A 144,179-nucleotide genomic window follows, 5' to 3' on the forward strand; every position below is an offset into this window, starting at 1 on the left:
CAGAAAATAAGATTAACTTTGTTTACGAGTTTTTATTGAAAGTGGAAAGTACAAATTTATGTCTAAGATTTGAAGAGAATTATATGTGAATTTTAATAGGTATTAAATAATGGGTTAAAAATCGCAAAAACTTCAACATTGTCAGTGGGAAAGTGACGTCAATGTGTTTATAGAGATCAGATTTCCCTGTTATCAAAACAAATTGTTGATTGATTAAGTCCATTTCTAATAGAGTTTACAGACATGAACTGGGAATTCATAAACCAATGTCGTTTTCTTCTGTTTATTTTATTATTCCACCGGACAGTTAGTTATGGGCATTCATATGACCATGAAACTAGATTTTTAGAGTTGAGACCTTCACACAAAGTCGTTGACCAAACTTCGAAGGACAAAGTGGAAGTGTTAGGATCCGCGTTGAAGAAACATATACATCTGCTGCGAGAAACATCAGAAACGAAAGTTGATCTCATTTTCTTGGTCGATAGTTCGGCTAGTGTAGGAAAAAGTAATTTTGGAAATGAATTAAAATTTGTTCGGAAACTATTAGCTGATTTTGTAGTAGACAATAATCACACAAAGATAGCTGTGATAACGTTTTCCTCAAAGAGGTTTGTACTTAGACAGATAGATTATATAACACCACAGACGCAGGAAAAGCACAAGTGCACCTTAATTGATGATGATTTACCTAATATCAGATATAAAGGAGGCGGTACTTACACCCTAGGTGCATTCCGTGAAGCCAAGGTAAGTACGAGCAGCTCAGACAAGCAGTTTTTGTAGGATGGTTAAGGGGGGCTTGATTTTTGTTTTTGAAATGCAGATAGACGATAACGGGTTATATACCTAATCTCTATGGTTCATTCTGAACTTGACACAAATCTGTCTTCAATTTACAAATGACTTATTTATTTTGGTTAGACAACAAGGAAAAGTTTGAGCATCCTAAAAGACACAAATTGTATACCACCATAACTATGCAGATGTCAGATGTCACTTATTAATGTGCAATATTCACCCTTTTAATAGGCAATATAATTAACAAATTACTTCTATCGTTAAATTTAACTGTTTAGTCATTTTCCTGACAAAATAAAGACTTGAGTTTTTCTTGTGTATATTTAACGTCTAGTGAAGGGATTAAAACCTTGCACATCATCTCCATATTTACCTCAGCATTCGATCGAGAGTTTGTTTATATCAATTTGTCTTGTGGAAAGCCACAAAACAAAATTAAAATCTACTTGTGTCATTAAACTGATTTCTATCTTATAAAATTGCACGAGAGAATCTCAAACATATAATTTTTTTTCTAATCGCGAGATCTTGAAAACATGCTTCTCATCTGTCAACATTGTAATCTTATCTTCAGAGTAATTGACTAAGATTACTTCAATATGTGCCAATTAACTCAACAATTTCTTACAAACCATATAACATATCGTTGATGAATAACTAAGTGATAAGGCCGGAATTTATAATTTTTTTATTTATTTAAAGAATGATTTTTTAGTTAAAAAATTGAGGACTTACATAGAAAAACCATAGATACATTGTACAAAATGAACGTAAAAGAGTTTCCACGTAAAAATCGAGTAGATCATTGTTCAACAAACGGCATGGTTTAAAACGAGAAAGTCTTAATTTACTGGGAAAATAACTTGGGATATCAACTTACAGATTAGATTCATGGGCTTGGTGAAGGCACTTGTTTAGAGAAATAAACTTGCTAAACAAGATTTTATTGAATAATAAACAACAAATTTAAAGTATTTGATTTTTTCAATATATTATATATAAGGAGCACCTGAGACTATCCCGGTTTTTGTTGCTCAGTTTTCTGTGAGTTTTGTGTACTGTTGTTTTTTTGGTAATTCGTGCTATCCTTTTATAGTAAAATTTCTAAGACTGAGCGATAAATGTTACGCTGAACGCTCAAAGGGTCACATGTACACTCTCTAAGAAGAGCTTTTGATAACATTTACAAAATGTAAAAATCAAAAAAGAGATGATGTATAATAAACAAAATATAATTATTCATCTGATTCAACATAACCTCTATTTATTACTCAATAGATGACATATCTTACAGGAACAGTTCTTATTTTGACACATTTGGACCATTTTTATTTTATATTTAAATTTTAGAAAGTCCTAAAGTCTGCTAGACAAGATGCGAGCAAGGCCATTTTTCTCATAACAGATGGATTTTCAAATGGCGGTGATCCTAGACCTCATGCAAGAAGAATCAGAGAAAGTGGAGTCAAGATATTTACAGTGGGCATTGCCAACGGCAACAGAGATGAATTATGGGACATGTCATCTGAACCAAAAAATGAAACGAGTTTCATTCTTGATAGTTTTGAAGAATTCGAATCGTTGGCAAGAAGAGCTTTACACGAAGGTAGTTATAAACATTTTAAAATTGAGAACTGTTTATCTATGTACAATAATGTATACTAGTATTGTCATATAGAAAGTAGACTATGCGACTGCAGCAATATAACTATAGTTATTAAGGTCTGGGATAATTATAACATAGTTATCTTAGTTGAGGTATATTATTTGAATGTTTGAATAATGGTCATAGAAAGTTCCTGATAAGGTTTCTACTACAAACAATCTAAAAACTACTTGGTTTAACTTTTCATTTAGATTTAGGTCGCGGTGACTTTATTGTACAGCCAGAAGATAAGTGCAGTGGGCTATGTTTTGAAGGATTTGATTGTTGTGATAAGAAGGCAACCTGTAAATGTGGGACATATACAGGAACATATGAATGTATTTGTGGACCAGGTTACTATGGCACCGGTCTTAAAGAATCATGCAAACGTAAGTCTTTCTTAAAAATTCCCTCGAACCGATCTCCTTTAGATATAAAACTAAATCAGATCACATAGTACCTGATTTTTGCTTTTCAACTTCCAGATAAACTGCATCATATGTCTATCTAACTTGTAGGTAGCATGAACAGTCTAGCTCTTTAAAGATTAATTAGTTAAGATTTTAGGTCTCAGTTAAATTATTTAAAAATAAGAAGATGTGCTATGATTGCCAATGAGACAACTGTCCACTAGAGACCAAATGACGAAGATGTAAACACTTATTAATATAAGTTCTATATCCAAATATCAACATTTTTATCTACAATAAAGTTTTTAAATGCTAATGTTGAAGAAGTCAGTTGATTTTTTAGTATTCTGTTTTGGCGATTATACAATAAATCATTGAAGAAGACAAACTGCATAAATTGTAAGATTGTGAAAATTTTACTCTCGTTATTAAAATTCAATAATAGCTTAATGGTCACCAGACAATTTCTATTGTTGTATCCTTCCAGCATGTCCACCAGGAACATACAAAACTCGACCATGTCCTGGAGACGTCAGTACGTGTACCAGATGCCCTGATGAAAACCACACTACTTTTAAAGGAGCTGTTGATGTTACACAATGTGCCTGCAAGAAGGGATTTAGAGATTTTAATAACACTGGATGTGTAGGTGGGTTTAAAGGCAATTAATGTATGCGATACTTTATGCGTGCCTCCATTATTTTTTAATGAAGATCAGATTATCCAGCAGTAATTACCAGACAGATTGCTTACAATGCTTTGATAATCACGCAAAAGACAAGAATGTATTGTACTATTATTTTTATGCCCCCGCCGTAGCGTCCGTCCGTACATCCCAAAATTGGTTTCCGTTCTCTAACTTAAGTTTGCCTCAACCCAATGTTATGAAACTTATACACAATGCTTATTACCACAAAACACAGATCACGTTTGAATTTTGGTGGCGTCACTTTAACCGTTCTAGATTTATGTCCCTTTATAAATGGAAAAATTGCAAATTTTTCATTTTCTTCTAAATATCAAGTAATTTTTATACGACCGCAAAAAAATTTTTGTGGTCGTATATTGGTATGACGTTGGCGTCGTCGTCGTCCGGCGTCGTCGTCGTCGTCGTCGTCGTCGTCGTCCGGCGTCGTCCGAAGACACATTGGTTTTCGCACTCTAACTTTAGTTTAAGTGAATGGATCTTTATGAAATTTTACCACAAGGTTCAATACCACAAAAGGAAGGTTGGGATTGATTTTGGGGGTTATGGTAATAACAGTAAAGGAATTAGGGGCCAAAAAGGGGCCAAAAATAAGCATTTTTGTAACTTCCAGACATAACTTGTGTGTTAGTGTATGGATCTCTCTGACATTGTACCACAAGGTTCCATATCACTAAAGGAATGCTGGGATTGATTTTGGGGGTAATTGCCTCCAAATTTTAGGAATTAGGGGCCAAAAAAGGGGCAAAAAACAAGCATTTTTCTAGTTTCATGACAATAACTTGTGTGTAAGTGTATGGATCTTTCTGAAATTGTACTACAAGGTTCCATATCACAAAGGGAAAGCTGGGTTTGAGTTTGGGGGTAATTGCCCTAAACGTTTAGGAATTTGGGGCCAAAAAGGGGCCAAAAAACACATTTTTTTCTAGTTTCCAGACAATAACTTGTGTTCAAGTGTATGGATCTCTCTGAAATTGTACTGCAAGGTACCATACCACAAAGGGAAGGCTGGGATTGAGTTTGGGGGTGATGAATCATAATGGGGGTTCAAAAAATTTTGGGGGGGATTTATTTTTTTTTCCTTTTTTTCTTTTTTTCCTTTTTTGTTTCTTTTAAAATTTTCCATTTTAAGTAGGATATTTCTGATTTATATTTAAAATCAAATAATAATGATATGGTAGGAGATACACACCAAACAGGATGTGTAAATTATTATATACATTTGTAATAAGTATTGTGCAATAGCAAGAAATTTTCAATTGCACAGTATTGCACAATAGCAAGAAATCTTCAATTGCACAGTATTGCGCAATAGCAAGAAATCTTCAATTGCACAGTATTGCGAAATAGCAAGAAATATCCAATAGCACAATATTGCGCAATAGCAAGAAATTGTCAATTGTACAGTATTGCGCAATAGCAAGAAATATTTAATAGCACAGGATTGTGCAAAAGAAGATACTTCCTATAAATTGCTTATTTCTTGACCAATTTCAATGGGGTTTTATTCTTGATTTCATGGGGTTCTTTAATATGCTGAATCTAACCGTGTATTTAGTTTTTGGATTTTGGGCCCTGTTTTTAAATTGGTCCACATTGAGGTCCAAAGGGTCCAAAATTAAACTTTGTTTGATTTCATCAAAAATTGAATTATTGGCGTTCTTTGATATGCCGAATCTAACTGTGTATTTAGATTCTTAAATTTTGGTTCTGTTTTCAAATTGGTCTACATTAAGGTCCAAAGGGTCCAAAATTAAACTTAGTTTGATTTTAACAAAAATTGAATTCTTAGGGTTCTTTGATATGCTGAATCTAAACATGTATTTAGATTTTTGATTATGGGCCCAGTTTTCAAGTTGGTCCAAATCGGGGTCCAAAATTAAACTTTGTTTGATTTCAACAAAAATTGAATATATGGGGTTCTTTGATATGCTGAATCTAACCATGTATTTAGATTTTTGATTTTTGGGCCCCGTTATCAACTTTGTCCACATTGAGGTCAAAAGGGTCCAAAATTAAACTTTGTTTGATTTCATCAAAAATTGAATTATTGGGGTTCTTTGATATGCCGAATCTAACCGTGTATTTAGATTCTTAATTTTTGGTTCCGTTTTCAAATTGGTCTACATTAAGGTCCAAAGGGTCCAAAATTAAACTTAGTTTGATTTTAACAAAAATTGAATTCTTAGGGTTCTTTGATATGCTGAATCTAAACATGTATTTAGATTTTTGATTATGGGCCCAGTTTTCAAGTTGGTCCAAATCGGGGTCCAAAATTAAACTTTGTTTGATTTCAACAAAAATTGAATATATGGGGTTCTTTGATATGCTGAATCTAACCATGTATTTAGATTTTTGATTTTTGGGCCCCGTTATCAACTTTGTCCACATTGAGGTCAAAAGGGTCCAAAATTAAACTTTGTTTGATTTCATCAAAAATTGAATTATTGGGGTTCTTTGATATGCCGAATCTAACCGTGTATTTAGATTCTTAATTTTTGGTTCCGTTTTCAAATTGGTCTACATTAAGGTCCAAAGGGTCCAAAATTAAACTTAGTTTGATTTTAACAAAAATCGAATTCTTAGGGTTCTTTGATATGCTGAATCTAATCATGTATTTAGATTTTTGATTATGGGCCTAGTTTTCAAGTTGGTCCAAATCGGGGTCCAAAATTAAACTTTGTTTGATTTCAACAAAAATTGAATATATGGGGTTCTTTGATATGCTGAATCTAACCATGTATTTAGATTTTTGATTTTTGGGCCCCGTTATCAACTTTGTCCACATTGAGGTCAAAAGGGTCCAAAATTAAACTTTGTTTGATTTCATCAAAAATTGAATTCTTGGGGTTCTTTGATACGCTGAATCTAACCATGTATTTAGATTTTGGATATTGGACCATAATAGGTGAATGTCCAATTTAAAATTTTTAAGTTCTTAGACCACATTCAATCTGTGTTAGAAACCTATGCTGTGTCAAATATTTAATCACAATCCAAATCCAAAGCTGTATCAAGCTTGAATGTTGTGTCCATACTTCCCCCAACTGTTCAGGGTTCGACCTCTGCGGTCGTATCAAGCTGCGCCCTGCGGAGCATTTTATTAAAATTGGAGTTATCTTCCTTTGTCCATGATTATAGTTGAATCAACTACAATCAATGCTTTATACAATGCAATGTTTAATTTTGACTTCCACTGATAAAACACAGGTCAAGTTGAATATGGGTAGTGTCACTTTAACCATTATTGAGTTATGCCCCTTTAAAAATCGAAAGATTGCAAATTTTTTAGTTTCCATTCTGTAACTTAAGTTTGTCCCAACCAAACATTATGAAACCTATACACAATATTCATTTTCACAAAACCAAGATCAAGTACAATTTTTTTGTTTCCGTTTTCTAACTTTAGTTTGCCTCAAGCAAATGTTATGAAACTTATACACAATGCTTATTACTACATAATTCTTATATGATTTGCATATCTATAAATACTTGAAACGGATTGGTTAATTAGAATTTTTTACCTTGGTTTACACTTCGATAAACCATGTTTCCGAAACTACTTCCGTACCATCTATCCATGCGCGATACACATGCATATGCAGGGAGTCCGGGATTTTCAGCAAATTGAGATTGAAAAACAAAAACATAACAGTTTTTTTTGTATTTTAATGCATATGTAACCAAAAAAAATATTGCATTAAAGCTCTGAAAATGCATAAAATTAAAATTCATGAAAAATTCCGCGAAATTTCATGAATGATTTAGCGCATTTACGTCATGGCAAAACACGACGTCATACAAATGAAAACTTTCAAGCGAAAGATTATTTCGTTACTTGTACGCTTCAAATTCGGATAATATCTCATTAAAATACAGTTTTTGAGGTAGTTGCTATTTCTTTTTAGATTCTGTTGCATTTATCGAACATCATTTACGGATATTAGAAATTCAATATGGCGACTAACTCCTTAGTTACGACATGTGCATTTGATGGTAGTAGCCATCAAACAAAAAATCTTAACTAAAAATCGCGAATGTTTGACTGAAGAATTATAAGGATTAAACACATTTTTTCTAGAGGTTATTGATGTGTAAACCGGGGCTCTTACTCACAAACTTAACATAAAAGTCCTTCGGACTTTTATTCAGTTTGTGAGTTAATCGCCCCGGTTTACACATCAATAACCTCTAGAAAAAATGTGTTTAATCCTAATATGAGGCAGGCATTACCTGTGAAAGGGGACGAAGTCTATATAAATTATTTTTTTTTAATTCAAACATATTTTAAGTTCTAAATCTGTTAAAAAAGAAACGGAAATACCGTAACGTTTCCGATTTTGGTTCTGTTGTTAGGGATTTTATATGTGACGTTATTTTAATTATGACGTCATGTTCAATGTAAACAAAGAAACGCTATCATCAGGTAACGTTTTTTTCATATCAAAGAATAATTAGAAATGAAATTGTTATTGTGTTCCTTCCTATATTTTACTGGACTGATAAATATATATTTCACTCAAAGTCTCATGACAAACGAGACCGGAAGAAGGAAGTAGATTTCTGCGCAAATGCGGGAATTAAAAAAAGTTACAAAAAAAAGTTAACGATTTTGAGTTCATTAGTACAATGAAAATTTCGGGAAATTTTCCCGATTTTTTTTTTTTTTTTTTTTTTATTGATTTTTCTACTGTAATAGGGGACTTCGTCCCCTTATAATAATACAGATTAAGTACGAAATTTGGTGGCGACACGTTTACCATTCTTGAGTTATTTCCCTTTATAAACATAAAAATTGCTGAATTTTTTAGTTTGTCTCAACCAAATGTTATAAAACTTATACATAACCGTTCTAGAGTTATATGCGTGTTTACAAATAGAAAAATTGCTGAATTTTTAGTTTCTGTTCTCTACTTAAGTTAGCCTCAACCAAATGTTATGAGACTTACACACAATGCTTATTACCACAAAACTCAGATCAAGTTCAAATTTGGGTAGCGTCACTTTTTACTTCAGTTATGTCCCTTTATAATTATATGATATGCAAGCGGGGGCATCATCTGTGTCCACATGTGGACACTATCCACATTTATTTTTCTAGTACTATTTGCAATAAATCATTAGTCGAAGTTATCAAAGACCTCATAATAGTTTAATCAGAATTCTGGATCAGATTACAAGTTTGCACTTGCTAATTATAGACATATCATATAAATAAACTGGTAACACAGAGATATGTCTCGCCTTTTGTAACTTTTATAATGCAAATGTTGAAATTAACATAGCAATACTTTACATTTAAATTATGCAATTATTCAAAGTCAATAAACCATGACTGAAGGTACATGGCTAAAAATCTCCATAGAAATGAGATGTGCCAATGCTAATACAACTACATACCAAATACCATTGAATTAGCATAACTAAGTTGTTCCCTTTAAACAAACCTAAACACAAGCATTAACTTGTAAACTATGTAAAAGTTTCAAAGTCAATGAACCATGCTGAGGGGGTTGGGCTATATAATCTCCATTGAAACGAGACTTGCCAATGCCATTTATTTGCATACCAAATATCAGCGGTTCATCTTAAACTGTTCTAATCACAAACTAATGCATTTAAATTAAGCAAAAGTTTCAAAGCCAATATACCATGACTGAGGGAACGGGGCCAAATATTCTCTATGGAAATGAGATGTGCGAATGCTTATACAACTGCATACCAATTAACATAGGCCTACCACTAATGGTTCCCCTTGAACTGACCTAATCACAAACTAATACATGTAAACTAAGCAAACGTTTCAAAGTTAACAGACCATGACTGAGCTCGAGGGGACGAAACTAAATGATCTCCTTGGAAATGAGATATGCCAATGCTTATACAACTGCATGACCTACCACTAGTGGTTCCCCATTAATTGACCTAATCAAAAACTAATACATTTAACTAAGCAAAAGTTTCAAAGTCAATAGACCATGACTGATGGGGGCGGAGCCAAATAATCTCCATGGAAATGAGATATGCTAATGCTTATACAACTGCATACCAAATATCATTGACCAACCACTAATGGTTCCCCATAAACTGACCTAATCACAAACTAATACATGTAAACTAAGCAAAAGTTTCAAAGTCATTAGACCATGACTGAAGGGGTGGAGCCAAATAATTTCCATGGAAATGAGATTTGCCAATGCTAATACAGCTGCATACCAAATATCATTGACCTACCACTAGTGGTTCCCCATACACTGACCTAATCACAAACTAATACATTAAACTAAGCAAAAGTTTCAAAGTCAATAAACCATGACTAAGGGGGCAGGGCCAAAAAAATTCCATAGAAAAGAGATGTGCCATTGCTAATACAACTGCATAACAAATACCATTGAATTAGCATAATTAAGTTGTTCCCTTTAAACAAAACTAAACACAAACATTAACTTGTAAACTATGTAAAAGTTTCAGATTAATGAACCATGCTGAGGGGGTTGGGCTAAATAATCTCTATTGAAACAAGACTTGCCAATGCCATTAATTTGCATGTCAAATATCAGCGGTTCATCTTAAACTGATCTAATCACAAACTAATGCATGTAAACTAAGCAAAAGTTTCAAAGGCAATATACCATGATTGAGGGGACGGTGCCAAATATTCTCCATGGAAATGAGATGTGCGAATGCGTATACAACTGCATACCAATTAACATTGCACTACCAATAATAGTTCCCCTTGAACTGCCCAATTCACAAACTAATACAAACTAAGCAAACGTTTCAAAGTCGATAGACCATGACGAGGGGGCGGAGCCAAATAATCTCCATGGAAATGAGATATGCCAATGCTTATACATGCAACTGCATGACCTACAACTAATGATCCCCCATAAACTAACTTTACCACAAACTAATACATTTAACTAAGCAAAAGTTCCAAAGTCAATAGACCATGACTGAGGGGGCGGAGCCAAATAATCTCCATGGAAATGAGATATGCCAATGCTTAAACAACTGCATATCAAATATCATTAACCAACCACTAATGGTTCCCCATAAACTGACCTAATAGCAAACTAATACATGTAAACTAAGCAAAAGTTTCAAAGTCAATAGACCATGACTGAGGGGGCAGGGCCAAATAATTTCCATGGAAATGAGATGTGCCAATGCTAATACAGCTGCATACCAAATATCATTGACCTACCACTAGTGGTTCACCATAAACTAGACCTAATCACAAACTAATACATTGTTGCCGCCGCCTCCGCCGACGCCGGAAACAGCATATCTATGTCTCGTTTTTTGACTCCGTCAAGGCGAGACAAAAAAGGGGAGTATAATTGCCAATGAGACACATGTCCACCAAGGCCAAAGGAGAGGATGTTTGAGTAAAAATAATTATTTTGTATTTACATTGTATCATAGGTCAAATTTATTTGTTCAGTGTATGTTCACTGATGTTAATATGTCCTTTGATTGAGTTAAGCTATTTCAGTTGATATTTTATAGTGTGTCTTTCTATGTTGTAATGTTACACTATTGTTTCAGAAAAGGGTGAAGGTTTGGTACCATTAAAACGTTTAAACCCGCTACATTTGTTTGCACCTGTCCTAAGTCAGGAATCTGATGTTCAGTAGTTGTCGTTTGTTGATGTGGTTCATAAGTGTTTCTCGTTTCTCGTTTTTTATATAGATTAGACCGTTGGTTTTCCCGTTTGAATGGTTTTACACTAGTAATTTTTGGGGCCCTTTATAGCTTACTGTTCGGTGTGAGCCAAGGCTCCGTGTTGAAGACCGTACTTTGACCTATAATGGTTTACTTTTATAAATTTTGACTTGGATGGATAGTTGTCTCATTGGCACTCATACCACATCTTCTTATTTCGATATAATAAATAAAATTATAATAAATAAATACATAAATGATCATTTTTGTAGATTTCACTCGCAAAATATTTGGTTTTATTTTTGAGACGATACTGTTTTGAACAAATAATCTCCCCTGACATTTTACAGCGATGCGGTGTCCAGCGTTAAGTGCTCCAAAGAATGGATATTTTGTAAATGATAAATGCGACAACGTTTTCAATGCTGCGTGTGGTATCCGGTGTAAGCCTGGTTATTATCTAAAAGGCAGCAGTCTGAGAATTTGTCAAGAAGGAGGATCATGGAGTGGTAGACAAACAGAGTGTATAAGTAAGTATTAAATAGAAATGAATAAATACTTTTCATTATTGTAAGAGGGTAGCTTTGTGCTTTAATGATTTGTTTAATTTTGTTTCATAATAAATAGAACAATTGACGCGGTTTTATGCTTGAAGTTGACATAAATTCTTCCATTTCAGTGAAAACCTGCCCAGCTCTACCTAGACCAAAAAATGGAAACATGATTTGTGATAAAGATGGGTTTTCATTTTCGACAGTATGTCGTTTTACCTGTGATACTGGATATAAATTAGTGGGTTCGAGGAAGAGAGAATGTCTTGCCATCGCTGCTTGGACCGGTATCAATACCAGATGCAGAGGTATTATATATATATATATGGAGAAAAATAAATAAAATTTTACATGTGTATGTATTGCCAATTTAAGTCTTGCGTGTTACAATTGTACTGTTGTCTTTTTCTTATTATTTACAGAAATAACATGCAGACCTTTGCCCTTTATAAAAGATGGAAAAGTTTACCCTTCAGCTTGTACTAAAGATGACGTCCAATTCGGAACTACGTGTCAGATATCATGTTACCATGGATACTCTGTTGTTGGTCCTCCTATTAAGCAATGTACACCAGATGGAATGTGGGTTCCGTCAGCACACAGAGAAATGACTCATTGTGAAGGTATATTTCTACTTGTCCAAGAAATTTATAATATTAATTTGTTCGTCTGAAAATGAAATTAATTGTGTTACTTTTACTTTTTTCCTTGTACACGAGACCTTGACATTTAAAACACTCGCCAACCACTGAGATGGAATTGAGTGTAATCTTTCACACATATACTATTTAAAATACACATACATTTGTGATATTTACATTAATACAAATTAAATGTTTTTGAACGTTAAAGTTCTATGTAACAAGATTCCAGCAGCACTTGCAGCACTCCGTAGCATGCGTTGTCTATCCTTTAAGGGACCGGTCAAAATTTCTTGATGCATGGGACCGGTGCAAAAAGAAAATTGTCTGAAATAATTCTCTTGATCCCATGGTTACTGGCAGAATAAAAATATGCTTGTCCCATGCACTTTACCTAGTAAAAAAGTGTGTGTCCCATGTTAAAACACAAAAAACATGATCAGAGTTGCATGTGGCTACATTTCATGCTACAATGTATTTGGATAGCTGAAAAATAATGCTACTATGTGTGAACTGTATCTATATTGCTGTTATAAAGTAAACAAAACAATACATAAGCATATTTTATTGCCAACACAGGAGCCCAAACAGATGACAATATGGTATTGACTATAATAAATGATACATGCAATATTAAACAATTAACATGTATGAAGTGTATGGTAGAATACATTTTTTCAAAAAAATTGCTGCTTAATTTAGAATCTGACTATTCTAAATTAACAGTGGGTAGGTAATTCGGCTTTATGGGAGGACAGAATTATATTTGACAATCATGCTTTTTTGTGCAGAAACACTATCCATGAATTCGTTTTTTTTTTTACATTTGTTAAACAGTTATACATGTAAAATATCTAATCAAATTTTTACATATTTTTTTAATTTTATATCAAAGTATTTTTTCATGTTTATTCTGTTCCAAAGTTTTTTTTTTGTTGCCTTCACTGTTCTTTAAGGATTTCTTTAAGGGACTGGTCAATGTTTATTGGGGGTTGGGACCGGTGCAATTCATATTTCTCCCTTAAAAAAAGCTCTGAATATACCAAAAAAGTTTCTGTCCTATATGAAATATCTACTAAATAAGTATATGTCCTATCTATTCTATGACATAAATCAAACAGACTATAGTTGTTAAATTCTGTGTCATTTGGTCTCTTGTGGAGAGTTGTCTCATTGGCAATCATACCACATCTAGTAGTCTTTGAATTTGTCTGGAATTTTAAATGATCTCCTCCTTAATTGAAGAAGGCAAATAAGATTCCTTTTCAATTTCACTTTCACTTTCACTGCCACTACTACTACCAGGGGCGGATCCAGGATTTTGGAAAGGGGGGCGTAGTAATAAAGTTGAGCGGAGCGAGGCGAAAAAAATTTTTTGACCTTTTTTTATGGCTAAAAAACATAAAATAAGTGTAAAATGCATTTTATAGTTAAAGTGTAGGGGTTGGACATTTTTGGTGCCGTATTCTCTCCACCAATTGTCTATTATGAAATGATTGGATGGATCCAAAGCTATGTACTAATTAATATATTTGATGTGGGATTTGTCAGTAAAAAATGGACATGGAAAATTATCGTTTGTTGTATGGTTAGTTAGCATAACCTCACAGATTTCTTGTTGTAAACAAGATATATGGCTATTCAATGAATTTTACAATACGACCGACACGAAGAAAGACAAACAAGCAATTTTCATCCAAATGTTTGGTTGAAATGTTTTACCCAACAAAGGAAGTGAGGGGTTCCAAATCAACCAAAGGCTACGAATTAGTCGGAAATGACAATGAAGTTGTGAATGACGGTCGACACATGGAGACATATAGGCCACACCCAGCAGGAAGGTTGCAGTCGGGCCTTGAAAAAGTATTCAGTATATCAGTTCGGCGAAACAGACATTCCGGTCAGATATGGGATTCACATGCAATTTAACCCCCCCAAAAAAAAATTACGCCCGTTTTTTATTCATCATGTTCATTTAATGCTAAATAATTCTGTTGAAAATATTTTTTTCTAATAGCAAAAAAGTGGACAAGATTATTGTTTTCAATCCAGATACGGCCAGAATTTTTGTTTAAGGCAAAAATCAGGGTCAGAATTTTTTCTCTTAAAAATCTCAGACTGCCCCCTCAGATCAAATGGTCCGTACCTTAGACTTTAAATCTATATCTATAGCTTACTGACTGGGGATCACTATTCAGCAATGTTATTAATGGGCTGGGGCGTGTGGGGTTAAACATGTTTTCGTAGGTAAATATAATATTGCTGTGGAACTTTTTTTGTCATGAGAGTGTAATAGAGTATTACTTTCTGTTGGGTGGAATTGTGAAATAGAATTCAATACGTTCTTGCTCAATACTTTGTCGCTTTGAAGGCGTCGTGCTTGTCATCCTCAGCCTAAGCAATGTGTTACTGTGATTTGAATTTCAAACTGACTGAGTGACGTTTTTTTCGACGAACTGGTCAGCTCCACCGTAGAGAATCACATGACTTTGACATAATCAATAATATATTACACTAAATACTAGCGAAAAATATCTTTATAAGTAAAGAATTGTCGCATAAAAATTAAATACACGGGAAATGGCAAAGTTCACGAAGTCTAGTCTGATAAATCATTTTACAAAAAAAAAAAAAAAAAAAAAGTGCAAGCAAAAGGGGGGGGCGTACGCCCTCTACGCCCCCCTCTGGATCCGCCACTGACTTCTACGGTATTCATCATTTAGTATTATTATCATCATTGTCATTATCACTGTCAGAACTGTCATAGGCTCTTATTACAAGGTCATCTTCTTCATCACTTTGGATTTGTTCATTATCTACACCACAAACTGCTCAGTCTGAAAAGACCAGATTTTGTGCTCACATTTTACTTGACTAGTCTCGACATGTTGATATATATTATATGAATATATCAAAAAGGGATCAAACATTAAAGAAATTATTAAAATTGTCCTTCTGATTAAAGTGGTGAAGTATAAAGCAATACCTCCTGCTTGGGGCAAAAAGATCACACCTACCAGAGAGTATTAAATTCTAAATAACATTCATTCAAAATTGCAACATCCTGTTAAACTTAAATCGCAAGGCCTTTTGAATTCACTAGATAAGTAGGTAAATGGACAGAAAATCACAGGACAAAAAGTCACAAATTTGATAGGACAAAAAGTCACAAATTTGATAGGACAAAAAGTCACAAATAATATGTATACACTTGTTTGAATATTTTAGAGAAAGATCTTTAAATATTTACTTTTTATTACATATATTTATTTTACAGTTGAGAAAATTGTTCATTAGACTTGATAAATAAAGATTTATTAAATTTTAATCATGCAAAAGATATATTTCTTGGCACCATGAAGCCGTTTAAGTACCAACCCACTTTGACATTTTGTTTTCATAACAATTATTTGATCATTATAAATACTTTTTTTATATAAATTTTGTTTACAAAGTTGCTTTATATACTAAAGTTCAAGAAAAGTACAAAAATGTTTTTTTTTAAATAAGTGTTTTCTTGTTAAAGAAAAATAATCTCAAAACTGAATTGTGACTTTTTGTCCTGTGGCTTTTTGTCTGTGACTTTTTGTCCTGTGACTTTCTGTTTTACATTCGATAAGTAATACACGAGTTTAAGAAAAGTAGGGCTTTCTTTTTACCTGTAAAACACACATGTACTGATGTAATTAATTAAACCTTATTAAAGTGCCTCTTGTATGCCATGTCTTTAAATCTGACAAAAATTTATTTAAATTTGATTAAAATAAATTTTTACTGTAACTTTGGAACACATTTCCTTTTTTAAAAGGTTATCAAGGATTGTTATGAAAGTTCTATTATCATGATTATATTAAATTTTTGTTTTAACAAAACAAAGGTGTCATTTTTAAAATTTTATAACTTTTTCAAATCAGCTTGGATTTTCATCAAATTTTTCAGCTATCTTTATTTTATATTTATCTTATTGTATTGTGTCAAATTTAAGGACTTAGTTAATAGGTAAAAAAAGGCTAAAATTTTCAGTTTTGACAAAATTCAGATAGAAACCTATAATTTAAATATTTAAATTTGACAGCAATAAACCAAATTACCAAATAACCTGGGTTTTTTTGTAAGATAAAAATATAATGAAGATAGCTGTAGATTTGGATGAAAATTCAAGTTGCTTTGAAAATATAGTTATAAAATAATTCAAAGTTAACTATCCAAATTTAGTCTGAACTGCAAATTCTAGCTTTTTTGAACTAGATTAATTTAATCCTTAAATTTGACAGCAATACCCCAAACTACATAACCACCTGGGATTCAGTAAGATCAGTATATAACTGAGATAGCTGTATAGTTTGATGAAAATCCAAGTTGATTTGAAAAAGTTATAAAAAACATTAAAGTGTACTATCTGAATTTAGTCCAAAATGCAAATTCTATCTTTTTTTTTCCATAGATTAATATAATCCTTAAATTTGACAGCAATACCCCAAACTACATAACCACCTGGGATTCAGTAAGATCAGTATATAACTGAGATAGCTGTATAGTTTGATGAAAATCCAAGTTGATTTGAAAAAGTTATAAAAAACATTAAAGTGTACTATCTGAATTTAGTCCAAAATGCAAATTCTATCTTTTTTTTCCATAGATTAATATAATCCTTAAATTTGACAGCAATACAACAAACTACATAACGACCTGGGATTCAGTAAGATCAATATATAACTGAAAAAGCTGTATAGTTTGATGAAAATCCAAGTTGATTTGAAAAAGTTATAAAACAAATTAAAGTGTACTATCTGAATTTAGTCCAAAATGCAAATTCTATCTTTTTTTACCTAGATTAATTTAATCCTTAAATTTGACAGCAATACACCAAACTACATAACGACCTGGAATTCAGTAAGATCAATATATAACTAAGATAGCTGTATAGTTTGATGAAAATCCAAGTTGATTTGAAAAAGTTATAAAAATAATTAAAGATGACTATCTGAATTTCATCAAATTTTTTTTACCTATTAATTTAATTCTTTAATTTCACAGCAATGAACCAAACTACCAAAAAGACTGGAATTTTGATAGATCTATATTCAATTTAGTTAGATGGGCTGATTTACACCATATGTTACTTGTTTGTTCCTCAATTAATCTTATTTATTTTGTTGTAATTAAATTTGTATAGACTATTTTCTAAATTCATACATATGCCATAACAATATTGCTGTCCTATCAGTGCTGAAAACTAAAAAAGTAGAAGTCCTATCAAAAATTAAGTTAAAAAAATGTGTGTCCTACTGCGTTTTGCACCGGTCCCAATCCCCCAATAAATATTGAAAATGAATTTGGTATGTTGTAACTGTTAAATTCACATTGCTAGATGTTCATGATGTTATTTTTGTTTGTTATAGATTTATCAAATATTTTTTTTTTCATATACAGACATTGTTTCAAAAAGTTCATGTCCCATGCTTGCCAATAATGAAAAAACATTGAGTCCCATTCCTGTAAACACTGCAAAAAGTGCTTGTCCCATTACAGTTTGCACCGGTCCCATGCATCAAGAAATTTTGACCGGTCCCTAAAAGAGGGTTACTGAATACTAGGGAGCTATTCAACCAAAGGTTTTAAATGGTAAAGTTTAAATCATTTTTGCGAAAACTCTAAAGACTCCCTCATGATTTGGTTAAACGTTTTGGTATATGTGTGTTACAGATGATCACCAGTTGTTTTCACAATCTTCTATTGTTCTCATTTATCATTTATGCGATCATCGAATGCAACTTGTCACAGAAGTTCTAAATTTTTTACGGAAATTCTAAATACACACTCAAAGAACCCCAATAACTCTTTTTTTGTTGAAAGTTAAATATTGGACACTTTGGACCTTTATGTGGACCAATTCAAAAACGGAATAAAGGGATCCAAACATCATAATTTTTTGAATTCTTTGGGTTCTCTGATAGGCTGAATCTAACCATGTATTAATTTTAGATTTTGGATATTGGACCATAAAAGGTAAATGTCGAATTTCAATTTTTTTAAGACCACATTCAATCTGTGTCAGACACCTCTGCTGTGTCAAAAATTTAGTCACAATCCAAATCCAGAGCTGTATCAAGCTTGAATGTTGTGCCTGTGCTTAACCCAGCTGTCAGTCAGGGTTCGAACTCTGCGGTCGTATCAAGCTACGTCCTACAAAGCATTTTATTCACTTTTATGTTCATCTGAATGCATGTACTTTCTTCTTGCAGACACAAGCCCTCCAATTATGAAGTGTCCACCTGACTTGGAAATAGATGCAGATGCAGACGACAGTAGTGCAGAAGTTATTTGGCAGCCACCAGTTGCGCTTGACAACTCGGGAATAAGACCGATTGTAACCGTTGTTCCCGCAATTGAACCACCAAAAAGGTTTCCAATTGGTTTCACAAAGGTCAAATATATAGCAGAAGATCTCAGTGGGAATAAGATTAAATGTAAATTCACTGTCCACGTTAAAGGTAAGGAAAAAATTAAACATTTGACGTCATAAAAATAGTCCTTTATCTACAAATGTCTTAAAGATTGTTCCGTATACGTATTGAATGATATAAAATAGTTTTTATACGACCGCAAAAATTAAAAATTTTTTGGTCGTATATTCGTATGACGTTGGCGTCGTCGTCGTCGTTGTCGTCGTCTCTGGCGTCGTCCGAAGACACATTGGTTTTCGCACTCTAACTTTAGTTTAAGTGAATAGATCTCCATGAAATTTTACCAAAAGGTTCAATACCACGAAAGGAAGGTTGGGATTGATTTTGGGGGTTATGGTACCAACAGTTAAGGAATTAGGGGCCAAAAAGGGGCCAAAAATAAGCATTTTTGTAACTTCCAGACAATAACTTGTGTGTAAGTGTATGGATCTCTCTGACATTGTACCACAAGGTTCCATATCACAAAGGGAAGGCTGTAATTGATTTTGGGGGTAATTGCCTCAAAATTTTAGGAATTAGGGGCCAAAAAAAGGGGCAAAAAACAAGCATTTTTCTAGTTTCATGACAATAACTTGTTTGTAAGTGTTTGGATATTTCTGAAATTGTACTACAAGGTTCCATATCACAAAGGGAAAGCTGGAATTGAGTTTGGGGGTAATTGCCCGAAACGTTTAGGGATTGGGGGCCAAAAAGGGACCAAAAATAAGCATTTTTCTAGTTTCCAGACAATAACTTGTGTTCAAGTGTATGGATCTCTCTGAAATTGTACTGCAAGGTACCATACCACAAAGGGAAGGCTGGGATTGAGTTTGGGGGTGATGAATCATAAGGGGGTTCAAATAATTTGGGGGGGGGGATTTTTTTTTTTCTTTTCCTTTTTTTTTTCTTTTAAAATTTTCCATTTTAAGTTGGTTATTTCTGATTTATATTTAAAAGCAAATAATAATGATATGGTAGGAGATACACACCAAACAGGATGTGTAAATTTTATATAATAAGTATTGTGCAATAGCAAGAAATTTTCAATTGCACAGTATTGCACAATAGCAAGAAATCTTCAATTGCACAGTATTGCACAATAGCAAGAAATCTTCAATTGCACAGTATTGCGCAATAGCAAGAAATATCCAATAGCACAATATTGCGCAATAGCAAGAAATTGTCAATTGTACAGTATTGCGCAATAGCAAGAAATATTCAATTGCACAGTATTGTGCAAAAGAAGATACTTCATATAAATTGCTTATTTCTTGATCAATTTCAATGGGGTTTTATTCTTGAATTCTTGGGGTTCTTTAATATGCTGAATCTAACCGTGTATTAAGTTTTTGGATTTTGGGCCCTGTTTTTAAATTGGTCCACATTGAGGTCCAAAGGGTCCAAAATTTAACTTTGTTTGATTTCATCAAAAATTGAATTATTGGGGTTCTTTGATATGCCGAATCTAACCGTGTATTTAGATTCTTAATTTTTGGTTCCGTTTTCAAATTGGTCTACATAAAGGTCCAAAGGGTCCAAAATTAAACTTAGTTTGATTTTAACAAAAATTGAATTTTTAGGGTTCTTTGATATGCTGAATCTAAACATGTATTTAGATTTTTGATTATGGGCCCAGTTTTCAAGTTGGTCCAAATCGGGGTCCAAAATTAAACTTTGTTTGATTTCAACAAAAATTGAATATATTGGGTTCTTTGATATGCTGAATCTAACCATGTATTTAGATTTTTGATTTTTGGGCCCCGTTATCAACTTTGTCCACATTGAGATCAAAAGGGTCCAAAATTAAACTTTGTTTGATTTCATCAAAAATTCAATTCTTGGGGTTCTTTGATATGCTGAATCCAACCATGTATTTAGATTTTGGATATTGGACCATAATAGGTGAATGTCCAATTAAAAATTTTTAAGTTCTTTGACCACATTCATTCTGTGTCAGAAACCTATGCTGTGTCAAATATTTAATCACAATCCAAATTCAGAGCTGTATCAAGCTTGAATGTTGTGTCCATACTTGCCCCAACTGTTCAGGGTTCGACCTCTGCGGTCGTATCAAGCTGCGCCCTGCGGAGCATTTTATTTTCTGTTCTTCTTAACTGAACTATTAGAATAAAAAAAACTTTTCTCTTTGTTCCGCTATCACGTTTGACTATAAATGTTAAATTTTGATTTTTATACGATTGAAAATTTATTTGCGTTCGTATTATGTTATGGTGTTGTCTGCGTCTGCGTCTGAAGACGTTTTGGTTCGCATTCGCAGACAATAACTTGTCATGAGTATAAGTTCATGGATCTCTATGAAATTTTAGCGTAAGGTTCCATACCACTAAAGGATGGTTGGGATTGTTTTTGGGGGCTATTGTCCTAGCGGTTTTGTAATTAGGGGCCAAAAAGGGTCAGCTTAATGGTTCATGGAAAATTAATTGGTTCGAAGATTATAACTTTAGTATTAGTGTATGGATGTGTAAGAAATTTTAGCACAACGTTTCATACCACAATAGGAGGGTTGGGATTGATTTTGGGGGTAATTGTTTTAGCTGTTTTGTAATTAGGGGCCAGAAAGGGACCAAAACAATTATTTGTCTGGTTTTAAGACAATAACTTGAGTATAAGAGATATTTCTCTGGTCAAAAATGTCATTCAGACTCTCTCTGGACTTTACATATTAAATGAGATAAGATCAGATAACTCCGAGAAACATTTAGACATTCCCATAAAATTCGACCAATCGGAAACTGAGATATATAAAGAGAGTGGGAAGATACCTTTTACTGCGAGTCGTATGTTTCCAATCGAGTGTAGGTATACGAAATAATTACCATTGACATACTTCGGTAGGCCTGCTACGGATGATTCCGACAACAAAAGTAGACGTGTTATACACCATTGGGTAGAAAAATCAATTTAGATTTACGGCATAACAAGTGTTAGTGGGGCTGACAACCGAGAAATCGGAATATAACGGAATTTCGCGACCGGATGACATTTTTCAAAAATCCGAGTTAAGTACCTTGTGTTAAATTAAGGTATATAGGGAAAAAAAATTTCTGAGACATGTGCCTGTGGTCGAAAAAGGGCCGAAAATAACTCTTTTTCTGGTTTGCAGGCAATAACTTGAGTGTAAGTGTATGGATCTCTATTCATTTTTAGGACAAGGTTCCATACCACAATAGGAAGGTTGGGTTTATCATTTGGTGGTTATCATAGTAGCTGTTTAGGAATTAGGGGCCAAAAAGGTCCTAACAAAAACAATTATTTGTCTGGTTCACAGACAATATCTTGAGTACCATAGCTGTATAGTTCTCTATTAAATTTAAGCACAAGGTTCCATACCACAATAGGAAGGTTGGGACTTTTTTGGTTTTTTTTTTATGTATCTGTATAGTAATGAAGGGCCAAAAAGGGGTAAAAAACAAGCATTTTACATGTTTCAGGGCACTAATTTTTGTATAAGAGTATGGATTTCTATGAAATTTTACTACAAGGTTCCATACTTCAAAAGGAAAGTTGGGATTGATTTTAGGGGTCATGGTCCAAACCGTTTAATAATAAGGGGCTGAAAAGGGGCCAAAAAACTAGGATTTTCTGATTCTGCAAAAATAAATTGAGTTTAAGTCTATTTATTGCTATTTTATTGTGCAACAAGGTGTTATACCATAAAATAAAATTGGGATTGATTTTAGGGGTTATGACCCTATTGGTTTAGTTACAAGGGGCCAACACTAATACTTTGTATAAATTGCTAATTATACCACACGCAACGAGTTGCTGAGGGTATAATGTTTTTGACCCGTCCGTCCGTCCGTCCGTCCGTTTGTCCGTCCGTCCGTCCGTCCGTCCGTCCGTCCGTCAGTCCGTCAGTCCGTCAGTCTTGTCATCGCAACTCCTCTCAAACCACACAACATAATTTCACGAAACCTTTTTAGATAATAAGGACATACTATGTAGTTGTGCATATCGACAGGAAATTACGATTCAATTTTTTTTCTAGGAGTTACGCCCCTTTGAACTTATTTACTTTAATGTACTACTGCAACAGTTTGTCATCTCAACTCCTCTGAAACCACACAACAAAATTTCATGAAACTTTGTAGATAATAAGGACATACTCCGTAGATGTGCATATCGACAGGAAATTACGATTCAATCTTTTTTCCAGGAGTTACGCCCCTTTGAACTTGTTTGCCCAATATACTACTGCAACCTTTTGTCATCGCAACTCCTCTCAAACCACACAACAGAATTTCATGAAACCTTTTCAGATAATTAGGACATACTACGTAGATGTGCATATCGACGGGAAATTACGATTCAATTTTTTTCTAGGAGTTACGCCCCTTTAAACATATTTGCTTCAATATACCTCTGCAACAGTTTGTCATCACAACTCCTCTGAAACCACACAACAGAATTTCATGAAACTTTGTAGATAATAAGGACATACTAGGTTAATGTGCATATCGACAGGAAATTATGATTCAATTTTTTTTCTAGGAGTTACGCCCCTTTTAACTTATTTGCTTCAATATACCTCTGTAACAGTTTGTCATCGCAACTCCTCTGAAACCACACAACAGAATTTCATGAATCTTTGTAGATAATAAGGACATACTATGTAGATGTGCATATCGACAGGAAATTATGATTCAATTTTTTTTCTTATACAATTTTTTTTTTTTCTTTAGCAATGGGGTTTAATTCAAAAGTCTTGCATTTTTGGGAGTTTTTAATATGCTATATACATTTTTAGATGGTGACGTTCCCTTGTCACCATCTTATGGTGTTTACATATCTCAACTTGTACGTTTCGCTCGTGTATGTAACAACGTATTAGATTTTAGCGAGAGAAATTTATGTATTACTGAAAAATTTTTACACCAGGGTTTTCGATATCATAAACTAGTCAAAACATTTACTAAATTTTATCATCGGTATAAGGACATCATTCGTAAATATAACTCAACATGCAGATATCATATACGTTCGGGTATTTCACATCCAATCTTTTATGTTAATATTCTTTACAAAGCACAAAAATGTCAGTATTCACCTCAAAAGCTAACAAAACCTTTAAACAGACTTATTAAGAAGGGATATAGTTACGATACTGTTGTCAGGTCATTAAAGATTGCATATTTTGGCTTTAATATTGATTCACTTATAGGGTCTTTGCATCGGAATTAAACATATTTATTCTAAAACCAGTTGTTGGCATGACACGGGTTATGTTCTTCTCATATATTGTATGATGGTATAATACTAAACCCCTAACAGGAGGGATTGTGCCTGATATTCATATGATGAAGACATAATCTTTTAATCAGTTTAATTCAGGTCTGGAGCTGGCATGTCAGTAACTGCTAGTAGTCTGTTGTTATTTATGTATTATTGTCATTTTGTTTATTTTCTTTTGTTTCCTATTCTGACATCGGACTCGGACTTCTCTTAAACTGAGTTTTACTGTGCGTACTGTTGTACGTTTGTTTTTTCTACATTGGCTAGAGGTATAGGGGGAGGGTTGAGATCTCAAAAAACATGTTTAACCCCGCCGCATTTTTGCGCCTGTCCCAAGTCAGGAGCCTCTGGTCTTTGTGAGTCTTGTATCATTTTTAATTTTAGTTTCTTGTGTATAATTTGGAGTTTAGTATGACGTCCATTATCACTGAACTAGTATACATATTTGTTTAGGGGCCAGCTGAAGGACGCCTCCGGGTGCGGGAGTTTCTCGCTGCATTGAAGCCCATTGGTGGCCTTCGGCTGTTGTCTGCTCTATGGTCGGGTTGTTGTCTCTTTGACACATTTCCCATTTCCATTTTCAATTTTAAATCTAATCTGTAAATTCTGAAATTATTGCGTGCATTTATTATTGCGATTTTGTCATTTTAGCCTTAATTGCGATTTTAATTTTTACGATTTTGAGAAAAATCATGTTTAATTCATATAAAATATTTCAAAATGCGAGTTTAAATTATTGCGTTTACAACTCTGTCGCATTTTTCGCAATAATAAAAACCTCGCAATAATTTCTGAATTTACAGTATTTAGAATTCGAATTTTAGGGTCTGTTTTTGAAATGATCCATATTAAGGTCCAAAGGGTCCAATTAGTTATCAAAGGTACCAGGATTATAATTTAATACGCCAGACGCGCGTTTCGTCTACATGAGACTCATCACTGACGCTCAGATCAAAATAGTTACAAATTAAACTTTGTTTGATTGCTTTAAAAATTAAATTATTGTTGTTCCTTGATATGCTGAATCTAATTGTGTATTTAGATTTTTTAATTTTGAGGCTTGTCTTCAAATTGGTCCACATTAAGGTCCAAAGGGTCCAAAATACATCTTTTTATGCCCCCGCCGTAGCGGAGGGGGCATTCAGTTTTACCCGTGTCCGTACGTACGTACGTCCCAAAGTTGGTTTCCGTTCTCTAACTTTCGTTTGCCTCAACTAAATGTTATGAGACTTATGCAAAATGCTTATTACCATAAAACACAGATCAGGTTTGAATTTTGGTGGCGTCACTTTAACCGTTCTAGAGTTATATCCCTTTACAAATGGAAAAATTGCTGAATTTTTCTTGCTGAATTTTTCTTTTCCGTTCCGTAACTTAAGTTTGCATCAATCAAAGGTAGCACTCCACAGTTAGAAAATAAAATTAAAAATGAACCACAAAATATTTTATCATCTCCTATTCCTGGATTTCTAATACATTAACCTAACTGTTTGTGTTGTACATGTGCATATGTATGTAATCAGTATCTTCCATAGATTTGATTTTCAAAAGTTAAAAGGGTGAAATATAATTCCTTCTATGCGTATCCATGGCAACATTCTGCATTTATTTACCATAAAATATTGCAAAAAGGGGGGTGAAAATGTCACATATCCCCCCAAAATTTGGATCAAACTAGAATTTCAATGCCAATGAGTGATACCTTTTTAGAAACTGTTGACATTAATCTTCCTAATAATCAAATAAAAAATGGGTGTCTTTCGCCTCATTTTTTCGTAAAATTTAATTACAAAGTTCGTGCGACAAAAAGTTGGAAAAAAACATTACAATAATTGCCGGACCAATGTATGGTATGGATATGCAAATACGGACTGTCATACAGAAAACAGCCTATATTACATACATTACATAATCTTGATGTTCATATAAACCCAATAGGAAGGCTATTTTAATCCTCAGCTATCCAAAAATGAATTTTATTGCACACTAGCTCTCATATTTGAAAAATCCACAGGGGCCAAAATGCGAAACTACACACCTAACTGTGGAGTGCTACCAAATGCTATGAAACTTATACACAATACTAATTACCACAAAACTCAGATCAAGTACAAATTTGGGTAGCGTCACTTTTATCGTTCTTCAGTTATGTCCCTTTATAACTTTATATGATATGCAAGCGGGGGCATCATTTGTGTCCCATGGACACATTCCCCATTTATTTTGATTGAAAAAAAATGAATTCGTGGGGTTCTTTGATATGCTGAATCTAAAGCGTCTTTTTAAATTTTTGATTAGTGGCATAGTCCGTCCACATTAAGGTCCAAAGGGTCCAAAATTAAGCTTTGTTTGATTTAAAAAAAATGGTTTGGGTTTTTTGATATGCTGAATCTAAACGTGTATTTAGATTTTTGTATTTTGGGCACAGTATTCAAGATGGTCCAATTTGGGGTCCAATATTGAACATTGTTTGATTTCATCAAAAATTAAATTGTTTGTGTTACTTGATATGGTCAATCCAACAGTGTTTTAGATTATTTTGATTTTGTGCTTGGTTTTCAAAGTTGGTCCAAATTTGGGTCCAAAATTAAACTTTGTTATTATTGGTGTTCTTTAATGTGCGCAATCTAACAGTGTTTTAAATTTTTGATTTTGGGCCTGTTTTTCAAATTTGACCCCATAAAGGTAACAAAAACTTAGTTTGATTTTAACAAAAAATGAAACAATGTGGTTATTTGATATGCTGAATCCAACCATGTATTTAGAATTTGAATATTGGGCCATAATTGGTAAATGTCCAATTTTAAAATTATTTAAGAACTTATACCACATTCATTCTGTGTCAGAAACTATGCTATTATTACATATTTGCTCAGAATCTAAATTCAGAGATGTTATTGCACAATTAACAGAAATTTTAAGTTGGGTCATAGTTGAAAATAGATATAACATCATATCTAATTTTAGAGAACTATTTGTGTGGTTAACATCACTGGTTCATGGAAAATGAATTGGTTCATGGAAATAAATTGGTTCATAGACAATAACTTTAGTATAAGTGTATTGATCTGTAAGAAATTTTAGCACAAGGTTCCGTACCACAATAAGAGGGTTGGGATATTAAATAGATAATCAAGCTCTACATTTATAGATTTATTGCACAACTAATAGAAATTTTAAATTGAGTCATAGTTTAAAATAGATTTTCTGATTCAGATATATTAATTGTGGTGATAATTGTGTATGCATTGTGTTCTATTTAAAGATTGTTATCATGTTTGAATATTTCCTTATTGTTGAAAATTCCCTTGGAAATTAAAAATAGACCATTGTCCATCTGTTGAAGTGGAAGTGTAGGTCAGTCAAGTTTTTTAATTACAATTGTGCCATACATTATGTTGAGTTACATCTTAATAAAAAATGTTATTTTTAGATAATAATCTATTTTTATCAAAGGATATATTTCATTACAATATATTGTGTAGATAAAGTTGTTGACATTGATAGATAAGTTGCAGATATTAGTTTGTGACAAATGAAAGAAAAAATAAAGTTTTTTTATACGATCTAAAATTTATTTGCCTTCTTTAATTTTTGTTCATTTTTGTTTTCCAGTATGACAACTGTGAAATACCATGCCTAGACTTAAAAGAAAATTTACATTAATGATAAGAAATGATCGTAAAAAAATTGAGGACCAAAAGGTCCAAAATAAAACTTTGTTGGATTTCTTTAAAAATTAAATTCTTGGGGTTCTTTGATATGCTGATTCCAACCATGTATTTAGAATTTGGAATATTGGCCCATGTTTCATGTTCACCGATTTGATTCAAATTCTCATATTTGATTTAAAACATCCTAAAACGTATATCCAAATAATAATAGCTTGAATTTGTGTGGTTCTTTGATATGCTGTATCTAACCGTGTATTTAGATTTAAGATTTTGGGCTCCATATTTGAATTGGTACAAGGGTCCAAAATTAAATTTTGTTTGATTTCATCAAATATTGAATTATTGGTGTTCTTAGATATGACGAATCTAAGCATGTATTTAGATTTTAATTTTGGGCCATTCTTTCAAATTGGTCCACATTAAGGCCCAAAGGGTTCAAAATTATACTTTGTTTGATTTTAAAAAAATGAATTCTTTGGGTTCTTTGACATGCTGAATCTAACTGTGTATTCTAAAATTTTGATTTTGGGACTGATTTTTAAATTGGTCCACATACTCCAAAATTAAACTTATTTTGATTTTATAAAAAAAATGAATTCAAGGGGTTCTTTGCTAAACTGAATCTAAGCATGTATTTAGATTTTTTATTTCGGGCCAAGTTTTCAGTTGGTCTAAATTGGGATCCAAAATTAAACTTTTATTAAATGGTCCACATTGATGTCCAAAGGTTCCAAAATTAAACTTTGTTTGAATTAAAAAAAATGAATTCTTGGGATTCTTTGATATGCTGAATCTAACCGTGTATTTAGATTTTGGAAATTGGGCCATGATAGGCAAAAGTCCAATTTCAAATTTTTCAGTTTTTCGACCACATTCATTCTGTGTCAGAGACCAATGCTATGTCAAATATTTAGTCACAATCCAAATCCAGAGCTGTATCAAGCTTAAATGTAGTGTCCACACTTGCCCCAACTGTTCATGGTTCGAATTCTGCGGTCGTATCAAGCTGCGTCCAGCGGAGCATTTTATTATTTATCTTCTTATTATATTGCATTGATGGCGGTTTGCTTAATGTTCAATGGCAAATATTGCATGTGTATTAACGACGACTTCAAATAATAAATGTAATAGTAGACATCTACTTATTCCGAAAAATGAGGGTAATGTTGAATAGGAGCAACAATTTTCTTTGTTACATGAATACTTTTAAATCAAAAGTATTCATGATCATTTATGATTACATCAAATTTGTCATTTCTTACTACCTCGAATGTCACTTGAATTATTAAAGATATTAAACTTTGGTTGTCTTTTCTCTCTTTAGATGTTACGCCATAGGTATCAAAATTTTCTTAATTACATGAATACTTTTTAATCAAAAGTATTCATAAATGGCATTTCTTACTACCTCGAATGTCACTTGAATTATTAAAGTTATTAAACTTTGGTTGTCTTTTCTCTCTTTAGATGTTACGCCATAGGTATCAGAATTTTCTTTGTTACATGAATACTTTTTAATCAAAAGTATTCATAAATGTCATTTCTTACTACCTCGAATGTCACTTAAATTATTAAAGTTATTAAAATTTGGTTGTCTTTTCTCTCTTTAGATGTTACGCCACCTATGGCAGACCGATGTGTCTCACCTTTCCCATATATTACGTCTGAACAATATGCCAATGTCACGTGGGATGAACCAGAATTCAGCGATAATTCTGGAACAGTTACTCGAGTGGAGCGGAACATTGCTCCGGGTTTGTTTCCACAGGGAGAGACCGAGGTTATTTACACGGCCTTTGACAAAAACGGCAACAACAACACATGCCTGATCAAAGTCAATGTCTTACGTAAGTAGCAAAGATGAACTTTTGCACATTTTATTCGTTAAACTTATGTTCTTTTCAGTCCAGGCACTAACACTTTCTTTAAAACCAATAATCCAAGAATCAAGCTAGCATATTTTAAGATGGAGTAAAAGTTCTGAAATTCGAAGGAATAAATCGACAAACATATTGTACACACTGATAAATAATGATTAAAGATTCACTCTTCTCACATTTTAAATTTTCCATCTATTTTACAACACCTCTTGTTCTTTCGTCGGCAATGCATCAACAAATCTCATCAACCCCTATATATTTATCAACTCTTGTAAAATAAAATCTCAAAAACACTCCTGACCATGTCAAATTTTAACAGTTGTTAATTTTATTACATTTTCACACAGTTAAACATTTTTACCCCCATACAGTTCCTAAGAAAAATTCACTAGATCGATTCTAATTTTCAAATTCTTGCATCTCAATACATACATTTGGATGAGGAGTTGTCTCATTGGCACTCATACCATATCTTCTTATTTCTACATGGACCTATATCTCTCCCTCCCCCCTTATACTTGATGAATCAATATTTCTATATAAACAAAAACTTTATTTATTTGATTGTTATAATTTGCATATTTCAACAAACATCATTGAAAAAGGAACAACACTTTCGAACCAATCGTGAAACCCGATTTGATATCAAACGTATACTATAAATCAAAAGTTATCACTTATTTTATCTTTTCAGCCCACCCATGTCATTATAAGACCGCAAAATGTTTGCGTTCGTATCATTTTTATAGCGTTGTCTGCGTCGTCGTCATCCCAAGACATTTGGTTTCCCGTCAATAACTTGAGTATAAGCATATGGATTTCTATGTAATTTTACCACAAGATTACATACCTCAAAAGGGGGTTATGGCCTAAACAGTTTAGGAATTAGCGGCCAAAAAAATTGAATTTTCTGGTATAAGGACAATAACTTGAGTATAGTCTGTGGGTCTGTATGAAATTTTACCACACGATTATATACCTCAAAAGGAGGTTATGGCCTCGACAGTTTAGGAAATAGGGGCCCAAAAAAACTTGAATTTTCTGGTTTAAGGACAATAAATCGAGTATAAGTCTATGGATATCCTATGAAATTGCACCATATGGCAAAATTTGGGGTAATTTGCTAATTTGCATAGCGGCCATTTTGCCTTATCATGACGACAGCCATTACAATAGGATTATATAAGCCCTTTTAATAAAAATGCCATTATGCAAATACCTATGTCGAATGAACAATTTGTTCGCATATAGGTGAATTGTACATGTTTTTAGGCTTCTGTCCTTGTACAAATGGACATTGTCTACTCTGAAATATTTCGGCCTTTTTAGTTTAAAAATCGGAAGCGTAACCATTGTGTAATTGCTATATAAGATCAAATAAAATGACGTAAAATCGTAAAATAGCAAGATTCAAAACAGAAATACACATGCAAGAAGATATTGTTCATGATTTGTTCGCATATAGGGAAACACCTTGTAGGTTGAATTTTAAAGTTAAATAACTTTTAACTTACTTGCTTTCTTAAGTTTTCGGCCAAATTCTTTTAAAAACATGATGATTTCAACCTTCCCATTTCGTAAAAAGTCAAATTTTAAGCATTTTCCCTTAGAATTACACAGCATTTATATTTTTGATTTTGGGCCCCGTTTTTAAATTGGTTCACATTGAGGTCCAAAGCGTCCAACAATAGACTTTGTTTGATTTCAACAAAAATTGAATTCCTGGGGTTCTTTGGTATGCTAAATCTAAATGTGTACTTATATTTTTGATTTTGGGCATAGTTTTCGAGTTGGTCCAAATCAAGGTCCAAAATTGAACTCTTTGATTTCAACAAAATTGAATATATGGGGTTCTTGATATACTGAATCTAACCGTGTATTTAGATTTTGGATTTTAGGCCCGTTATCAAATTGGTCCACATTGAGGTCCAAAGGGTCCAAAATTAAACTTTGTTGGATTTCATCAAAAATTGAATTCTTGGGGTTCTTTGTTATGCTGATTCCAACCATGTATTTAGATTTTGGATATTGGACCATAATTGGTAAATTTCCAATTTCAAATTATTTAAGTACTTATAGATCACATTCTTTTAAGTGTCAGAAACTTTGCTATGTCAAATATTTAATCCGAATCCAAATTCAAAAATGTATTGCACAATTAATAAAAATTGTAAGTTGAATCATAAATAAAATTGATACAACATCATATCTAATTTTAGAGAATTATGTATAGTCCACACGTCAGTAGCCTTATTTTATCTTTTCAGCCCACCCATGTCAGTACCCACCAGTCCCTGTCAATGGTGAACGAGAATGTTTTGAAACAGATGAAGGTGTCCATTGTAGTGTGAACTGTTTGGAGGGATATGCGTTTGCTATACAACCTGCTGACGGCTATTTCTGTGCATATGATCAAAAATGGAGACCAGAAGGCAAATTACCTATTCCTGACTGTTCTGGTAATATAAGTATAGATTTATGCCAATGATATTGATGGTTGTTGTAATATTATCGTCATTCAAAATAAAACGGTTCACAATGACACGCGGAAGATGAACTCTATCATACTTCAAATGTGCTAGTATTGAAATGAAAAAAAAAAAATAATGCATATTTTAAATGAGCAAAAACGTTTTTTTTCAGTTTTAGTAATATTTATGATCATGTGTCATGGAATAGAAATTCCTTTATATTATTAGTTCCAAAAGGAAGAATATTCTGGAATATTATTTCTAGTAAAAGAAATTTAAAGTAAATTTTCCTGACAGAATAAAGGGTATGGAATATTTTTTTTAAATAGAAGCAGATATTATAGCTTGGTTAATAAACACGTTTCTACAGGAACTTCTGTTAGGAGGAACAAATATATGTTTACAATTTACCTTCTTTTCCTTAATGAAATCGTTTGTTCTACAAATTTTAGTTCAGACTACTTCCAACAGGGTAGCAACGCCTGCTTCAGTGACATATATAGGATCAATACCATGTGGGAAAGAAATTCTCGTCAACGAAATGGAAAGTATATTTCAACAGAAAGTAAAAGAACAGGTATGCCTTAAATTTATCAAATAATATATGCAGATGAGAATGTATGAAATAAGAAATCTTAAAACTACCAACTCATGTGATACCTGGTGCTGTTTTTTTTGAGAGTGCAGATCATATACAAGTGTCGCCTCGGTTGAAGGAATTGTGTCTATATTATACGGCCATTAGATTGAAGAATAATGAAATTGACGATATTTGCAGATATTGAAGTTTTGTGTGATATATAGTGATATGTTCTGGTTAACCAACATTTGACGTGAATACGGCAACTGGTCGGATATTTCTTGTGCTATATGTTTTTTTATTTCCCTCAGTATTAATAGTTGAATGTCCCCTAAAATCCTAGCAGTGCCAATGAATGGACCTGCGAAAGAGTTTTTCCTTGGGTTCAAGCGTTTCTAAATATGTTGATGATCATTTTGTAATTAATGTTTCAACAGCAATATTGGGTGAATAATACAAAATTGAAAATTGCTGAGAAAAAGCTTTTTAAGCCATGTACAACTGTGACAGTTTAAACCAAAATTTTGTGTGATGGAAAACTAGTCATGTTCTTGGAGCTTTTATCTTTTAGACACCTGATAATTAATCACTATATATATATTAGATTAATGTAGGTGTAATAATTGTCGTGATATAAAGAAAGAAGTTATTTTTTTTAGAATATTTTTTAATTTATTGCAGATAGATAAAATATGCGACGAAAATGTAGTTTGTGAGGTAGAAAATATAATGACGTCCTGCGAAGAGGAAGACGAAGGTATATATGAAGAAAAAAAACTCAATTATAAATACAACTAACTGGCACCAGGCATTCTGTCATTGTTTTTCATATTGCCGTTTTTCGTAGAAGGTGTAAACATGATTAACCGAAAGACAAAGATTCTAAATTCGATAGTTTTCTAATTGGCATTCATAACACTTTTTCTTATTTCATATATTGCATTTAGATATTGTGACAAAGCTTCTGATAATAGTCGTGTTGACTGTTTCTAACATATTGAAGTTTGTTTGGAAGTTACATTATTTTTCATTTGGGAGATAAGGCGGTACCGCAGTTTGTAGCAGCGCTTCGTAAGAAACATATAAGACGCAGTGTGTATTTTCTGTGATGTCTGGGAATGTTTGAGCATCTTATTGTCAGTTAACAATCCAATTTTTTTTTATATATACACATGGATTTATCCACCTCACTAACTATTACTGTTTCCGGCGCTTAAAGTGGCCATTGTCCATGTCCTTTTGTATACCCTATCATTAGAATTTTCTTATAATACCTTTATACCAAAAATACATAACAGTGAATTTTTCGTTCCTGATGTTAATTTTCCTTACCTTAGAGGTGATTTTTCGTTGTCTCAAATTTCCGTGAACGTAATATGTTCATTGCCAGTAAACTTTTACAGGCATAGGACACTCAGAGCTTTTCTTAGATTTATCACAAATAAAGTGAATAATTCAGGAGGTATGGGTCTACCAACAGGAACTTTAGGGTAAAATATTTCTTAAAGAATAAGGTTTTAACTTAATAAACTTGTTGATGAAGATTATCATATTACTGTTATTCAGTGGTTACGTGTAGTATTTTCGGGGTGTCAACATCGATTCCCTAATTGATGGTTTGGCACAGGAATAAATGTGTCTGCCTTGAAGTTCTGTGCATTGCACAAGACACGCATTCCTATATTTTTAGTATGACGTAGCATATCAGCAGGATAAGAACTACGAATTTATTTTAAGTCCTTTTTTGTGTGTTGTTGGGTTGGTTCATATAATGTTGGGTTGGTTCATATGTTGTTGGGTTGGTTCATATTTTGTTGGGTTGGTTCATATTTTGTTGGGTTGGTTTATATAGGAATGATTAATATCAAAATAGGAGAACCAAAAGCTCAGTGATGTCTTAATAATGTGAACATGCTTCAGGGAGATATTGTTGCAAATGTTTTGACCAATAGAAAATGTCAAAAGAGATTTTCATCATTTTATTTTTATAGATTTCAATAAAATAAAGTTGGTGTTTAATCATAGAAATAGACGAAGTGTTAACGAGTTTATACGTATGAAGAGAGCAACAAACCAACAGAGGAGACGAAAGAAAAAAAGTTACTCGATAACTTTTACATTTACAGTGAAAGGTATAATACATTTTATGCAATTTTTGTTACGTTCTTACATTTACATCTCTCGTATTTTAGGGAGTTTCAGGTAGCATCTTCGTCATGAAACGGGCGGACAGGGTATAAAGGGTTTTTTTGCATTTTTTTCTTTAAATTCCAATTTGCTTTTACACTAAAACAGTGACAAAACAGATATTTTTTTTTTAACTTGGCAACAATAAATTTGTTAGAAATATTTTAGCATCTGAATTCAAAATGTTATAATATATCTTTAAACAAATTTGAATTTAATTAACTTTGTCAGTTGTTATTGTCTATTCATTTTGGTTACTTTTTGTTTTCATTTACTTCCATTTGTTTTCAGTTACTTCCATTTCGGTTTTGTTTCATTTGGGGGGAGAGTTTTTTTTAATGTTTTGCCTACGGAGTCCTCATATTGCTCAGTTTACATATTCACGAAATTAAAATACAATATTTTTATTGAAATATTAAATTCCATTAATCATTCATACATGATCACTTTAAAGCGTTTCAGTAACCCTGCTTAAGAGGCAACCTTGCAACTTACTTAGTTATGTTATACAGGAAAAATGAAGAAACCAAATAAGGACAAAAGTCCCACTAAGAAACAAGACAAATTGGAAAATTCCATGGAACAAGTGATTGACACTGTACAAATAGAGGCACAACAAGGGACATGGGATTTAAAGATGAATAATGCAAAAATGCAATTTTCCAACATCTCCTATGATTCTGAACAACACAAGCTTGAATGTGAGGAAGGCAGTATATTGATTAACACGTCTTGCAGTAAGTATTTTTATATATATGATTAAGTTTTGAAAAATTAGAATAGGAAAAATAACATGAATACCGATTTGTGCGCTCAATATGTGATTCTAGAATGACCAATATGTTTGCATGATAATAAAACTAGACGGCCTAGCATTCCAAGATTGAAGACGCTGGAATAAAAAAAAATCGAGTTGTTATTTCAATAGACTTACATATGATTCTATCGTTGGCATGAATCCAGAATTATGTCAACACAGCAAGAAATGTGTTATTTCTACGAAAGCTATTCACATATATTGAAATAGAAGTGTAAGTCCTTTTTTATACGACCGCAAAAAAAAAAAAATTGCGTCATATAATGCTATGATGTCGTCGTCGTCGTCGTCCGAAGACACATTTGGTTTCCGGACAATAACTTTAGTTTAAGTGAATGGCTCTGTATGAATTTTTACCAGAAGGTTCAATACCACAAAAAGGAAGGTTTGGATTGATTTTGGGGGGTGATGGTATTAACAGTTTAGGAATTAGGGGCCAAAAACAAGCATTTTTGTAGTTTCCGGACAATAATTTGTGTGTAAGTGTATGGATCGCTCTGAAATTGTACCACAATGTTCCATATCACAAAGGTAAAGGCTACGATTGAGTTTGGGGTTAATTGCCCCAAACGTTCAGGAATTAGGAGCAAAAAAGGGGCCAAAAACAAGCATTTTTCTAGTTTCCAGACAATAACTTTAAATGTTTAAATGAATGGATCTCTCTAAAATTGTAGTACAAGGTTCCATACCATAAAGGGAAGGCTGGGATTGAGTTTGGGGGTAATTACTCCAAAAGGGGGGAGGGGGGTCAAAAAGTTTGGGTATTTTTTCTCCAATTTTTTGGGGGGGGTCCTTTTTTTGTCTTCAAAATTTTTGAAATTTCAAATTTTTGAAATCTTCAATTGCACAGTATTGCGCAATAGCAAGAAATCTTCAATTGCACAGTATTGGGCAATAGCACAGTATTGCACAATAGCAAGAAATCTTCAATTGCATAGTATTGCGCAATAGCAAGAAATCTTCAATTGAAAACAAATACAAATGTTTTAACCAATTTCGATGGGGTTAATTAAGTCTTTAAATTTTGGGGGTTCTAACCTTGTATAATTTTTTGGATATTGGGCCCCATTTTTAAATTGGTCTATATTGAGGTCAAAAGGGTTCAAAATTAAACTTTGTTTGATTTCATCAAAAACTGAATTATTGCGGCTGTATGATTTGCTGAATCTTATTGCGCATTTAGATTTTTATTTTGGGCCCTGTTTTCAAATTAGTTCATATTAAGGTTTGAAGGGTCCAAAATGAAACATTGTTTGATTTCAACTAAAATTAAATTATTGGTGTTTTTTTATATGCTGAATCTAACCATGTTGTTAGATTTTGGATATCAGACCATTCTAGGTAAATTCAATGTCCCATTTCAATTTTTTAAGATCTTTGACCACATTTATTTTGTGTAAGAAACCTATATTATGTCAAAAATTTGATCACAATCCAAATTCAAACAGTATCAAGCTTGAATAGTGTGTCCAACTGTTCAGGGTTCGACCTCTGCGGTCGTATCAGGCTGCGCTCAGCGAAGCACTTTATGTACTTAGTAACGATCTGATGAGTATCGTCCCTTTTCTTATGATTATGCTTCCCAATTGTGAACTTTTCTTCATTTCTATGTAGCAACATTCCAGCAGCGCCAGCATATGGAGTATACCTTCAGTTTATACGATATTCCAGAGCTTGCATTTCCTATGATGATTTCCTTGATAGAGGGTTGCTGGTTACAAGGAACCAATTAAAATAATGGTTCCAAGTGTTGAATTGAAGTTGAAATCACCCATTCTAAACTTTTACGGACGCCATCACGAATTAGTTGACCGTTATGTTTCACAGATGACGACGGATATGTTCCACAATCCAATCTTCTTTTTCTCAAATGTTACGCCACCGAATTATTTGCACTTACATCAGTAACACGACGGGTACCACATGTGGATCATATATGGCAGTTGTGGTCCTGCTTTGCCAATGTGGAATATTAAATGATCATTTCATCAGCAAAACTAGCTTTCAAAAGATAGTTACAATTTTTATACGGCCGCAAAAAAGGGGCCAAAAATAAGCATTTTCTAGTTTCCAGACAATAACTGTGGTATGGTGTATGGATCTCTCTGAAATTATACTACAAGTTTCCATACCACAAAGGGATGGTTAGGATTTGCTTTGGGGGGTTATGGCTCAAACTGTTCAGGAATAAGGGGCAAAAAAGGGGGAAAAACAAGGTTGTCCTGGTTAATGGACAAATACTTTAGTACAAAACATAATTTAAAGCAGTGTAAGGGAGATAAATCAAATACATCATTGAAATTATCTCCCTTACACTGCTTTTAAATTATGTATAAAGTAATGGTTAATGAACAATTAAGATAATTTAAAACAGTGTAAGGGAGGTAATCCAAATACAACGTTTTGGTTACTTCCCTTATACTGCTTTTAAATTATGTTTAAAGAAATGCATATTTATAAAGGAAGACCAGTAAAAATATCTGCAAATGATGCACCTTTTTTTTTTTTACAAAAAAATCCATATGAAAGATTTGACACTATATTTTAAATTCTATTATAAAATAGATTAAGTTAGCACTATGGTAAATTTAAATGGGTAATTATGGTTGCAAACTCCATTGGAAATTTGAATTGAGATTATGACCATATCTTAAGGGAAAGAATTTTTGGGGGAAAAAAAAGGGGGGGGGGGGTAAAAAGAAATTGTGGGGGGTCAATTTTTTCTCATTTCAGATTTCAGAAATTAAAAAGAATTATTCTTCAAATATTGAAAAATTTCAAGAAGTAATCTTTAATTGCACAGTATGGCGCATTAGAATTGTAAAATCTTTGACCACATTTATTTATTTATTTGTTATGCCGAATCTAACTGTGTATTTAGATTTTTAATTTTGGGTCCAGTTTTCAAATTGGTCTACATTAAGGTCCAAAGGGTCCAAAATTAAACTTTGTTTGATTTTAACAAAAATTGAATATATGGGGTTCTTTGATATGCTGAATCTAAACATGTATTTAGATTTTTGTTTTTTGGCCCAGTTTTCAAGTTGGTCCAAAATTAAACTTTGTTTGATTTCAACAAAAAATGAATATATGGGGTTCTTTGATATGTTGAATCTAACCATGTATTTAGATTTTTTATTTGTGGACCCCGCTATCAAATTGGTTCATATTGAGGTCAAAAGGCTCCAAAATTAAACTTCGTTTGATTTCATCAAAAATTGAATTAATTGGGTTCTTTGATATGCCAAATCTAACCGTGTATTTAGATTTTTAATTTTGGGTCCTGTTTTTTTAAATTGGTCTACATTAAGGTCCAAAGGGTCTAAAATTAAACTTAGTTTGATTTTAACAAAAATTGAATTCTTGGGGTTCTTTGATATGCTGAATCTAAACAAGTGTTTAGATATTTGATTATGGGCCCAGTTTTCAAGTTGGTCCAAGTTGGGGTCCAAAATCAAACTTTGTTTGATTTCAACAAAAAATTGAATATATGGGGTTCTTTGATATGCTGAATCTAACCATGTATTTAGATTTTTTATTTGTGGGCCCGCTATCAAATTGGTTTATATTGAGGTCAAAAGGGTCCAAAATTAAACTTTGTTTGATTTCATCAAAAATTGAATTATTGGGGTTCTTTGATATTCCAAATCTAACCGTGTATTTAGATTTTTAATTTTGGGTCCCGTTTTTAAATTGGTCTACATTAAGGTCCAAAGGGTCCAAAATTAAACTTAGTTTGATTTTAACAAAAATTGAATTCTTGGGGTTCTTTGGTATGCTGAATCTAAACATGTGTTTAGATTTTTGATTATGGGCCCAGTTTTCAAGTTGGTCCAAGTTGGGGTCCAAAATCATAATTTGTTTGATTTCAACAAAAATTGAATATATGGGGTTCTTTGATATGCTGAATCTAACCATGTATTTAGATTTTTTATTTGTGGATCCCGCTATCAAATTGGTTCATATTGAGGTCAAAAGGGTCCAAAATTAAACTTTGTTTGATTTCATCAAAAATTGAATTATTGGGGTTCTTTGATATTACAAATCTAACCGTGTATTTAGATTTTTAATTTTGGGTCCCGTTTTTAAATTGGTCTACATTAAGGTCCAAAGGGTCCAAAATTAAACTTAGTTTGATTTTAACAAAAATTGAATTCTTGGGGTTCTTTGATATGCTGAATCTAAACATGTGTTTAGATTTTTTATTATGGGCCCAGTTTTCAAGTTTGTCCAAGTTGGGGTCCAAAATTTAACTTTGTTTGATTTCAACAAACATTGAATATATGGGGTTCTTTGATATGCTGAATATAACCATGTATTTTGATTTTGGACATTGGACCATAATAGGTAAATTAAAAAAAAATCAAGTTCTTAGACCACATTCTTTTTGTGTCAGAAACCTATGCTGTGTCAAATATTTAATCACAATCCAAATTCAGAGCTGTATCAAGCTTGAATGTTGTGTCCATACTTGCCCCAACTGTTCAGGGTTCGACCTCTGCGGTCGTATCAAGCTGCGCCCAGCAAAGCATTTTATTAATTTTCAACACATAGGTTGTGGGTGCACTTTCATTATGGAGTTTATGTTGACTAAACTGATTAAAAATAAAAAAAAAAAAGATTAGGTTTCAAACGACCTATCCTCCAAAAATGCGGTTTGTCTATTTCATTTCTTTTTAAGTTATTATATGATGTTGATTGTTTTGTTTCAGTTAGATGTCCTGTTGGTACATATTTCAATGTACTACAGCAGAAATGTGAGAGTTGTCGAAGAGGATCATATCAACCGAAGGAAGGACAATACACCTGTCATTTATGTCCTAATTTAACATCAACACATCACATTAACTCCAGAAGTAAAGATGATTGTAAAGGTAAGATCCTACAAATGGAATCGACGTCAATAATACATTTTCTGTGTGATTTTTAGCCAAAATGAATAGAACACAAAATTTTGGCAAGGAGGAAAATACCAGCAACCATTATATATCTTTCCCTCCAGATGGATGACAAAACAAAACAACCCAGATTTAAAATAAAAAGCTGTTGTTTTTCACGATAAAAAAATATTGTCGTTTTATCATTATGATGAAGTATAAAAATATTTTATCAACATGAAGTTTTTGTCAATAATATACCTTGAATGAATGTTTGTGGGAGTAAAACTGACCAAATTTGCTTTGATTTTTTTTTAACGAATTGATAGTAATGAATAAAAAGAGATGCGTGATATATGCCAATGAGAAAGCAGCAGTACTAATTGCTTCATTAATTATATCGTTCATTAGAACAAAAGTTATTCATGTTTTTTTCAGCTCTATGCCTGCCTGGAACATTCTCAAAGGACGGTATAGGGCAATGTACAACATGCCCAGAGAGCTCGTACCAAAACCTTTATGGGCAGACAGCATGCACCAATTGTCCTGGAAGTACCACAACATTAAGAAGGGGTGCTAGAAGACAGAGCATGTGTAGAGGTAAATACAAAATAAAAACATGTTATCAGTTAACTTCTGTTTGTATAGTGTTAGCAGTAAATGTTCCAACGATTTATTCTAGGTTAAGATGATCTTGTATTGATCATCTGGTAAATCTGTGGCTTATTTGAAATAATTCAGTTGTGTTGATATTCAGTAGTGCAAACTGCTAGTATATGGTTTCGACAGGTTCAGTAGTCACAGAGCATTCAGCGAGAAAAATAGGTCTTTCGTTTACTATTTTATACAAAGTTAAATAACAATTAAAAGAGGGTATAAATAGGGTCATTTGACAATGTCAAGTTAAAAACATGTATAAAAAGCTGCACAATAATTTAAAATGTCAATTTTAAGTTTACACAACAAAAGGAAAAATATCAAAACTAAATCTATACCTTTCTGCAATTTGAAAGTAGATCATGACGATACAGTTGTAGTTTTTTATGGAGTTACTACAAGCTAATAATAAATTACTCCTTTCATTCTCTGCACGATCTATTTTTACATCTATTGCTGTTTTTAGTTAGTATATGTCATGATGCCAAAATATATTATTCAATAATCTGTTTAAATCAATACATGACTTTTAGAATCGTAATTATAATAAATATGTAGTAAAATCGTATCCTAAAATTTCAATATCGGGAAATACAAATATGTAAGTAGTACATACAATTACAGAAAATGGATTATTTCAGAAAGGAATAACACATTGTAACGGAAAAAATAACATTAACAAACCTGGTAAGAATTTTAAAACAGAATTTTACCATTTATTCAACCTTAACACTGAGTATAACAGTGACTTAATATGGCGAATTCTGCATTGGAGTCATCAAATAAATTAGCAAAGATAATAAAAGCTAAAGCATTGACATGAAGTGATTCATTGTCCATGCACCATTATTATATAAATTGTTTGGTGATGAAAACAAATTTCTTCAGCGGAATGTAGCCCAGGATATGCATCTAAGACAGGGTTAGAACCATGTTTACCTTGCCCAAAGGGAACTTATCAGTCTGATACAGGGAAAGCATTCTGTTTGGACTGTCCTGGTGAAGGCAAGACATTAGATACTGCAAGCATTGATGTATCTGAATGCCAAGGTAAATATGATAAAAAAAAGTTATAGTAAATGTATTGTTTTCTTCTTTCTACTTCAACCCAATGAAAAATAAATTTCAAAAAAATTATTTTTAAAAAATGTGTTGTTAGTTAAGAAATTCAGTTTACTTAAAACAAAATATCAGAAATATTATAGATATTAGAAAATGATAATAAATTATTATTTATCAACATATATATATGATACAGAACAAAGACTTAATCTTACAAACATTAGTATTTTTATAAAAAAAAAAGAGATTTACAAACATTAGTATTCTTATAAAAAAAAGAGATGTGGTATGATTGCCAATGAGACACTTATCCACCAGAGTTCAAATAAAGTGGATATTAGCAATTATAGGTCACTGTCCGGTCTTGAAGGATTTTTATATATTTCTATATTGATTTGTATTGTACAAAAGCCATTTTAAAATTTGAATAACTATAACTTGTAATGTAATCCATTCCTAAATTGAGTCCCTCTTTCGTTTTTTCTGTAATATTTGATGGACTATTTCATCGATTTCTTCTTTTTATACGACCGCAAAAATTTTGCAGTCGTATAATAGTATGGCGTTGTCAGCGTCGGTGTCTTCGTCCGAAGACATTTGATTTCCAGACAATAACTTGAGAATAAATGTATACATCTGTATGAAATTGTACCACATGGTGCCATACTACAAAAGGAAGGCTGGGATTTATTTTTTGGGGTAATGGCCTAAATTGTTCAGGAATTAGGGACCAAAAAAAAGCAGTTTTCTTGTTTCAGGACAATAGCTTGTGAATAAGTGTATGGACCTCTATATAATTGTACCACAAGGTTCCATACCTCAAAAAGAGGATAGGATTAATATTGGGGGTAATGGCCCGCACTGTTCAGGAATAAGGGACCCAAAAGGTTTCCGGACAATAATTTGAGTGCAAGTCTATTGATCTCTATGAAATTGTACCACAAGGTTCCATACCAAAAAAGGAAGGTTGGGATTGATTTTTGGAGGTTATGGCCCAACTGTTTAGGAAAAAGGGCAAAACTCAATACTTTTCTAATACTTTGTATAAATTGCTTACTTCTGATTTTAAATGTGGTTTAATTTAAAGTCTTGAGATCTTGGGGGTTCTTTGATATGCTGAATCTAACTGTGTATTTAGATTTTCAATCTTGGGTCAGGTTTTCAAATTGGTCCACATTTAAGTCCAATGGGTCCAAAATCAAACTTAGTTTGATTTTCACAAAATTCAATTCAATGGATTCTTTGAAATGCCGAATCTAAACATGTATTTAGATTTTTTGACTTTGGGCCCAGTTTTCAAGTTGGTCAAAATCGGGATACAAGATTAAACTTTGTTTGATTTCAATAAAAATTGAATATATGGAGTTCTTTGATATGCTGTGTATTTATTTTAGGATTTTGGCCCCGTTATCAAATTGGACCACATTGAGGTCCAAAGGGTCCAAAATTTCATCAAAAAATGAATTCTTGGGGTTCTTTGATATGCCGATTCTAACCATGTATTATGATTTTGGATATTGGACCATAAAAGGTAAATGTCCAATTTCAAATTTTTAAGTTCTTAGACCACATTCATTCTGTGTCAAAAACTATACTATGTCAAATATTTAATCACAATCCAAATTCAGAGCTGTATTGCACAATTATTGAAAATTGTAAGTTGAGTCACAGTTAGAAATAGATACAGCATCATATCTAATTTAGAGAAGAAATTATATATAGATATAGATATTACTGTTCATTATTAGATATTTTGAAAAATAATTAGAGGTAAGTTTTATGGAACCCTTTAAAAACTTATCCATCAGTGTCCATTTATAGATAAATAATTTAAATTCTTGGTGTACTTGGATATGCTGAATCTAACCGTGTATTTAGATCTTGGATATTGGACCATGATAGGTACAAGTCCAATTTCAATTTGTCAGTTCTTTGACCACATTCATTCTGTGTCAGAAACCTCCGCTGTTTCAAATATTTAATCACAATCCAAATATCTTATCTTTTAAAGTGTTATAAAATGAATGCAATAACACAAATACACGGTCATGCAAGTGAGGCAATGATAACATATATACAGTCCGCCAAAAGTAAAGCACCACCTAAATATAACTGGCAATATTTTTTTATCTATTTCGAAAAAATATTTATGTTTGGTGTTATGAATTGCCTTTAACATACACTAAGAAAATTCATTACGACCAAAAAGATTGAACTTCGATAAACCCGCCAAGCAACTTTTTATTAAAGGTCAACTGCACTTTTACAAATGCACTGTTTCGATGCCTTTAAATCATCTACCTACTGTCCCGCGTACAGGTGAAATTTGACCTTCACCAAGTCCTTGTGAAATATGACAAGGCGTAAGTTATCTGTGACTGAACGTTGGCAAGCAATTGGCATGTCAAATGCCGGTAGGAGCACTAGGAGCACAGGTAACCATTTCAATGTTAATCACACCATCATTGTCAGACTTTTACAACGTCATGATGACACAGGAACTGTAAATGATAGACCAAGGTCCGGAAGACCCCGTTTAACTAACTGTCGTGATGACAGACTGCTTATTGGTCGTGCTAAAGCCAATCCATTTACTCCTGATCCACAGCTTAGAAACCACTGGCCTCCAGGTGGTCGTGTTAGTGTTCGAACTTTGCTCCGTCGACTTCATAGAGGCTACCTAAGAGCACGTCGTGTTGTGAAGAGACCTGCCCTAACAGCCAGGCACCATCGACGCTGGGACATGAGAAGCTGGCAAAAAGTTCATTGGTCAGATGAGAGTCTGTTTCTGTTACGACCAATAGACGGCAGAATACGCGTTTGGCGGGATAATAAAACTGCCTATGACCAAAACAACATTTGCCCAACGACTGCATTTGGTGCTGGTGCATGGTGTTACAGTATGGGGTTGCTTCTGATACTGTTGTAAGCTGGGTATGCATATTCTGCAGGGTAACATGAACGGACAGACATACAGGGATTTGGTGCCTAGAAACATTGTAGTCCATCCCTCATTTTGATATTCATCCACTTGCGCCAAGACCCTTGTACATGGACGACAACGCTAGACCACACAGACCAATGATTGTAACCGAGTACAAAGAGCAAGAAGCCATTGACACTATCTTTTGGCCTTCCATGTCTCCAGACATGAACCCTATCAAACATGTCTGGGATGCCATTGGCAGAAATCTCAATCGCAGAGAACCCACCTTTGCAAAATCTTGGCGATTTAAAAGTGGCAATGGTTGATGAATGGAATAGATTTGCTCAACTGAACTTCAGAAGGCTTGTACAGAGTATGAGACGCCGTGTTATGTAACTGTACCGGAAGAGAGGTGGTTACACATTATATTGACTCAAATATTGACATAAAATGTGCCGAACATGCCAAAGATTATTTGTAAAGACTTTTAATGATATTGGGTGATTAATTGTTGTAAAAAAATACAATCACAGTGAAACTTAAATTCCGTTTCTGATTTGTGTAATTTTCACTATTTCTACGAACGCAAAATTCAAATGCATAGAACCTGCATAAGTGACCAAACTTAAGTTTATGGTTTGTTTATGGTATATGTTAGCAAAATTGCTACATGAATATTTTCTCTTTTTCGGGGATTAACCGATTTTTTAAATGAAAAAATTTTCGATGCAATAAAAATAGGTAGTGCTTAATTTTTGGCTGACTGTATATATAAGATTTGTTGAACCATCCTTTAAGTTAGTTTACGGGAGGATCTCTTGCTTAATCAGTTGAAAATGAGATGTCAGTCAGATATTCCTGTAATGCTTTTAATTCCTGTTAATATTAAATGTTTTGAAGGTACGCAAACTGATTATCAGTCAGATATTCCAGTGGAAAGAGGATTTGATGAATGTTTCGCTGATCAATGTAAAAATGGAGCAACATGTAGCAGCTTTGGAGGATTTGGGTTTGACTGTAGTTGTGCCCCAGGTTTCACAGGTAAATATGAATGAAATCAAATGTATGTAATAAGTCTGATATGTATTTAACAAACACACCATCCATTACATATAATGTATTTTTTCACGTTTCGAAATAGATAAATCATTGAACTTCTAAGTATTTTAAATAAATGGAATATTACTACTGTTTATAAAAATGAAAAATAAATCTATCAAGTTATTTGTACAGACCTTGTTCTGAATGTGGGCGCCTGTTTTGATCCAATTATTTATTCTTAGGTGTATATTGCGAAAACGAACTGGATGAATGTGAATCTGATCCATGCTTCAATGGAGGCATTTGTGTGGACCTAAAGGTGGATTACTCATGTAAATGTGCTGCCGGATTTACAGGTACAACAACAATGGCGTGTTATATGGATGAACCCTTTGATCTCCTAACAGTCACTGGCTAGTTAATTTGTAGTTTAGTTTCGCAGTAACCAATACTTATTCTGCTTTATATAAAAACTTGTAGATATCATAGGCCTTCTGCTTGTTTTGCATTTCTATCAGCTGATCAGACACCTTCAATCAGATTCGTATTGCTCCTGAATTGCAATCACTATACAGCAGATTTGTATGTGTTACCATATATATGGTAATTTCATATTAAAGTCTTGAAAAAAGAAGAGCACTATCCTTAATTTCGGTCATTTTTTATACGACCACAAAATTTTTGCGGTCGTATAATGTTATGACGTTGTCAAAAAAAAAAGATTTTTGATATTGGACCATAATATGTAAAAGTCTAATTCCCAATTTTTCAGTTCTTTGACCACATGCATTCTGTGTCAGAAATCCATGCTGTGTCAAATATTTAATCACAATACAAATTCAGATCTGTATCAAAGCTTGAATGTAGTGTCCATACTTGCCCCAACTGTTCAGGGTTCGACCTCTGCGTTTCAAGCTGCGCCAAGCGGAACATTTTATTAAATGATGATATTAAACTGCAAAAAGGGGTCCCAGCTCTAGCCCCTATCCCCTGGGTGGGTCAATTTATGAATTTCAGGTATAAACAAAATGAAAAATATATCAATAAAATTAAACCATTACAGCAATACAGGCAGATGAGGGAATATCTATAAATACATATTTACGAATTTCTGAAGTATTTAACGAAAGCGCCTTTTCTCTGTACCAATATCAAGGTCTGAATAACAAAATGTTTTGGATGCATTGAAATTTAAAAAAAAAAATTATGTGTAAACGACTTAACCAATTTAACACCAAAGCTTAATAAGGTCAACATTCGGGTATCTTCAATGGACACATGTCTTTACAATATTTCAAGCTCTAAATTTTCAAAAAAATAAACAATTGTGGATTATTTTACAAAGACTTTCAAAAATATGCAATCAACACAAAATCCTTCATTAGCAAAATTAAATACACAAATTTACGAGACCTTAAGGCATTGAACAGAAACGAACTCGCTAATATCTGAGAAAACAGCGTCATGTACATGTTTGCATTATAATGTTCTGACAACAAATGGCATATAGTTGAACTCTGGTCGATGCATGTGAATAGTGCTGGAATGTTCAAAACCATAGTTTTAGTATATGTTTTGCAACGGTCCAGAAAATTAGCAAGTCAGATATTTATAACATAAACATAAGAAAGTATGGTATGATTAACAATAAGGTAACTATCAACCAGAGACAAAATGACATAGATGTTAGCATGTATAAGTCACCCACAGCATTTAACAATGAGAAATACTCATAATGCATTGCAAGCTATAAAAAGGATTCGACATAACAAATGTCAAAAAGTTCAAACAACATAACCAACGGCATGTCATTATTTATGTACAAAACAATTATACATAAACGAAAAACAAGTGTAATTCACGACAACCAATGAAATTCAGGCTCATGATTTTGGTACAGGCATACAGCGGGGGTAACCATGTTTCCGGATGCATAACCCATCCCTTACATGCCTGGGACAGTGGTGTCAAACCACAGCATATATCATTAAAAGCGATGTTCCTTTGCTATTTGTGTTTTTGCTGTGCATGTGCTGATTTTGTGTCCTGGATTGATACCCCATATCCTTTCTTTTCTATTATGTAAGAACCAACTGTAAAAACCAGTTGAAAAGGGGTTGACTCGTCGGATTGACTCAAACATACTCAAACAACTAACAAGAAGACCAATGTACTCCATCCTAGTAAGACCTACCCTAGAATATGCTTCTCCAGTATCACCATCACACGAGATATCGATCAAATACAGAGACGAGCAGCTCGCTTTGTCTATAGCTGCTATCAGGAGAACTCTCAGGGATGTGTAACTGAATTACTGGACCAACTTCAGTGAGAATCACTCCAGTACAGAAGATGGAAACATAGTATTGTGCTGTGTTATAAGACCCAGCACCAGTTGATTGCCATTGATGCATCCAAGTATTTCGTATCAGGTGATAGTAGGACCAGAGGCAACCACAAACTCAGACAAGCTTGAGTAAAGAGAGACATTTATTAGCATTCCTTCTTACCGAGAATAACAAGGGAATTGAATAAATTACTAGAATCTGTAGTGGAGTCCGGACCATTAGAGAACTTCGGGGCCGGAGTGAACACCATCTCTTAGACCCAGCTATGTCTCAACTAGACAGCAGGATACCCAGTGCATATACTTGTGAATACGCACTTCTTGATTATAATGTAAATACCATCCAGTTTTCCTAGACTTTTACTCTTGGTCAAATGAGTGGCCTCCTCTCTGTTTTAGATGCGCCCGAGTCAACTACACTCAATTGCAGAGTCCGACTCGTAACCGGAAAGAAGAAGAAAGACAGAAAGTAACGATCAGAGAGTCACATCTGTATTTACTTTACTTCATAACATACCAATTTGTCATTTTTATGCCCCCGCCGTAGCGGAGGGGGTGTTAAGTTTTACCCTTGTCCTTCTGTACGTCCCAAAATTGGTTTCCGTTCTCTAACTTTAGTTTGCCTCAACCAAATGTTATGAAACTTATACACAATGCTTATTACCACAAAACACAGATCAAGTTTGAATTTTGGTGGCGTCACTATAACCGTTCTAGAGTTATGCTCCTTTACAAATGGAAAAATTGCTAAATTTTTTTTCCCGTTCTCTAACTTCAGTTTGCCTCAACCAAATGTTATGAAACTTATACACAATGCTTATTACCACAAAACACAGATCAAGTTTGAATTTTGGTGGCGTCACTTTAACCGTTCTAGAGTTATGCCCCTTTATAAATGGAAAAATTGCTGAATTTTTCGTTTCCGTTCTTTAACTTTATTTTGCTTCAACCAAATATTATGAAACTTATACACAATGCTTATAACCACAAACCACAGATCAAGTTCGAATTTTGGTGGCGTCACTTTTGCCGTTCTAGAGTTATGTCCCTCTACAAATGGAAAAATTGCTGAATTTTTCGTTTCCATTCTCTTACTTTAGTTCGCCTAAACCAAATGTTATGAAACTTATACACAATTCTTATTACCACAAAACACAGATCAAGTTTGAATTTTGGTGGCGTCACTTTTGTTGTTCTAGAGTTATGTCCCTCTATAAATGGAAAAATTGCTGAATTTTTCGTTTCCGTTCTCTTACTTTAGTTTGCCTCAACCAAATGTTATGAAACGTATACACAATGCTTATTACCACAAAACTCAGATCAAGTACAAATTTGGGTAGCGTCACTTTTACAGTTCTTGAGTTATATCCCTTTATAACATTATATGCAAGCGGGGGCATCATCTGTGTCCATGTTCCCCATTTATTTACAGAACCGACTTTAAACCGATTTACTCCTTAGGCATTTTCCCGCAGTTGCTATGTACATGTACCTTATACGCTACTGTGACCATCTTAAGTAGGATATAGGAACAATAATTTTCAGTATGATAAAGACACATTGGGATCTAAAACGTTTGTGAATTGGTTTATAGAGACAAATATTGAAAGATCTTGATCACACTTTTCTCAAACAGAGAGTAAATAATGACATTTCTGCTGAAAAATTGATTCATAAAACAAATTTATTGAAATAAGTACATGCAAAAACGCAAGTGATTTAGAAATTAAGCTCTTCCAGGAGTTAAAAATGACAAAGAACACAATTAAAATTGTAACCCTTAAAATACTATATTGGCTTTTTCTCTATCCCAATTTTTTCACCCCATTATAATTTATATTTAGAGCAATATTCTGGATGGGTGAAAATATAAAGCAAAACATCAATTTTCCACAGAATAAGCTAAAAGCCGGCAAGCTTTTTGGAAAAGCTATTACTAGTTTTGTAAATAAATCATGCCGTTAGTTTTCTCGATTGAATTGTCATTTTGGTGGCCTTAAATAGCTGATTATACGGTATGGGTTTTCCTCATTGTTGAAGGCCGTACGGTGACCTATAGTTGTTAAATTTTATGTCATTTGGTCTCTAGTGGAGAGTTGTCTCATTGGCAATTATACAACATCTTCTTATTTTTATGTTTAAGTTTTTTATTTAGCTGTATATTCCCATTCTGATGATGAAATCGATTGTGTATTTTTCAAAGTAAAAAGTGAATTCGCTAGGATGTGTTAGTACTGAAATGTTCATCTGAAGGAATGGAATCACACTTGAAAGAATATTTTTATTTCAAGTTAAAAGAGCAGTCAAAGAAACAACGCGTCTATCTAAAATATTAGGTATATTTATTTGCTTTTAAGGTAGAAAGTGTGAAGTAAATATTGACGAATGTTTAGGACAACCATGTACAAACAACGGGACATGTGTTGATGGTATCAATGATTACAGCTGTTCATGTCTTCCTGAGTATGAAGGTAAAACTATCCTTAATTTTTTTAATTGCTTTTAATATGTTAAGGATTTTTTCTCAATATGTTCTTATAATATGAAGTTATTCCACTTCAAGAGTTTTTATTTTAAAATCTGACCACCAAGCTCATCAGAAAAAAGGGGTTCATGTACGGAAATATATGTTTATAAAGCTACAAGTGATGCATTCGTATATGAACGATTCAGTTTGGTTTATTTTTATTTTTTTTACATTATGTGGTATTTTAGAAGTCATGTATGATCCAGATACTTGTCATAGTTTTTTGTTGTTGTTTTGTTTCAAAATACTACTGCAGTGTTTAGTTCATTTAAATTACTTTTAATCAAAAACATATAATAAATCTTCTTTCTTTTTAAATTTAATGGACATCGATACGACAGGTTCCACCAGCAGAGCAGGAAATGTTTCCTCTTTCTTTTTAAAAGTATAGTGCCTTTTTGATCTGGGTAATTAAGTGCTGTAAACCATGCTTTTTGGCAGGTCCAAGATGTGAACAGCTGAAAGACGACTGTGTGAACGCACAATGTCAACATGATGGAACGTGTGTGAATACGTTACAAGGCTACAACTGTCGGTGTGCCAAAGGATACTCTGGTGTAAACTGTGAGATTAACAATGATGACTGTTCATCAGGGCCCTGTCGGAATGATGGTACCTGTGTAGACGAAGTAGCAGGATTCAGGTATACACCAAAAGCTTCATATTACACATGCATGTTACGAGAAAGCAAAGTATAGATATTTCAAAATATTGAAAACGAAGAAATTGTCATTGTTTATATGTTAGGATTACATAATGAAACACATTTATTGATTTTGTCAAATTCGTGAAATTTTTGCGGTCGTTTAATGTTATGACGTTGTCAGCGTCGTAGTCGTCGTCGTCGTCGTCCGAAGACATTTGGTTTCCAGACAATACTTTGAGAATAAGTGTATGGATCTGTATGAAATTGTACCACAAGGTTCAATATCTCAAAAGGAAGGTTAGGATTATTTTTAGGGGTTATGGCCCACAAATACCACAAAAGGAAGGTTGGGATTGATATTGGGGGTTATTATCCTAACTGTTTAGGTATAAGGGGCCAAAACCAAGCATTTTTCTTGTTTCAGGACAATAACTTGTTTATAAGTGTATGGATCTCTATGAAATTGTACCACAAGGTTCCATATCTCAAAGGAAGGTTAGGATTATTTTTAGGGGTTATGGCCCAAACCGTTTAGGAATTAGGGCCAACAAACTAGGAATTTCAGGTTTCCCGACAATAACTTGTGTATAAGTCTATGGATCGCTGTGAAATTGTACCACAAGGTTCTATGAAGGAAGGTTGGGATTGATTTTGGGGTTTATGGCCAGAACCGTTTAGGAAAAAGGGGCCAAAAACAATACTTTTCCCATACTTTGAATAAATTGCTTATTTCTTGACCAATTTCAATTGGGTTTCATTCAAAGTCTCGAATTCTTGGGGTTCTTGAATATGCTGAATCTAACCGTGTATTTAGATTTTGGATATTAGGCCCCGTGTTTGATTTGTACAAGTTAAGGTCCAAAGGGTCCAAAATGAAACTTTTGTTTGATTTAAAAAAAAAAATGAATTCTCACCATGTATTTAGATTTTGGATATTGGACCATAATAGGTAAATGTCCAATCTCAAATTTTTAAGTTCTTGATTTAGATTTTTGATTTTGGGACCAGTTTTCAAAGTGGTCTACATTAAAGTCCAAAGGGTCCAAAATTAAACTTAGTTTGATTTAAACCAAAATTGATTTCTTGGGGTTCTTTGAAATGCTGAATCTAAACATGTGTTAAGATTTTTGATTTTGGGCCCCGTTTTCAAGAAGGTCCAAATCGGGGTCCAAAATTAAACTTTTTTTTTCTTTTTTTGATTTCATTTGAATATATTGGCGTTTAAACCCGATTCATTTTTATGCACCTGTCCTAAGTCAGGAGCCTGTTGTACAGTTGTTGTCGTTTGTTGGTGTGGTTCATAGGTGTTTCTCATTTCTCGTTTTTTATATAGATTATACCGTGGGTTTCCCTGTTTGAATCATAAACCGGATTTTCGAAGGAAATATCGGTTATTAAAATGGGGATGGGCGGCTGGGCGGGCTGACGGGCGGCTGCCAAACAGTGTCAGCACAATAACATGAAAACGCTTTAACAAATTTTTTTCAAATTTAAATATGTTGTTTCCTGGGACTTAATGAAGGTCTAGTTCAATTTTCACAATTTTAGTAGATCTCCTTTTTGAGTTATCGCCATTTTTAATATCCAAAAGTGGAATTTTAAAATATTTTTCTCTTGTTATCATTTTATGACTCAGCATAATGTCTTATCTCACAATAAAAATTGGAGTGACAGATTTATTTGAAAATTTTCTGTTTCCTGATAAGATCTGTAGGACTGTATATATAAAGTTTGAAATTTACTAGTAGGACTGTATAAATGAAGTTTGAAATTTACTGTTCATTATAAGATATTTTGTAGATAATTAAGTCTCCCTAAACCATATATATTCTTACCCCCACCCCCTTCAATTTGAGAATGTGCTTTTATCTTGTAAACAGTCGAGATCCCCACCCCTAAACCATATATATTCTTGTATGGGACAATAAAGCAAATCAAATGAAATATTAGGGGAGTCCCCAGGTTCATCCCCCACCCCCCTTCTTTTTGAAAACTTGTAAACGGTCAAGATCCCCACCCTGAAACCATATATATTCTTGTATGGGACAATAAAACTAATCAAATAAAATAAAAGGCGAGTCTCCTGGGGTCACCCCCACCCCTTCCTGTTTGAGAACTTGTAAACAGTCGAGATCCTCACCCCTAAACCATATATATTTTTGTATGGGACAATAACACAAATCAAATGAAATATAGGGGAAGTCCATGGGGGTCACCCCATCCCCTTTCTTTTTGAAAACTTGTAAACGGTCAAGATCCCCACCCCAAAACCATATATATTCTTGTATGGGACAATAAAACTTATCAAATGAAATAAAAGGCGAGTCCCCTGGGGTCACCTCACCCCATCCTGTTTGAGAACTTGTAAACGGTCGAGATCCCCACCCCTAAACCATATATATTCTTGTATGGGACAATAAAACAAATCAAATGAAATATAGGGGGAGTCCATGGGGGTAACCCCCATCCCACTTCTTTTTGATAACTTGTAAACGGTCGAGATCCCCACCCTTAAACCATATATATTTCTTGAATGGGACAATAAAACAAATCAAATGAAATTGAGGGGAAGTCCCCTGGGGTAACCCCCACCCCCTTCTTTTTGAAAACTTGTAAACGGTCAAGATCCCCACCCCGAAAGCATATATATTCTTGTATGGGACAATAAAACAAATCAAATAAAATTGAGGGGAAGTCCCCTGGGGTAACCCCCACCCCACTTCTTTTTGAAAACTTGTAAACGGTCAAGATCCCCACCCGAAACCATATATATTCTTGAATGGGACAATAAAACAAATCAAATGAAATATTAGGCGAGTCCCCTGGGGTCACCCCCACCCCTCCTGCTTAAGAACTTGTAAACAGTCGAGATCCCTAAACCATATATATTCCTGTTCATAATTTCAAGAAGATTTGAATGACATACAGGGTCAATCCATAGGCGTCACTTATGCATATCACAAACCAATTTGTACTGGACTTTGCCCAATGTCAGGCGACCATGGGAATGAAGAATTATTGGAGCTTTGTTTGGGAGACTTCATTACTGATAAATTTATAGATTTTGAAAAGACATTGTATTAATTATAAATAAAATTTTGGATTTTTTTCTTCTTTTCTTTGGTAAATTGTTTGAAGAATTTTGTGGCAAGTTTGTTTGTTATTCTGTAAAAACTAATTTTCTGAATGCTATATATTTTTTTTTGATGAAGTGAACTCCTTTAAAAACTAAGCTTATATTGTCTATTAATAAACATATATTTAGATTTCTGATTTTGGGCCCAGTTTTCAAGTTGGTCCAAATCGGAGTCCAAAATTAACCTGTGTTTGATTTCAACATTAATTGAATATATATAGGGTTCTTTGAAATGCTTAATCTAAACCTGTATTTCTTTTCATTATTAATAAGATAATACCACATTGAGGTCCAAAGGGTCCTAAATTAAACTTTTGTTTAATTTCATCAAAAATTGAATTCTTTGGTTCTTTGATATGCTGATTCTAACAATGTTTGAGTGTTAAATCATATCTAATTTTAGAGAACTTCTTCATCACTGGTTGTTGTTATTAAATTATTGATTATAATTTGAAAAATTGCATCATATCTTATTTTAGAGAACTATTTATCCAGTTTGAGTTATTTCCCTTTGCACAGAAAATATTATGGATAAAATAATCCTGTGTTTCATTTCAACATAGATTAAATACATATAGGGTTCTTTCAAATGCTGAATCTAAACCTGTATTTAAATATTAGATTTTTGGGCCCAGTTTTCAAGTTGGTCCAAATCAGGGTCCAAAATTAAACTTTGTTTTATTCGACAAAAATTGAATTTATGGGGTTCTTTGAAATGCTGAATCTAACCATGTATTGAGAGATTTTAGATTGTGGGCTCCTTTATCAAATTGGTCCACATTGTGGTCCAAAGGGTCATAAATTAAACTGTTGTCTGATTTCATCAAAAATTGAATTCTTGGGGTTCTTTGATATGCTGATTCTAATATGTACTTAGATTTTGGATATTGGACCATAATAGGTATTTAAATGTCCAATTTCAAATATTTCAGTTCTTTGACCACATGTAATTTGTGTCACAAACCTATGTCAAATATTCAATCACAATCCAAATTCAGAGCTGTTTTAAGCTTAAATATAGTGTCTATACTTGTTCAACTGTTCAGGGTTCGACCTCTGCAGGAAATCCAGCTTGCTGTCACTCTGACAGCCTCTTGTTTTACACTTGTCATTTTGGGGCCCTTTTATAGCTTGCTGTTCGGTGTGAGCCAAGGCACCGTGTTGAAGGCCGTACTTTGACCTATAATTGTTCACTTTTGATACATTGTGACTTGGATGGAGAGTTGTCTCGTTGGCACTCATCCCACATCTTCTTATTTATATTCTTAAGATATGCTGAATCTTACCGTGTATTTAGATTTTAGATTTTTGGCCGTGTTATCAAATTGGTCCACATTGAGGTTCAAAGGGTCAAAAATTAAACTTTGTTTGATTTCATCAAAAATTAGATTCTTGGTTTTTTTTTTATATGCTTAATCTAACCATGTATTTAGATTTTGGATATTGGACCATAGAAGGTAAAAGTCCAATTTAAAATTTTTCAGTTCTTTGACCACATTCATTCTGTGTCAGAAAGCTAAGATGTGTCAAATATTTAATCACAATCCAAATTCAGAGCTGTATCAAGCTTGAATGTAGTGTCCATACTTGCCCCAACTGTTCAGGGTTCGACCTCTGCGGTCATATCAAGCTGCGCCGCGCGGAGCATTTTATTATATTTATACATCTCATTTTCTTTGTAGTTGTGAATGCATGCCAGGGTACACAGGAAAACAGTGTCTAAATGAAATTGACGAATGCGCTTCTTTGCCCTGTTTCCAAGATGCTACATGTGTGGATCGTATTAATTCATTCGAATGCATTTGTCCACAAACATTTTCTGGTAGACTGTGTGAAACAGGTACTTGTAAAAACAATCGATATATAGAAATTTAAACAAATAACAGTATGCAGAAATGCACCTTTATTATTAACATTAGCAGAACTGTTTCTTCATTGTATCATTTTTAAGTAAAAGTTTTTAAGTGCTAACAATATATTTAGACATGCTATTTAGTCATTTTTATCAAATAAGAAATTGAAAATTACTTAATTCGGAATCAGCTTCAGGCATTTCATTTCCAATTCTCTATTTTGTTTTAAATAAAAAACGTTCAAGCAAATCAGGTGAAAAGCAAAGAAGAAAATATGAAGACACATATAGCTTTGAATTTCAGAACTTGACAGTAAATATTTGCTTGACTTCCCAAGTTCGGGGACAATAAACTATTCAACATTTAAAATGGACAGAGAGATGTCAGCCTTTTCTATTGGTTTTTGGATCAGGACATCTGATGAGATAAACCAGGGTACACCTTTCTCCTATTCTATAGGAGCATTCGATAATGCATTGACAATAACTAATTATGATGGGTGAGTAAAACAATGTACAATTAATTATTTATATCTCATTATTAATTTCTATTACGCTCTATACTGGTTTACGTCTGTCCGTGTTTCCATTCATATGTGATGCATTCTCACATCCGTCACTTATTAATTTTCATTTCACCGAAAACTTATGGCAGGAGTATTATTAGTGAGCTATAGCTTCCAATTCCGGTGCGTTGCATTTGCGCCAATTGGAATTTTATTTCGCTAAAAAAAATCTTTCATTTGCGCCAATAATACAGATAAATAGTATAAATAATAGTAATATATTGTTACTATTCTGTTGATTTTATTAATTTCTTCCGTTCTCCAGCATTATATGCTACCCCGACACCACTGGAAGGTGGAAGTAGGAGCGGGACAAGTTCCAAAAATGTGACAATAAGGATAAAACACCATATATACATCTTTTGTTTGCATCATAAAAATAAGTCAGCATCTGTTGTCACAGTGATTCTACTTTCAACTACTAGTATATAATATAAAAATAAAAAGATATGGCAATGAGACGACTATCGCGAAAGACCAAATGAATGACGTAGATTGACCGTACGGCCTTCAATAATGAGCAAAACCTATACAGTATAGAGTAAGCTATATACGGCCACGACATGACAAAATGTAAAATAATCCAAACAAGAAAACCAACGGTCTAATTTATGTACAAGACACATTTCTAGGGGATACTCTTACAATTTCTTATACGATACTTGTATTTGGGATACAACATACATTGAGACTTTTAACCTTAATTAATTTAATGTTACCTGAAAAATTATAAAAACCTAGTATTTACATTTGGGCGCAAATGAAATATAACCTTATGGCGCAAATGAAGGTTTATTTTTACACAATACAGCGTGTCTAAGCTACCTGACTTTTGTTTTAGCTAATTAATTCATTAATGATTGGGTTTATTTTAATGTTGATTATAAGAGTGAGATCTCCCACTATCTAAATGTTTCGCCAGAGTGAGATCTCCCACTATCTAAATGTTTTCTACCGAGTGAGATATCCCACTATCTAAATGTTTTCCACAGAGTGAGATCTCCCACTGTCTAAATGTTTTCTACTGATTGAGATCTCCCACTATCTCAATGTTTTCTACAGAGTGAGATCTTTCACTATCGCAATGTTTTCCACCGAGTGAGATCTCCCACTATCTCAATGTTTTCCACCGAGTGAGATCTCCCACTATCTCAATGTTTTCCACCGAGTGAGATCTCCCACTATCTCAATGTTTTCCACCGAGTGAGATCTCCCACTATCTAAATGTTTTCCACAGAGTGAGATCTCCCACTATCTCAATGTTTTCTACCGAGTGAGATCTCCCACTATCTCAATGTTTTCCACAGAGTAAGATCTCCCACTATCTCAATGTTTTCCACAGAGTGAGATCTCCCACTTTTAGGATATGAAAAAGTTGATAACTATGATAGATTGATAAAAATAAAATATTTTTATGCCCAATCTAGGGCCATTATGTTTTTCGGTCTGTGCGTCCGTTCGTTCGTTCGTCCGTCGTTCGTTCGTCCGTCCGTCTGTCCCGCTTCAGGTTCAAGTTTTTGGTCAAGGTAGTTTTTGAGGAAGTTGAAGTCAAATTAACGTGAAACTTAGTACACATGTTCCCTATGATATGATCTTTCTAATTTTAATGCCAAATTAGAGCTTTGACCCCAATTTTATTGTTCACTGGACATAGAAAATGATAGTGCGAGTGGGGCATCCGTGTATTATGGACACATTCTTGTTTAAATCTGTAATATATAAGAATATGCTGTATGATTGACAATGAGACAATTATCCACCAGAGACAAAATGACGTAAATGTTATCTGGGACATAATATATATTGTATACTTTTCCCAAATGTCACGTATGCTTCTTTACTACTTACAGATTTTCTATTCCTAAGAACCAGGTTGTAATGGTCGTTGCTCGATGAAGAAAGCAACACAGGAAACCAGACTGTAGAATAATGTTTTCCAGAAGATTGATTATTTGAGAAATTTATCTGTACATTAAGAGTTAACTTTAAGCTAATTACTGAAGTGTCAAATCATTTTCTTCATTTTCTTGTTTCAGATTTGTTATTTATGTAAATAACAAAAAGATAAACACAGATGTGAAAGTGAACGACGGAACATGGCATCATGTATTAGTCACGTGGTCTACTGATAAAGGAGCATGGAAAATTTATAAAAATGCATTTCTATGGGACGAGGGATATAATTTAGCTGCAGGAGAAACTATTAAAGGTAAATTGATTCAACGGAGATACCTGATGCAAACAGTTGACAAAAGTTTGGGATATGATGGACGCATTTATGACTGTGGCGTTTATCATAAATTGACATGAACGTCAAATTAAGTCCTTTCTTTTCTCGATAGTTTGTAAAGGAAAATGTTGCATAAAACCTTTTACGCATTCTATCAAATTGTCATGAAAAGTTCTGAAGTCTTTTAAGTTGACTCGTTAATACCTTTAATTTAGGTAATTTTATTTTCGATCATTCATTTTTCCTCCAATAAAATTAACTCACATCAGTCATTCACCATAAGTACAAATTTTGATAATTATAAATTTGCTTTGTGCAATATCGCAAATGAAGAATGGAGCATAAAGAGAATGTTTATACGTGCGAACACTCTTCCACTGCTTAGGAAATAACATTTTGCTATAGACAGTATTTTCTTTCAATGTGAATATAACAGCGAAACCAATAACTAATCCAAGCATTTTTAATCTTCAGGGACTTCTATCTTAATCTACAAATAGGTCAAGTTTTAAAAGTCATCAAATATTCGAATGTATGCTTACAGGTGGTGGGAAGGTTATGATAGGACAGGAACAAGATAAAGGTGGTACCCTTAGTCCAACGGAATCATTTGTGGGACTCCTTACAAACCTGAATGTGTGGTCTAAAGAACTAAGTCAGTCGGATATAGAAACAATGATAGTCACATGTAATAAGAACTTAGGTGACATCATAGCGTGGCCTGATGTACAGTCAGGACTTCATGGAGATTTACAGCCGAATCCCTCGGGATTTTGTCAAGGTATAGGATATGGCTATGGATAGACCCAGTGTGTGTTCACTTTGTATGGCATTAGGACGGCTGCAAGCAGTTTTATCTAGCTTTGAGATTACCTAAAACTAGTATTGCTTAGTTATGCTTTAGTTATAGAAATGCTTAATAAAAATGATAATTCAAATAAGCATGTATATACATGTATTGCATTTAAAAAGAATATTTATCTAAAATTGTGACATGTTTTCAATAAAATATTATGCAATATACACATTTCTTCACAAAGCAGGAATGAAAAGAAGATTCTTACATTATATTGATATTGTTGGCAAAATACTTATGCATGGTGTATGGTAGATAAATATTATATGTAGGTGAATTTAAAAATGTAATTTTTTTAGAAAATTAAATTAAAACTGCTTTAATCATTCAACTGAATCGAGAACCATCCTATTTGTAAGTATTTAAATATGGATATCTAATAATATAGAAGCCTTAAACGAAAGAAAATAGAAAAATCAACTTTGCTCCTGTTTGAATTCATGGATTGCCTATGTTTTTTATAACTTGACTTAAATCTTTTTATGTATTTATGAGGTTTGAATATCGGTAAACTACTGTTACTTTCAATGTTTTAGCCAGAATAACATAAACAAATGCTTCTCTCATATTTCAAAAATAAGAATGCAGAAAACCGTTTTGAAACTTCGTTTAGATAAATTTTGGCGCATGGCATAACCAAACTGGTCAGTGGACTTTCTTTAAAATACTTTAAAATACCAGATGAAGAATTTGTTTTCATTTGCAACGAACCATTAGAGTTCTAAAAGTGTAACATTTCATGAACCCCATTTAGTTAAAAAAAATATATACAGAGGTTTTAAGTATTTGCAGTTGACCAAATTTAATTTTCCAAACAGTGGAAGTAACAAACATGTAGATATATTAAAATTTGATTATTTCAAATATACAATATTAAATGAAAATAAAAACCAAACTACACCCCTCCCCCCGAAAAAAAACCCCAAAAAGCATAAACGAAGCAAGCAAAAAAAACAAACAAAACAAAAAACAAGAATCAAAAACAATCTGTTTCAGTCGGTTTTTTCAGTCCTGTTTGACTTTTTATTGTTATTAAGTAACGACTAAGTACTTTTTTAGTACTGATCAACTGAAAAATGTCAGTACTGAAAACACATATTATAACAAAACAGTAATGAAAAAATCAGTCCAAAACAATTAGGTGCTTAATGAGTACTGAAATAATACTTAAAAAATCAGTTCAAAACAATTAGGTGCTTAATGAGTACTGAAATAATACTGAAAAAATCAGTTTAAAACAATTAGGTGCTTAATGAGTACTGAAATAATACTGAAAAAATCAGTTCAAAACAATGAGGTGCTTAATGAGTACTGAAATAATACTGAAAAAATCAGTCCAAAACAATTAGGTGCTAAATGAGTACTGAAATAATACTGAAAAAATCAGTAAGATACTACTTTAAAAACAATACTGATAAAGACAATAAAGAAACAATAAGTATTACAAGTACTGAAACAGAAAGTCTAACATTACAATCCTATGTTATAACTGTCCAATACAGATTCAAAATAACTTAAAAATGTCAATTCAATTCAGAGATTTTATTGCTTAAATCAATAATATTTATAAAAGTACAGCAGACTGTAGAATAGAGAATGGAAACAGGGAATGTGTCAAAGAGACGACAGCCTAAGGCCACCAATGGGTCTTCAACGCATCAAGAAAATGTTACAACCGGAGTCGGACTTCATCTGGCCCCTAAACAATAATGTATACTAGTTCAGCGAACCATACAAATAAACCAAAATATAAAAAAAAACACATACACAAGACTAACAAAGCCTAGAGGTCCTTAACTTGGGACAGGCACAAAAATGCGGCGGGGTAAAATATGTTTTGTGAGATCCCAACTCACCCTATACCTCTAGCCAATGTGGAATCAACGACCAAACAGCAATACGTACAGTAAAACTTAGTTTAAAATAAGTCCGAGTCCGATGTTAGAATTGGTAACAGAAGAAACGAAGCAAAATGACAATGATCATCATAAATGAACAAAGGACTACTAGCAGTTACTGACATGCCAGCTCAAGACCTCAATTAAACTGAAAGAAAGATTATGTCTTCATCATATGAAAATCAACCAGAATTCCTCCCGTTAAGGGTTACGTATCATGCCGTCATAAGTTATACGAGAAGAACATAACCCATATCATTTTTATACTAGTATGTTGTTGTCGTCGTCGTTTGAAGACATTTTGTTGCCAGATAATAACTTAAGTATAAGTGTATGGATCTCTACGAAATTGTACCACAAGGTTCCATACCACAAAAGGAATGTTGGGATTCATTTTGGGGGTTATGACCCTAACTTTTTAGGAATTAGAGGCCAACAAGGGGTTACAAACTAAGCATTTTTCTTCTTTCAGGACAATAACTTGAGTATAAGTCTATAGATCTCTATGACATTGTACCACAAGGTTCCATACCAAAAAAAGAAAGCTTAGGATTGATTTTTGGGGTTATTAACCGTTTAGGAAATGGGGGCAAAAAAGGGGCAAAAAAACAATACTTTTCTAATACTTTGAATAAATTGCTTATTTCTTGACCAGTTTCCATTGGAGTTTAATTAAAAGTCTAACCGTGTATTCAGATTTTTAACCGGATTTTCGAAGGAAAAATCGGTTATTGATTTGGGAATGTACGGCGGGCGGGCGGCTGCCAAACAGTGTCCGTTCATTTCCATAGAATTTAACGAAATCTTTCCAAATTTAGATATGTTGTTTCCTGTGACTAAATGAAGGTCAAGTTCAAATTTCACGATTTTAGCTTTTCTCGTTGTTGAGTTGTAGACCTTTCAGTAGTGAAAAGTGATATTTATTATATGATTTATTTTTATTTTGAGTTATTTCCCTTTGAACAGAAATGGTGTAATTAATAAGTATATGGATAGATAGTCTATCAATGATTGTATCTGTTCAATTGATTTTAGTCAGGAGTTGTCAAAAATTTCTTTATATCTATTTTTTAAGTCGTGTGTTTTGAAGGTAGATGTCAGAGTAGTTATGTGGTATTTTATTTGTGGTGGGTGTGTTAATGTTTAATTTTTACTTGATCCTGTTTGGGGGTCCAGATTTGCAAATATCATTTTCATTAGATAATAATCTATTTTTATTAAAGGATATATTTCATTACATTTCAAATATGTTGACGTTGATAGATAAGTTGCCGATATTACTTTGTGACATATGTAAGAATAATATTGGGAACTATTAATTATATATATAAAGTTTGATTACACTAAGCATTTTTAAGATAACAAAGCATGTGGTAATTATCAATAAAACAATTATGATTGGAGTGACAGATTTATTTGAAATTTTTATGTTTCCTAAGTTTTGTTGATGATAAGCTCTATAGGACGGTATACATATAGTTTGATATTTACTATTCATTATTAGACATTTTGAAGATAATTAAAGATAAGTTTTATAGATTTTAAATAGATATTGTATTAATGATAAATGACATTTTGGATTTTTATGCTTCCGCCGTAGCGGAGGGGGCATTAAGTTTTACCCTTGTCCGTCTGTACGTACGTCCGTACGTCCCAAAGTTGGTTTCCGTTCTCTAACTTTAGTTTGCCTCAACCAAATGTTATGAAACTTATACACAACGCTCATTACCACAAAACACAGATCAAGTTTGAATTTTGGTGGTGTTACTTTAACCGTTCTAGAGTTATGCCCCTTTACAAAGGGAAAAATTGCTTAATTTTTCGTTTCCGTTCTCTAACTTTAGTTTGCCTCAAGCAAATGCTATGAAACTTATACACAATGCTTATTACCACAAAATACAGATCAAGTTTGAATTATGGTGGTGTCACTTTAACCGTTCTAGAGTTATGCCCCTTTACAAATGGAAAAATTGCTGAAATATTCGTTTCCGTTTTCTAACTTTAGTTTACCTCAACCAAATGCTATGAAACTTACACACTATGCTTATTACCACAAAATACAGATCAAGTTTGAATTTTTGTGGTGTCACTTTAACCGTTCTAGAGTAAAGCCCCTTTACAAAGGGAAAAATTGCTGAATTTTTCGTTTCCGTTCTCTAACTTTAGTTTGACTCAACCAAATGCAATGCCACTTATACACAATGCTCATCACCACAAAATACAGATCAAGTTTGAATTATGGTGGTGTCACTTTAACCGTTCTAGAGTTATGCCCCTTTACAAATGGAAAAATTGCCGAATTTTTTGTTTCCGTTCTCTAACTTAAGTTTGCCTCAACCAACCGTTCTTCAGTTATGTCCGTTTTGATTTCTGATTTTGGGCCTTGTTTTCAAATTGTTTTCAAATTGGTCCAAATCGGGGTCCAAAATTATACTGTGTTTGATTTCAACATAAATTGAATATATATAGGGTTCTTTGAAAAGCTGAATCTAGACCTGTATTTATTTTCATTATTAATTAGATAATACCCCATTGAAGTCCAAAGGGTCCTAAATTTAACTTTTGTTTAATTTCATCAACAATTCAAAAATCGACTTCTTGGGGTTCTTTGATATGCTAATGATAACAATGTTATTAGATTTTGGATATTGGACCATAATAGGTAAATTTCCGATTTCAATTTTTTCAGTTCTTTGACCACATTCATTTTGTGTCACAAACCTATACTGTGTCAAATATTCAATCACAATCCAAATTCAGAGCTGTTTTAAGCTAAAATGTTGTGTCCATACTTGCTCAACTGTTCAGGGTTCGACCTCTGCAGGAAAATCCGGTTTGCTGTCACTCTGACAGCCTCTTGTCTCTATTTTATATAGTAAGTACTTATGGAGTGAGTCGTGGATGAAGTTGCGACACTCATATTCCACTTAAAAATTGACGGGGGACAATAGTTAGGCCCTTTTCGGAGGAATGATTCAGTCAATTCTCGGTCCTGGACGATGTTAAGGTATCCTGTTGTAACATGGAAACTGGGACCATAAATGTATTAAGAATTACTACAATTTGATGACGTAGGTGATATCTTCGCTATAATTAAAAACATATTTCCGGATAGATTTTTGTAAACAACAAATACTCGACTCAGTATTATCAATATAACAAGGAATTCATGGTTAACATTGATATCTGCAAAGTCAACTGAAAACGAAGAAAAAATGTATTTTTAAATAATCTTGTAATGTTAGGATTTAAGAGGGCCTTAAAAGATGCCACTAGAGCGCATAAGTGAAACTTTGGTCTACTAGGGATGGTAGTAGCTATGTTTGCTTCTAATACACCTTATCACTATTGTCCGACATTACTGGACATCAAAAAGGTTCCCGTAAAATGCTGACGTCAAAAGTTAAAGTGGTGCAGATTCTCGGGTCAAGTGGCCCAGATTTACAAATAACAATAAGGTCTAAATCTTTACTATGGTTTCATATCGGAAAGAATAAACCTAAAATAAAACTCTTGTAAGAGCCTCACAACCAGTTCAAAGCATTAACGATTTGAATCTCAAAATGCACACTCATTTTTGACAAACGTCACAGTACCCAAATTGCACCTATTCAACAAAAATAGCTTACAAGTTTTCTTTGAGACTAAATAATTTGTATTTTTATGATTTGACATTATAGACGTCTTTTAACATAGGTAAATGTATTCAAATATACAAAAAACGTTCACAGTATATATTTCAACAGATGAAGCACACTGAAAAAGTAAAATCTACGGAAACGTCGCCATGCGACGTTCACAAAAAGTCATCTTTTAAAAATGAGCAAATAAAATATGTTACACGCATCTATTTCTTAAAAAATGAAAACTAAGCATGGACTAATTGTTCTAAATATTTGAAGAAATAAAACAAAACATCTGTTATTTGTATTTTAAGGATGTTAATTTAAGCATGGATGCAATTTGGGTACTCTTCATTACAGAATCATGGATCGTTTGGAGGTCGGTTCAAACCCATTTTTCTATGATTCAATATGGATTCAAAATTAAATTGGCGTAACTATATAGTTAAAAAAAGTTACATCTACCAAATAAACACAGAATGGTAACTTTTGTCTGGATCGTAAAAAAACGTAGGTGAAAAAGCTGTCAAAATAGGTGCAATTTGGGTACCCTCACGTTGCGTGTCTTTACTGACAAAAGTGTTCAGATTATTTTCTTCAGATTCAGTTTCTCACGGGCAAATGGCAGATGTGCAACGTTTACCTGTACTGCAACTGCCTCTTATGTCAGGAGAACCACCTATCCTATAAATCTGTGTAAAATCACTCATTCGGTTAAATATCCTCAGAACTAGCTTAAAAGGTAAAATTCTTATATAAAAGAGATATGAATCATCTCATCTGGAGCATGTGACCCTATCACCATTATTTACACTATTCAGGATACACTATAAAAGGTCAATAATTCACATATAGAAGTTGCTTCTTTCATATTAAAAATATAAAATGTAAATACACTATATACAAAACTCCACCATCTTATGTCATGTCCTTCCTTTTTCTTTATTTTGAACTTAGTGTTTTAAAATTAAGCATTACTGTTCAACTAGTATTGCCCGTTGTTGAGAAAATTTATGACGGAGACCTCTAGATAATGTTTCTATTCTCTCCTTTGTGTTTTCACTAAAGAGCCTGTATTTTGAGCAGTCAACAATTATTTGACACAAGTGTTCATCGCTGGTTATTAGTTCATTAGTAATATCCTGAGCCCCTAAATTTTCGATTAATACTTCGTGTAAAAGATTTAGAAAGTGACTTCTTATCCTCCATAGCACAGTGCAGTTTACTATAAAGTGAAGAATATCTTTATTTCCCTCTCTACATAACTGACAAACTGGCGACACATGTCCATTGCTAAATTTAGCACAATGATATTGGAGGTATATTGTCCCTGTTGCTAACTTAGCTTTTAAAGATGCAGAAGTAATGGCATACGGATTTGTGCCACAGCTTTTCCAGATGTTTTGTACTTCCCCTTTTTTAACATTTTTATAATTATTGATAAGTCGAGCCAAAGTAGATTTTGTCTGAGCTTCATTGATCATTTGTTTAATACAGTGATCACCGACTGCTTTATTAACTAAATTTTTCCATACTTGTTTCCCAGATGGGTTGTCTTTTAGATCATACGGAGATGGTAAACCATATATATTGGCAATTTCAACTGTCTTAGTTTGTGAACCAGCTACCGGATTGAAGTGATTTGGTTGCTAGCTGTCTAACGGCTAATTTTCTTTCGGCTGAGATTTCATTTCTGATAATATTTCCAAAAGTTTTAAGAATTCGTTTTTGCACTTCTGATTCTATAGTCATATGTCCGAGTAGTAAATGTGAAGCTACATTGGCAGTTCTGTCCTGAAGATGTTGAAGAATTTGTCTTAGAAGTTTTCGGAAATACGTGGAGAGGTTTTTATGTCTTCTGTTGTAAGCTTGATCTAGACCATATAATAACCGTGATAGAACATACGTTTGAATCAGATGTATTGCGGCTTTAGGGTTTACTTCATTTAGTCCATGTAGACCAGCACTCATCAGTGCATAGACTGTTCTTCTTGCTGTAATGATCCCTTTTTCACGACTAATGTAGTGCCTGTACTTGACGTATTGTCCCTTTCAATTGTGTTGAGGACGTTGGGGTAGCCATAACTTTGCCATTCAAGTGCCAAGTACATTCTGAGGAATCATTAAAAGTAAGCACCACTGACTTTTGTTTGCTGATATCATAACGGTTTCTTAATTGCAAATCTTGATTGTATATCTTACATGGTTTGAAGTTCATATGGATCGGTTGTAACTAGTGTTACATCATCAGCTACAGTTGGTATACCACAGTATATTGATCCGATGGTGGAACCAATTTGATTTTCTTCAAATGTTGTAATAATAATGAGTTGATGAATAGTTTATATGCTGACGGGGACCATATGCCTCCTTGAAATACTCCTTGTTGCTCTATAATTTGATGTGAAAGCTCTCCTTTCCATTTTAGTTTTGAGGTCAATTCTGTGTATCAATGTACTCCTGGAAATACATTTATCTTAGCTCCTATACATTGGTTAAAAGCGACTGCGTGGAAACCCTGTTAATTTAATATGGGGTTAGTAGGCGTGGTTTATTTCAATACACGGTTAGTAGTGGTGTTACGTCCCTTTATAAAAACAACACGGCGTTGGTGAAACCTTAATAAAATTAATTAGAAGATCTCTAAAGTTACAGTATTTCTAGACTGGTACCCGGCCGTTATTGACAAGCTTGAAGGTATATTGAATATTTTACGGAGGGGACAAACCTACAGTATTTCGCAAATAGAATAACAGACAGGAACGTCATTTGGACTCTGGTGGAAAGTTGTCTCATTGACAACCATACACAACTCCTTATTTTCATAACACGACGACTGATATATCAACCCAATACGGACTTTAATCAGACAGTTACTTATGATAAATGAATAACAAGGTCAAACGAAATACAAGATACAGTTCATTTTTTGAACAGAATAGTATAAGTTCCCAAGATAAAGCATCATTACACAGGGAATTGGTGCAAAAACAACATAAACAGTTAAAGAATCAATGGTATATTTGTAAAAACAAGCTAATAAGTTTGAAAGAGTGTATGAATTGAAAATAAGAAAAATAATTACCTGTAAAACTTTTGAGGGATTCAAGTTGAACAATCAATCAAATGGGCAGGCTCTAAAGATAGGTTCGACTGGGGTGAATCAGCTAGGGGACAGTATATGGAAAATGAGTATGTTGGTTGCTTTACAACAGGCCATTTACGAATTCATATTGGGTTATTGCAAGGGTTCTTTAACGTGCAAAGAGAGTATGGTATCCTGAAAGCGCTGTGGTTGAATTTTTATATCCCTTTTGATTTGATCAGACGTGGCAGCGTATTTATACTGACCGCACATTCTAACGAACCTTGGCGTGGATCCACTGTCGGATAGGAAAATTAGAGATTTAAACTCTTAATACGGAAATTCGTGATTCTAACAAGATGTGAGAAGCTTCACTTACCTGTATATTAATGAAAGAAAATATTTTAGCTGACTTATATGTAGATCTTGTCTTGCTGTTCATTTTCGCGTTAAAAATTATTATTATAGTCTTCAAGATAATAAGCAAAAACGCCTAAAATCATCATTAAAGGACAATAACTTAATAAGGTGTCGACTAACAATTTCGGTTATGTTGACATATTTGTAGATCTTTTGTTGAAAATCATTTTTGTCTTTAAGTTTCTTTCTATCTATTAAAAGTTTCTAGATAATGTGCAAAAATGAAAAATAAATGGTAAAATTTATAGTTTAAGGTCAATAACTCCTATAAGAAGTTGTCTGACAGTTTTCATGTTAACAGAGATTAGGTAGATCTCATCATTCTGAACATTTCTGCCCCTGTCAGATTTTCTCTTTCTTAAACGGTTTTCATGATAATAACCAAACATTGCATTTGACCCCTATGTTCTATTTTTAGCCATGTCTGCCATGCAAGTCGGAAGTCGGGGTCATCGGATACATTTTTTAACTTGATACTCCAGAGGAGAAGATTTTTGTAAAAGTTAACGGACGACGAGGGACGACAAGTGATGAGAAAGGCTCACTTGGTCCTTTGGGCTAAATGAGATAAAATTTATGTATCTAAGACTAAAGTGTCAATCAGTACACATCCAACTTCCAATGGATTTAGTATAAAACATCATTAACAGTCGGAGACAAACATGATTTTGTGCAATGCCAAAATATAGGTATCGACTGATTGTAGGACCGTGAATGTACATAAGTGTATAAGAATAATATTCAATTGGGTTTTAATTTATTGATTTTATAACAAAATCAATATTTTTACCCATAAAATAATATTCAAAGACCTAAAGTTTTCATGCATTACATGTATTCCTTTTCAAGTCTTTCTCTGGGTATTGCTAATTACTGCATGCATAGCCCGTAACAAACACATAGCTTTTCTTATTGATAAATATAAAGATAGGAAGATGTGTATGATTGCCAACGAGACAACTCTCCACCGGAGTCCAAATGACGTAGAAATTATCAACTATAGGTCACGGTACGGCCGGTACGACAATGTGAACAAAACCCATACCGCATAGTCAGCTATAGAAAGCCCCGAAATGACAAGTGTAAAACAATTCAAGCCAAAAAACTAACGGCCTGATTATGTTAAAAAACACAATGAACGAAAAACAATATAAATACAGCAACCGAATGACAACTGAAAAAAACAGGCTCCTTACCTTGGGACAGGCACATACAGAATGTAGTGGAGTTAAACATGTTTGCTGGCGCCAAACCCTCCCCTAACCTCGGACAGTGGTGTAACAGTACAGCATAAGTATAAAAATTAGTTTAAAAGGGCTTAACTCATCAGGTCGAAACAAAGCAGAAAAACAACTAACAAAAACACAGAACCAGAGGTGTCAGGGAATTTATACATCCCTCACAACAAGAAAAGACACAAAGTACAGATCTGAGAGTACTAGCAGTAACTGACAGCTAGTTCAAAGCAAATAAAATCTAATAAAAAAAAATCATGTATCTAAGACTAAAATATCAATCAGTACACAATATCCAATAGATTTAGTGTAAAGACGTCATTAACAGTCAGAGAAAAACATAACTTGTGCAATGTCAAAGTATAGGTAACGACGGATTGGAGAACCATGAATTACATATGTGTATAAAAATGATATTTAGATAAGTTCACTTATACAATACATTCCGTTTACAATCAATAGAAAGGCAAAGTATAGTTAGTTATTAGTCCTCGGAAACCCCTAACTTGCCAATGAGACAACTTTCCCAGTTCTCAGGGTAAACTACCAACCTTAAATAAGAAACCGTGTGTGGATTATGTTTAAACTACCTCTGTAATGATGAAAAATTGCTTGAATTGTTTTTTTAATCAGCAGTAACAAAATGACTGTTATTTCATCAATAAGACCCTATTATCTGTGCATTCAAATAACCACATTGTCGTGAATGATGCTCGTGGTAGCCTTTACTGCCGAAAGACCTCTGTCGACCCCCGGCCGGAACAACCAGAAACTTGGTATTTGAATGCGAAATAAAGGAGTTAGAGCAATGACTGGTCGGCTCAGATTAAGAATTATGTGTCATGGTAGGGTGACATGTCTTACAGCGAACTGTAACCTTGTGAACAAGCACGTTAACAATCCGGCTTAGCGTGTCACTCGAGTAAAATGCATTGTTCATCTTCATTATAAACATCGAAACAAGATAATACAAAATTAAAGACAAAACTTCCGAATATTCTTCGATTAGAAATACTAATATAAGTCTTATCAAACTTCTTAAAATATACTGCATAAGTACCAGCACGTCTGCACGGAAATGTACAGATATTGAAGTATGTTGTATTTCACTTATAATTGAAATATCACAGTAGAAATTGTTCGCCATTTTATTAATTTTATTTTTATTACATAAATATTTTCTAGATTTCCTACCCTGTCATTATGTTTTGAATCATATAATAGACTGACACTGTTTGTAGATAAAATATTTATTAAATATATACAAATCTAGATTATAACGTATAAAATCAGTACCCATAAACCGTATGCATTAAGAAATATGAAAGCAATGCAATCTTCTTTTTTCCCTAGACTGCCCTATCCCATCTAAACCTTTGTACAGTACTGTAAAATATACTGGTACAAAGAACAATGAAACTGTCAGCTATACCTGTCCCAGAGGATACGATCTAGATGGACCATCTTCCAGACGATGTCTCGTAACCAGCCAGTGGGAAAACGTGGAACCAGTATGTTCACGTATGTGCTCTATATATACTTAACCTTATACTCCATTTTATAAACGATAACAGGAAAACCCGATCAACTTATATTAATCAGTCGTGGGATGTAAACAAGCGAATACAATCGGTGGCCAGAAACGTCTCACACCAGTAGTCTAATAAAATATTAAATTCGAAATAAAGTAATTGAAAAAAGTGTTTTCGAATGAAAGGAAAATTGCATTGTTAACCATCCAGCGAATGGAAGACTAATATTCCTCAGCAAATAATAATCGCTGATGCAATTTTAATATACGATTGCCCATATCGTACTCTTTTTTACTATTGTAGGTGTAGATTGCGGATTTCCTGGAGTGATTCGTAATGGATACCTCAAAGGGAGTACATATAGTTTTGATAACAGAGTAAGGTATGAATGTAAACCTGGATACAGGCTGTTTGGAAATACGACCAGATATTGTGCGGAAACAGGTGAATGGGAAGGTTCAGCGCCAACATGTGAAGGTATAACTAATATTTTACCTGTACACTAGCAATGTACATAACGGAAATTAGCAAATATCTAGCGTACCGTACCTTTCTATGGTGATATTCTTTTAATATCATATGTTTATAAAAAAAAAAGTAAAACTCCAAGGAAAATTCAAATCGGAAAGTCCCTTACCAAATGGCAAAATCAAAAGCTCAAACACATTAAACGAATGGAAAACAACTGTCATATTCCTGACTTGGTACAGGCATTTCCTCATGTAGAAAATGGTGGATTAAACCTGGTTGGGACATGTGTGACAATGTGATTTCAATTGTGTTTCGTTGTTGCATTCATGAAATAATAACATAGTCATAGGTTGAAATGGATTACATCATTCTTCAATTTATAGAACCGATATACGAATATGAACTGTCAAAATCTATTGTTTAAGTCAGTACTGAAGCATGAAACATAGCGGGTCATATTTACCAATGTGCTTATATCAGACGAACATTCATTGCAAAAAAATATGCAATCGAAATAAGATCGATTTTACTGGTACATCGTCTAAGTTGAAAAGCTAATAGAAAACCAAATAGAAAGAACCGTGAATGAATTATGTAAAATTATTAAAGATATTTTCTAAATGATGTATAACTGATACTTATTTTATGATACTAGCATCGCACTTGAATTTCAATTCCCATCAATATGATATTCTACTTTAAATGGTTTGATTATTTTTTTCTTTTCTATACTTACTTGTAGAAATAAGATGTATCCTACCAATTTTGTCCGAAAATACTAGAGTTGTCTCTACAGACAAGCAGTCGTATCAGCAGGGAGACGTTGTGTTGTTTAGTTGTACCACTGGATATCGTTTGTATACGGACCATGATTCTGTCACATGTCAGGAAGACGGTACATGGGATAAAAACATGCCAACTTGTGACACACAGACTTGCAAATCCCCACCTTTAGTAGTAGATAGTCGGATTAATGAAGACCGGGATTCCTATTCTGTTGGATTTGTAGTGACGTATACATGTGATAATGGATATAAATTATCGACAGAGACTCTGAATCAGAAAGGAAAATTACATTGTTTACCATCCGGCGAATGGGAGAATAATCTTCCTCGGTGTACAATAATCACATGCCAAAGACCACCAACAGTACCCAATGCTCTACGGACATATGAATCATTAGATTTTCTGTCGATAGCAGAGTATGTCTGTGAAAGTGGGTATATTATAAATGGAAGACATATTTTAGAATGTATAGAAAGTGGTTTCTGGGATCCTGCACCACCTGATTGTAATCCAGTTGAATGTGGACCGGCTGATTCTCCTCCAAATGCTATAGCCAATGCTGCTACTACAACTTATGGAAGCATTGTTAATTATCAATGTGAGCCAGGTTTCAACCTTATTGGTGTAAGAACGAGAGAATGTCTCGACAATGGAACTTGGAGCGACGGCCCTCCTCGATGTTTCCCAGTTTCTTGTGGACAACCAGATGGAATTGAGCATGGCAATGTTGTTAGCACCAGTTTTCAATTCAAGAATACTGCAACTTATACCTGTGATACAGGCTATAACTTAATAGGAGATCCAGAAAGAATATGTATGGCGACTGGATTATGGTCATCAGCTTTACCAACTTGTTCAAAATTAGAATGCGATATACCACCTAACATCGATAATGGCCATTACACAGAATCAAGCTTCTATTACGAGGATGTTGTAACATATCAGTGTGAAGATGGATATAACATTGATGGCAAATCTACAGTTCAGTGTCAGGGAGATGGAAAATGGTCAACATTGTTAACTACTTGCCAGGCAGTGAATTGTCCAAATCTAACCGCCCCAACGGGTGGACAAATTTCTACAACTGGACAGACATTTCGCAGTGTGGCTACATATTTATGCAATGATGGATACACAATAGATGGAGAAAACATTAGAGTTTGCCAACCAGAGGGATTTTGGTCAGGTAAAGTACCAACTTGCGATCCCGTGACATGTCCTAATTTAGCATTCCCTGAAGGCGGAAGCATTTCCGTTACTAGCCAGACGTATCCTAGTGTTGCCACATATGAATGCGATGTTGGATATATAATGGAAGGAGAAAGTGTAAGAGTTTGTCAACCAGAAGGATCATGGTCTAGCAAAGCACCAAACTGTGTTCCTGTTTCATGTCCTATGTTAACAGAACCAGAAAATGGACGTATCGTTAGTACGGGTCACATCTTCCGTAGTAATGCTACATATGTATGCAACGATGGATATACTATTAAAGGGAAAAGTATGATGAGAATATGCCAATCAGATGGGACTTGGTCCGGTTCCTCTCAAACCTGTAGACTTGTTAACTGTCCCAACTTGGTCGAACCAGATGGAGGAAGTGTTTCAATAACCAGTTTAACAGTTAATGGTGTTGCAACGTATTCATGTGATGATGGCTATTTCATTAGAGGGGAAACCCTAAGCCTGTGTCAGCCAGAAGGGGTCTGGTCTAATAAGGAACCGACATGTGACCCTGTTTCATGTCCAGTTTTAGAAGCACCAGATAACGGCAATGTCAATACACTGGGTCAAACATTCCGCAATATTGCTACATACTCATGCAGTGATGGATATTCTTTAGTCGGTGGAAGTATAAGAGTGTGCCAATCAGATGGAACTTGGTCCGGTACTTCACCAAACTGTAGACTTGTTACATGTCCATCTTTGACCATACAAGAAGGAGGGAGTATTTCTATCACACGTTTAACTGTAAATGGTGTTGCAACATATTTGTGTGAAGAAGGGTATTTGATTAAAGGCGATAATATAAGAGTATGTCAGCAAGATGGGGCATGGTCAAGAAGTGCACCAACCTGTGCTCCAATCTCGTGTCCTTTTTTAACGGCACCAAATAACGGTCAGATTTCTACCACAGGTCAAACGTACCGTAATAATGCTACGTACTCTTGCAGCAATGGATATACAATCGAAGGGGAAAGTTTAAGAATATGCCAGTCAAATGGAACTTGGTCAGGTTCTTCGCCAATTTGCAGTCTTGCAACATGTCCATCTTTAAAAACACCAGAAGGAGGAAGTGTTACTACAACTAATCTTACGGTCAGCAGTATTGCAACATACTCCTGTCTTGAAGGGTATATAATAGAAGGTGAAAATTTAAGAGTATGCCAACCAGAGGGCTTCTGGTCCAGTAAGGCACCGACATGTGTCCCTGTTTCATGTCCAGTTTTAGAAGCACCAGATAACGGCAATGTCAATACGCTGGGTCAAACATTCCGCAATATTGCTACATACTCATGCAGTGATGGATATTCTTTGGTCGGTGGAAGTGTTAGAGTATGCCAATCAGATGGAACTTGGTCCGGTACTTCACCAAACTGTAGACTTGTTACATGTCCATCTTTGACCATACAAGGCGGAAGCATTTCTATTACACGTTTAACCGTAAATGGTGTTGCAACATATTTGTGTGAAGAAGGGTATTTGATTGAAGGCGATAATATAAGAGTATGTCAACCAGATGGGGAATGGTCAAGCAATGCACCAAGCTGTGCTCCAATCTTGTGTCCTTTTTTAACGGCACCAAATAACGGACAGATTTCTACCACAGGTCAAACGTACCGTAATAATGCTACTTATTCTTGCAGCAATGAATATACAATCGAAGGGGAAAGTTTAAGAATATGCCAGTCAAATGGAACTTGGTCAGGTTCTTCGCCAATTTGCAGTCTTACAACTTGTCCATCTCTGAAAACACCAGAAGGAGGAAGTGTTACTACAACTAATCTTACGGTCAGCAGTATTGCAACATACTCCTGTCTTGAAGGGTATTTAATACAAGGTGAAAATTTAAGAGTATGCCAACCAGAGGGCTTCTGGTCCAGTAAGGCACCGACATGTGTCCCTGTCTCATGTCCAGTTTTAGAAGCTCCAGCTAACGGAGTTATTTCTACTACAGATCAGTCATTCCTAAGTACTGCTACTTACTCATGTGATGTTGGATATAAGATAGATGGAAATAGTGCGAGAGAGTGCCAATCAGATGGAACTTGGTCTGGTACGTCCCCAACATGTAGTCTTATTACCTGTCTGAATCTGACACCAATAGATAATGGCAATGTATACACAAATAATATGACAGTTTATGGCATTACACAATATTCATGTAACGAAGGCTATTTTATTGAAGGTGAAAACACCAGACTATGCCAGACAGATGGTTCGTGGTCTGGTACGGCTCCAGATTGTAGTCCTGTTACTTGTACTCTGTTATTGCAACCAATTGGTGGAAATGTTGAGGCAAATAATCTCACATTTCGTGGAGTAGCAACATATTCCTGTAAAAACGGATTTATCATGGAAGGTGACCAGACACGAACATGCCAGTCAAATGGTGTCTGGTCCGGTTTAGCACCCAGTTGTACTCCAATCAATTGTCCAATCCCAACAAGCCCCAATGAGGGTAGCATCAACACAACGGGATTTACGGTTGGAAGCGTTGCCACGTATTTTTGTAATTACGGATTTCAATTAGAGGGGGAAACCATTGGAGTGTGTCAACCGGATGGCGCTTGGTCTGTGAAACCACCAACTTGTAATTCTATCGTTTGTGTAGTTTTATCTGACCCAGAAAATGGAAAGGTAGTAACCACTGGTCAGACGTTTGGTAGTGTAGCTACATATTCATGTTACCCTGGGTATGGATTCGAAGGCAACAACACTAGGATTTGTCAGTCAGAAGGACTTTGGTCAAGAGAAACACCGAAATGCGTTGCTAAAACATGTTCTCCTCCACCACCATTAGATAAAGGAGAAGTTTCATATAAAGATTTGCATGTCCAGTCAGTAGCTCTATACCTATGTAATGACGGCTACCGGCTTGTCGGTGATGATGATGTAAGGCGATGTATGAATAACCTGACATGGAGTGGTTCACAACCATTCTGTGAGGAAATCCGGTGTCAAGAACCCCTTACAATTACAGACGGGTTTATATCAACCACAGGACTGACATATAACTCTATTGCATCATTTAAATGTAACATGGGTTTTCAATTAATTGGAATCGCTGAACTTATATGTACAAAGTCAGGGGAATGGTCAGGCCAATATCCATCGTGTGATATCACAGAATGTATAACTCCAACACGGGTTATATCAAACGGTCGCATGATTGGCGAAAGATTTACATATGGAGAAACAATATCATACACTTGTGATATTGGATATAATTTGTCTGGATCAGAAAACAGAACATGCCTTCATACTGGAGTATGGGACAAACCCGTTCCAGTCTGTGAAATAGTTCGATGTTCTCCTCCAAGACTTGCTCATGGATTAACATCTACGTTTAAAAATGAATACGATACACGGATAACTTACTCGTGCAAGAAAGGACATGTTCTATTTGGTCCACTTGAACGATTGTGTTTGGCTAACGGAAGTTGGACCGGTCCAAATCCTGTCTGTGTAAAATGCAATGAACCTCCGGAATTGCAGAATGGACTTGTTAATATTAACAATGAAATTGCTACATACGAATGCGACGTTGGATATAATTTATTTGGGAATAAAAGGCTAGAATGTCAGATGGACGGATCATGGATCAATGATCTTCCCATATGTGTTGCTATTGAATGCGATGATCTGTCAACTGAAGTTTTTGCAAACGGAATTATATCACAGACAGGCTATTTTTACAATGATACTGCTATCTTTACATGTAACGAAGGATATGATCGTATAGGTCCTAATCAACGTCAGTGTCTAGACGATGGATCGTGGTCGGAAACATGGCCTGTTTGTATCACGGTAACATGCCCTGCTAAATTATATATTGAAAACGGCAGAGTACAAGGCGACAATGTCTATAATTCTAGTTTAATTTTCACTTGCAATGAAGGTTACAAGATAGTAGGACAGCCAACGTTGGTGTGTTTAGCCTCCGGTGTATGGTCAGGAATTACACCCAATTGTACTATAATTGAATGTAACCCACCTCCTAATGTTATTTCCAATGGAAGGGTTTTTGGGAATGAATATACTTATCAAAAAAACATAACATATGTATGTGAAACTGGATATGCATTACAAGGATCTGCAAAAAGAATTTGTCTTGAATCTGGGCAATGGGATGAACCGCTACCTTCATGTGAATTAATACATTGCGATTCTTTACAACTGTTACATGCATCATTATCTTCAAATAATAATGAATATGGCAGCAGGGTAACTTTTTCTTGTGATGAAGGCTATGTTATCTTTGGTGAATCCGAAAGACTGTGTCTCGCTAACGGTAGTTGGACAGGTACGGACCCTGTATGCATTATGTGCAAAAAGCCACCTAAATTGTCACATGGTACAGCTAGCATTAGTGGCAAAATAGCAACATACGTATGTAACACAGGATATTACATGGTCGGCAATAACAAACTGGAGTGTCAGCAAGACGGATCATGGATCAATAGTCTTCCAATATGTGTTACAGTCGAATGTGATGATTTGACAGATGAAGTGTTTACAAATGGAAGCATGGCACAAACAGGTTATTTGTATGGCGATACTGTTGATTTTGTTTGCAATGAAGGATATGATCTTATTGGTTCAAATCGACGAAGATGTTCAGCAGATGGCTCATGGTCTGGAACATGGCCAGTTTGTTTGATAGTTAGATGTCCTGGTAATTTTGAAATAGTAAATGGCAAGATTAAAGGAGACAATGTTTACAAATCAAATTTAACATTCACGTGCAATGAGGGTTATCAGATAGTAGGCGATCCGAGTTTGACTTGTCTATCGACAGGTGCGTGGTCTGGAACAGTACCATATTGTGAGATTATAGAATGTGAAAGATTAGCGCAAATTTCACATGGATCAGTTTCAGTAAACTCGTTTACAGTTGGTGGCCGTGCAATATATAGCTGCGAACAAACCTATAAACTTACAGGAGACCGCACAAGAATATGTCTTAATACTGCATTTTGGTCAGGGATAGAACCACACTGTGTTCAACTAAGGTGCCCACCACCAACTCAGATACAACATGGGTCAATTGTAGGAAATTCATTTATCATAGGACAGAATATAAAATATTATTGTGCTGAAGGATTCATATTGCAAGGCATACCATTCCGACTTTGCCTTCATCAACTGATGTGGTCAGGCACCGATCCAATTTGTATTCCAGTGAGATGTGAGAAGCCTTCGCCTGTAAGTCATGGGAATATTATCAACAGTACAAATGAAAATGTTTTTGGTGATAAAATACAGTATCAATGTGACGAAGGCTATATAACAGCAGATGAAGTTGAAAGACAGTGTACTGCTCATGGTCAATGGTCTGGCATTGCTCCTACGTGTTCTATTGTAAAATGTGGTCAACCAAATGAGATAAATAAAGCAACAATATCTGTTTTGAAAGATGACTCATTTTCATTCCGATCCACTGTTTTAATAGAGTGCATAGATGGATATACAAGTGTTTCAGGCAAATCAATAACATCAATATGTACTAGCGAGGGTGTATGGTCAGTATCTTTCTTAGAATGCTATAAAATGCAGTGTCCATCATTAGGTACTCTTATCAACGGTCAAATGGTTGCAACAGGATTGAGCTTTAATGACGTTGTTACATTCTCGTGCAATGAAGGTTTCACATTAAATGGTACTTCTGAGATGACATGCTTATCGTCAAGTACTTGGAGCTCGTCCAACATGCCAACGTGTGATAGTATTATTTGCCCACCTCCAGAACGGTTGGCATATGGATATATTCAGGGAAATAACTATACTTATGGCAACACTATTTCCTACGAATGCAACATTGGATTTACACTCACAGGAGATAACATACGCACCTGTGTACAAGGTGGTGGATGGTCTGGAAGACAACCATTCTGCAATCAAATCACTTGCCACTTACCACAACAAATTCCAAATGGACAATGGAACTCTTCTGATGCTTCATTTTCTTACAATTCTATGATAAGCTTTTCATGTACCAGTGGATATATTGCAAATAGTGGTACAACTCTCCGTTGTTCCGAAACCGGTAAGTGGGAAGGAGATCCTGTATCGTGTGTAATAGTTACCTGCCCAGAACCAACTAAGATTTTAAATGGAAACGTTCATTATAAAGATGTCTTTTATAATAACGAAGCTGACTATTCATGTAATCCTGGATATGAGCTTCAAGGTGATGCTAAGCTAATATGTTTAGAATCCGGAAATTGGGATAAATCTGTTCCGTCATGTACTTCTGTAAATTGTGGAGTACCGGATTTTGTTCCCTTTGCTGATATCAACGGAAATGTTTATACTTTTGGAAACACTGTTACATATATTTGTCAAAATGGGTATACTATTGCTGGTGACTCAACTAGAACGTGTTCATCAAGTGGCAAATGGAGTGGATACCCTCCAGTTTGTAATGCTATCAGCTGCGAGGTCCCACCTGATGTGAACAATGCCATAAGATTGGGCACCGATTTTACATATCAGTCATCAATAATATATCACTGCAGTACCGGTTATAGAATTGCTGGTACTGAGACTTTGACTTGTGGTTTAAACGGTAAGTGGCTTGGTGATTTGCCATCATGCGAACTTATATCATGTGGACTACCTCCTGTGATTCCTTTCTCTACGACTACAGTTACGGGATTGACCTATGGGTCAACGGTCAACTACGTCTGTAATGACGGATACATAATTAACGGTGATCCTATTGCAATGTGTGAAGAAAATGGCAAATGGACGTCAACAGGAAACCCAATTTGTCTTCCTGTCGATTGTGGAAGGCCTGTTGAAGTCTTAAATGGAAATGTGCAGTTTGTATCAACCACATACCAATCAAATGCTACATATATATGTGACAATATGTTTTCGTTAGTTGGTCAATCAACGATTCATTGCAATAGAAGAGGATTATGGGATGGTGCCATTCCAATATGTGAGCATACCACATGTGGAAAACCGATTCTTTCCGGTAATGTGAACATTGTTGGTGGCGGGAACTATGCAATAGGAGAAACTATCAGATATGTATGTCCGGAAGGTCATATTTTGGTTGGAAGTGTTAAAAGTAACTGTCTAGAAAGTGGTTATTGGAGTGGAACCTCACCTCAGTGTGTATGTAAGTATATGAACTATTTTTTTAACAGATAAGACCGTGAAGAAATAATACTTAAAAGTGATTAGCTTTACAATCAGAAATCTGTTTAATACTACTAATACACACATGAAGAAGTTTGCTTCGACTACAACTACTGCTGCTCCTGTAGTTACTATACAAACACAAACACACGAACATCTATCCATAGTGAGTATACAACATCGAACTTCAAACCACACAAGGTGCAAACATATAACAACTACACAAACCAGGTGAACGGACAAACAAGGAACTTTTCTTACAAAGCATACGATCGTTTCACAGAATAACAAGACTATTTATAATTTAAAAGTTTTGATATTTATTCGTACTCGACATGAATCAGGAGAAAAGCTCGCTTTTCTCTGTTTTTGAAGCTCGCACAAATAAATTTGATGTTTTTTCTCCAATGTACAAATATACTTATGTACACTATTAAAAGAAAATACTTCAATCAAAATAATTTTTTTCATTATATTAGAATTTTTTGAAAAGTAAAATAAACATATGGTTTTTAGCCAGTTTTGTCTTTTGGTCGTCTTTTGCATTTTACCATGGAATTGTCAATTTCTTTTTGACTTAAGAGTTTGATTTGTTTTGGTTTTTGAGTGGTCCTGGTGAAGATAAATCCCGAAAAACGCAATGGACGCACCATGTTTATTAAATGCTATTTTCAATAATCAAACAAAAAGCGACTGAGTAATCATTTTTTTTTCATAGAATGAAAAAAATAAACCAAAATAGCATTTAATAATGAATCGATTAAAACCTTATTGTCAAAATAATCATACCAAAAGGCACTGGGACAATGCTGCGTGCAAATTATTCATTTGTGTACCATATATCTAAAGGGTAACTGATGATAAAATAAAAGAAAAGTAAGCTGAATGTTACCATACTCCGACTCAGCTTTAATATAAACTAATCGAATTAAGAGAGTTTTGGAATTTAACGATCCATACAACTTATATGTTTTGGTTTGGGGAGGAAAAGCATAAAAAAATATTTCCAGGAACAAAAATCAAAGAGTTGTAATGTCTCAGTATTTTTCATAAAAAATATCTCTATTTCCATTTCCAAAAAAAATAAACTTTATATTAAAGAATGAGTCTACATAATACATCTAGTTAGCCTCACCTGTGATACTAAATCGTAATATTTTAGGACAATTGAGCGGCAAAATACTCGTAGTGTTTGGACAACTGCATAGAGTTTTCAGAGCCCTGAAATATGTTACTAAAGCAAGAAGCAGTCTGTATTGCTTTTAAAGTAAAGCAAGTAATCGATGGGTCTTATAAACAATATTTAAAAATATAACTTTTTATGCGATTTTATTCATATAAAATTATTTATCAACTCTAAATACAGATGTATCATGTGGACCTTTGCAAATACACGACCATGCGCTAAAGATACGAGGTATACAGAACCGCACATACCATTTAGCTGATACACTGCAGTTTGAGTGTGAAAGAGGGTACAGACTACAGGGACAATCCTCTGTCATATGTCAGACCAATGGAACATGGAGTGCTAACGCTCCGACATGTACACCGGTGCCTACAGGTGAGTTAAATGTTTAAACTAAAGTACCCGTAAGAATCTAATTTTAACCTTTGTAATATTTCACGATACAAATTTTGAGGCAATAAATCCCGCATTTTATGAAATAACGAATCTCAAGTAAAATTTCAACAACAAAAAAAGCTGCAATATTTCCATAACAAAACGATCTTAAAAAGTAAATGTTAAGTCACCTTATGGAATCAGAGTATGTAGAAATGAGGCAGAGGATTCATTATTTCAAACAAAAAAAAATACACATTATAATCCCCGCACTCCAACTTAAGTTTATCTCAAACAAATGATATGAAACTCATACACAATGTTAACAAGAGTGCACACGCTAAAATGTCTCGCCTTCTTTACTAACCATTGATTTTATGTTGATAGTCCTAAATATAAAGCTTTACTACAAGTAACACATAAACTTAACATGATCCAAGAAAATGAGGTCAAGGTCAGATAAACCAAACGAGAAATACATGTACACCTTACAGTCATTCAATAAACCAAACATAGTTGACCTATTGCTTATAGTTTCTAAGAAACAGTCTTAACCAAGAATACTTAACATTGACCAATGAACCAGGAAAATGAGGTCAAGGTCAGATGAACCATGCCAGACAGACATGTACACCTTACAATCAATGTATGCATTAAATATAGTTGACCTATTGCTTATAGTATCTAAGAAACAAACTTAACCATGAAAACTTAACATTGACCAATGAACCATGAAAATGAGGTCATGGTCAGATGATACCTGCCAGACAGACATATACACCTTACAATCCTTCCATACAACAAATATAGTTGATCTATTGCTTATAGTTGAAGAAAAACAGACCAAAACACAAAAACTTAACGCTGAGAAATGAACCGTGAAAATAAGGTCAAGGTCAAATAAAACCTGCGAGACTGACATGTACCTCATAAAATATTTCCATACACCAAATATAGTTGACCTATTGCATATAGTATTAGAAAAAAAGACCAAAACTCAAAAACTTAACTTTGACCACTGAACCATGAAAATGAGGTCAAGTTCAGATGACACCTACCAGTTGGACATGTACACCTGACAATCATTCCATATACCAAATATAGTAGACCTACTGCTTATAGTATCTGATATATGGACTTGACCACGAAAACTTAACCTTGTTCACTGATCCATGAAATGAGGTCGAGGTCAAATGAAAATTGTCTGACGGGTATGAGGACCTTGCAAGGTACGCACATACTAAATATAGTTATCCTATTACTCATAATAAGAAAGAAATTAACATTACAAAAAATGTTGACTTTTTTTTTCAAGTAGTCACTGAACCATGAAAATGAGGTCAAGGACAATGGACATATGACAGACGGAAACTTCGTAACATAAGGCATCTATATACAAAGTATGAAGCATCCAGGTCTTCTAGCTTCTAAAATATAAAGCTTTTAAGAAGTTAGCTAACGCCGCCGCCGGATCACTAGAAGTCAAACGTCGCAGGCTCGACAAAAACCACAACACGCAGACAGAGTTCGAATTTTTATGGAGAGTAATCTATCGTTCTAGAGTTATGCTCCTTTTTAACTTAAAAATTGCAAAGCTTGAGCGGGAGCATTCGTGTCCTTAAACATATTCTTCTTTTACTTTTTAAAACAATACTTTTATTCCTATGTAAGCAGCATGGTGCACATCTACATTTAATTTACATCATAGTACGGTGCATACTGGATACACACGCAAAAAAACCAAGACGGACTGTATTCAACGAAAGGAGGAAATACATACTAAGAGAACAGCATTCTGAAAAAAGTGAAAACAATCGATTCTCTATTTCCATGTAGACCAGGTATCTAAGTTTAACGAAATACATAGAGGTGCTGATATTTTGATATTTGTCAGTCGGTGATTATTTATATTAAAATTATCATTTGATTATAATCCATCATATTTCAGCGATATCACAAATTATTCTGGAAGTATGCCCTTCAGTGCAAGTAATTACTCATAGCACAGTAGTTAGGATACCAGTAGCTTCAGGGAGCTCAGTGGATATTCAGTGTTCCGCAGGATATCAGAGTGTAGGGAATATGTCTGCTGTTTGCTCGTACGATCAGTCATGGATACAACCTACGGGTTATTGTAGACGTAAGAATATTTTCTTGTCAGTGTACATTGTATTAGTCAACTTGCAGAAAATTAAGGAAAAAACTCTTTTTATGTTTCATTGGACTCGAACTTTTGAGTGTCAATATGAATGTTTACTATTACAATAAGAGGGTTTTAATCTGAAATATCAAACATAATATAAAAATGCAACATACATTACAACAATCTAAAATGGGATTTTAAATATTCAAAACTTCTTTTTGAATAAGCTTATGTTCAAACGTTCTTTTAAAAAATAAATATCTTTTTTCAAAAGGAGCTTTTTGTGGAAAACCTAGAATAACTGACATGGTAAATGTAGTCCGCGTACAAGGCTCTTCGTATTTCTACGGCGATCAGATCCGTTTCCGGTGTCGACCAGGAATACTGCCTGCTAAAATTCCACCTGTGCTAACATGTACCGAGTCTGGATCCTGGGATGGAAAAATTGCTTGTTCTTGTAAGTGACATAATATGATTGTGAAAATCACTGAATGAAAATCAGCATTAAATGATACTTTCTTAATTCTCATGAGCACGGCTATATATTTTCACTAGAGGAAAATCTATATGTTCTCATGAACATAAAATAAAAAAAAAGATGTTTGATTGCAGATTTCCAAAGCAACTGAAAATTAACAATGATGTGACATTCTCTGATTATAATGATGATGATTTTCTAAAGAAAGTATGTACATACTTACGTGGATAAGCCTTGTGAATAAAAATAAGTTGATCTTTCTTCGTTTCTTGTTCATTGTTTATGATAAAGATAAAATATGCAGGCCAACAAAGGTGAAAAAAATATGGTTTGAATCCAGAAAGGTTGACATAGAAATCTACAATTTTACTAATTAATCTTTCTGGCAAAAAATCCTAAATTTTTATTGTTGTTTCAAATATTTTTACTATCATTACTATGAATTCAAAAGTAGTGCATGTATTTATTATTGTAATTATTGATCACTAGGCAAAATGCAAACACATGATTGCAATTTCATGAAATGCAAATATTGCAATCAGAACTTACATGTGAGTTTAAAATGAGGATATTTCATCGTTCGGTTTTGATTTTATCAATTTTTGCAATAAAGAAAAACTCACTGTCACTTTGAGATGAAGAACAGCAATAAAAGCGCTGTTTCTTTACTTTGTGTGTGTTTTTGCTGTGTATGTACTGACTTTGTGTTGTGGATTGATACCCCATATCCTTCATTTTTCTATTATTAATTTTTTTCTGAATTTACATTAAAGAGAATGACAAAATTGATTAAAAAGTTGCTGAGATAGCTTTCTTTTATTCGTGTGTGTGGGTTCTGATAATAGGGTCAACTGATATTAAAAACGTTCATGTGATTAATGCAAATTTGGCATGATTGGCTGTATAATCAAAATTGTTACAGTGTTTTTTAAAAAGTCATTTACCGAACTTATTATTGCATTAACTCTAACATTAGACAGAAACTTGTAATGTACCTTTCACCAGCTGATAATCTGTTAAAAGACGGTTAAAAAGGCTTATACTAATGTATGCTTCAGGGTTCTTCTTATATATTATTAAATCATAATTGAAGAAAATCTTAATAACATTTGTGTGAAAATATATAACAAACAGGAATGTTATAGACAATTCCCTTGTGTTTCAGTACCATGTAAAGGAGGTTGTTACAATGGTGGCATGTGTCTTGGATTATATGGTTGTAAATGTCCGGCTGGATTTGGTGGGAAATATTGTGAGAGAGGTAATAATTCATGTACTATAAAGCATATGCATTATCAAAATAATGATATATATATATTATATATATATATATATGCGAACTTGTAAAGATCGTCGATTTTCACCGTACAATATAAGACATAACGGACGACATGTTCAACATCAATAGTGAGTTTTGTGTGGCTTTTTGTTATGTATACTAAGTACTATCTCAGCTCTCAGCTTCGTATTATCAAATAAACAGAGTATAAGAAAGGGCATTTTATAGGTCGAAACTCAAAAAGAGTAACAGAAATTAGAAAATGGTTAATTATTCATATTAGTTTGCAAATTTTCTACGATATTTCACCAATTCCATTTTGACCATGAACCTACATCAAATACAGGTACCACCATATCAAATCAAAATACACATTAACACCATGGTATCACAACAATTATAGTTAGAAACTCTGTGAAGGGAATAATATCGGTTCTCGTACGAGCCTTTTGTATGTAGTAGCTTACAAGCATACTTAAAAGCTATGTTACAGATGAGCCTGTCGCATGCATGATTGACCGAACGTTTTCTATAAAAAATGTTTCTGTGTTATTGTGCCTTTGGATTGTGCTTAATAACATATTTTTTAGATAACATCTGATAGAATTATAAGGGATATATTGTAGAAAAGAGTCGCACAACAGCCTCGATAAACAAAAAAACAAAAAAACTGTTCCTTTATAATCTTTTAAACGTTTCCACCTAATGCAGCAGACTCGCTACTTAAACGCTAATATACCGACTTGTATCGTCTTGTTGTCGTTATTGATTCATACCCTTTGCGACTTCAAGACTTATGGAAACATTTCCCTTCCCTAGTTGGAAATCCCCTTTGTGGTAGTTTTCTGTAATATGTCGGATGTCGGAATAAAAAAAAATCGACACAATTGAAGCCGACAGATTTATTTAATCCTACCCCATTGCAAGCACAATCAGTAGAATAGAAGATGATCCAACTCACGAGTCTTCCCCGATCGAATCACTTGACCATTGAATCAGGTAAATCATTAATGTTGTGTAGAATAATTTCTAGTATATGAGGGCCTGGCTGAGGTTTATAGAAAATAGAAAAATGCCCTGAAATTAATTTAAACTTAAAAGAATGACTCAGTAGAGATTAAAAAATGGTGCTAAAATATAAAAGAAAGGAAAGTCAAGTTATGGGCGAAAAGAAGTAAAAATAAATATTTGAAGACCCCATTCAAACCCTCGTATATAACCGGTAACGTCTAAAATTGAAACATCGTTGTGTGTTGACATTTTCTCCCACGTGTTGTACTTCAAATACACAGAGTTTCATTGACTTTGGTACCAATCAAAATAAAATATACATCAATCAATATGCACTGAAAATAATATGTTGCGTTTTATTCTCGCTATTTTAAATGTATAGTTTTTCACTAAAAGGGAATTTTGAATATTTAAAGTAGTCAATTTTTTCCCAGAGAAATATTTATTATATGTCTGTCAGTTCGTATATAAAAATTTCAACCAAATACTGTTTTCATTTATCGTGAAGACTTCAGAATAACGTACATGTTTCCGTTAGTACTTCGCCGGTTGTTATTTTCACAATGGGAAAAAGTTCAAAACTATTTAAAAATTTGAAGATATTCCGAGAAATACCAGTACGAAACACAACCAATACAAGTGCCGTGGTGCACTTTACATGTAACATGTTTATCATATTTCCTAGTTTATCAAAAAATAATGCTGTTCATTCCGTCTGTCGTTTTGTGATGATTATCTATTCGTTGATTCGTGACCCACGTCCAAGCGTGTAAATGATCATCACAACAATTATTTTCAATAAACCTTATTCGTTGCTTTTGTTTTTCTGCTTTGAAAATTCTGTACAGGTTTCTTCTGGTCATCGAACAAGTTCCTGTTTTCCTTTTGACATGACGTTAAATCTTATGTCACAGTGAGGTACAGCCACCTATATTAGAGTGTACAATGGCTTGGAAATTATAACGTATAGGCATTTGAGCTGGCTTTAAGTTACTGCTAGCATTTCAGGAAACTGGTTGTCTTATGTGATATCTTCACGTCTTTTGTTATTCTTATAACTTTGATTTGATTGTATATTAGATAGTTGGGCAACTTTCTATAGACTCAGGGCAATTTTGAACTTGACATATCCACCTCCTTTATTCGTAAAGAATTTTAAATCTTGGAAGTTCTCTGAAAGGATTCGATTAGAAAAGTGGTAAATGCTTTTGAGAAGATTTATATATTCATCTGAACATTGAAAATGATGCAGGTACCAGTAATCAACTAATACATCGGTAGTAAAACTTAGTGTAAGGCATATTAACATTATTATGATGAAATAAATTTAAACAACAGCTATTATTTTTAATAGGTTCTTCTTGTTTAAATTGTAAAAACCTCGATAGATCCCCTGCCTCCGTTGTAATGAGGACAGCTTTAAACATGACAACAAATTCAACATTGCACCTGTCACTATTCATGTCATCTTGAGTAAACAACAAAGAACATAAAACAATGCTCATACACACGTGTACTGACAAATGGTTTGTATGAGAATTGTAAACTTTCAAATTAATATTTCCTCATCTATGTATTTAAAATTTATTAGACAATTACTATCAATAACAAGTTTTGTCCGATCAACCATTATCTGTATTCTTGCAGCTTATTGTATACTACCGTGTCTAAATGGTGGAACCTGCATTTCTCCTTACCTGTGTTCCTGTCTTCCAGGATTTCGGGGATCACGCTGTCAATCACGTATGTATACTTCCTTCTTTTTAATTCCTTGATGTAGACCATAGTTTTTTCAAAGTCACAAGGAGTGAAATTTTCTTTCATTGGGGAATTTTCTTTTTGAAATAGTATGAACTGAAAACAGTATTGACTGATGGTTGCTGTTGTTTGCTTATAGTCCGGTTGTAAGTATTTAATGAATAACATATATGTTAAAAAATAAAAACGGGGAAATATAATTGCCAGAGAGGATGTCTTTTAGTGTACAATATGGTATTTTGATATGAATCATAAATATAAATTTCTTGTTTGTAAAATAATTTCAGCTATTTGTGATCGACCATGTCAGTATGGAGGAACGTGCATTAAGCCTAACATGTGTCACTGCAAGCATGGATTCAAGAAACCTTTCTGTGATCACCCGTAAGTACCTCCGCGAACTTTGATGTGTCCACATGGCATATACCATAATTTTCCTCAAACGTGTAACAAAAATTTATCAGACAGTATGGTAAAATTGTCAATCAGACGGTGAAAGTCGAAAGACATGTTGATGGCGTTGCCTTTTTGGCATCTTTTTTGCTCATGGATCACTGCAGAATAAAGTTGCATTGATCCCATTCATTACAGAATAACAAGCTTCCGGTTGCTTCCATTCAACGACTTATTAAACTGTGAAAACATTTTAAAGGAAATAAAAGTTTTTAAAACTTGCATACTAAAAAGAAATAAAAGTCTTGCTTGAACTGGTACACTAAAGCGACAGATATATAAAACTCTATAGCAGACATATTCCAAGTTGTGAAATGAAGTGAAAAATGCTTAAATTGTCAAGTTTGCGTTTACTGAGGGTCTTTTTTTAAATTGTATTCTATGTTGTCATGATACGCATTTCTATTATTAGATATATACTTATAAATATCTAAATATATAAAGGTGTATTTATGATCAAAAGATAAAATAAAGATCAACAAATGACAAAATAAACAAAATAAGAAAAAAAAGCAAACGATCAAAAACAAAACAAATAACGTAAAAATAACTTTACTAAATCAAAGGGCACTTTGTGTACATGATAAATTTGGTGTATGATTTAATCTTATGTTTTCATTATTTTTCATAAAATTTAATCAAACCATTGTAAGGAGAACAAATATATATTTCTTATTGTTATGTTTAATTTTTAAAGAAATACAAGGTCTTTACCACCCTTTCCACCTCCAGTAACATTACATCCAATTCAGCCAATATCAACGCTATCCGGGATAATCGATGAAAATTTGGGAACAACGCATCACAAGGCAGAAGTGGCAACAATAACAACTACGGAATCTGCGACTACAAAAATAACAACATCGAGACCAACAAGTAGCCATGAGACAACACTGAGACCAGCATATTTAGATTATATTGACTATGAGTTCCGAGTACCAGACCCTTCATAACGATCATGTAACTAACTCATTACTTGATGTGTTCAGATGAATATTTTTTGTTTATTATACATGTGCCAAGTTGCGGATAGTATATTATTGGTTTAGTACGATTGATTCGTCCGTATTTTATTATTAAATAATGTTTTTTTGTAAGCACAGCTAGTTACTACTCAAAATAAGTTCAAATTTTGGATAATTTCATTTTGGTTTATAAAGCAAAGACTAGAAGAGTTAAAACTTATGTGCAATAATTTGATAGGTCAATTTGTGCCGAAAGGCCAAAATTTGGGTCAGTCTTAGCAAATTTTTGAGTTTTTATGTTTTTTACAGGAGCTAGATGAAAATGATATTGCAAAATAATCCGCAGAACAAGATCAATCTACCCTGAAAATTTCAGAAAAAAAAGTTATTGCACTAAAATGTCATTATTTGGAAAATTTTACAGTTTTGGGATATTATTAAATAATCCCAAAGTCTGTAATCCAGTGGTTATCGTTGCGTGCAGTCTGTCCTAATTGATTTCGATTTATTGGTCAAGTGGAAATCCGGGAGTTTATTTTCTGTTTTAGAATTTTTGCACACTTTGTCATCCCGTGACCTTTAATTATAAGATCCCATTGTTGAAGACCATACAGTGACCTGTAATTGTTCACATCATTGTCCTGTGTTCTTTATGGATAGTTGTCTCATTGGCATTCATATCACATCTACTTATTTTTAATTCATAATGGAATTCTCTTACAAAATAAATATTCTCGGAATTACTATCTTGAAATTAAAGCTTGTAGCTTCCAATAGATTTTTACAATGCCTTTTAGAGTTAAAATCATACAAAACACATAATGATAAACTGTTATAACATAAACACGTATATGTTTTGCATGTCAAAAATTACATAAACCATAACTTTTGTTCACTGTTTAAAAATAAAACTTATAATCGTGGATATTGAGAAATCAAAATTATACATTCTTACATATTTCAAAATTTGTGTCCTGATGATATTATAGTGGTCTGTGTGATCCATGATAACAAGAGTAGAAGATACAGAGAACGCAAACACTGTATAACCCATAATAAAGAGAGTAGAAGATACAGAGAACGCAAACACTGTATGATCCATAATAAAGAGAGTAGAAGATACAGAGAACGCAAACACTGTATGATCCATAATAAAGAGAGTAGAAGATACAGAGAACGCAAACGCTGTATGATCCATAATAAAGAGAGTAGAAGATACAGAGAACGCAAACGCTACATATGATTCATAATAAAGAGAGTAGAAGATACAGAGAACGCAAACCTTGTATGATCTTTATAAAAGAGAGTAGAAGATACAGAGAACGCAAACACTGTATGATCCATAATAAAACGAGTAGAAAATACAGAGAACGCAAACACAAAATGATACTCGGAAAACCGCAAACACAAAATGATACTCGGAAAACTAAACATTGATCAACAAAAACCAAGGATGTTCCGGAAGAATAAACAGTTCCTGCTTAACTAGGGACATAAGATGTGTAGTTCAAATGGCAAATATTAAAGTTCCATGACAAGTTGCATCCGGTGATGTTTCAATCAAAAACAAGATTACGGTGTTGTGGTTACGGCAAGTATGAAATATTCGTGGCCATCTGTGACACAAATTTTCCATAATGACCAGAGATATATTTTGATTATATTGTATTATACAAGAAAATGTAATTTTATATACTCTAGCTAACCAATGTTTGCATTTATTTAGTATCAAAAACAGTTTCAAGCCGCCACTCAAGTAGGTAAATCTTATCGTGTTTACCGGTCTCAAATTAAGGATTGAATTTCCATCATTTTGATTGGCAAACAATCACGTGGTATTTCAAAAGTGATGTTTAATATCCCAATACAATTAGTACGGAATAGTAAAAAGGCGATTATTTACAGAGTTTAATTTTACTTTACTTTATGATACATGGCTAATTATTGGTATACTCTTAGCGAAATGATTTTACTTTTATTTTAGACTGGTCGTCGAAAAGTCGTACGGTGCAGGTTTTTTTCAATCTAACGTTTTGTCAGAAAAAAATACCTGAAATGTGGACTCTACGAGGCATGTAATTTTGACCTGTTATTTAAAAATCGTTCTTTATCGAATTCAAATATCACATATGATATGTTATTCAGTAAGAGAAAAAAAACTAACATAATACGTCTTCTTTTGTTAAAAAAAATATGAAGGTACAAAGCACTGAAACTTGTGACATTCAAGTTGGCGTTTCATCGGATTTTAATACCATACAAGAAGGCACTAATTGATAACTTGTTAAGTAACTAATACAACGTGATAATTCAACAAATACTCTTTTCAGAGACACAATTTTTAATCATACAAGATTCCTTTTAAAAAGACTTAAAATAGCATCCAAAATATTCACTATTAAATTACAAACTTACTTAATTTTCCGGAACGTCGTGTCCGGTGTCCAGTTGATCTGAATATAGTTTACCTTATTATTGATTTTTAACTTCGAGTTATCATCAAATATATAGGTTAAAGTCCGTTGTCACGTATATGTTTTGCATGTCAAAAATTACATAAACCATAACTTTTGTTCACTGTTTAAAAATGAAACTTATAATCGTGGATATTGAGAAATCAAAATTATACATTCTTACATATTTCAAAATTTGTGTCCTGATGATATTATAGTGGTCTGTGTGATCCATGATAACAAGAGTAGAAGATACAGAGAACGCAAACACTGTATGATCCATAATAAAAAGAGTAGAAGATACAGAGAACGCAAACACTGTATGATCCATAATAAAGAGAGTAGAAGATACAGAGAACGCAAACACTGTATGATCCATAATAAAGAGAGTAGAAGATACAGAGAACGCAAACGCTGTATGATCCATAATAAAGAGAGTAGAAGATACAAAGAACGCAAACGCTACATATGATTCATAATAAAGAGAGTAGAAGATACAGAGAACGCAAACCTTGTATGATCTTTATAAAAGAGAGTAGAAGATACAGAGAACGCAAACACTGTATGGTCCATAATAAAGAGAGTAGAAGATACAGAGAACGCAAACACTGTATGATCCATGATAAAGAGAGTAGAAGATACAGAGAACGCAAACACTGTATGATCTATGGTAAAAAGAGTTGAAGATACAGAGAACGCAAACACTGTATGATCCATAATAAAGAGAGTAGAAGATACAGAGAACGCAAACGCTGTATGATCCATAATAAAGAGAGTAGATGATACAGAGAACGCAAACGCTGTATGATCCATAATAAAGAGAGTAGAAGATACAGAGAACGCACACACTGTATGATCCATAATAAAGAGAGTAGAAGATAAAGAGAACGCAAACACTGTATGATCCATGATAAAGAGAGTAGAAGATACAGTGAACGCAAACGCTGTATGATCCATGATAAAAAGAGTAGAAGATACAGAGAACGCAAACACTGTATGATCCATAATAAAGAGAGTAGAAGATACAGAGAACGCAAACGCTGTATGATCCATAATAAAGAGAGTAGAAGATACAGAGAACGCAAACCTTGTATGATCTTTATAAAAGAGAGTAGAAGATACAGAGAACGCAAACACTGTATGATCCATAATAAAGAGAGTAGAAGATACAGAGAACGCAAACACTGTATGATCCATGATAAAGAGAGTAGAAGATACAGAGAACGCAAACACTGTATGATCTATGATAAAAAGAGTTGAAGATACAGAGAACGCAAACACTACATGATCCATGATTAAAAGAGTAGAAGATACAGAGAACGCAAACACTGTATGATCCATGATAATAAGAGTAGAAGATACAGAGAACGAAAACGCTGTATGATCCATAATAAAGAGACTAGAAGATACAGAGAACGCAAACGCTGTATGATCCATAATAAAGAGAGTAGAAGATACAGAGAACGCAAACGCTGTATGATCCATAATAAAGAGAGTAGAAGATACAGAGAACGCAAACACTGTATGATCCATAATAAAGAGAGTAGAAGATACAGAGAACGCAAACTCTGTATGATTCATAATAAAGAGAGTAGAAGATACAGAGAACGCAAACGCTGTATGATCCATAATAAAGAGAGTAGAAGATACAGAGAACGCAAACGCTGTATGATCCATAATAAAGAGAGTAGAAGATACAGTGAACGCAAACATTGTATGATCCATGATAAAGAGAGTGGAAGATACAGAGAACGCAAACGCTGTATGAACACTGTATGATCCATGATAAAAAGAGTAGAAGATGCAGAGAACGCAAACACTGTATGATCCATGATAAAGAGAGTAGAAGATACAGAGAACGCAAACACTGTATGGTCCATAATAAAGAGAGTAGAAGATACAGAGAACGTAAACGCTGTATGATCCATAATAAAGAGAGTAGAAGATACAGAGAACGCAGACACTGTATGATCCATAATAAAAAGAGTAGAAGATACAGAGAACGCAAACACTGTATGATCCATAATAAAACGAGTAGAAAATACAGAGAACGCAAACACAAAATGATACTCGGAAAACCGCAAACACAAAATGATACTCGGAAAACTAAACATTGATCAACAAAAACCAAGGATGTTCCGGAAGAATAAACAGTTCCTGCTTAACTAGGGACATAAGATGTGTAGTTCAAATGGCAAATATTAAAGTTCCATGACAAGTTGCATCCGGTGATGTTTCAATCAAAAACAAGATTACGGTGTTGTGGTTACGGCAAGTATGAAATATTCGTGGCCATCTGTGACACAAATTTTCCATAATGACCAGAGATATATTTTGATTATATTGTATTATACAAGAAAATGTAATTTTATATACTCTAGCTAACCAATGTTTGCATTTATTTAGTATCAAAAACAGTTTCAAGCCGCCACTCAAGTAGGTAAATCTTATCGTGTTTACCGGTCTCAAATTAAGGATTGAATTTCCATCATTTTGATTGGCAAACAATCACGTGGTATTTTAAAGTGATGTTTAATATCCCAATACAATTAGTACGGAATAGTAAAAAGGCGATTATGTAATAGTTATACACCGAGGGATAGGTGTGTCTGGATAAGAAACCCCGTCGGCCGGAGGCCGGAGGGGTTTCTTGTCCAGACACACCGTATCCCGAGGTGTATAACTAACTTACACCCCATTCTAAACCCTATATTTGTTAACATTGATTATCAAATGAAAAAAAAACCGATAGCATATTTATTGACAATATCAAACCATGATTTATAAAAATATTTTTTTTATTACATGAAACCCCACTAGTAACCTTTCTTTGGTTATCTTCGTTCAAACTTTGACAAGTGAGTATATTTTACAAATGTCAAGTTGTTTTGCATATTCCCGTTAAATCCTGTGCTAATATGGATCAGCAGGTCAAGGTTGACTGTTTCGTGTATTCTTATTACAAACAAAAAATACATCATGCTCCTGGTATACAGTTGTCAATATGGACGGGTATAAGACGGACGACATTTTGTGGCAAGCGTTGGAATTGGTATAAGAGACTAAAGAAAAAGACAATATTATAACCCAAAGTACTTACCTGTATCAGTTTAATAAAGGTAATCATAACTGTATTTTATATCTCGGGATTTTATCAAAAACAACCCCCCCCCCCACACCCTCTTCTCGAGAATAAACAAACATTCATATTCGAACATACTAAGGGATAGGTGTGTCTGCATTAAAAACCCGACTACCAGACACGCTCAACATACAATATTTAAAATAGAGGAACTCCCTTTTTGGGGGCAATAAAGGGCTGATCCCGGGGGTTCCCAACTCAAGAGAAAAGGGGGGTGGGGTTCAATCATTCAAATGCATTGATCTTTTAAATAAAAGTCGGGTCCAACCCGCGGAACCCCCAACCCCGGATCGGCCACTGGGTAACCGGGGGGGGGGGGGGGGGGGGGGGTGAAGGTGTCCGGGAGTTAGAATCCCCATTTTTTTTTTAAAGATTAATGCTTTAGAATAGAGATGTATGACTGGGATAAAAAAAAATTACCTTCAAGCAAAAGAGTATTTAAAGGATTATTGTTGTATTCCATATAGATGCTTATTGGAATTTCCTAAAATGTGTTTTTTTAATATCATGAAACAATTTGTAGTGAACACTATTTGTAATTTCTTATGTTTATGCTAATTAAAAAATAATCAATTTCTATTGTTACGAATAACAATGGACTTTGTTTGCGGGGTGTAGAAGCAGGGGTTTCCAGAAACCCCGCTCGTCACACCCTGTGGTCAAAATCCATTGTTATTCGTAACAATAGATCTATTCAATTTACACATGTTTCAGAAATAGAAACTATGAAGTAAAACAATAGAACTGGGGTGTAATTACAGAGTTTAATTTTACTTTACTTTATGATACATGGCTAATTATTGGTATACTCTTAGCGAAATGATTTTACTTTTATTTTAGACTGGTCGTCGAAAAGTCGTACGGTGCAGGTTTTTTTCAATCTAACGTTTTGTCAGAAAAAAATACCTGAAATGTGGACTCTACGAGGCATGTAATTTTGACCTGTTATTTAAAAATCGTTCTTTATCGAATTCAAATATCACATATGATATGTTATTCAGTAAGAGAAAAAAAACTAACATAATACGTCTTCTTTTGTTAAAAAAAATATGAAGGTACAAAGCACTGAAACTTGTGACATTCAAGTTGGCGTTTCATCGGATTTTAATACCATACAAGAAGGCACTAATTGATAACTTGTTAAGTAACTAATACAACGTGATAATTCAACAAATACTCTTTTCAGAGACACAATTTTTAATCATACAAGATTCCTTAAAAAGACTTAAAATAGCATCCAAAATATTCACTATTAAATTACAAACTTACTTAATTTTCCGGAACGTCGTGTCCGGTGTCCAGTTGATCTGAATATAGTTTACCTTATTATTGATTTTTAACTTCGAGTTATCATCAAATATATAGGTTAAAGTCCGTTGTAACTTTGTTCTTGTACTGCAAAGCGTCTGAAACCGAGTTTAATCCTAGGAAATGTGTAATTTGCCAGAAAAGCAATAATGAAACAGTTGTTTAATTTGTTGTTAACAGTAAATCACGGGTTTTTTTATGCAGTTGGTAGGCGTAAAGATGATATTTACTGGAAATTGATAAGTCATTATGATCCATTCAATGATATACCGAAGTAAAGTTTGCAAATGGTATCTCATAAAATTTGCTAAAAGTCGTATACAAGTGAAAATGAATTGCAGTGTTTACTAAGAGACACAACAATGAATTGGCAGACTGTTCTAACCAGAACAGTCAAGTCACGAGTATTCGATCTATATCTTCTATCAATTGGAGTGATTGTATATATTGCAATAAAAAAGCTACGAGCAAGACAAAAAACTTTTGAAAAAAAATTGAATCAGATGAAAGGGTTACTCTCCTTACAAACGCTTCAAACCCTTACGGTGATTCAAACTTGCTACATAAAATTAAAGAAGGCAAGTGTAAAGAACAAGCTTTTTACCATAACCAGTGCATAATAAAATATCTAATGGGTTTAAAACAAGATATTGAGGTCAATGCTAACTCAACTTCAGAATCCGAATTAATGATTTATTAAAAAAAAAAACGCATTTCTATTATTCTCTTTAATTGAGAAGTTGTTTCATACATACCCGAAAACATACCTCAATGCTTTAAAATGAGGAAACTGCAGCGACATTTGGAAAATCATAATAGTGATTCTATTGTCACCCAATCACAACAAGGTCAGGATAAAACCAACATTAGTATACGTAATCATATAACACTAGGGGATGCAATCAAGGCAGCCAGTAATTTGAAAGGAGTTAAAATGGTCAAAAGAAAAACAAACGAGTCGTATGTATAGCGAGCAAACAGATGACCATCTCCTTTATTCAGTAGCAAGTATAATTCGGTGAGACATTAACAAAGTAAGATTTTTGAAAGAACACTGCCCAACTTCAACGGAGGTATCATTCGAACATTCATACAGTCAATGCCCGATTCTTTGATCAAACAACTTAGTTGAATTACGGACGAAAAGACTTTTAGCACTTGCAGTGTTCCTTCTAATATTAAAACAGAAAGTATGAAGAAAAGTTTGGCTTTAACAGAATATATTGTTGCAACTAGTCAAAGTATCTTTACATCTTTTCATCTTGGTCTTGCTATTCAAGTTTACCACGAGTTTGGGTTGAAGCGCATTATTGAAATTTTGAACGCGCATGGGTTTTGCGTTACATACACTGAATTGCGTAGATACCTTACCGGTGTTGCAAATCATGAAATCAGTCGTATCAGTGGCAATCGATACATCCCAGGAGGTATTCGACCCATTTCAGAGGGAGGTCGGTTGATTCAAAGGGTTCCGATAATATTGACACAAACGCCGAGACATTAGATGGAAAAACACGTTCCATTCTCTTGCTAGGGCTGTATTTCAAACTAAATGAGTTGTCGTTTATGACTATGGTTAGGAACAAATCAAGCGAGGAATTGAGTGAATTTTTGCTATAGATAATACAACAGCATCATTGACCGATGCGATTCCTTACTCTAAACCAAAATGTAGAACAGAACCATCACGACGATCGGATGCTTTTAAAAATCTTCAATTTTGTGATCATAGTAAGAGTAAAGCTGTTTTAAAGATATGGGTTTTTCCAGACTTTTGTCAAGGGATATTATAGAGTTCCCAATAGAATTGTATGCAACTGAGCAATATATTCCTTTCTGAACAAGGTACAAATGTCTTTTGTTTAAAAAGCGGGCCGATGTATTCTCCAGTTATAGCTGCTAAACCGAATGATATAGCCACAGTGTATACTGCCATGAAGAAATGTATGAACATGTCTAATGATGCTGGACAGGATCACGCTATTCAAACATTCGAACAGCAACTCTATGCAATTGCACAACAAGTCAAATGGTCGAGGCCTGACATTTTCAATTGCCATATTCTCAGGCTTAATGATTTACACAGCTTGTCGTGTTTCTTATATTAGCCTCTATCGGGAAACTTTACGCCGAATGAGGTCTTCGCGATTTTTTGGTGGATTCTGGTGTGTATGCTGGAAATACAGCTGAACTTATGTTTAATGGTAAATAATTTTACAGGGATGATAGAGGGTTCAGACTTGTGTTTGAAGCCCTACAAGTTCTTTTTATCTCGGCATTCATACACTAGTGTAGGACCTTTGATTACTTCGATCAGATACCATCTGCGTTCTGGAATGCGTTTTTAGCGTTCCATACAAGTATCTGTGATCAAAGGGATGAAACCTCAGTAAATATAACTAGAATGGAAGGATTGTTTGGAGACCATTACAGCCTCTTATTGGTAGGTTCAGAGAATGGGAACACGATACATTGCCTACTTTCAAATATTGGTACATGTTCCGGGTTGTTGTCCAAATTATGTTGTTGAATGTATGAGCAGAACGAGAAGATAATTGGTCGGCACATTTGATGTCTTCATCCAAAATGCTGCCCTATTATTTTTTTTATTACCAACCGTACAAATTACTCTAGATGAATGCCTGTATATATTCTTGATATGCTCGAACTTCCAGCAGATATCAAACCAGCTTTTAAACAAGAAGACTTTTCTATCAGACAATATTCAGGCACATTCAATGGTATTTGGAGTGACGTGAGCACTGAAAAAAACATCATAAAAGAATCAAAGGATTCAGGTGGTATCGTTGGAATAACAAATCAGAATTCTGCTCTGGTAAGGTGGACTAATTTCTTAGCGTCCTTGAGTAATGCAATGAATGAAATAGCAGGTTTTCCAAGCAAAAGTGAAAACTCGCATGAAGAAATCAAACAAACCGCTTTAAAGCAAGACGAGGAACAAGTGCACGCAATAGTTAATCATTTGAACCAAACCAAGACTGATCCCTTTGATATAGATGCCCACTATCCGTGTCTTCTTAATATCTCTACAGGCATGCATGCTACTAGAGAAGTACAGGATTCCTTGCTTTCAGCTGTCAACGTAGGGAAGATATGTGCAGAAAAGTCCAAATTGAAAAGATACGAACACATGAACACCAAGACAACCCTTAAGTGTAAATCTGGCGAAACCAAAACCGGTCATATCAATCCAGAAATTGTTTTCAGGCGTGCTCTGGTTTTGGCTAACAACAGAGATGATGTCACGTTTGATAGTATTCTCTCACTTCCTCTTTGGCCTATCCCGGTTTCTTTGTTCCATGAAGATGTAAAATGAGGAAATCATGTAAATCTGTTCTAGTAAAACAGTTCGAAGATGATGTATCCTTGGTTCTTTCTTCGCAGATTGTTACTCTTAGTTGACAAATTACATTAGAGATGGTATGGCTATACTAGTAGTTCAATGCATGGGTGCAAAGAAACATAAAACCCTTGGAGATCTTACTCTTGACTACTACTGTTATTTAGCAAGTTATTTACAAATCACAATCAGTAGCCGATGTTTTTGATCGATATGATGTTAAACTCTCCATTATGTCACCTGTAAGAGAGCGTCGTACCAAAGTCACTGCTCATGCAAAGGTGTTTCAAGTGATAGAAGAAAGAAATGTTCCCGCCTGGAAGAAATTTCTTTCTGTTAAACAAAACAAACAGGCTCTCATTAAAATTTTGGTGGCTTCCTGGTCAATAGATATAAGAAGATGTGGTATGAGTGCCAATGAGACAACTCTCCATCCAAGTCAAAATTTATAAAAGTAAACCATTATAGGTCAAAGTACGGTCTTCAACACGGAGCCTTGGCTCACACCGAACAGCAAGCTATAAAGAGCCCCAAAAATTACTAGTGTAAAACAATTCAAACGGGAAAACCAACGGTCTAATCTGTATAAAAAAACTACTGAACATCAGATTCCTAACTTAGGTCAGGTGCAAACAATTGCAGCGGGTTTAAACGTTTTAATGGTACCAAACCTTCACCCTTTTTCTGAAACAATAGTGTAGCATCACAACATAGACAGACATACTATAAAATATCAACTGAAATGGCTTAACTCAATCAAAGGACATATTAACACCAGTGAACATACACTGAACAAATAAATTTGACCTATGATACAATGTAAATACAAAATAAATAAACTAAGGGAAGAATAATAAAAGTACATGTTATACCGCTATGAAATGTTAAACAATTTAAGAAAAACAATATGCTCGAACAAAAATATCAGCCATTTGCAATTACTTTAAACACAGGTAAATGAAAATAATTTTGTTGTTAGGTATACGTGTACAGTTCAAATAGCGAAAGGAAATATTTTTACAAAATAAATAATTTTGATGTTCATATAGTACGAAGTGAAAATTTATAGTAATACCAAACACTTATCAAAGCTGGTATATAGACCATATATAACCCTGAATAACATTAAATAACAAAAAAGCATTACAATTAGTATCAACAGGTCAAATAAACAAGAAAGTACGATTTGAGAGTACTCGCAGTTACTGACAGCTAGTTAAAAGCAAAAAACAATTAATAATAAAAAATCATGCATCAGAGACTAAAATCAACTGAAACACATCCCAGGGATTTAGTATTTTAACGTCATGGACAGTCAAAGAAGACATGACTTGTGCAATGCCAAAAATAAATGTATCGACAGGCAGTAGGATAGTTAGGAGTTTAACCTCTTTATAGATCAAAATGAACGTGGGTGTGTCTTTATACATCCCGTTTGAAAAGAATACAAATTTAGTTATGTTTTAATTTGCTGACGACAAAATCGATATTAGTGCCAATGTAAACTATATTCAAAGATCTAATTACAACATTGGTAAGATAACCTTTACTAATAAGTTTGTTTAAAGGTTCGATGATTTTACACGGTCACATAGTGATTTCCGCGCTTTAAGTACAATATTACCGTAAAATTTAGGATGTGAAATATCGTTTTTAATCAGTTTTCTACAGGTACAGCCAAATTTACTAATCAAATCTTTGTATCTATGAAACAATTTAGTAAAAGTTTTACGTAATTTATGGTAACGAAATCCCTGACTTAGTAATTTACCAGTGATGCATTGATTACGTTCGTTAAAATCTATGACATCACTACACACACGGGCATAACGAACGAGTTGGGATATATAAACACCGTATGATGGAGCCAAAGGAACATCGCCGTCTAAAAAAGGAAAATTAACAATAGGGAATGAAAAGTCGTCTCTTTTGTCGTAAATTTTCGTATGGAGTTTTCCTTTAGAGATTGAAATGTCCAAATCTAGAAAAGGACAACTACTGCTGTTTATGTTAGATTTAGTTAAAGTAAGTTCTATTGGTTAAATTTCGGTAGTATATTTAGAGAACTCTGGATTATTTAACGAAAAAATATCATCTAGATAACGGAAGGTATTGTTGAATGTATCAACCAAATGTAACAATGACGTGTCTTTACTGAGTTTGGTCATAAACTGACAGAGATTCATAGCAATACAGGAATAAATCTGCTATTAAAGGGGCGCAGTTAGTGCCCATATGAATACCTACTACTTGTCGATACACTTTATCGCCGAAACGTACATATATGTTGTCCAGGAGAAAATTTAAAGCTTCAATCATATCTTCACATTTCCAGTAAGTGTGTCTAGCATACTTTCCTTTTTCGTTACAGAAAAAGGCTTTAAACGAGTTACAGCAAATAAAGTTCATTAAAAGTAACCCTCTATTAATGCTCTGTGGACATACTTATCACAATCCTTTGAAGATCCTGAATTTGCTAAAGTTATTTCTGATTAGGAAGTTGTTGAATATCCTGAATTGTTCATTACTCGGGAAGGAAGAGGCGGACCCTTCAGGCTTTACATGCAGACAAAAGGCTGAATTAATGAATTGGGTAAGAAATGCAGGATCATTATCAAATCATCTGATACAGACGTCTTTGTACTCTGCATTCATTTCTTTAAGCAGATGACAAACACAAGTGAATGTTTGGTCCAAATGGGAAACATTGGTACTATAAAGGATAATCGGAGGTTTTTGTCTATTCACCAACCGTGTTCTTCTCTCCCTGAAATCATTTGTATAGTTCTTCCTGCCGTACAGGCTTTCTCTGGGTGTGACACTACATCGTCCTTATTTGATATTGGCAAAAAGTCAGTGTTGATGGATGCAGTACTGAATTTCAGAGATTTGGACAATCTCGGAGATTCCGACTAAGAGACTGCCATATCATGCTCTAGGCGGTTTGTGGCATGGCTTTAGTATCAAAAGAAGAATTGTGCATCCTGCCATCAGGACATAAACAAACTTCGAATAAAACTTGCTACAAGCAGGGATGCAAGTCTGGTCAGATTGCCTCCCTCTGAAGCGACACTTCAACAGCATATCCTTCGTGCCTATTTTCAGACCAACATTTGGCATGCTTCTTGTCTTGCAAAACCACCCACGCCTCCTTTCACCATTTGAATACGGATGGAGATCAGTCAAAGATTCCTTGCATCCTTTCTACTTTGAAGGAAACATGTCAGCAGATTTCCTTCATGATATCGTTCGTGTTCGTGTTCGTTCAAGGGGTAATTACAATGTAAAAAGTCTTGTATTTGTGTCGACCAAAACCTTGCACGTACCGACGTATGTTACTGCCAAGGATCAGAATCCTGCAAGAATGTTCATACGCATACTCTGACAGAAGAGATTTGAGGACTAAATTGTATTTGTTAGTAAAGCTTTTGTTGCGATTTTCAAAGGTGCATTTCTGATATTGTATCAGTAAGACCTGGGTTAACAATCTCAAAATTCCACAAGGATATGCGGTTCAAGAAATCCAAAATGCTTTTTACAGTTGTTTGTATATTCCGTACTGACTTGTGTTCGTTGTTATGCATTTTATTAAATACAAAACTTTTTTTCAAGCCACATATCAGTCTGTTTTGAGAGAGTTTTATTGCCACTTTGGCGTGTACCAACCAACCTTACCCTATAAGTGTACACTATATAAATAACAAATAGCTGAGAGGGTGATAGAGCAGATTGTTACCCCGAGAAAACATTGTCATCTGAGGCGAAGCCAAGGTTGACAATGTCTTTTCGAAGGGTAACAATCTGCTCTATCACCCTCTCAGATATGTTTATTTATTTCATTATACTGAATGCTCTGTTATTACTGTCTATTAAATTTCAAATTCAAAGTAATGAACTATATCGTCTGGTACATGTAACAATCATCCGTATTTATTAAAGCGCAAACTTGAGCAAGCGTCTCTGTGAAGGGTAATAGAGTATTTGCCATGGGATAGAGTAAATTGTCTCCCTCTAATTAACCAATCAAAATCTGGCATTTTGACTTGAAGTATAATAAAATAAAAACGTTCAACTTTTATTGGGCAATATATGATATATATTTATCTTAAAACATACATATGTTTTTTTTTGTATTTTTCTGTTCATGTGCTATGGTTTTTGTGCTCGTAATACTAATGGTTTTGGAAAAAGTACATCTTTTAACTGAAATCCCCCCTTTCTTTTTGTAAAAACATGTCACTTTCTCGGTACACATTATTTTATGATGATTTTCAACTTTTTAGATGAAAAATTGAATAAGAAAAGAGAATTCATTCTATTTTGCTATTATTTTTTTTTGTGATAAAGGTATTGAAGTATTAAATATCCATTGAAATTGTGTATGGAAAATGGCCTTTGATCTTGATTTCTGAAAACGGCAACATATTTACTTTTGACGACCAAATTAAATTTCGAATCGAATGATATACAAGTATGATACAGCCGTGTAGTATTTTTGACAATTAAATTTTGAAAATGTTCATTCTGGTCACCGATGACTGCATAATTATGCTTTCCATGCTTCTATGTTAAAACAATTCGTATATATAAATTAAAGCAACAACAAAAGTGATTTAATCTGGATTTTTATGATATTATCATGTAAATGTATTTATTTTAATTTTTGCAGTTTCATAGGGTTTTAAAGGTGTTAACATGCGCACATTTTTACTATGAATCCTTTTAAAATATGCTTCGGTCAACGCTTTTACTTCTTGTCAGTAGTAATTATTATTGGCTATATATATATATATATATATATATAAAGTATCACATGATCTTACTTTATAGTTCATGTTTCAAGATCATTATTAAATTAGATACGAGAAAGAGGTCACAGTTTCAAACTGATATCTAAATATTTACGACGTAGAAACTAAATATGGTAAACATTTGTACCACCTACTGTTGAAGAATCATTGTTTTTGTATCAAATATTTCTACATGAACCAAAAACATAAGCACTTATTAATTATAGCTTCCATTTTTGGTTTAAACTGTCTATAAATAAATATAAGTTTTATAAAAACAATGATTGCAACCATGGACATCAAAGGGTCAACAAAAAATTGTTTTTCTAAAATTATTAAAGATATATTAATATATATATATATAGAGATAATCTGCACGAGTTTCTGCCTAACTGAAGACATTTATATAAATTATGTTAAAATGTTTTTAAAATTCAGAAAATACTATTTCATTTACTTTATTTTCCTTTTTATTAGGTGAAAATATTTAATCTCATATTTACTTCTAAATTCTATACACTGGTTTTTTTCCCAATTTTTCTCCGCTGTATAACCTTTGCAAAATATGAGAATTTGTCCAACATTACCTTAAAAACAAGTTCGGCGAAGCATACTTAATTTTTAAACTCTATTATTTTTAAAATAAAAAATTCTTTTTTGGTTCATTGAATACACCCATGATACATGATTTAGCCTTTATATACACAAAATTGTAAGGAAATGTTATTATAATTGGAACATGATTAAAATTTCACGTTGTTACATCAAAGGCAAAACGAGGCTTTTAATTTTGAAATATCTATCCCAAAGGTATTCAAAATCGCAACCTATTTTCAGAAAGAAATACGTGTTCTGAAGAAAAGAAAAACGACCACAAAAATCACAATGGACGAGCAATGACTATATTTTTTTTACATATAATGAAATAACACTGGAAGAAAACTGATTATATAGAAATAAGAAGATGTGGTATGAGTGCCAATGAGACAACATTCCATCCAAGTCACAATGTGTAAGAAGTAAACAATTATAGGTTAAACTACGGCCTTCAACACGGAGCCTTGGCTCACACCGAACAGCAAGCTATAAAGGGCCCCAAAATGTATGTCTAGTTATTTTTGTTTTGTTTTGTCGAATGTTTTGTTTGTTTGTTTGTTTGTTTGTTTGTTTGTTTTTTATTTTTTTAAGGTAGTTTGGGGGGGAGTATTTTGTCTACAATAAATTTGAAGGTTAAAAAAACGATTCAAGATGATAAATTTTCAATTTTCAATGTAATTGCGGTCTCATCATTGTCGATTCTCAATAAGATTACGGAGAAACATCTGGCATTATTTTGAGATAGCAGTGGCAACAGTTCAGTCGTTCTATATATTGTCCACAAGGAAAACACAGCTACACGATTAAGATCTATTTAGTTTACACTAACTGCTAATGTTTTTATGCAACGCCTTTGTTAAAGCTCTCGGACAACGTGTACTTAATTTTCAAGGTACATTTTCTTCCGGAGTAAGTTGAAAATTAAAAATAAACTAAATGATTAGGGGAGATTATCTAATCAATCATGTGATATCGTCTCTTATCTAACCCGACAGGTATCAATTGCGGCAATATACGCAATTCGTTTGCGCCAGTTTACCTGTACATATAATTATCATAAATAATAATCATAAATAAATTCAGGTACCGTCAAAAAGTGTAATTTATATAGTAAATGGGACTATTGTTGCTTAAAAAATTAATGAAAGGTTGAGTATACAATAAAAAAGAGTATAACTAAGATCATATAAAAATTAGGAGATGAGGTATGATTGCCAATGAGACAACTATCCACCAAAGTTCAAATGAAGTAGATGTAAGCAATTATGGGCAACTTTACGGCCTTCAACAATGAGAAAAACCCATACCGTATAGTCGGTCTTGAAAAGGCCCTGACATAAAAAATATGAAACAATTCAATTGAGAAAAATAACGCCAAATTTATAACCAAACAATTTACGAAAAACAAATATGACCGACATGAACCAACGACAACCACTAAACTACAGGCTCCTGACTTGGGACAGTCACATACCCTCCTCCTAACCTGGGACAGTGGTGAAACAGCACAACATTAAAACAAACTGTAGAAATCTATTGAAAAAGGCTTAACTCATCAGATCGATACAAAGCAGAACAACCAAACAAAAACACAGACCGGACGTTGCAGGGTATTTATCAATCCCTCATCCCTAACAAAATCAAAGTGTGCTGGATAGCACCTGTGGAAAGTTTGCAACGGTAGATGTGTATTATTTCAAATAGGTTGTAGATGTGTATTATTTCAAATAGGTTGTAGATGTGTATTATTTCAAATATGTATTTAATCACAGCTTTGATGTTTTTTTTACTAAATCATTGTCTCATCAGCAATTATCAAAAATCACTTTTTTTCATATGTTTGTCATGTAAAATTTTAATATTTTCTATTGCAACCTTAAACTGTAGATTTAAAATAATCAAGTATACAGAAAGCTCTGTTAATTTCTTTATGTGCCCAGTCCATGTCAAGGGCCTGTGATTTTAGTATTTTTTATTGATTCAGGTCCTTCATATTTGTTTTTATTAAATTGAATTGTTACTAATTAAGCCGTTAGTTTTCTTGTTTGAATTGTTCCACATCTTTCATATCAGGGCCTTTTATAGCTTACTATATGGTATGAGTTTTTCTCATTGTTGACGACCGTATGGTGACCTATAATTGTTTATATACAAATGTATCTTCCTTCTTTGAACACTTTTGGATAGCTGGTTCATTCGCAAAAAAAAAACACATCTCCTATTTTAAATATTAAAGACAGAAAACTTAAATCAATACAACTGTAATGAAAGTGATTTTATATGAAAGGCTTTAACCAACAATGGCAATATGTAGACAGGAATAAAAAGTTTATATACTCTAAGATTCATAGAGGTACTTATAACCATATACATTTTAGTTGCTGCTGTGAAATTCAGCATTTAGGCAATGACATTTTGAGATTTTTGGTTTTCAGCCATTCATTTGATATAATCATTGCCTCTGTGTTGAGTTGACACATTGTTAATTATAGGTCAATCTTAAAGAATCATACTGACCCCGGAACAAAGTGTGAGGTTCATAAGTGTAAATTCTGAAATTGAATGTCAAGGTCAGTATGATGCTTCTGCGTACAAAGTTTTGTCAATTAAAGTGCTACAGTTCAAAACGTATGCCCCAACCACAAACCATACACTGTTTAACTATCATAGGGGTCAAATGAGAAAGGTTGTCACGAAATGTCTAGCTGATAACAAATTGCTATATCAATACATAGAAGATAGCTACGCCGTAGTGAAATATCCCCCGTGCTATTTTGATGGGGAATTAAATTGTGTGTCACAGTGTGTCATTGTGGTACAACAGTCAAAATATGATAAAAGTCCCGAACAACTCTATGAAAATGGTCTAATTCAAAATAACAGCAGTGGTCAATTATTCAAGGTAGCAAACCATCTTACCAATATGACACTATTTCAATACTAAAATAAATAGTCAAAGTCCCATTACTCCCGTAAAAGTAGTCAAATCAAAATTGCGGTACAATATATGGTCAACTAACATGATAGCAAACAATCCGACCAAGTATTAGAGTTTTTTGTAATATAATCGCAGAGGAGGTGCGTCATCAATGTGTAATTGGCCATATACTAAAAACAGGTAAAAGTCCCAAATGGTTGAATCAAAATGGCGGTACAATTTGGTCAACTACACACGATGTCAAGCAATCATGCCAAGTTAAACGGACTCAAGTTATTGAAATAATTAACACTGGTATCTCAGTTCAGATGCCCTCAAACCAAATAAAGTAGGTTTCAGTGCATCTCATGTATGTGAGTGCATATGCCTAATCTAATATAAACAAACTGTTATAGATGGTTATTACCCATACACATTAAAAGTGTTAATCTGGGGAAAATATTTGTGACCTTTCTTTGATACGGTATCGTCATCTATTTGTTGTGAACCACATCGGTGATCTCGTGGTAGCGTGGTCGTCTGAGTGCGGGAGGTCATGAGTTCGATACTCAGCATGGTCATACTAAAGACTCGAAAATTTGTATCTGTTGCTTCTCAGCAAGGCACGCAGAGCAAAGGCTTGTTGACATGGGGTCAGAAAATGTGACATGTCTTACTGCGGACTGTTACCTTATGAACTAGCACGTTAAAAAACGGTTCAGTATGTCGGTCTAGTAAGTAGGTTTCATATTCATATCACATTAATATGTTCGCATCCTGAATATGTATTTAATTTGCCATAGACATAAACAGCCATCCATCATTATCATCATTTATTTGTTGTACTTTTTGTTCTACAGATTGATATATATGTATGCATGGTCCAGGGTTGAGTACACACAAAACTTGTATTTGAGCGTATCACATGTAAATGCACATGACCAAAGAAACAAAAAACTTAAGAAGGGTTGTGAGTGTTTCTAAATGATTGTGTTTATTTGGAGCTAAAGGAAATTTGAAATTTGAAATAAAAACTTGAGTTCTTTCTTCTGATCTCAACAACAAGAATTCTAGACATGAGAGTTTAAGAGCTTGACATATTGTCTATATTAATGTCTTAAATTTCCTTTTTGGATTGATTGTGTTATTGGGTTGCTGTCTCTTTCATATCGCATCTTTTTTTATTTTTACATATATTCACATTCAGTTTACCTCCCTCCCCTCGCACTTTCCCACCCTCGGGGTGCGTCATACACAAAAGTCAAACTAATATAATTCCTGATTTCGAATCGCATAGTCGGGAACACTCGGGAGCTCGGAGCAAAACACCCTGAGACAATAGATAATGCCAGCACGAATATCCCGAAACAAAAAATGTGTTTGAAGGAAATCCAGAAAGCATACATTTTTTATTCAAACTGAAAGTGTCATGATTATATATAAGATTATACGGGACTTGTAATTTATCACTGTAAGTGTTGATTGTTGGTATTGGTGTATCTTTTAGGTCTACTGTCGTTTAGATTTCATTTCCGCCATAACGCAACTATTTCGGTTCTGCCGTCCTTATTTAAACGGTGTACTGGTTAGAATCTAGGACAAAATATCACATCTTAATTAATAATATTTTCTTAGACTTTGATCTTAAATAATCAAATGCAATCATGTGATATGTCTCGTGCTACATAGTTACGTCTGATAAAGTCCTGAATATTGACATATTGCTTAAAAATAAATAAATGAATGAAAACCAGTTACTATTATTAAGGTGAATTCATGAATGAAATTGAGAGTATAAAAGATGATACATGAATGACAACACAATGATCTATTTTATTCTGATTCAAGCATGAGACAAATCTGTCATAGATAAACAGATTTGGTTTGGAAGTTTGGCTGTACATGTAGAAACCATATAACAAACGGGATATCACCAGCCCAGTACTCAGCACTACTTTGTTAACATGACATATAATTGATATGGTCATATTTATATATTAACAGTTTACAAAACTTTGAATTGGTCGAAACTAAGAATTGTGCACTCTCAGGTAAAGATTACCTTAGCTGTATTTGGTAAAACCTTATTAGATTTTTGGGTAATCGATGCTAATTAACTTCGTAGTTGATTTGGCCTTTTAACTTTTTTGATTCGAGCGTACGTCTCTGGTGGTTTCTTTTGTTGACGAAATGTGCGTCTGGCATACAACACTATAAGTCTGATATCCTTGGTGAGTTTTTTCGATCCTAAAATGTACGGAGATGTTGTTTATATCCATAAATTAAGATACGATCCACGGAAACTTACTGATCTTTTGAATACCAGTAAATATGTTCTGAATGATTATCATTTTAATTTTGTAGTAATTTCCATTGAAGTTACAGATATTGACTTTGATTTTAATAAATCAAAACACAACTTAGATAAATGTTATATACTAGTAGCTATAAAGATATGAGCACTTTTGGTTCTACATCATGTCGATACTTATGTTTTGGCATTGCATAAGGCCATGTTTTTCTCAGACTCTTGTTTATGACGACTATACACTAACTCCGTTGGATATGTACTGATTGATATTTTAGTCTTGCAAAAAAAAAAGATTTATATATTAGTCGGAATTGGCTTTGAACTAGCTTTCAGTAACTGCGAGTTCTGTTAGATCGGTACTTTGTCCTTTTGTTATCTTTTATGCTGCACTTCGTGTCGTTCTGATGAGTCAATCCCTTTCAAAATGACTTTTATAGTTTGTTCTTGTGTTGTGCTGCTACATCCCACTGACCTGGGCAAGGAGAGGGTTTAGCCCTAATAAACATTCTGTATGTGCCTGTCCAAAATCAGGAGCTTGTAATTCAGTTGTTGTTCATGATTGCTATCTGCCATATTTGTTTTTCGTTTATTGTTTTAAACAGAAATCAAGCCGTTGGTTTACCCTTTTGAATTGTTTAACATTTTGTTATGCGTCTTGTTCATGGTTGAATGTCGTACGTGATCTATAGTTTGTCTCTGGTGGCTATTTGTCTCGTAGGCAATCATACCACATCTCCTTATGTTTATATGAATTCGGGAATATATTTGTTAAGCAAAATGAAAAGTAGAGAAACAAATACGAAAGAGGAGAAAATGAAAAGATTTAACGTCAAAGACAAAACCATTTAAAGTTAATTACATTTCGCACCAAATAGTGAAGTGATAATAAACAAGAGTGCACACGCTAGAATGTCTCGGCTGTATTACTTATCATTTAATTTATGTTGAAAGTCTGTAATATGAAGGTTTTATTACAAGTATCACATAAACTTAACATTATCAATGTTCTATAGGTCATGGTCAGATTAACAATGCCGGATACACATGAGAGGAAAAACAGCAATAAAAGCGTTGTTCCTTTGCTTGTTGTGTGTGTTTTGTTGTGCATGTACTGATTTTGTGTCATGAATGGATACCTCATATCCTTTGCTTTTCTATTATGTACACCTTACAATCAAATATTTCTCCAATCGCCAAAAGTACCTGAGAATCACAAAATCTTAATATTGACCAATGCAACATTACAATGAGGTTAAGGTCATATGAACCCTGCTAGACAGACATTACACCTTACAATCGTTTCATACACCAAATATAACTGGTTATAATAATTGCTTATAACATATTCGAAACCATTCGAAAGCATGTCATCTGTTTTATCTTTTTTGCCCGGTCCTCAAACATTCGTACGCTGCAATTTCCCACTAATCAAGAACAAAGGTCAAGGAGGAACCGTTTCTTACTTTTTAAGATTTAAGAAAATGTGCATATTTTTTCTTCTATATGATTAAATAAAGTACGAAAACAAGGAAATCTTTTAGAACAAAGATTGACAGTAATTTATCGACGCCGCATTTTTTAATAAACAGCGCCTTTTTTCAGAAATACCAATGAAAAAAGAATAAAATCCAAATTACGTGTTTGTGATTCTACTGTTTATTTTTTTGGTGCCAGACAAGTCTTATACATCATCCAATTCTTAATTGATTGATTGTTGTGTGTTTTACGTCCAACTTACTTGTTCAACTGCTCATACATTTTCCCACAATACCGCCTTCTCACGGCCAAAACACCAGTTTTTTATCTACTCTACGTTAAAAGTTGTATGTAGTCAACGTATTAGGTCGAAGAAAAATAATTATAAAGAATAGGAAAAAACTATACACGTGAGTGGAAATTTATGGGTCGAAACTTGCACAATGTGTATTGTAAAATTTCAAACTACTGGCAAACATGTAGTGAAGGCACGATGGATGTAAAAATTGCTAACTCACTACAACTCAAAATGATCAAGCTGCAGACCAAATATTAAATCATTCCCATTCTTTTTGTTTTTGTACAACGAGTGTTGTCAAATCTGAAACTATTGGCAAACAGGAAGTAGCTGCAGCAGGAGAAGACTTCATAAGTATGATTTACTTGAATATGTCTCATCCATTATGCTCACATTTAGCAAATAAAATATGTTTAAACTAAATCTAAAATCATAAGTCGAAGATAAATATGTAACGCTATGACCAAAGCAAAATAGTCGAACAGACAAAAAAAAGTAAAGCGCATTTTGTGAAACTCTTGCAAATTTCTGTGAGTTCATTCTTGATTGACGTTGATTTAACGGAGATTGCACCGTCCGAATGTTTCACGACTGGGCAAAAAAGAAAATACTGATGATAAGCCTCCGAATGTTGTTGATAGAGTCGTTTGTTGAGTGGGTGCATTGAAGTCATTAACTAAAATCCTTTTTGAAAAAGGTCTCTCGCCTAAAATGTATATCTGATTGGGAAAAAATCAACCAATCAAGACTTGAAAACCTACACTGCAGCAGGGTTAAAAAATTGTGACACATGAAATCATGAAGATATAACCTTTTAATAAAGGGTCATGTATTATCATAATATTTATATAACTACATATTCTATATATATATACTGCATATTTATCATTTATCACGATTAAATTCTCCGTCAAACAAATCCACCTTTTATACAACTGTCACGTGTAATAACATGTATCCTATGACATCCTATATACGGATCCTGGCGGAGTTACACTATACATAATATGGCCCTATGCACCTTATATGGTCACGTCAGTTCCAGCTAATGACACCAATGGCCATCAAAGAGTTTCATCTAATATAAATGTTGAAAAAATTACAATGTATGTGCATAAAATCATGGTTTTTTTCAACGAGCTGAGCTGCTTTTTGCACCAAATTCACTTAGGCAACACATTCTTTAAAAACATAAAGAGTAATGTTCTTTAAAACTCTTGAACGATAAATTTCAAATATATCTGTATGTGGTTTGAATTTATTTGAGTGCCAAAATGCTGTTAACCACTATAAGGTTTTCAATTTTGAAAAATGGGCTGTACTTCAAAAAGTTTGCCTGTGTTATATTTATGTAAAATATGTCAATAATACGACTTATTGAGACTTAAAAGATCAGTAACCACTCATTCTGCAAGTACACAAATTCACAAATATCAGCATAAAAGAGAGGCAAAATATCCAAAAAAGATATTCAAACTCATTAATCGAAACCATATTGACAATGGAATGGCAAAACACGACGAGAAGACAGAACATTCACAAGAACTAAACATTAGTCTCTAGTGGATAGTTGTCGAATTAGCAATGATATGATTGTGTCCTTTCCCCTTTATTGCTACTTGTTTATGCTTTGCAAGTAATGCATTGGACATGGTAATACAAATAAGAGTGATATATTCAACAGTTTTGCACTAGTGCAGTATCTCTTGATGGATGGAGACGCAACATAGTATTCTAGTTTTTGTTACGTGCGAAACGTCCAGTGGCAAATATTTTATGCATATTTGGGACAACAACAAATAAACAATAAATCTAATAGGTTAGTTCTGCAAGGTGATTCGACCGAAATGAAAAACGGGAGATTTCCACTGGAAAACGAAGGTGGTCGGACAGAGACAAAAATGTTGCCATGCAATAGACCAGTTATACGGACCCCGAAAGAGTTGTTGAAAATGTACCCCCTGTCAACCCTTGGAGTTAAGGTTACAAAATATTTGGGATTATTTTTCCACACCACACTAAGAAGAATATTTACAGAACTCACAAGCTAGTGACATATAATATTCACCCGGGGAACAAAATTAACGATTATGTGCAATAATCCAATATAATCCATGTATTTACTAGTATACAATATCAACATCGTCAAATGACTGAAATGTTGGAATTTGATCTTTAATTATCTATGTGCAGATATCTCATATAACGTCTGTGTCGTTTTTTCTTGGAAGACCCGTGCACTTGAAATGAGAATCGAAAGTACGTATAATCCATGGGAAAGTACATATCTCATTCGTTTATCATAACATGTACCTTGAGGTATCCGTATATTAAATCTTATTATCAAAGCATAGATAACAAGCTAGATATATATAAATAAATCACTCTCCATTCGGGCTTTAGTTCTCAATCCCAACCAAAAATGGCAGGTCATAGCTTAGCTTTGATTGCCATTGTTTGTGTATCCATAGTGGCTGGTGCAAGAAAGAGCCCAGAAGAATGTTTGAAAACACTTCCTGACACCAAGCAACTTTTCGAAGTTCTACCAGGAGTTGGATGGGACAATTTACAGAACACTGAGCAATACAGAGTACTTGATATTTCTTACAATGAATGTCAAACAACTGCAGATCGGAAATTTCTGGTTCCAGATGGATTTACTGTTGAGCCAGTCAAAACTAGCGAAATCAGTATTTTTGCAGATACTTTCAGTACCCACAACTCTTTTACTAGTGCAACGTCTGCATCCGTTAACAAACAATTTTGCGCCAGCGATTCAACTTTGTTCGAAAAATCGCAGATAAGTGGTTCTTATTCTAATGACGCTCAATTTTCAGTGAATAAGCAACTTGAAACAAATTCAACATTGGTACGCGTTACTGCTAGTTTCCCACGTTACCGAATTACAATAAAAGAGGATGCTCCTCTTGACCCTGTTTTTCGTAGACGGTTACAGAAAATAGCAGCCATGCTGGACACTAATCAAGATCAAATGGCAACCTTCGAATCAGAACTTTTGACTCGCGACTACGGTACACATGTCTTGTCTGATATTTTGGTAGGTGGATTACTAGTGAAAAATGATTACATTATAAAATCAAGTGAATCTAACACTGTTTCTGCTTCTGATAGAAGTAGCATGAATTTTCAAGCAGGACAATCTTTCAATAACTTCTTTTTCAAGAAGGGAGCAGAAGGTAGAAGTTTTACACAAAACAATTCAAAATCTGTATCTGACACCCAAAAATACATGAACAGTTTACAATACTCAAAGGTTACCACATATGGTGGACCTGTATTTAATATGGGACAATTTAGTATGGAGGACTGGGAAAAGGGACTCGAATCTAATTTAGTTGCGATAGATAGAAGCGGAAAATCTCTTTTTGATTTTATCAATCCATACACGCTCCCAGAAATGTCCCCGACAACAGTATTTAAAGTAGAGAACCTCGCATTGTTGTCGGCCTCGGGTTATTATAAACATAATTGCGTGTATGGCTGCACCGATCCAAAGGCAATTAACTTCAATAGCAAAGCAAATATAGATGACGGGACCTGTGGATTGAAAAGCGATTCCTTCTCATTCGGGGGATTTTTTCAAACCTGTGAAGAGGGCGACGGTCATTTGTGTGATCATTTCAGTTTTGTTAATCCACGCACAAACCAATATTCTTGTCCTGCCGGGTATAGAACAAATCGTCTTTGGAAGGCGAAAAAATCTTACGGGGCACTTTGTCGTGACATGAAGGTTAAAAGTTTGTCTTGTTCATTCTTGAATCATAAAAATATCAACGAATATACAGAGATTGAATATTCCGTATACTGGTGTTCTCCAAATGTTCCACAAGGAAAACCACCACAATCTTCAGGATTTCTGTTCGGAGGAATGTGGAACCCGTCTTACCAAAAAAATCCAGTAACTGGTGGAAACTATTGTCCATGTGGATTTTCTGAAGTTACCTTGGGAGTAGATCTGAACCTGTGCTATGGTAATGATGTTTCGGACAACAGACTCAAGGCCGTTACATTTGGTGGCCTTTTCAGCTCCATGTCTGGAAATCCGCTTGCTGGACCTAGTCCTAAAAATGACTCTGACAATTCAAATCAGTTCGCAGAAAAATGTCCTAAGACATTTTCCAAATATCTAGCAACAGTTGATGAAAATATTGACATCTATTACTGCAGCGTTCATAGAAAAGATACAGTTTTTGAGACAAGAGAAGCTATTCGACCACCTTTCATGAAGAGACCTCTAATCAAACCTTACGAATTAACAAGTGCCATGGTAAAAATGACCGATATGGAAGCAGCAACTATAAAACTGATATCGTTAAAAGGTTCTGACTCAAAGCTTACGGCATTTGAAAAGGCTGATCTTAAATACCAACAATTAAGCAATGAGGTACCGGATAACCAGAATAATGATGGGTCCAACGGTCAGAGTAGCACGACAATTATAGTCGTGTCAACGATTGCAGTTGGAGCGGTGATGCTTGCTGCAATTGTGCTGACCATCTATATAAAGAAAAGACGAGGACAAAACGAAGAATACACTCGATTGGCAAATAATTTACCCAGCACCTAAACAGAAAAAAGGTTAGTTTGAATATATTGACAAATTACTTTAACGAAATCTCGGGAAATAGGAAATTCACATATTTATATGACATGCTGTACGTCAATGATTGGTGATTGCTTGGTGTTTAACGCCAATTTCAGCACAATTGTACTATTTCGTGGCGGGATACGTCAATGAGGCAGCGTCACAACAATCCCGGAAAAGACATTTTTTTTCACATACGGTCTTCAACAACAGACAAGTCTGTCCATCATACTGGTTATTATTTATTTTCAATAAATGTAACCTAACTTGTATGATTGCCCGTTTTAATTTAAATACATTATCAATATTTTCAGTTATTTTTTTTAGATACGTCGAAGGCCTATGTATAAAAGCAATACTGGATATCCGTCTATCAATGTGGGCCTTTAACACATTATTGATTAATTTTACACTGGTTTATGTTTAAGGAGTGCGTAACTTAAAATAACATCGTTAAAACTTTATGGTATATCTTCGTTGATTTGATTTGGAATAAAACTGAGAGTATGATTTTGGGGCTTGAAAATGTATAAGGAACTGTTCGTAATAGAACCTCTAATTATATTGTTTTTATATTTCAGGGTTTTAACATCGAAACGGATGCCTCCAAAAAGACCGAAGGACATTTTTAACGAAAACAGACTGATGAAAAAGTTGATTTATTTTGTGATCCTTATACGTATAGTTATAATGAAAACAGAAATATTAAATGTTTGCCTTATGACTTCTATTTGTTTAGGATCCTTTGACAGATCGGAAATTTTTATATTTATATACGGCCATAATACGGGTTATATATCGAGTTGGTTTAATATGATTTTGACTATGTTCAAATGTTTAATATAAAAAAAGATAAGGAGATGTGGTATGATTGCCAATGAGAAAACTATCCACCAATGGTTAAATGAGGCAGATGAAACCAATTATAGGCAACTGTACGGCCTTCAACAATGAGAAAAACCCATACGTTTTCACATGTTTAAAGTGCATGAATACTACAAAACAGATGTAGAGGTCAAAGATTCCTTTGAAACACAATCATAAAAATGACAGAAACATTGTTTTCTCCGCCTTCCGTATTTGATGAAGTTGACTTATAGTCAGATGCCACAGTGAATAACTATGTGGAATCTAACAATGTTTCAGACCTCTTACTACTTGAAAAGCTATTTGTGCATTTGTTTTGCTTCATTTCCTTGTCCACTGGGAGTATCTTTTGATTCATTGATAGATACATTAGTCATGTGACTAATATATCTATGATTCATAGAATGGTTGTTTCGGTCCATTTGCGTTTCTATTTGTTTCCTGTGTGTCACATATTAATATGGCTTGCGGTTTCATTTTTAAAATGTCAATACCAATTGCAATATGACTATCAGACAAAAGGCTGTTTCGGAGTTGGAATTACAGTCAAGACAAAATTTTAGAACTGTGAGTACTGTTTTTGTCGAGCCTGCGACTTCTGTCACAGAAAGCGAGACATAGGCATAGTGATCCGGCGGCGGCGGCGGCGTTAACAAACTTCTTAAAAGCTTAATACATGTATTTCAGAAGGTTGAAGACATGGATCCTTCATACTTTGTATATACTAGTAGATGCCTTATGTTATAAAATTTCTGTCTGTCATATGTTCATTGTTCTTGACCTCATTTTCATGGTCCAGTGACTACTTGAAATAAAAGTTAAGATTTTTAGTATTCTTAACTTCTCTCTTATTATAAGTAATAGGATAACTATATTTGGTATGTACGTGCCTTGCAAGGTTCTCATGTCTGTCAGTTTTCACTTGACCTCGACCTCATTTGATGGATCAGTGAACAAGGTTAAGTTTTCGTAGTCAAGTCCATATCTAAGATACTATAAGCTATAGGTCTACTATATTTGGTGTATGGAATGATTGTAAGGTGTACATGTCCAATTGGCAGGTGTCATCTGACCTTGACTTCATTTTCATGGTTCAGTGGTTCAAGTTAAGTTTTTGTGTTTGGTCTGTTTATCTAATACTGTATGCGATAGGTCAACTATATTTGGTGTATGAAAATATTACACTGTACATGTCAGTCTGGTGGATTTTATTTGACCGTGACCTCATTTTTATGGTTCATTGCTCAATGTTAAGTTTTTGTGTTTTGGTCTGGCTTTTTTTAGCTCACCTGACCTGAAAGGTCAAGTGAGCTTTTCTCATCACTTTGCGTCCGTCGTCCGTCGTCCTGCGTCCGTCGTCCGTCGTCCGTCGTCCGTCGTCCGTAAACTTTTACAAAAATCTTCTCCTCTGAAACTACTGGGCCAAATTTAACCAAACTTGGCCACAATCATCATTGGGGTATCTAGTTTTAAAAATGTGTGGCGTGACCCGGTCAACCAACCAAGATGGCCGCCACGTCTAAAAATAGAACATAGGGGTTAAATGCAGTTTTTAGCTTATAACTCAAAAACCAAAGCATTAAGAGCAAATCTGACATGGGGTAAAATTGTTCATCAGGTCAAGATCTATCTGCCCTGAAATTTTCAGATGAATCGGACAACCCGTTATTGGGTTGCTGCCCCTGAATTGGTAATTTTAAGGAAATTTTGCTGTTTTTGGTTTTTATCTTGAATATTATTATAGATAGAGATAAACTGTAAACAGCAATAATGTTCAGCAAAGTAAGATTTACAAATAAGTCAATATAACCGAAATGGTCAGTTGACCCCTTTAGGAGTAATTGCCCTTTATAGTCAATTTTTAACCATTTTTCGTAAATCTTAGTAATCTTTTACAAAAATCTTCTCCTCTGAAACAACTGGGCCAAATTAAACCAAACTTGGCCACAATCATCATTGGGGTATCTAGTTTAAAAAATGTGTGGCGTGACCCGGCCAACCAACCAAGATGGCCGCCACAGCTAAAAATAAAACATAGGGGTAAAATGCAGTTTTTGGCTTATAACTCAAAAACCAAAGCATTTAGAGCAAATCTGACATGAAGTAAAATTGTTAATCAGGTCAAGATCTATCTGCCCTGAAATTTTAAGATGAATCGAACAACCTGTTGTTGGGTTGCTGCCCCTGAATTGGTAATTTTAAGGAAATTTTGCTGTTTTTGGTTATTATCTTGAATATTATTATAGATAGAGATAAACTGTAAACAGCAATAATGTTCAGCAAAGTAAGATTAACAAATAAGTCAACATGACTGAAATGGTCAGTTGACCCCTTTAGGAGTTATTGCCCTTTATAGTCAATTTTTAACCATTTTTAGCTCACCTGACCTGAAAGGTCAAGTGAGCTTTTCTCATCACTTTGCGTCCGTCGTCCGTCGTCCTGCGTCCGTAAACTTTTACAAAAATCTTCTCCTCTGAAACTACTTGGCCAAATTTAACCAAACTTGGCCACAATCATCATTGGGGTATCTAGTTTAAAAAAATGTGTCCGGTGACCCAGCCAACCAACCAAGATGGCCGCCATGGCTAAAAATAGAACATAGGGGTAAAATGTAGATTTTGGCTTATATCTCTGAAACCAAAGCATTTAGAGCAAATCTGACATGGGGTAAAATTGTTTATCAGGTCAAGATCTATCTGCCCTGAAATTTTCAGATGAATCGGACAACCCTTTGTTGGGTTGCTGCCCCTGAATTGGTAATTTAATGGAAATTTTGCTGTTTTTGGTTATTATCTTGAATATTATTATAGATAGAGATAAACTGTAAACAGCAATAATGTTCAGCAAAGTAAGATCTACAAATAAGTCACTTGACCAAAATGGTCAGTTGACCCCTTAAGGAGTTATTGCCCTTTATAGTCAATTTTTAACCATTTTTCATAAATTTTTGTAATCTTTTACAAAAATCTTCTCCTCTGAAACTACTTGGCCAAATCTAACCAAACTTGGCCACAATCATCATTGGGGTATCTTGTTTTAAAAATGTGTGGCGTGACCCGGTCAACCAACCAAGATGGCCGCCACGTCTAAAAATAGAACATAGGGGTTAAATGCAGTTTTTAGCTTATAACTCAAAAACCAAAGCATTAAGAGCAAATCTGACATGGGGTAAAATTGTTCATCAGGTCAAGATCTATCTGCCCTGAAATTTTCAGATGAATCGGACAACCCGTTATTGGGTTGCTGCCCCTGAATTGGTAATTTTAAGGAAATTTTGCTGTTTTTGGTTATTATCTTGAATATTATTATAGATAGAGATAAACTGTAAACAGCAATAATGTTCAGCAAAGTAAGATTTACAAATAAGTCAATATAACCGAAATGGTCAGTTGACCCCTTTAGGAGTAATTGCCCTTTATAGTCAATTTTTAACCATTTTTCGTAAATCTTAGTAATCTTTTACAAAAATCTTCTCCTCTGAAACAACTGGGCCAAATTAAACCAAACTTGGCCACAATCATCATTGGGGTATCTAGTTTAAAAAATGTGTGGCGTGACCCGGCCAACCAACCAAGATGGCCGCCACAGCTAAAAATAAAACATAGGGGTAAAATGCAGTTTTTGGCTTATAACTCAAAAACCAAAGCATTTAGAGCAAATCTGACATGGGGTAAAATTGTTTATTAGGTCAAGATCTATCTGCCCTGAAATTTTCAGATGAATCGGACAACCCTTTGTTGGGTTGCTGCCCCTGAATTGGTAATTTAATGGAAATTTTGCCGTTTTTGGTTATTATCTTGAATATTATTATAGATAGAGATAAACTGTAAACAGCAATAATGTTCAGCAAAGTAAGATCTACAAATAAGTCACTTGACCAAAATGGTCAGTTGACCCCTTAAGGAGTTATTGCCCTTTATAGTCAATTTTTAACCATTTTTCATAAATTTTTGTAATCTTTTACAAAAATCTTCTCCTCTGAAACTACTTGGCCAAATCTAACCAAACTTGGCCACAATCATCATTGGGGTATCTAGTTTTAAAAATGTGTGGCGTGACCCGGTCAACCAACCAAGATGGCCGCCACGTCTTAAAATAGAACATAGGGGTTAAATGCAGTTTTTAGCTTATAACTCAAAAACCAAAGCATTAAGAGCAAATCTGACATGGGGTAAAATTGTTCATCAGGTCAAGATCTATCTGCCCTGAAATTTTCAGATGAATCGGACAACCCGTTATTGGGTTGCTGCCCCTGAATTGGTAATTTTAAGGAAATTTTGCTGTTTTTGGTTATTATCTTGAATATTATTATAGATAGAGATAAACTGTAAACAGCAATAATGTTCAGCAAAGTAAGATTTACAAATAAGTCAATATAACCGAAATGGTCAGTTGACCCCTTTAGGAGTAATTGCCCTTTATAGTCAATTTTTAACCATTTTTCGTAAATCTTAGTAATCTTTTACAAAAATCTTCTCCTCTGAAACAACTGGGCCAAATTAAACCAAACTTGGCCACAATCATCATTGGGGTATCTAGTTTAAAAAATGTGTGGCGTGACCCGGCCAACCAACCAAGATGGCCGCCACAGCTAAAAATAAAACATAGGGGTAAAATGCAGTTTTTGGCTTATAACTCAAAAACCAAAGCATTTAGAGCAAATCTGACATGGGGTAAAATTGTTTATTAGGTCAAGATCTATCTGCCCTGAAATTTTCAGATGAATCGGACAACCCTTTGTTGGGTTGCTGCCCCTGAATTGGTAATTTAATGGAAATTTTGCCGTTTTTGGTTATTATCTTGAATATTATTATAGATAGAGATAAACTGTAAACAGCAATAATGTTCAGCAAAGTAAGATCTACAAATAAGTCACTTGACCAAAATGGTCAGTTGACCCCTTAAGGAGTTATTGCCCTTTATAGTCAATTTTTAACCATTTTTCATAAATTTTTGTAATCTTTTACAAAAATCTTCTCCTCTGAAACTACTTGGCCAAATCTAACCAAACTTGGCCACAATCATCATTGGGGTATCTAGTTTTAAAAATGTGTGGCGTGACCCGGTCAACCAACCAAGATGGCCGCCACGTCTTAAAATAGAACATAGGGGTTAAATGCAGTTTTTAGCTTATAACTCAAAAACCAAAGCATTAAGAGCAAATCTGACATGGGGTAAAATTGTTCATCAGGTCAAGATCTATCTGCCCTGAAATTTTCAGATGAATCGGACAACCCGTTATTGGGTTGCTGCCCCTGAATTGGTAATTTTAAGGAAATTTTGCTGTTTTTGGTTATTATCTTGAATATTATTATAGATAGAGATAAACTGTAAACAGCAATAATGTTCAGCAAAGTAAGATTTACAAATAAGTCAATATAACCGAAATGGTCAGTTGACCCCTTTAGGAGTAATTGCCCTTTATAGTCAATTTTTAACCATTTTTCGTAAATCTTAGTAATCTTTTACAAAAATCTTCTCCTCTGAAACAACTGGGCCAAATTAAACCAAACTTGGCCACAATCATCATTGGGGTATCTAGTTTAAAAAATGTGTGGCGTGACCCGGCCAACCAACCAAGATGGCCGCCACAGCTAAAAATAAAACATAGGGGTAAAATGCAGTTTTTGGCTTATAACTCAAAAACCAAAGCATTTAGAGCAAATCTGACATGGGGTAAAATTGTTTATCAGGTCAAGATCTATCTGCCCTGAAATTTTCAGATGAATCGGACAACCCTTTGTTGGGTTGCTGCCCCTGAATTGGTAATTTAATGGAAATTTTGCCGTTTTTGGTTATTATCTTGAATATTATTATAGATAGAGATAAACTGTAAACAGCAATAATGTTCAGCAAAGTAAGATCTACAAATAAGTCACTTGACCAAAATGGTCAGTTGACCCCTAAAGGAGTTATTGCCCTTTATAGTCAATTTTTAACCATTTTTCATAAATTTTTGTAATCTTTTACAAAAATCTTCTCCTCTGAAACTACTTGGCCAAATCTAACCAAACTTGGCCACAATCATCATTGGGGTATCTAGTTTAAAAAATGTGTCCGATGACCCAGCCAACCAACCAAGATGGCCGCCATGGCTAAAAATAGACCATAGGGGTAAAATGTAGATTTTGGCTTATATCTCTGAAACCAAAGCATTTAGAGCAAATCTGACATGGGGTAAAATTGTTTATCAGGTCAAGATCTATCTGCCCTGAAATTTTTAGATGAATCGGACAACCCTTTGTTGGGTTGCTGCCCCTGAATTGGTAATTTAATGGAAATTTTGCCGTTTTTGGTTATTATCTTGAATATTATTATAGATAGAGATAAACTGTAAACAGCAATAATGTTCAGCAAAGTAAGATCTACAAATAAGTCAACTTGACCAAAATGGTCAGTTGACCCCTTAAGGAGTTATTGCCCTTTATAGTCAATTTTTAACCATTTTTCATAAATTTTTGTAATCTTTTACAAAAATCTTCTCCTCTGAAACTACTAAAACAAATTTAACCAAACTTGTCCACAATCATCATTACGGTATCTAGTTTAAAAAATGTTTCCGATGACCCCGCCCGCAAACCAAGATGGCCGACATGGCTAAAAAATAGTACATAGGGTAAAATGCAGTTTTTGGCTCATATCTCTGAAACCAAAGCATTTAGAGCAAATTTGACATGGGGTAAAATTGTTCATTAGGTCAAGATCTATCTGCCCTGAAATTTTCAGACCAATCAGGCAACACGTTGTTGGGTTGCTGCCCCTGAATTGGTAATTTTAAGAAAATTTTGCAGCTTTTGGTTATTATCTTGAATATTATTATAGATAGAGATAAACTGTAAACAGCAATAATGTACAGCTAAGTAAGATCTACAAATAAGTCAACATGACGAAAATTGTCAATTGACCCCTTAAGGAGTTATTGCCCTTTATATTCAATTTTTTACAATTTTCATAAATTTTGTAAATTTTTGTAAATTTTTACAAAATATTTTCCACTGTAACTACTGGGCCAAGTTCATTATAGATAGAGATAATTGTAAGCAGCAAGAATGTTCAGTAAAGGAAGATCTACAAACACATCACCATCACCAAAACACAATTTTGTCATGAATCCATCTATGTCCTTTGTTTAATATGCACATAGACCAAGGTGAGCGACACAGGCTCTTTAGAGCCTCTAGTTTTTAACTACGAGCAACAGGTCAACTATATTTGGTGTATGGAATGATTGTAAGGTGTATAAGACTGTCTGACCTCGACCTCATTTTCATGGTTCATTGGTCAATGTTAATTTTTCCTGCTTAAGTTTGTTTCTTATATACTATGTGCAATATATCTGTAACACTCAGAAACGTGTCCATCCCCCCAAACGTGTCCGATTCCCCCAAAGGTGTCCATATGACGTCGCTGAACTGCAAAACAAGTCTAGTTGCTAAAGGGCGGCAAAGCGTGTTCATTTTATGAACGCCAAAACATCATGTTCTTTTTATGAAAGCCAAATCGTGTCCCTTTAAAAAAAAAACGCCACATCGTGCCCAATCCCACCAAACGTATACTATTTAACAAGCCCAGAAACCACTCCTGTAAGAACCGGTCTTGCAATACCCTTAAAGAAAATTAGGCTTAACTGGAGTATATTAGAACAAAAGAATTCGCTAAGTAAGCAATGAACTATACTGTACAAAACTAGTTAATTGCAATTTTTACGTTTTCTCTAAATATGCATGAAATATTTGCTACTGGACAGCAATCAACAGGCAATAGTTAATAATTTAAAGCTAATAAATGACCAGAATAGTGAAGCACTGGGAAAACTTGCAAGATAAAAAGTACATCCATAAAAAATTTAAAACGATTATAATCATATTGATAAAGGATTATAAAACCGCTGTAAGCAAAACTAACTTTTTATTGTGCCATTCTGTTTGTTATCTGGTGTCTGTTTATTTGAAAGCAGAAGTCACTGCGTGCATAGTTAACCATATATTGGACATTCTAACATGACGTTTTTCAAACGCTTTGAGTACACACCCGTGGTAAAATATAAATATAATGTTTGAGCTGTTCCGATCGTACTCCCGCATCATATGCTTTTTTTATGAATGAGCTACCCGACGTCATAACCCGAATAATTCAGTCGTTATATTCCACTGCTCTACGATGGCTCGCGAGTGGGAGAGTCGATCACGGGGAGGGACTGAATAATTCCGGTTACCCGACGTCATAGAACGATGACGTAAGAATATAAGCATTTTACGGAAAAATACACGCTTGTAAAACCGAAAATTATCACAACAAGGAAACGTAAACAAACGATGCTAAAATGTGTTATATAAGCCATTTTTTTTGTATACATATAAGACATTTAAGTACAATTATCATGTAGATTCATCCAAACCTATCTAAATATGTTATTGTAAATAGTTTAAGCATGTCATTTATTCAGTTTGCTCCGGTTTTTACGTCAATTTAATAGTGCGTTTATTTATGGGAACGGCAAATAATGCCTTTATCTAGAGCGCTTCGATCCAAAACAATTGCCGTATTTGTCCTATTAGAATCGAAATAATTCATGGGGCTTGAATATATCGTGATTTTACCACGGGTTGTCCCTTTATGCCGATATTTTACCCCTCGCTATCGCTAAAATCACGATATATTCAAGCCCCCATGAATTATTTCTTAATTTGTCTATACGGATCACTACATCTTTCCTCCAGATGTCCTTGGATAGCGGCTACGATATTTTGTTTAGAATCCAACTTCATTGAGGACATATTAGCGCTAAAAGTTTTGAGACGTTTTGGCGTTTTAAACTGGACACGTTTTGGCGAATAACAATTATCGGACACGTTTGGGGGATGTGAAATCGGACACGTTTGGGCGATTTAAGATTTTAAGGACACGTTTGGGTGAAATAGACACGTTTGGGGGAATCGGACACGTTTGAGGGGTTGGACACGTTTGGGAGTGTTACATATCAACTATATTTAAAGCATAGAATGATTTTAAGGTGTACCTGTCTGTCTGGCAGGGTTCATCTGACCTTGACCTCATTGTCATGGTTCTTTGCCCAATATAAAGTTTTAATGGTTTGGTCTGTTTCCTGTATACTATAAGCAATCGGTCAACTCTATTTGGCGTATGGAATGATTTTAAGGTGTACATGTATTTCTGGCTTGGTTTATTTGACCTTGACCTCATTTTCTATGATCGTGTTAAGTTTATGTGATACTTGTATCAACATAAAATCCATAGTCAGTAAAACAGTCGGGACATTTCAGCGTGTGCACTCTTGTTCCATTAAACTAGTCTGACATAGGTTATTAAGAGCTTTGTAAGTGGTTGCCTTTCATTACAACAAAGTCGGTTCTTTATGTGGCCCATTGAGGGAATTGCCTACATGTGCGTCACAGCAAAAAAGCTGCCAGATGTCCGATTATCTCGACCATCATAGATCAAGATTAAAAAGGGGAACGAAGATCTCAAACTAGAGTCTCCCTAGAACCCGAATCGCTCACAAGATAGACATACTGTAACATTGACAGCCTTATTTCACACACCAAGTAAGATTATGATTAAGTTTGATTCATATTCTATTGGAGAATATTAAAACTGAACCCAGGGTAAAGCCTATTTAAGGACAATTACCTAAAGAATCATATTTTTAGATGTTTTGTAGCTAATTAGTTTTGCTGTTTAAAGTTTGTCTCTATTTATTGTAGTTTTGAATATTATAGTAAAAAACACTCCAGAAATGGTAAAAAAATTCATTTATGGTCCATTATAATATTAAAAATAACTGCAAGTTGCTAAAAAAGGACATAGCAGATGTAAGTACTCCAGAATGGGATGTCGGATATTTCTGAAATTTTCACAGAAGATTATACTTGACATGCTGATTATTCTCAATCTGTTAGTTTTGCTCTTACTGCTTTAATGTATGAGATATGAGTCAAAAACTACATTTTAGCACCTATGTTCTCTTTATTAATAGCAGTCATGTTTGTTGACGAATCAAAACCTCGGATATAATTTATAAATAAGATATACCAATGCAAGGACAATAAAAAGAAAGTTTGATTCAAATCCATTTACAAGTTTTAAGAAGAGATTTTTTTTTTTATTTTACAAATACGGATGGATGACAACAGTGATGGTTGTCAAGTGATGGCAATATCTTATATGGTCCTATGGGCCAAATAGGCTAGATATAAATAAATACCACAACATGTTCATTCAACTGTCCCAAATAAGGAACTTTAGTTGTCTTTGATTATATCTGTTATTTTTTTAGTCAGATAATTCGTTGTTCTTTCGAATGTCTTTATAACTAATCTCAGTCTAATAAATTATTCAAAAATTTTCTAGACAACGTGATTCAAACCTTGACGTGTTGTATAGACACTTGTCTCCTAATGAAGCCTGTATGTTGACTCTGGGTGTCTTTTTGGTAAACTGTTATTTTTGGCTGCTGGCTTGTTGCTGTATACCCCACATCTCATTTTGTTAAACTTATTTGTAACTGTCAACCAAAATATATGTTTAGCTATTCTTAAAAATCACTTTGATAGGACGAATGACACATACCAGGCGATTGTAGAAAAAACGGACATATGACAGGACAAGATATGTAATTAATTGTTTTAATTTAAGAACTTTCCAATATGATAAAATAAAAACTTTGGTGATGATAGCAAATCTTTTGTAGTCTGTTTAATGTAATCACAATTCATCAATGAATGATTCAGAGCTTGACATAACATATTGACACTTGTCTACAATGACTTCAATATATCTTTCATCTAATTATTCGTTTTATTTTTATTAATTTGGGGGGGGGGTTTGGCTCTGTCTTTAAATGATACAGGAAAAAAACGACATGATCAATCTTTCTTAAAAAACACTGACTCGAAATCGGACTTTAACGCAATTAGGGACCGGTCATTATTTATCCCCAGGGGGCCGGCAAAATGTATATTTGAAATGAGAAAATATTATTGACCCCCCTTTCAAAATGTGTAAAAAAATACCCCCCCCCCCCTCTTTCAACTACATTAAAACTTTTGACCCCCCCTCTTTTCTGATTGTAAATGAAAGGTTTCAAATGATTTTACCTTCATAATAATTATTACTATGTTGCTAATATTCCTATTATCAGGTAAAATAGGTCAAAGGGAATGGAAATAAGGTATTTTAATAAACATACACAGAAATGTATTGAGCATGTTGAGGACAACAACCAATAGAAGGATACCTTGATGTAACATCTTTAACAAGCCAAATGCCCATTGTTTGAAGAAACAGTGTGAAGTCATATATAAAAATATAATGTACTATAAAATCAATAATAAGTTTATATTGAAATATTATTCTATACAAGAGTGCACACGCTGAAATGTCTCGCCTTCTTTACTAATCATTGATAATATGTTGATAGTCCTAAATATAAAGCTTTATTACAACTGTCACATAAACTTAACATTAACCAAGTAAACTAAACATTGACCAATGAACCATGAAAATGAGATCAAGGTCAGATAAACCATGCTAGGCAGGCATGTACAGCTAACAATTCTTCCATACAACAAATATAGTTGACCTATTGCTTATAGTTTAAGAAAAACAGACCAAAACACAAAAACTTAACACTGAGCAATGAACCTTGAAAATGAGGTCAAGGTCAAATAAAACCTGCGTGACTGACATATAGATCATAAAATATTTCCATACACCAACTATAGTTGAACTATTGCATATAGTATTAGAAAAAAAGACCAAAACTCAAAAACTTATTTTTGACCACTGAACCATGAAAATGAGGTCAAGGTCAGATGACACCTGCCAGCTAGACATGTACACCTTACAATCATTCCATACACCAAATATAGTAGACCTATTGCATACAGTATAAGAAAAACAGACCAAAACACAAAAACTTAACTATAACCACTGAACCATGAAAATGAGGTCAAGGTCAGATGACACCTGCCAGTTGGACATGTACACCTTACAGTCCTTCCATACACCGAATATACTAGACCTATTGCTTATAGTATCTGAGATATGGACTTGACCACGAAAACTTAACCTTGTTCACTGATCCATGAAATGAGGTCGAGGTCAAGTGAAAACGGTCTGACGGGCATGAGGACCTTGCAAGGTACACACATACCAAATATAGTTTTCCTATTATTTATAATAAGAGAGAAATTAACATTACAAAAAATCTTAACTTTTTTTTCAAGTAGTCACTGAACCATGAAAATGAGGTCAAGGACATTGGACATGTGACTGACAGAAACTTCGTAACATGAGGCATCCATATACAAAGTATGAAGCATCCAGATCTTCCCCCTTCTAAAATATAAAGCTTTTAAGAATTTAACTCACGCCGCCGCCGCCGCCGCCGCCGTAGCCGCCGCCGGATCACTATCCTTATGTCGAGCTTTCTGCGACAAAAGTCGCAGGCACAACAAAAAACAATAGTTCCATCTATACTATGTTAATTTATTTGTATATATGTCTCTGTACCATTGTACTTTGTTTACTTTAAAGATATATATATATATATATATATAATTTCAAGATTGGTATAGTTTAATCTAAGTAGACTGATATATGATTCATTCAACATCACAATCATATTTACTGATGAAGGATATCTGTTATCCGAAATATTTATAAATAATTACATTTATAGTTCCTTTTTTTGTTATTGGTGTTGTTGTGTACACTTTTTAGGCGTTTATATATATATATATATATATATAACCAGTCTAAAAGGGTACAACATCACCAAAAAATGACAATAAACGAACAAATGTAACTATAAATATTTCGGATAACAGATATCCTTCATCAGTATGAGCACGATGTAAAATGAATCAGATAAATCTATTCTGATTATTAAACTATAGCAATCTTGAATTCTATACAATAAAAAAAGTGAAACAGTTTCACCCGAACATCATATGTAGAGACGCTAATAAATTTTTAAAATTTCCAAAAACGACTCAAAGACATGACTAAAATGAAAATAGTAATAAGAGATATGAACTGGCACAACTCTAAAATTCCAAAATGACGTCAGTTAAGATATTACAACAACTGCGTGTAAATACTTTCACCCCAAGTCTTTCGGCCCTTGACCAACCCTCGTTGTGGTCTATGATTGTGATTGTAAAGTTTTTGAGATCAGCTTGGGCGTGCCCAGGTGATCTCAAATGACGACTTACGGGGAGGTCGGGCTTGCAGGTGTAGTCACTTCGATGACCATTCATGTGTTTGTTGAATGACTGTTCTGTCTCGCCAATATACTGCATGCCACATCGACACTGAAGAAGGTATACAACATTCTGTGTTTTGCAAGTTACATTACAAAATATAGTGTACACAGACCCAGTGGAGTAGCAAGTAAATGTTTAAGTATTCAGTATTTGTTGGCAAGTCAGACATCGTCTGTTACCACACGACTTGCACCATCCTGCAGTTGAACAGCTTTTATTAGAGGAGACGTCAGCTCTCACAAATAAGTCTTTCAGACTTGCTGGTCTCCGAAAAGCTAAGACAGGAGGATTGGGAAAGATCTTGGATAATTTTGGGTGATTGGCAATAGTTTGCCAATTGGCACGGATCAAACGTGAAAGGTTAGTAAAGGCGGGATTGTATGTTAAAACAAACGGAACTATTTTGTTGCGCCTCTTCTGTTTGTACTGTAATAGGTCATTGCGGCTGTTGTTATTAGCACGCGCAAATCCCTTATCTATGTCCAATTTCTTATAACCTCGTTTGGTCAAAAAACCGCGAAGTTCCTGTAACCTTTTAGTGACAGCCTCCTCAGAGGAGCAAATCCGCTTTACTCTGAGAGCTTGACTGTACGGGATACTTTTTGTACAGTGTTTTGGGTGACAGCTTTGGGGAGAAAGGTACTGATGTTTATCTGTAGGTTTACAGTAGAGATCTGTTGATATGACACCGTCCTTAATAGATGTAGTAGTGTCTAAGAAAGATATTTTGGAGTCGGAAATTTCATATGTAAATTTAATTGACTGGTGTGCGTTGTTTGCATGTCTGATAAAATAATCCAATTTTTGTTGGGATTCAATCCATTTCATGTCAACATCATCGATGAAACGGAACCAAGACAGAGGTTTGGATAAAGATGTTGAAATAATTTGTTTCTCTAATTTTCCCATGAAAATATTGGCGTATGACGGTGCCATTTTCGTCCCCATCGCTGTCCCGTTTAACTGAAGGTAATGTTCACCATTAAAGGTGAAATTGTTGCATTTCAGAACCAGAGTGAGCAGCTGGACTAAACATTCGGTAGGTGGTTCTAAGGTGTTGCGAGAGTCCCATATTTCCTTACACGATTGTATTCCGTCATCATGAGGTATGTTGGTATACAATGAGGTGACATCTAAAGTGACAAGGAGGGTTTCCGGAGGAAGAGGGTTCATGGATTTCATTTTACGAAGATAATCTGTTGTGTCTTGAATGTGAGAAGGAAGATTTTCTACATGAGATCTTTTTGGGGGAATGTATTTACACGCAGTTGTTGTAATATCTTAACTGACGTCATTTTGGAATTTTAGAGTTGTGCCAGTTCATATCTCTTATTACTATTTTCATTTTAGTCATGTCTTTGAGTCGTTTTTGGAAATTTAAAAAATTTATTAGCGTCTCTACATATGATGTTCGGGTGAAACTGTTTCACTTTTTTTATTGTATAGAATTCAAGATTGCTATAGTTTAATAATCAGAATAGATTTATCTGATTCATTTTACATCGTGCTCATACTGATGAAGGATATCTGTTATCCGAAATATTTATAGTTACATTTGTTCGTTTATTGTCATTTTTTGGTGATGTTGTACCCTTTTAGACTGGTTATATATTATATTTTGTAGTGTACTGTATCATATTTATATGATCCATCGCCCCGTAAGATTTATCGTTGGCTATTATTCAGTCAGTCAGTGCATGCAAAACAAATTTCTTGGTAGAGGGGTCTAAATACAGCACAAACAACATTTTCCAAAAGACCAAAAAAGTGAAAAAGAATATTTTACCAAAAGCATTTGACTAACAGGTCGAACAACAAATGTTCTTAAACCCTGCTGACTGCCATTGGCGATTGCCAAATAAACGGATCACCGATGTAATAAATGGATCTTAATTATAAATTTACTACTAAACAGAAAACAATAAACTTGCGGAAAAGATGATATACTGCAAACAAAAGGTGCAAAGGTTTTTGTACACCATATCCGGATTTCGACAATTAATGTCTCTTCAGTGATGTTAGGAATCGAAACGGTATTTGGAAAGCCATACAATTTACCTCAATTTAGGATAGACTATTTAACTTTGAGGAGTCAAAATAGGATGAACGGATCATATAAACCGAAGGCAAATATAATACAAGCCCAAACGAAAACATATAAACAAGTCTAAATATCTATATATATATATATATAAACAAGTCTAAATTGAAAACAACGTTCAAACCTATGATTGCGTTGGATAAAAACCGCAATTTTTATACGTGTGCATGCAAAAACAAATTTCTTGTTAGAGGGGTCTAAATACAGCACAAACAACATTTTCCAAAAGACCAAAAAAGTGAAAAAGTATATTTTAACAAAACGCATTTGACTAACAAATCAGCATTATGATTGCTATTTAAATCACAAGTTTTGCATACTAAAAATACCCTTTAAAATAATTAAATTGCTCTTTTATAAAACAAAATCATGAGATAGGTGAATCTAATGACAATGATCATGAGACAGTAAACCATATAGGGCAAATCTTAAGTTACACAAAATATTCATTTAAAGTGAAGATTCCATAACCAAATGTTTTTTTTCCAAAGAATAAATACTTTGAACTTTGTTTAATGTATACATACAGAATGTCAGAATGTTAAAAAATGAATTTTGTGTTTTGATGAATGGGAGGAAAATTTTCTGCAGTCTTCAAAACTGTTTTTAAAAATGTGAAAAATTGAAAGGGAAATAAAATATTCAAATCAAATAAACATGACGAATAGCAATGTGACATATATAATAATATATACTTACATGTATAACCATTATTTATGCAAATTAAATGGTGTATCCCGCCTTACACTTCTAGTTGTAAAATGAACAACACCCTTATCTGATTCATTTTCACCAATATCATCATGATCATTGTCATCAGATTCACCTATCTCGGCCAATACAATATTCTCTTCCTCATTCTCCTCTATCTCATCCTCACTCTCATCTATCTCATCCTCATCACTACACTCTTCCTCTACATCCTCTCCGCTATTTTCTGCCTCATCATCACTCACTACTCTCTGATCAAATGCTCCTTTGTGTCCCTTTTCTGAATTGCTAAGGACATGTCTTGTTACTAATTTCACTTTATCACTTTTTTCCCTGTTTTTGACAGTTTGTGTTCGTCTAGATATTTGTCTAATTCATGAACAAGTAGACGATTCAAATTTCTATCTAAAACAAGCTTTTCCCAGTCATAGTCTTCATATTGTGTACGTATTTTTCTAACATTTTGTAACTTTCTATCATTTGATCGAATATTTTGGGCATTTTTCAAGTTAACAATATGAGTAACATATGCCATTCACTAAAAAAGTTAAATATAAATATCAAGGATCTTGAATTATTGTGTCCATGAACATTTATATAATAAATTTGAACATGCACTTTTATAATCAGCTTTCCTGTAGTGGACATATGGTGTATGTGGACTTTCAATACCACTTTGATTGTGTCTAAAGTTTTGTTGTCACACTTATTTGTTTACATACCATTATAAGGTCACATAAAAAGTATGTGTGGTTCTTGTTGCCCTTCCAAAAACAAAAGTACATAATGTTTTTACTTTTATTAGCTTATTCCCTATAGCATGTATAGTGAGGCTTGGTTTCTGATAAAAAAAGAATATATTAACATCAACTGCAATTTGAAACACTTCTAAAACTTTTAGTTTATATTGATATTATACACCTGTTTTGATAATTTTAATATTTGATTGACCTTTAATTTTTTATCTTAATAGGTCTCCATTTTGTGAAGGAGGTGAGATAACTATACCAGGAGAAAGGCCATTGCAAAGGCTAAACCTTTGGTATCCATAACCGAAACAAAAAAGATGCATGTTTTCCAACGAGATACTTCCAGGAATGTATAGAGCTGCTTATGCTAACCTGCAAACAAAATTTGAGACCTATTTTTTGTTCTGAAATAGCAAAAAGGTATGAAAGAAAGCAAAAGGTTGATAAATGGGTAACTTTTATTGACTTTAAGCTGTCATGTATAAATGATGATTCGTATGGAAAACTCTTGCAGTTGCCCGCCAGACCCCAAAAAAAAAAACACACAAAACAGTGTCACAATGCTTATGCAGAGTTGGAAATAAAAAAAGCTGAGATAACAAGTGAACTTGAACAAGTACACACAAGTTATAATAATCTGTTTGATTCATCTCGGATTGTTCCTCGTAAGTGGGCAACAGAACAGATTTCCTATGAGAGTAGTATGAAAGAAGTTCTTTGCAATATAATTGCAAGAATAGATGCAGGAATTCAGCAGATAAAAATAACAGAAAAAAACTTAAAAGATTTATTTCCTCATATGACATCTAATACCATAGCAACAAAAAATCGCAAAATAAAAGAGGGTCAAAGGAAGGCAAAACAGAGAAAAACCGAAAGACTGAATGCAAGAGCACTCAGTGTTCTTCAAACAGTCACATCCAAAGATATTTTTAATCTTTGTTTTCCGGTAAAAAAACAATTATTAAGGGTATCACAGTATTATGTAACTGCTGATCAAATAAATGAAGAAGCCCTTAAAAAAATGTTAAAAAAACAAAGACATCAGGAAGCTTCGGAAAAACTACATTCGTTAGAAGTTTTTCAATGGATAATGCAGTGTTAATTGAGAGTTGTATTTACGAAGATGATGATTAATTTTTTATGTACAGTCATTGTTAACCTGTTATATGTTTTGGTTGTTATGTTGTTTAATACAATAGAACTTAATTTGAAATATTGTGCATATGTTTTAAGTTCCTTCTTTTATACAACCACAAGGTATAAAATTTTTCAATCAATATTTACCTACATTTTTATTCATATCTATTATTTACAAGTGTCAACTACCATCAATTCCATCCATTATATTTTATTCTTTTTTTTCAATTTATTTACATGTCACATTTTAATACTCAGATGATTTCTTTTATATCATGTTTATACATGTTGTGCAGCAGCTGTTACTTTTTAGCACAAGTCATTATTTTAATTTTGTTTTTAAATTTTATTTATAGTTGCATATTTTGTTATTTTGAAATCAATGAAATTTTAATATGCAATTATACATGTCTTTGAAATTGTCTTATTTTATGTTAATGCATTATTATTATTATTATCTAGTCAGCTTTGTGTTCATCCTGTTTAAAATTTTAATGTTATCAAATTTATTGTGTATAAAAAGTGTTTAGATTAAGAAATTAATTATTTACTAAACTGTCTTTTTTTCTAGTTTGAGATGTTGAAAGGAAGCTTTTTTTGGGCTTTTTTTTTTATAATTTCTTGCATTATAAATGATACATTTTTCCTTTAAAAATAACTAAAATATATCCTACATTTATGGTTCTTGTGTACTTAATAATTTTATGAATATATATGGTGATATGGAGTAGACATCAATGAGACAACAACCCACACATAACAGCTTTGAAAGCAATATATGTAGACCATAAAGGGATATGGAATGTGCATGTGACAAAATACATACAATACATAGATAAGATACCACTTTAATATCAAGAAACATGGTCCACATAATAGCTCTCAACCCTGACAGAAGCTGGATGGTCTTCATCAATGAACAAATCATTCATATATCTATTTTTATTGGAAATCTACATGCATGACATGAGGTATAGTTTATAAAATATGAAAAAAATAGTAGAAATTGCTTTGAGGTCTTTGTAGAATATTTTTTGTGGACATAAAACAACACAGCTTGTAAAATATGAGTTCATCTTGAAAAATACAAATGGGGTGAACTTTGCATGAATAGCCACACAATTGTGAAATTGAGAGCAAACTGAAAGTCTTCATTGCTGTGGTGAAGCCAGGATTTTGAAACCAATTTTATAGTCACTTATAGTTTCTTAGTCCTATAACATGTAAGAAAACATATGAAAAGTGACTAATTTTCCACATTTAAAATGTATTAGTCATTTGACAATACAATTAGTAAAAGAGTAAAGTGACTAGCCCTAGCTCTAGCTAGATCACTGATAATGACAGTTTGATATTTGGCAAAATGTAATACTAGGATACATTTTCTTGGGCTGAATATATATTTATTTCCATCTATATGCAAATCCAGTTTTTATTTTACATGCAAAAGTAGAAATAACATTCATATGTCACCACATTTATGTCTTTAACATGTGGAACCCACGTCAACCTGCAAGTTAACTCTGACGGGCCCAAACAACTATATAGTCTATGTTCACGGCACAATATAGCAATCAATGAATCTATGGCCAATAAAATCATAACCCCCCTGCTTGATCAACTATGAAAGAAGTGACCTCCCCTCTATCAGTTTCCATTTTTTTCATGACCCCCCCTACTTTTTTGCCGCCCCCCCCCCCTGGAGATAAATAATGACCGGTCCCTTAGTAAATCGAAAGGATGCTCAAACTTTGGCTTGAACCCTAACTTGAACTGGAAGCATAATTCGAGCTTTTATTCGAACTGTTTTATTTTAACTCCCACTCGATGGATAGCCACAAACAGCCGAGGTACATAATTAAACAAACAACACTGAAATTGGATTAAGAATAGAAATTTGTTTCCAATTCTTGGTCACATGGTTTTACCTCATCAAAACTAGAGGCTCTAAAGAGCCTGTGTCGCTCACCTTGGTGTATGTGCATATATATCAAACAAAGGACACTCTCCAACATTGTAGACGAGAATAGACTTCATGACGAAAATCTCTATTTTGTTGATCTTGTATTACTGATCTTTTAGTCTGTTTAGTTTCTCTCGATCTTCTTTAGTTTTTGCTCAAAACACAAAAGAGGGTAAAAAAAATCCTCATTTAAGGGCAATCACTCCTATGAAGAGTGACAGTCTACTAGCTATATCGGCAAAATTTGACCTTTGGATCTTGCCTTGCTGATTATTTTTGTGATTTAAAGTGTTTATTTATCTATTATAATTTAAATCATATAAGGCATAACAGAAAAAAAACATGTTTCTCTCTAAACACCATGGTTAACATGATAATAGGCAAAAATGAAAAAAATGGTAAAATTATTCATTTATGGGCAATAACTCCTATAAGAATTTGTCTAACAGTTATGACGTATATGGACAATTGGTAGGGCTCATAGTTCTGAAAATTTTTGCTCCTTTCAGATTTTCTCTATTTATATCGGTTCAAAAAATAATAGACAAAACTTGGTCCTATTTTTAGCCATGCCTGCCATCTTGGTTGTCTCAGTAGTTTCAGAGGAGAAGATTTTTGTAAAAGGTTACAAAAATTTACAAAAAATTGTTAAAAATTGACTATAAAGGCCAATAACTCCTTTAAGGGGTCAATTGACCATTTTGGTCATGTTGACTTATTTGTAGATCTTACTTTGCTGTACATTATTGCTGTTTACAGTTTATCGCTATCTATAATAATATTCAAGACAATAACCAAAAACTGCAAAATTTCCTTAAAATTACCAGTTCAGTGGCAGCAACCCAACAACAGGTTGTCTGATTCGTCTGAAAATTTCAGGGCAGATAGATCTTGACCTTATGAACATTTTTACCCACGTCAGATTTGCTCTAAATGCTTTGGTTTCAGAGATATAAGCCAAAATCTACATTTTACCCCTATGTTCTATTTTTAGCCATGTCGGCCATCTTGTTTGGCGGGCCGGGTCATCGGACACATCTTTTACACAAGATACCCCAATGATGATTGTGGCCAAGTTTGGTTAAATTTGGCCCAGTAGTTTCAGAGGAGAAGATTTTTGTTAAAGTTAACGACGACGGACGCCAAGGGATGAGAAAGGGCCAGGTGAGCTAAGAATGGGATAACCACATCATAGTGAAACAACAAAACTACATTATGTAATGAAACAACTACATTACGTAATGCCAAACACACATATCAAGCAATGCTAACTCCGCATAGACTAATGGCACAACCACATTTAAAAATTAATGTTGGAAAAAATCAAAACAACGCGTTATGAATGTCATGCGTCCGAAGCGCTTTTCTGGATTTACCATCACCAGGATAGCTCAAATCCGAATATTTGAAAGCCTTAGATGTGAAAGAATCGAAACAGAGCTATATAAACAAAAAGAACCTAAAAAAAATAGCCAAATCCATCTAAGATCAACTTTGCCGGAAAGAATTGAAACCTTAGTTTCTTTATAATTTCAAAATTTATAAAAGGAAAATTCTAGAAAGGTTTTTTTTAATAAATCATTTCAGTACATAAGTACTGACTACTGAGATGATGATACTCTAGGGGACTGATAGTCCACCAGCAGAGGTATCGACCCAGTGCTGTAAAAAAATAAAACAACACGTTCACGTCCGAAGCGCTTTTCTGGATTTACCTTCATCAGGAACGCTCAAAGCCGATTATTTGATAGATTAGGATGTATAAGAACCGAAACAGTTGAATAGATACATAAACAAAAAGTATCACATTGAGTAATAACAAGGAATAACCTGTCAAATTGACAGCAAATTGAGTTTTCTGTATTTTGAAAGGCGTTTTCATGCTTTTTTTACCTGCCATATTCTATGCCTATTTTCAATATATCAAGAACCATACCTCCTGAACGGCAAAAATGAAGATCGTCAATGTCAAACTTTACCACCAATTTGTCATCAGTAACAGCATATTAAATTTTAAGAACGGTTCATAAGAAACTGAACGGAAACGACATAATGTGCCATTTTTCAATCCATCAAGAACCATAACTCCTAGACGACAGAAGTGAAAATCAAAGAATAGACTCGACCTACATTTTTTCATCAGTAACACAATATAAGAATTTTAAAAGCGTTGTTCAAGTGGTTCGGAAATAATTGCACGGAAACGACATAAAACGCAATTTTCCAAAAGATCAAGGACCATAACTCCTGAACGGTAAAAGTAAAAATCGTCAACATTGAAATTGACCTCAGGCATTTTGTCATCAGTAACAACATATTTTAATTTGAAAACCATTCGTAGAAGGGTTTATAAGTTATAATTGAATGAAAACTACATCAAGTGCCAAATTCCAACACATCAAGGACCATAACCCCTATAAACAGTAACAGTGAAAAATTAATCGTCAATATCAGTATGATTCATTTTTGATAATATACTTTTGGCGTGGCTCGGTATTTATACATCCCGCCATTGTGTTATTTTGCAATGGTATATTTTGCATTCTTGTCTTTCTTTTTTGCTTGTGTACTTTGTATATGGTGTATCTATAAGCCATTTTGTTTTCTTTCTTGAAATAGTTCTTTGTTTTATAGAGATTAAGATTATAACACAATGTTGACTGCTGAACCCCAATTTTTGACATTTTTACCTATTATGTCGTTTTGTTATGCTCACACATTGTTGTCAATATAATAGAATTTTATGCGACTGCCATACAAGTGAGAGGTTTAGCTAGCTATAAAACCATGTTTAATCCATTATTTTCTACATAAGGAAATGCCTATACTAGGTCAGGAATATGACAGTTGTTTTCCATACGTTTGATTTGGTTGAGGTGTTGTTGGACTTTCCGTTTTGTATTTTCCTTGGAGTTCGGTATTTTTGTTATTTTACTTTTATCAAACTTCACCTTTATTTTGTAGTTAGTATCAATATATTCAAATTTGAAAAAGCATTGGTTAAACGGTTCATAAGTTATTGCATGGAAACTTTTGGCAAACGAAGGTGGCAAGACAGAACAAACATGCTGCCATGCAGGAGACCACTTATACAGACCCCTGGAGGAGTTGTTGAAAAGGTTCTTTAATGTGCGCAGACACTCTCACTTAACAAGTCATCTGATGTAAGGTGCCTGCGTGTTTATACATCCTACAATTAAACGAACGCATCTCTTCAGCATGGGTTTTACTGTCGGGTAGGAAAAGTCTAGGTAACCATATTTCTTAACCCCAGTCAACCCTTGACGATAATATCATGTCATACAAAGAGAGTTATTGCGAGAATATTAGTGAATAGTTTTACCATCCCAAGTAGGATATCTACAGTATATATATAATATTCTACTAGGGGGACAATATTAACCATTACCAATATTTGCAGTTATCCAATCGAATCCATCTTATTGATAATTACCAATTGTTCAATAATATTAACATCGTCAAATGATTAAATGTTGGACTTTGATCTATTATTATCTGTAGGCATATATGTCATACAATGTCCTTGCCATTTTAACTTAGAAGACCTGTGCACTTGAAATGAGAATCGAAAGTACGTACAATCAATGGGAAAATACATATCCAATTCGTTTATCATAACATGAACCTTGAGGTATCCGTATATTAAATCTTATTATCAAAGCATAGATAACAAGCTAGATATATATAAATAAATCATCCTTCATTCTGGCTTATTTCTCAATCCATGACAAAAATGGCAGGTCATAGCTTAGCTTTGATTGCCGTTGTTTGTGTATCCATAGTGGCTGGTGCAAGAAAGAGCCCAGAGGAATGTTTCAAAACACTTCCCGACACCAAGGAAATTTTTGAAGTTCTACCAGGAGTAGGATGGGACAATTTGCGTAATACTGAGCAATACCGAGTACTTGATATTTCTTACAATGAATGTCAAACAACTGCAGATCGGAAATTTCTGGTTCCAGATGGATTTACTGTTGAGCCAGTAAAAACTAGCGAAATCAGTATTTTTGCAGATACTTTCAGTACCCACGACTCTTTTACAAGTGCAACGGCTGCATCCGTAAACAAGCAATTTTGCGCCAGCGATTCAACTCTGTTCGAAAAATCCCAGATAAGTGGTTCTTACTCGAACGACGCTCAGTTTTCAGTGAATAAGCAACTTGAAACAGATTCAACACTGGTACGCGTTACTGCTAATTTCCCACGTTACCGAATTACAATAAAAGAGGATGCTCCTCTTGACCCTGTTTTTCGTAAACGGTTACAGAAAATAGCAGCCATGCTGGACACTAATCAAGATCAAATGGCAACCTTCGAATCAGAACTTTTGACTCGCGACTACGGTACACATGTTTTGTCTGATATTTTGGTAGGTGGATTACTAGTGAAAAATGATTACATTATAAAATCAAGTGAATCTAACACTGTATCTGCTTCTGATAGAAGTAGCATGAATTTTCAAGCAGGACAATCTTTCAATAACTTCTTTTTCAAGAAGGGAGCAGAAGGTAGAAGTTTTACACAAAACAATTCAAAATCTGTAACCGACACCCAA

At 34.0% G+C, this 144,179-nt stretch overlaps 2 protein-coding genes across 2 annotated transcripts; both read left to right on the plus strand.

The window, feature by feature from the left end:
• The first annotated feature begins 200 nt into the window (after positions 1–200).
• On the plus strand, positions 201–92,298 carry LOC127731021 (sushi, von Willebrand factor type A, EGF and pentraxin domain-containing protein 1-like). Its single transcript, XM_052239765.1, has 35 exons — positions 201–750; positions 2,152–2,407; positions 2,659–2,835; positions 3,344–3,505; positions 11,581–11,760; positions 11,910–12,089; positions 12,204–12,404; positions 18,668–18,916; positions 29,406–29,642; positions 31,943–32,134; positions 32,599–32,723; positions 33,408–33,483; positions 34,718–34,858; positions 35,426–35,650; positions 40,443–40,604; positions 41,046–41,207; positions 42,153–42,314; positions 46,153–46,293; positions 46,536–46,649; positions 50,998–51,111; positions 51,609–51,810; positions 56,632–56,789; positions 57,106–57,301; positions 59,404–59,576; positions 60,142–60,378; positions 72,068–72,235; positions 72,550–72,723; positions 73,460–81,853; positions 83,240–83,437; positions 85,386–85,577; positions 85,855–86,037; positions 87,224–87,319; positions 89,996–90,091; positions 90,394–90,490; positions 91,257–92,298. The coding sequence occupies exons 1-35, from the start codon at positions 244–246 to the stop codon at positions 91,510–91,512; spliced, it is 14,583 nt and encodes a 4,860-aa protein (XP_052095725.1). The 5' UTR covers positions 201–243; the 3' UTR covers positions 91,513–92,298.
• A 24,292-nt stretch (positions 92,299–116,590) lies between these two features.
• LOC127731130 (macrophage-expressed gene 1 protein-like) lies at positions 116,591–119,507 on the plus strand. The gene is made up of 2 exons (XM_052240050.1): positions 116,591–118,776; positions 119,365–119,507. Exon 1 carries the CDS (start codon positions 116,600–116,602, stop codon positions 118,763–118,765), a length of 2,166 nt encoding a protein of 721 aa, XP_052096010.1. The 5' UTR covers positions 116,591–116,599; the 3' UTR covers positions 118,766–118,776; positions 119,365–119,507.
• Positions 119,508–144,179: the final 24,672 nt, after the last annotated feature.

The sequence above is a fragment of the Mytilus californianus genome, unplaced genomic scaffold (assembly GCF_021869535.1).
Source record: "Mytilus californianus isolate M0D057914Y unplaced genomic scaffold, xbMytCali1.0.p SCAF_1, whole genome shotgun sequence".
In the NCBI taxonomy this organism is placed as follows: domain Eukaryota; kingdom Metazoa; phylum Mollusca; class Bivalvia; order Mytilida; family Mytilidae; genus Mytilus; species Mytilus californianus.

Coding starts and splice junctions, on each gene's coding strand:
- LOC127731130 (XM_052240050.1), top strand. CDS start 116,600: ATGGCAGGTCATAGCTTAGCTTTGATTGCCATTGTTTGTGTATCCATA.
- LOC127731021 (XM_052239765.1), top strand. CDS start 244: ATGAACTGGGAATTCATAAACCAATGTCGTTTTCTTCTGTTTATTTTA. Junction 72,236..72,549: donor CGTGGAACCAGTATGTTCAC/GTATGTGCTCTA, acceptor TTACTATTGTAG/GTGTAGATTGCGGATTTCCT. Junction 90,491..91,256: donor AAACCTTTCTGTGATCACCC/GTAAGTACCTCC, acceptor TAATTTTTAAAG/AAATACAAGGTCTTTACCAC.